Source organism: Phocoena phocoena, chromosome 7, assembly GCF_963924675.1.
Source record: "Phocoena phocoena chromosome 7, mPhoPho1.1, whole genome shotgun sequence".
NCBI lineage: Eukaryota > Metazoa > Chordata > Mammalia > Artiodactyla > Phocoenidae > Phocoena > Phocoena phocoena.
This window is the reverse complement of record NC_089225.1, coordinates 58,340,056-58,484,234: the sequence shown is the minus strand read 5'-3', so window position 1 is coordinate 58,484,234 and position 144,179 is coordinate 58,340,056. Positions and strand designations below refer to the sequence as shown.

General features: G+C 36.6%; 1 protein-coding gene across 1 annotated transcript; it reads right to left on the bottom strand.

Moving 5' to 3' along the window:
* Window positions 1-41,497: 41,497 nt before the first annotated feature.
* MTX2 (metaxin 2) lies at window positions 41,498-106,179 on the bottom strand. The gene is made up of 10 exons (XM_065880511.1): window positions 105,944-106,179; window positions 82,975-83,022; window positions 81,883-81,929; window positions 58,858-58,930; window positions 53,796-53,872; window positions 52,444-52,536; window positions 51,900-51,938; window positions 51,389-51,514; window positions 50,104-50,180; window positions 41,498-41,955 (listed from the first exon to the last, which is right to left on the bottom strand). Exons 1-10 carry the CDS (start codon window positions 105,981-105,983, stop codon window positions 41,781-41,783), a joined length of 795 nt encoding a protein of 264 aa, XP_065736583.1. The 5' UTR covers window positions 105,984-106,179; the 3' UTR covers window positions 41,498-41,780.
* Between the last annotated feature and the right edge of the window lie 38,000 nt (window positions 106,180-144,179).

The window sequence follows — 144,179 nt, the reverse complement described above, 5'->3', positions numbered from 1 at the left end:
TTCTTTCCTTGATGACATCACATGATGCTACAAGGAAGAAGAACACATAGCCTAGATGGTCAGGGGCAAGGAAGGTAAAAGAAGTGGTGGGAGTTAGCTGGATGCAGATGGGTTGAAAGGATTTGGTGTCCCAGAATGAAAAAACTAGAAGAGAAAAGGCCCACAGGGAACCTAGGAGGTGTTGAAGCTCTTCTGAGTGGGTGGAATGGAAGTGGAGAGATGGGGTCTGGGAGTGATGAGGGGTGAGAGGTAAATACTTGTTCTTATCCTCCTGAGTACAATGGTACATCTGTATCTGGAAAAGTTCATGCAATTCTGGTCCTTGTACTTAACATCCACACATGGCCAGAAGCTTAGGTAAAAGGCAAGTAAAATGATCATGTTCATGAAGCAGTTTTCATAGAAAGAGAGTCTTAATAAATTAAGATTCCCTATCTCATAAAGACTAAAAGGGAAAATGTACCAAAATCTATGAAATTAAGATAAACAATTAGTAGGGTAACATGATGTACTTACTCATTAAATCCCACAGATCAAATTCTAGACAAAATCCAGCCAACCAGAGTATTTCATACATTAACCCTATCTAAGTCAATGTCTCCTAAACTTGCAGAATCTCCAAAAGATGGGCCTTGAAATTTATATTGTAACAAATGTCTCAGATGCTCCTTACACTTAGGCAAGCCTTATACAGCTTAATGAATATGGTATGTAGGTGCTTCTAAAACATACTTACGTTTCAATAGTTTGTAATAAATGAATGTGTTCTAAGTAAGAGCTCGGCTCTTGCTTTGTAACTAGAATTTGTAACTAGAATCACAAATACAACTGTTTCACAGCCCAAATCCCAAACTCCAAATGGTTGGAACAAGGGTAAGAGCTTCATTAGTCCGAGTCAAATTTGATCCCTTGTTTTTTGGTCATTTCACTGCTTGCTAAAGCCTTCAACAAATGGCAGGGGAAACGTCACAAATCAACCAAGGACAGATGCTGATTCACTACATAGGGACACCCACAGTCTGAAAAGTCCAGAAAGACCTTTTCCTGGATAATATAGGAGACCAAGAGAAGTTTCTTCTGGGCAAAATTTCTCATATGGTAAACAAGTGCAACAACTGTACAAACTAGGTTTACAACTTAATAAAGGTTACCAGCCAAGATCAGGATCACCCTACTACAGCCAAGTAACTTCTTTTTTTTTTTTTTTTTTTTTTGCGGTATGCGGGCCTCTCACTGTTGTGGCCTCTCCCGTCGCGGAGCACAGGCTCCGGACGCGCAGGCTCAGCAGCCATGGCTCACGGGACCAGCCGCTCTGCGGCATGTGGGATCTTCCCGGACGGGGACACGAACCCGCGTCCCCTGCATCGGCAGGCGGACTCCCAACCACTGCGCCACCAGGGAAGCCCCCAAGTAACTTCTTAAGAGAAGAATGTGGATTTCTTGTATAATAGGGAAAAGACACTATCGCCGGAAGAAGGCACGTATTGCCCTCACGAGATGAGTGTGTAGGCCATTTGATAATGGTAATTCACCTATTCAGATGCTTTCCCAGGAATGGGTTGTGTTCATTCTATCACTTCTGTTTCTCCATATAATTAAAGACTGGCCACTTGTGATGTGGACCCTTATTTAGAAAAGGAGATAATTCTCTAAAAATGTCAGCCCTAGTCATAGGTACCTATCAACTATCTTTCATTACTTAGCACTTTGTATTACAAGACCCTTTTCAAAATAAATTATGAGCCAATATACTTGTTCATCTGGTATATTTGTGGACCCCAGACACACATCCATGTTATTTTCTTATTTCCCCTTCAGTTCACTGGATGATAGATCTTAGCGCTGAAATGTTTCTTTCAATTAAGCTTGCAGTAGATCTAAAGATTCAGGATTGTAAACTCATTGTGATGGGGGTAACATAGGAGAACAATACCACTGCTGGTGTCCCTGGATATCCAGATGTAAGCGGGTAGGGGTCCCTTATAACAAGTTTCAAATTATTTCTTTGTGTGAGTGGATTCAACGTCTATGAAGGAGACAGAATCGAAAAATAAAAATCCAATGAAAGGAACACTGGGCATGCAAAATCCATAGTTGTGAAATATTTAACAAAAGCCAAATATTGAACTTGGACTGGGGAAAGAAGACTTTGTTCCTATTTTGACCTGTTGGAGGTGAAGTGGAAACACCCAGTCTCACAGCAAGCCAGAAAGCAGAAAGTGGCTGTGTGAGCCAGCTCAGAGAGACTTAACTCCCTGCGGAAAGGGGGTGTTTTCATTCTCAGAACATTGTACCTTACTATTTAATCATTCTAAAGGTTCTAAATGCCGGACAGGTAAGTTGTACCAGGGCCTCTGGACAAGGATTACAGACAGATGTCTATAAAGACAAAATAAACACATAGGTTTGGGCTTATTTTAGCCACAGTTCTGTGTTAAACTTTATAGATAGTAAATTCTTACCATATTCTTACCATGAATATGGTTGCCAAATTTAGCAAAGAAATATACTGAACACCAGTTAAATTTGAATTTCAGATAAAAGATAAATAAATTTTTATTATTGAAGTAGGTCCCACACAATACTTGGAACATACAAAAATATCTTTGTTCTTTATCTGAAATTCAAATTTAACTAGGCATCCTACATTTTATCTGGTAATTCTACCAGCTCACTGCCACAAAGAGAGACAACACTTGAGTCTACTATAAGAAACTAAATTTAAACTAATTTGCCTGGTTCAATATTAGCTGAAGACCACGAGTGCTTAGGCCAAGAGCAGTAGATTTGGTACAAAGGAAAACCTCAGTGATAATCTTGTCCTTTCCTAAAGTAGAAGGACATTGCATGTTAATGTAATGCTTTTATTTTTGTTAAATTCCCTGGAGTTAATATAATACAAAAACGTAGTACTTTGCATTTTATAGTAGCCTGTGTGAGGAATGTCATCTCTACAAGAGTTTATGCACATTTCTCACGAGACTACAGTGACAAGGGACTAAGTACACACCTGAATTATATTTAACATAGGGAAGGAAGGGGTTGTTGATATGACCCTTAACACCTACAGATGGGCAAATCTGGGGGGGGTTGACTTGTTTGGGTTTAAGGTTTGTGTATATGCGTGTGTTTCAGGGTTCCCCCTTACAACAAAATAAATCTCAGAAAAGCACTGACAGGACTCCCCTGGTGGCACAGTGGTTAAGAATCCACCTGCCAATGCAGGGGACACAGGTTAGAGCCCTGGTCCAGGAGGATCCCACATGCCGCGGAGCAACTAAGCCCATGCACCACAACTCCTGAGCCTGCACTCTAGAGCCCGCAAGCCACAACTACTAAAGCCTGCGTGCCCAGAGCACGTGTTCCACAACAAGAGAAGCCACCACAATGAGAAGCCCACACACACCGCAACGAAGAGTAGCCCCCGCTCGCCGCAACTAGAGAAAGCCCACATGCAGCAACAGTGACCCAACGCAGCCAAAAAAAAAAAAAAAGAAAAGAAAAGCAGTGACTATTGCACTGATATGAACAAATTATTTTTTTAAGTTGGCAATAAAAAATAAAAGTATAAATATTTTGGGCAATGCAGAATATGTTTATCTCTTGTTATAAAAAGGTAACTGTAAAGGGCACAGAATACCTCTAATTAAACATTTATTTAAGAAATTAATTTGTAGTAAAAATACCAAGGTGACTCAAGATCAAAGATTACCATGTATCATTCATTTCCAAAGATATCTCAAAGATATGAGATATCTTTGAGACTGAAGAAATTATTCAGCCAGCTACTATACTTCTTGGGTATTTGGATTTTTTTTTTAGTATACATAGAATCCTATTATTTCCCGTTATGCACCTGGAAATCAGAAACTGATTTCAAAATAGAACTGAGATTGCACTTTATTACACACATTAGTTTCCCTCTTTTTATCTAGAAATCACTTAAGCAAAAGAAATTCACCTTAATTGTTTTTTATGTTCCTGAAACCTGGCAGTGCCTTACTCACCATAGGCACTCAGTAAGTTGTGTTAAATGGCTGAATCAATGATTCCAGCAAGATTTGTTTGGAAAATAATTCAGATATTATATACAATATTAAAAAGTGTCGAATGCCTTTTGGCATGGGTTTCATCAGATAAGATTTGAAATGAGTTTTTTTTTTTTAATCTATATAATTGGGGAATCTAAAAAACAACTGAAGTCAAGCTTGAGCTCTAAGCCAAAATGGTGTATTGGTTTTCTCTACATTGGGGAAGGACTCCATTTGCGTCTGTGGAGGAGAGCAGCAGACATTCCTGGATCTATTCATATCTTCAAGGAGACTCCCTCATGAAAGGAGGAAGTTTACCTACCACTTTCTAATTTGCCAGCTCTTGTTTCGAATACCATTCTAGAAAAAGACAAACATTCTTTTTCTTCTATAACATTCTAACTCCAAATAAAATGAAATAAAAATTAAATGTGAGTTTCTTCACCAACACAGTGATAATAAAGCCAAGATCACAGTTTTAACTCCCAGATGTATCCACTGGCATACTACAGAGAAAAACCAGGGCATGAAAATAAACCATAGCCCTCTCTACTCACACCTGCATTCATGATGCCTTAATAAAAGAGACTACTACACACTCTACATTTAACTAGCTCAGCACCTATAAGGTAAGCACTACACACTCATCTTACAAACAAAGAAACTGACTGCCCAAGGTCATAACCAGAAAGAAGTGCTAAGATTTGAACCCAGGTCTGGTTGATTCCAAAAGCATTGCTTTTGCTAAAGCATCAGGATGCCCCCCATTATACCAAAGGCAGATGGCTTACGGCAGGCCATCATTGCTACTGGCTAGTTACTTTGGTACACATATCTGATTAAGACTAGATCAGGGGTGTTTTTTCCTATCTGAAAGGGCAGCAGACAATTCTGTTCTTTTATGGGGTGAGAAATGCCAAAGTTAGGACAAATCAGCTTTCACTAAGAACTGCAGAGGGGCACATAAAATCAGATTAGCACAAAAAGAATGAGATACATTATTATTTCTTTCACTGTTATTTTTGGATTTCTGTTCTCTGTATTTTTCATGCTAGCTTGCTGAAATATCAAGGTTAATGTCTCAGTCAGGTTCCAACTTCCCAAATGACCTTTATCCCAATTACCCTTTGATGCAACACCTACTTCAGAAAAATCAACCTTCAAAGTGCTCCTGAAATGGAACTTTCTCTATAGATCTGTATCCCCTAAAAAATAAGCACTTCCCTCTCATCTTCCACTCACTTTTGGAGTTAAACAAGTTGAGGTAGCTGGGTCTACAGAATATAGCACATACTATCAAGGCTCAAATATTAAAACAGTATCATTTTGGTACACTAATAAACAGAACAATAAAACAGAATGAAAATCCAGCAGTAGATCCAGCTGCATATGGAAATTTAGTATATGATAAAGGTGGCATCTCAAATCAGTAGGAGAAAATGGATTTTTTAATAAGTAGCATTGGATGAACTTGAGAGCTATATGTAAGTTTTCTAAACCTGAGAATGATATAAATCCAGAGATCCCAGAATTTCAATAAACCCCTGTAAGAATAAGTGTACATGCATGCATGCACACACACACAAACACACACACACACACACACACACACACACACACACACACACACACACCACCACCACACCAAGGTATCAAATTGCTGAAAACTAGGAAAAATTAGAAAATCTTAAATATAGACAGAGGAAAAAAGATACATTACATAAAGAGAAACATAAGAAGAATGACCACAGATTCACATCCAAAAGAATGTAACAAAAATACAATATCTTTAAAATGTTTAAAGAAATTATTGCCAATTTAAAATTCTATGCCTAAAAAAATCCTTCAAAGTGAAGGCAAATAGACAGTTTTAGAGACAAATAAAAGCTGAGAGAATCTGTCATCAGCAGACCTGCACTGCAAGGAAGGTTCTCAGACTAAAAGCACAAAAAAGAATGAAAAACACTTAGCAATGGCAAATATGAGGATTTATGTGAAAGACTTTTTTTCTCATTTATTAATTTCATTAAAAGACAATTGACTAAGAGCAAAAATAATAAAAATATATTTTGGGGTGTATAACATATGTATCAATAAAATAAATGACAATAATAATCAAAGGATGGGAGGGGGAAATGGAAGTATATCATTGTAAAGGCCTTACAGGAAGTGGTAGATTATTATTTGAATCTAGACTGTAACAAGTTAAAGATGCTTATTCCAAAGCCTACAGCAACCACAAAAATAAATAAATAAATAAATAAATAATGAGAGAGAGGGAGCAATAAAAAGCCAATAGTAAAATTCAAATGGAATACAAAAAAATTACTCACTCTCTAATAAAGGAAGAGAAGAGGAAAAAAGAAGGAATGAAGAACAGATAGGATAAATAGAAAACAAAGAGGACTATGGTAGACTTAAAGCCAAATACATTGATGATTACATTAAACATTAATGGAATAAATATTCTAATTAGAAGTCATAGATTGTCATACTGGATTTTTTTAAAGCAATATCCAACTGTATGCTGTCTAAAGAAATGTACTTTATAAGCTAAAAAGTAAAAGTATGGGGAAAATATACCATACAAGCACTAACTATAAGAAAACTGGAGTAGCCACAGAAATATCAGACACAGTAGATATCAGAACAAGGAACAAAGAGGAGCATTTCATAATGATAAGACAGTAAATGTATCAAGAAGATATAACAATATTAAATGTGTATTCACTTAATAAGAGAGCTTCAAAATATAATAAAGCAAGAACTAACAGACCTGTATGGAGAATTTACAATCCACGAGTATAGCTGAAGACTTCAATGCTCCTGTTCTAGTAATTGATAGAACAAGTATACATAAAATCAGTAAGAATATAGAAGACAAACAACACTATAACCAATTTGGTCAAATTGACATTTATAGAACACTATAGACAAAAACAACAAAACGTAAATTTTTTTCAAGTGCATATGGAACATTCACCAAGATAGACCTTACGGTGGACCATAAAACAATAAATGTAAAAGGACTGAAATCATATGGAGCATGTTTTCTGACCATAATGAAATAAAGTTAGAAATCAATAATAAAAAGATACTTGGAAAATCCTCAAATATTTTTAAATAATACATATATGGATTGAAGAAGAAATCACAAGGGAAATGATATGCTATTTTGAACTGAAGGATACTAAACAGTCATCATAAATCTAAGCAGTGGCAAGAGAGACTTTATAGCTTCAAATTCTTATATTAGCAAAGAAAAAAATGTCTAAAATAAACTATGCTTCTACCTAAGGAAGGTAGAAAAAGAAGAATAAATCAAACCCAAAGTGAGAAGAGAGAAGGAAATCATAAAGCTGAGTATGGAGCTAATTGAAATAGAAAATGGACAAAGTACAGTGAAAATCAATGAATCCAAAAACAGGTTCTTTAATAACATGAATAAAATTATAAACCTTTGGCCAGACTGATCAAGAAAAAGCAGAGACAACAGAAATTAATAATACTATGTATAAAATAGGTGACATCACTACATATCATACAAATATTAAGAGGATAAGAAGGGAATTTTATGAACAAGTTTAAACCAACATATTTGATAACTTAGATGAAGCGGACAACTTCTTTTAAAGACACAATCACTAAAGAAACACAAGACAAAACAGAAATTCTCAATATTCCTATATCTACTAAATATATTGAAATCATTAACAAAACTCCCAGAAAGAAAAGTTCAGGACCAGATGGTTTCACTAGTGAATTCTATCAAACGTTTAAGGAAGAAATAATGTCTATAGAAAATAGAAGAAAGGGAATTTTTAAAAAATCATTTTATGAGGCCAACATTAATCACGTTGATACCAAAATAAGACAAAGACACTACAAATCCCTTAAGAACACAGGTGCAAAATTCCTTAATAAAACATATGCAATTTGAATTCAGCAATATCTAAATATAACATACTATACCATGACCAAATGGGTTTATCTCAGCAATTCAAGAGTGGATTGATACTTTAAACCAACCAATGTAATTCATTATGGTAACAGAACAAAAGAGAAAATTTCGTTTCACTAGAAATTAAACAGAAAGAAGAACCCCACAACAAAATATTGGGTTGGCCAAAAAGTTCATTTGGGCTTTTCCATAAGATGTTACAGAAAAACCCAAACGAACTTTTTGGCCAACCCAATACAACTAGAAGGGAACTTTCTCAACCTGATAAAGGGAATCTATGAAAAAAATTGCAAAAAATGTCATGTAATGGTGAACATATGAGATTCTAATATTGAATAATAACATGGATTACTTAGTGATAAAATTTTTTAAAAAGTGTTAAGAACTGTATACTAAAAACTATAAAACATTGCTAAGAAAAATTAAAGAAGACCTAAATATATACTACAATAATTAGATGGAGGAAACAATATTATTTAGATGTCAATCTCCCTAAATTTAAGGAAATCCCAGTAAAAAATCTCAGAAGGTTTTTGTTTTTGTTTTTGGTAAAACTTGATTAATGGATTCTAAAACTTATATAGAAATGCAAAGGACCTAGAATCACCTAAACTATTTTGTTAAAGAAGAATAACATAGGAGGACTTACTCTGCTTGATTTTAAGACTTATTATAGAACTATAGTAATCAAAACAGTGTGGTATTGGCATAAGAACAGACATATAGATTGATGAAACAGAGTAAAGTGTCTAGAAACAAACTATTACATATGTGGTCAACTGATTCACAATAAAGGTACCAGAGTAATTCAATATGGAAAGAACTGTCTTTTCAACAAATGGTGCTACAACAGCTGAATGACCGTATGAAAAAAAAAAAAAAGGTCTATGACCTTCACACCATACACAGAAATAAATGTAAAAACTAAGACTCTAAAATTTCCAGAATAAAATAATAGAAAATTTCCAGAATAAAATAATAGAAAATCTTTGTGGCTTTGGGGTGAGGAAAATTGTTTTTAAATGGGACACAGAAAGTACAAATGTAGAAAGAAAATAATAATAATTGTACTTTATCAAAACTTACAACTTTTGTTCTTCCAAAAACATTCTTTATAAAATGAAAAGGCAATCCACATCCTGGGAGAATACATTCATAACGATGACAAAAGGCTTATACCCAGGATATTTTTAAAAATAAACTCTTAGAACCCAATTGAAATTGGACAAAAGGTTTAAACAGACACTTCACAAAAGGCGACACATGACTGGCCAGTGAGCCTACAAAAGATGCCCAATATCACTGTCATCAGGAAAATGTAAAATAAAATCACAGTGAAATACCACTACTCATGCATTAGAATGGCTAAAATTTAAATGACTGCCAACACCAAGAGATAGCAAGGATGAGAAGCAACTGAAACTTTTAAATATTGCTGGTAGGAATGCCACATAGTACAACCACTTTGGAAAATATTCTGTAGTTATTAATAAGTTAAATATACATGTGTCATATGACTCAGCAATTCAACTCCTAGATGTTTACCCAAATGAAAACATATATCCACACAAAAACTTATATACAAATGTGAATGTTTATAACAACTTTGTGCAAAATAGTCAAAAACTTAACACAAATGTCCATCAACAGGCAAATGCATAAACAAACTGTAGTATATCCATATGATTTATAAAATGGATTTTTAAAAATGAACAACTGATACATGGGACAACAGGGATGAATCTCACATAGTGTTGATTGAAAGAAGTCAGACACAAAAGAGTACATATAATATGATTCCATTTATATGAAATTCTAGAATAGGTAAAGTTAATCTGTAGTGATAGAAAGCAAATTAGTGGTGGTCTAAGATCAGGAGTTGGGTAGGGAGTGAGGATTGCCTGCAAAGGGTCATGAAGAACTTTGGAGGATGATGGAAATATTCCATAGGTTGATTTTGATGATAGTCACCCAGATGTGTACTTTTCTAAACCTGAATACTGTACACCTAAAATTTACATTTACTATATGTAAATTATACCTCAATAAACTTGATTTTTAAAACTAGACTGAGATACTATTTCTTACCTATCAGATTAGTAAAAATCAAAGAGTTAGAAAACATACTTTGTTGATAAGCCTGTGAGGGGAAAAGTAACTCTCATACATTACTATGGACAATACAGAATTGGATTATCCATAGGAAACTTGCCAATAGTTACCAAACAACATATGCATTTACCTTTAACCCACATATCTCACTTCTACGACTCTATTACAAAGGTATATTAGCAAAAATATGGAAAAATATGCACACAAATTTTTATTAAAGCACAGTTTGTTCTGCAGTAGAATGCAGAACAATGGGAAAACACCTAGATACCTAGAGAATATGGTATATTCAGGACAGAGATACAAGCTAGACTTCTCTGAACATGTCTTGTGTATCATTTACATATATGAATATACTTATAATTATAGTTCCTAGTTCTGTTCACTGAAAATGCCTAAAATGATGACCAGCCCCAGGAGCAATAAGTATCACTAAATACCACTAACCACCAAAAAGAACCAGAGTTTTTAAGAGATACAGCTGATCCCAGGTCTGAGAAAGAAAATGTATAAATGGATCACAATAAAAACCAAGGAAGTTGCCAAATACTACCCCAGTCAAAAGGACTCAGAGGTCAAGCTGAAAAACCTCCCACTGGCCAAAGATGGGACCATCTGAGCATCAATAAAGATGACAAATGCGTGGATTAAACAAACAAACTTTTAAAAATCCATTTGTTCATAATGATTCTAACACAACAACAACAAATACACTCATTGGTCATTGAAGAGCATTAGGGAACAAATTCATTTATTTGGAAACTGGTAAATAAAGGGAAAGAAGATGCCATCAGCAAATTCAGACTGCAGAAAAGGCTACAGGACAAATACCTAGTTTTTGCCACAACTAAATGCCAAGAAAAAAGAAAGAGATGCAGGAGTTCTTTATAGCTTAATCAAGAGTAAGTGATGCATCAACCTGACAGCAATGTGTGGACTTTATTTAGATCTTTACTCAAACAAACATAATTTTCAAAATACCTTTATGAGGGCTTCCCTGGTGGCGCAGTGGTTGAGAGTCCGCCTGCCGATGCAGGGGACACAGGTTCGTGCCCCGGTCCGGGAAGATCCCACATGCCGCGGAGCAGCTGGGCCCGTGAGCCATGGCCACTGAGCCTGCGCGTCCGGAGCCTGTGCTCCGCAACAAGAGAGGTCACAACAGTGAGAGGCCCGCGTACCGCCAAAAAAAAAAAAAAAACCTTTATGAGACAACAAAGGAATATGAACATTGACTACATATTAGATGATAGTCAGGTATTATTGTCAATTTTGCTAAGTGTTATAATGGTACTTAATAAGGTTTCAAGAGAGCCCTTACCATTTAGAAATATATACTATGTTTAAAGATGATATATATCATCTAGGATTTGATTCAACACAATGACTTACAAAAAAATGGGAAGAGAGGTATAGATGAAACAAGACTGTCCACGAGTTCATTACTGTAGAAGCTGGGCGATGGGTACAGGGAGTTTATTACATTAGTCTCTCTAGATTTTTGTATGTTTAAAATTTGTCATAATAAAAAAGATTTTTTAAGTGCCCAATGTTAACAGTTGAAAGAAAAAGGGAAATCAAGAACTGGGCATGTGAGCTAAAAATAGATGTCACGTACAGGAGAGATCAGACCTGGTGAAAGCTATAATAAAATGTAAAGAATTAGTTCCAAAACTCAATCAATGCAGAAAGTTAACAATCAGATAATATTTGATAAGTCCTGTTTGATTAATTAATTAATTAAGGCCATGAGGTCCCTGGAGCAGGAAGGGAAAAGCAGCATATGGACCATGAGGAAACAGGTGCCCAACTAGAGCAGAGACAGAAAGGGGGCACCTCAGTCTGGAGGGAATAGTTAGCAAAAAATAAGAGAACAGTGAGAATCTGAAACCAGGAACAAAGCAGTGGAATGAAGATGATGGGTGAATTCTAGAGACTATTCATAAGAACAATTGACAGTACTTAATATTGCAACGAGGAAGAGAGAGGAGCTAAAGCTGATTCAGTTCGATTCAACAAATATTTACCAAGTATCTGCGTGTCTTTCAAGATCTCGAAGAACTAAGAGTCTTCTTGAAGAGATAAATAATTCAAACTATAACATATACAAATGTTTTATAACAGAAATTAGCATGAAAGTTGTAGGAGAACAGAGATGAAGGAACAACTGAATAAATATTGATATTAACCAAAATGGGGAAAATACTGGAGGAACAGTAGTTTAGAAAGGACTGTATTTTTTTTTAGGTGCTTATGGGACATTCTGTTGAATAGGTTCAATAGAGATGAGACATAGAGGTCATACATCAGCATAACGGCAATGACTTTCAAATAAATAGACTAGTTAAGTTTGTTGGAAGACAGTTGCCACCTTTACACTTTGGTCCTATGAGTAAAATATTTGCTACTACCAGCATCTTCATCACGTCTAATTATTTATTTATTTAAATCTTTCCTGAATGCTAAGTAAAGAATATTCTAATTTAATGTTACAATAAAGAATTCCTGAAATCATCTAAACCTTAATGTCAAATTCCCTGATGTAACATTTAAGTGCATCATTTAAGAGAGATTAAAACAATTTATTTATAAATGCTTGCCTTACTGTACTTATCAGTACAGATATAAAATAGCATAGTGATAATGGGTACCTTCAATGAGAAAAAATGTTATTTCAAAGATGGAAATGTAATAAATCTTTGTTTTAAAGGTTATATAATGAGAGAAGGCAGATGCAGCTCTGTTGATATAACTGAATGGAAGTAACTTTTCCAAATGAAAACAAATCATATTTCTCTTTAGAAATTTTTGTACTCGATTTCTGAATGCCCTGTTTTAGAATTTATAATTTCCTATAAATTAGAATTTATAGTTTTCTTGGAAACTCTGGGAAATTGAGAAACTGTCTCTAAAGTTCATTTATCAGTGATCCAAATACATGCAATAGAGCAATGACTCAGGAGTGTTTATAACATTTGCTGTGAATGTTTACACTGAAAAACACAGTTTTCAATAACAATTGGCATCAAGAACTCAATAGTAAAAAGTGCCATATGGGATTACATTCATTTGGTAGAAACAGGGACAATGCTGTCTCATTTTAATCACCATTTACAGTCATTTTCTTGGGTTGAAAAAGAAATCCAATAATACCATATATAAAATTAAAGGTGACTATGAGGTATCATTGAACATTTGCACTTTAACTTCTTAAATTTATTAGAAAACATAAGAAAAATCCTTACGATGAGCCATTTTCATCTTACACACGTTCTATATATCTTTATAGTGAGAAACAGAAGTCAATATTCTGAAAAATAGCCCCGCCAATTTGAAAGATGAAGTAAAGTTGAGTAATGGTGTGGATGGAAAAGTTTATTTAACTACAACCTCACCTAGATATGGAACAGAAGACTGCCTCAAGATCCCTATCCCATACAATGCGCGTTTTTATTTTTATCTAAGCACGATACAGTCCATGACTAAACATAATCCAATTTGATTTGTGTTGCCGTGGTTCTCCAAAGAACAAATCTGTAAAATTACAACATGTGAAAGCTTAACACAGTGATATAAAATGGCAGTGGCACGGTTCATATCTTAAACTGACAGACTGATGGTGATTATTGCAAGGACAATGCCCTGCATATGTCAAACGATTTGCAAATAATTTATGTCACCTTCCCCTCCATTATTGTTTTTGCAGAGGACATAAACTGTGTCACCAATATTAAACTGTCTGCAGAAAGAGCCGAGCTCAGCTCTCTCCTCTCTGAGAACGCAGAGCCATCTGCACCCAGACAAACATGCACGTGGCCATCATTTGTCCAACATCTTACACAGTGTGAAGGTTTTTTACTTGAAATGCCAACCTGTGTGGCAGATGATGTATGTGTTTCCTCAGTCCTGTGATTACCGGGCCCGCGCCGCCGCGCCGCGCTCTCACCTCATCAGTTCCACAAGCTGCGCTCCAAGGTGCGTGAGGCATTTGCTGCAATATGGCTTCTGACACGCGCGGGGTGGAGGCGCTCTGGTGTGAATACCCGACTCCGGATTTTGTTCCAATCAGGGTCAAAGTCTGACCCGCAGAAATTAGTGTGGGTAGGGATTTAGGACTCAAAAACAGCGATTTAAAAACTGGAATGAGTATATTTTGATAAAGGGGAAAGCAAAGGGCACTCTTGCTATCCCCTGGTTAACTGCTGTGTCAAATGCCTCGGGAATGGCCTTTGTTTTGTTCCTTTGGAAGACAACAAGGTGTAAGGTATACTTGAAATCACCAGTCGTAAACCAAACTGGCTACACCTACAAGCAGAAGGTGTGATTAGTTTTAGGGATTTGCTACAGACAGGAAGTAGAGGGAATTGTCATCCCTGCAGGCTCTCTCTCTCTTACACACACACACACACACACACACACACACACACACACACGGTAAGAGTGAGATCGTAAAACATAATTTCTAAACTATTCAGATATCTTTTCTTTTAAGAGCTCTGCAGAACCCAGACACTCGATTCAAGGCAGAATACAGCATTTTCCTCTGTTTTTATCAGGGAGGGAGAGGGAACCACAGAGGAAGAGAACTAAGAAGTTTAAAGATTGTCCCAAAGGGATCCGTTTAGACATCAAATAGCTTTTACAAAACCACACATTTTGATGAGTGAAGTGTAAGTTCATCAGAAACAAATGGATTTACTTTCCTATAAAATTCACGTGGACATAAAATATCTCCCCAACCTCCCTCTTTCAGTGATGGGTGGGCAGCAGGGAGGGGGAGAAGCACTAAAATCAGACATGATATTTAGTTCTTGTCCTCCACCATTTATCAGATTTGGACATAAAAAAGTTTTCTAACATGGACATTGAAACTTCGACGAAAAGTACCTAATTTTAATTTAAGAAAATAATCCCTCAAGACTTTTGTTTGATTTTTTTTTTTTTTTTTTTTTTGCGGTACGTGGGCCTCTCACTGTTGTGGCCTCTCCTGTTGCGGAGCACAGGCTCCGGACACACAGGCTCAGCGGCCATGGCTCACGGGCCTAGCCGCTCCACGGCACGTGGGATCTTCCCGGACCGGGGCACGAACCCATGTCCCCTGCATCGGCAGACTGGACTCTCAACCACTGCACCACCAGGCAAGCCCGCTGACGCTTTTTCTTTCTCCACATCTGATCAGCTATCAGCCCTGTAAGCTTTTCCTTCCACACTTTTCTCAGATCTGCCCTCTATTTCCTTTTACATGGTGACCTTCCTAATCCAGGTCTCTTACCTCAATTTAAATTAATGAAATGGCCTTTCATTTTTGCCTCCTAGATGCAGGAAGCATCCAACTCCTCACTTCCTGATCAAGCTGGCTCAACAGCCAATTTAATCATATCTTATTCTTCTCTCCAATTACAATAACACTTTGGATTTGTGGAATGCTTCATAATCCACAAAGCACTTTCACATTAATTAATTTGTTTGATCGTCACAACAAGCCTGTGAGGTTGGCGGAACGGGTATTCACATTTCCATTTTGTAGACCAGGAAGCTAAAACTTGGAGGGGGAGTGACTCGCCTGAAACCATGTACATAGCTACCAACTGGAGCCAAGGGTCCAACTCAAGTCTTTTTGACTCCAAGCCTGGAGCAATTTCCATTATACCATTCTGTGTAGGATGACTGCACATTGCCTAAATGTCAAAATTTCCTAAGTGCACTCAAAGTATTTTGTAATCTAGTACAACTTTACATTTATAACTTCATCTTTCATGGCTATCCTACAGAAACCTTCTGATCCAACCACATTGATTTACCTACTGTCCATGAACTTGCTGGGCCCATTTTACTCATACTGTGACCTTCTAATAAAAGTTTTCCCCTATTCAAAATCTACCTACCTACATTTAAAACTGTAATTTAGTTGACCTTCTCCATGAATCCTTCCACAATCATTCTATTAAATGTCTATAATTTTTCACATGTTTAAACTCAGTGTCATTTCTTGAATACTTAACTATGTATTACCATGTCCCTTCTTAAATTGTTGCTTTTTTGTACTCTCATTTAACTTTTCACACATCTTTGTCTGATCTACCCATATAGATTATAATCTTTTTGACAGCAGGAGCTATGTCTATCTTTGTACCTCCTTCAGAACCTAACAAATGCAATATTAAAATGTTCAACAAATATGTTTAATTGAATTGAATTCATTTTGATTGAGTTTTGTTAGTAGATGGTTTTTAGACTTGGAATTTCCATTCTGGCATTACAATAGGATTCCATATACAGATATCCTGACTACCCTCTCTTAGATACTTTCAATCTAATTTGATATATTCTTTTAAATTTTATTTTAAATACTATATTATTAATCATCATTAAATGAGGAGTTTAAAATAAAGTAACCTTTTTCTTGGTCTCTTCTAGAAGTCAAGTTTTCATGTGACACATTATTTTCTGATTAGGTTTACAGAGAGATGGTGTTCACTGACTCCTATTAGAAAACCACTTGAAACAACTTCGCTAGGAGAAATGTGTCATTAATCAGTGGTAATTATTAAATATATTGTAAAGCTTTGATGGCATACCAAATGAAAAGAACATAAACCTACATTTTGTTTATTCCTTTGTATATTTTAAATCATTTTAGGATAATTTTAACACAAGCATAAATATAATAAAGTTCAGCATTTCAATTTGCCATTCAGGATAATTTTCCTATTGTTTGAAAATATAAATGACAAATTTCTCAAGGCTTTCTCTACTTACTAAAATGCATCTTCTGAAAAGTCAATCATATTAATCCTGGCTTATTTGCATTGATTCAGTCCTTAGCACACTTTCAAAGCTCTAACATCAACTGTCTACCTAGAATAACACTTATTTTACATAACATTCTCTCTTCTACCTTCTTGTACATAGGGAGTATAACAGCTGTTGTAACATCCTTATGTACTAATTCTGTCACCTCTGTCATTTCTGGGTCTACTTCTACTGACTAATTTTTCTCCTCATGTCTCTTTGCATACCTGGTAATTTTTTCTTGCAGGCCAGACATTGTGAATTTTACATTATTGGGTGCGGGAGATATTTATGTTAAGGTTTTGTTCTGGGATGCAGTTAGTTATTTGGAATTAATTCCGTTCTTTTGAGACTTGCTTTGAAGCTATAGTACGCAGGTCCAGACAGCCTTCAGTCTAAGTCTAAATTGGCCCTAATCCCCTTCTGAGGCAATGCCCTTCTGAGGACTCCATTTGATCCCCATGTTTACCAGGTAATCTTTCCAATCTGAACTGGTGGGACCACAAGTTCTTTGCAGCCCTCCGTGAGCTCTAAAGATTGTTCTGCTTGTTCTTTTCCAATAGTTTTTTCCTGAGTCTTGGTAGTTTCTTCATACCCTTGTGATGATCAACACTCAGTTGAACACTAGAAGTGGAATCCTCTACAGCTCTCCAGAGTTCTCTCTCTGTGCAGTTGGCTTATCACCAGTACTCTGCTTTGTGAATTCTAACCACCTTGGCTTTCGTGAACTCTCAACTCTTGTCTTCTCAACTCAGGGAATCTACTGAGCTCTGTTTGGGTTCCTCTGTCCTTTGCTGCAGCGTGGAGATGCTTTCTAGGCAGAAGCGGGGGTAAGTGAAGGTTCACCCTGTGTTTCCCTTTCATGCAAGGATCACTGTCCTGAACTGACTATTGTTTCGCGTCTGAAAACCATTGTTTCATCTATTTTGTCTGGTTTCTTTAGCTGTTTAAGGCAGGAAAATAAATCCAGTCCCTGTTACTCCCATAATGACTGGAAGTGGAAGCTCTTAGATGGCATTAATGAAAAGTAAAGATTACTCTAGAAGTCAGAGTAAAAATGAGTTTTTCTTATTTGGAGTTGTGAAAAAACAAAACAAAACAAAACCTAACGAACAGAAATGAAACTTTACCTTTTCTAAAATAAGCCCTTCAGAAATGGTATTTAGTTCAAAATAGAAAAAGTAAAATACATTGATGTTTATAGTAAAGTCTTTAATTTATACATGTATGAGGAGATAATTCAACATTTAAAAGGTTATTTACCTAACCTCTTGTGAACTCAGTTTAATTTCTTAATGGTCACAAAAATCATTGCTTTGATAGCCAGAAATATTTCCTAATGTACTATTAAAATATAAAGTATTTGTCCATTTGTGTTATTTGGTAGCAAAAAGCAAAAAATAATATGACTGGCTACACAAGTCTGTTCATAGTAAAAAAAAAAAAGAAAAAAGTGAGGGAGAATGGAGAAAGGGCAAGAAAAGGAAGGAATGAAATAAAACAGAAAAATTGGTCTGAGCAAGCTGGTACTTTTTTTTCTTACATGCCCCACTTTGTATTGGTAAGACCAGATAATGAGTAGCACTTTTTCTTTGTAACAATTCATTAATCAGAGAAATGATCCTTGCCAGTGTTTGGATGTTTTACTTAATTTGGTACCTCTGGCCTGCTGCCCCACTAGTGCCAAAATTATTATTTCTCACCCAGCAGGTGATAAATAACAACTTCAGTCCTGATTAATACCATGAATCCTTCAACCTGACTAATGCAAAAAACTTGAGACCTACAGAACAAGAGGGTGATAATTGTTGTGAGAACTGTTGAAGCTCTGCTCAGCTTGTGAGGAAAGAAAGCCACAGGAAATGAAGCATTTGCTAGCAGTCCAGCTGATCCTAAGAGGCTTCATTAAGCCCATCTCAGTGACATTCACCATTTGAATACCAGTGCTAGATATTCTCCCACCCAACACTAAGTTTTAAGTATCTTCAGAGAAAAGAAACCACTAACTCATTTTTGCATACATTTAAATATTTATTGAATGGATGAATAAATGGATAAATGAATAATACATGAGAAAATAGAATTCTTGCCTAAGTACTCGACAGTGTAATATGGGTCATTTGAGAACTACATATGGTTATCTCTTGTCATTTCTCTAATAATGCAATTGTGCACAAATGTAGTTTTGCTAAAACCCACAGCAAAATTAACGTTCTCTGCTGGCAAAAAGAAAACTGTTAGTAATGGCCAGTAACTAAAGCCACATGGTGCCATCAACTTGATTATGATCATTTAGCACTGGATACCAAGGTAGTATACCAGTTGTCCTCAGTTAGGCAGATGGTAAGGGGAATATGTGTTGTTTGAAAAGCTTCCCAGGATATTCCTTGCCTCTTAATTGAGAAACTTCTTTAAATGGTGCTATATATTTTAAGTCACAAGTCAATGGATTCATAATGGTGTCAACCAGTTGAACGTGGCCTAAAGACATATTTGCTTGGCAGGCAAGTTGTTTTAATTTCTTTATGCTATTTAAATGCCTTAGTCAGAGGGATGCGTTCTCCAGTTTTGCACAGCCTCCACCATTCTCTATTGTTTTAATATCCTGTCCATCTCACTCATTCTGACTTCCAAACTGAGTTTATGATCCCTAGCTAAATGGAAAGATATAAATAATAACAACCAAGGGAAAAAAAACTGAGAAAGTAACCTGGATCAAGATATGTGGCTAAATATATCCAGGGATATTTCAAGAATCACAAATTATCTAAGCATCAATTTCTTCAGTTAAGAAATATTTTACCTCTGCCCTACCTAAACAAGCAATGCCTGGCATGGTATCAAGATCCCTTGAAAATTGCACAATGTTGTAAGTGATATGGAAACACAGAAGAGGGGAATGTAACCCAGCCTAGATCTCAGGATAACTCTTAAGAATAGTTTTAGCCAAGATTTGAAATAAATGGAGAAAGAAACAGAATGAAACAAAAACCCTCTTCCCTCAGTAACCAAACAACTCATAACGCTTAATAAGTGAAGAGGGCTTCCCTGGTGGCACAGTGGTTGAAAGTCTGCCTGCTGATGCAGGGGACACGGGTTCGTGCCCCGGTCTGGGAAGATCCCACATGCAGCGGAGCAGCTAGGCCTGTGAGCCATGGCCACTGAGCCCGTGCATCCGGAGCCTGTGCTCCGCCACGGGAGAGGCCACAACAGTGAGAGGCCCACATACTGCAAAAAAAAAAAAAAAAAAAATTAAAAAAAAGAAAAGAAGTGAAGAAAAGTACCTTAAATTGAAATTCTAGACTACTGATTCATCACTGATTTTCTCTTTAAATTAAAATATAAAATCTAAATCAATTAAATACAAATAATATAAATTGAATTGGTAGTCAAAAATCTACTCCTCCCTCAAATCCAATAACCTTTAAGAATGACAATCCCTATAAGTTTCAGAGAACAGAGTGTCATCTAATTCATAACTTTATATCAACTTTATATAGGTACAATTTGCATAGAATAAAATGCAGTTTGATGAGTTTTGACAAATGTATACAACTTATAAACAAAATCAAAATATAGAATTTTTTCATTCCCCCCAAAATCTCCCTTGTGCCCCTCTGTATTCAAGCAAAACCAAAAACAACCCCTCAAAACCAAAATACCTCACCCCAGGCAACCACTGATCTGCTGTCAATATAGGTTAACTTTCCCTATTCTAGAATTTCATATATCCATACACAGAGTATGAATTTTCACTTCTGGCCTCTTACCTTCAGCCTACGTAATGGTTCTGAGATTCATCCAGGGTGCTGTAAGTCATAGTACTCTGTCCCTTTTATTATGAGTAGTATTCCATTGTTTGAATAAACCATAATTTATCTATTCATCTGTGGATGGAATTTTTTTTTTCAAATTCCAGGCTATTATGAATTCAACTGCTATAAACATTCAGGTACAAATCTTTATATGGACGTGGTTTCATTCCTCTAGGGCAAATACTTAGAAGTGGATTTGCTCAATCATACAGTAAATGCATATTTAAGAAACACAGTTTTCCAAAATGCTTGTACCAATTTATACTCCCACTAACAGTGTGTGAGAATTCCAATTTTTCTACGTCTTTGTCAACACGTGGTAATGTCAAACTTTCCAATTTTAGCTATTTTAATAGGTGTGTAGTGATATCTTGTGGTTTAATTTACTTTTACCTGATGGCTAATGACATTAAGCTTGTTTTCATGTATTTATTGGCCATTTATATCTTTTCTTTTGTATAATGTCTGTGTTATGTCTTTTGCTCACTTCTTAACCTGGGTTGTCTTTTTATTAATTTCTACAAGTTATTTATTTGTTCTGGATAACAAGACTTTTATCAGATATATTATTACAAAATATTTTCTCCATCTGTGGCAAGCCTTTTCATTGTATAAAGTGTCTTTAGAAGTGCAGAGTTCTAAATGAAGTCCAATTTTTCAATATTTTTTTTTCATAAGTGCTTTCTGTGTCCTATCTATAAAACCTTTGCTTACCCAAGGACACAAAGATTTTTCCCCAGTGTTTTCTTCTAGAAGTTTTAGAGTTTTAACTTTTACATTTAGATCTATAATACATCTTGAGTTAATTCTTATGTATGCTTGAGGTAATATTGGGGGTTTTTTTTCCATACGATATTGAGTTGTTCCAGAATCATTTATCTAAAAACCTATCTATTCTCCCCTTTGAATTATCTAGGGCTTTATTGATTTTCTCTATTTTGTCTCTGTTTTCTATGTCATTTTGGGTTTACTTTCTCTATTGTTTGTCCATTTCCAATTTTATTGATTTTCATTCTTTGTTATCTCCTTCATAGTACTTATTGGGGGTTAATTGCTCATCTTTTTCTGGATTCTAGAGATGGAAGCTGAGATAGTTGATTGTAAACTTTTTTCCTTTTCTAATATAAGCATGTACAGCTATAATTTTCCCACTAGGCACTGCTTAAATTAAATCACATGAGCTTGGATATATTTTCATTATTCCTAAATTCAAAACATTTTCTAATATCCTTTGTGATTTCTTCCTTGACCATGGGTTTTTTTGAAGTGTTCTGTTTAATTTCCAAATGTTAGGGGGTTATCCATGACCTAAATTTACTCAGCAACTATTTGTTGAGCACCTGCCATATGCTCAACAAGTTAGTAAGTTTCTGGAGATACGGGACAGGAAAATCGCAGATCTTCATCCTGACTACTTAACCTTGCACAGTCCCTGGCAAATTAAAGGTGTTTACTGAATGAATGAATATAAGCACTTTGGGGGAATGTAAAAATGAAATGTGATTAGAACTTAACTCTCAAGAGTATTAATCTAGTGATGAAGAATATGATTGATACCAAGGGACAAAGACTACATGGGTATTCAAGAACTTGCCAAAATAATGCTTCTTGTGCTAATGAGAAACTCAGCACTTCTAAATTCTCCAAGGGAACAGATAATGGATGCCTAATCTGATACTGCTTTTAGTTGGAAAAAACTTTTAACATCACATAGTCAAATGACTGCCAATAAATGATACAGTAGATCTACCCCATATGAATAATGTGTTAAATTCTTGTTTACACAATTATAGCCTTATATGCAGGAACATATCATAGACTGTTAACTAACTTTCCAGTCTATTTAAAAAATCAGAGACTTCCCTGGTGGCACAGTGGTTAAGAATCCGCCTGCCAATGCAGGGGACTGGGATTCGATCCCCGGTCTGGGAAGATCCCACATGCCGCAGAGCAAGTAAGCCCGTGCACCACAGCTACTGAGCCTGTGCTCTAGAGCCCCCGAGCCACAACTACTGAAGCCTGCGTGCCCTAGAGCTTGCGCACCGCAACTACTGAAGCCCACACACCTACAGCCCGTGCTCCGCAACGAGAAGCCACCACAATGAGAAGCCCGCTCACTGCAACGAAGAGTAGCCCCTGCTCGCCACAACTAGAGGAAGCCCACACGCAACAATGAAGACCCAATGCAGCTAAATAAATACATAAATAAGTAAATAAATAGTCAACTATCATAATAAACAACTAGCTGGTTGGAGAAAGATCTTTCCTATTTAAAAGCCTAGAAATTTTTAAAAATTCAGTTGACTTAATTTAATTAATTAGCTTTGTCTTTTCATTTTGAAACTCCATGTATGGTCAATAATGAGACTCTCGTATGTTTTTCCTCATGTACTTTCTTCTTGTCTTTCAGTTTCCCTGTTTGTGATACAAATTCTCAATGATATCCTTAAGTACATACCTTGCTTATTCCAACATAAAAAAGTAAAGAGAACTGGGAATTCAAACAAACTATTTACAATAAAAAGCTAAAGATAGCAATATCCTTACTGTTTTATCTTTAATGCTCTCTGGTTTTATAGGAGTGAAATATTACACTGATGAAAGTACATTGTATTAAACTCGGTAAGCCAACATTTCTGATTAAAATACCATAAAATTAGTCATTTTTCTGGTCTAAGCTATATTATAGTCTTTTATACATTATTTTTAAAATAACTTTTGTTTAGTTTTAAAACCTAGGCAATGAAAAACAATAAGGAGCTAATCCCCCAGAAACAAGTTTGTGCCTATAAATGGTATTTCTTTTGAATGTATGATTAAACCAAAATGAAATAATTTACATGTTCAACATTAACAAAATACACATGTTATGTGGACACAGAGAGATTTAAGTATGCTCTTCTCTCCCCAGTTTCAGCTAAATAATCACCGAAAGTTCACATATTAAATCTTTGGGTGTGAAACGCACAAACATACTGAATAATATCTAACACACCAAACTTAGGACATTGATCTAATACTCAGTATAAATTAACAATCCATCACCTAAGATATTAGGTAATATTTGTAATTTGTAAAGTTTTCAAAATACTTAGTAAATACAAAGGGTATGATTGTTTTTTAAGGTATAGCCTTTTACTATCTCTCACTAATGGAGGAAGTTAGGAATCAGGAGGGAGAAACATTGTTTTTCAAATTAGAATCAATATTTTTTCCTCCAATACCATCTCATCAAGTAGGCAGGTGAGGATAAAATGAATACTTTATACCTTTAGTGTTTAAATAGAATGTGAGCAAATCAAATAAGCTATGTTTTAGAACTTTATAAATATTAATAATTATGATATATACAAATGTATCTAGCATTCTAGCAATAGGTGTAATCAGTTGGCACTAAAATTCTTCATTCTAATTATAACTGATTTTCATAAAAATAACCTGAAGCATTATAATATCCTAGAATACCTTCTGCTTCATTCTGAGTAATTAAATTATGCCTGATGCTATTTCACTATTAATTACATCGTACTGCATTTTAATGATTTGAAAACTGAAAATCCATGTAACAAGAAATACTATAAGTTATCATAAAAACAAAAGTTAGTGTAACATTTCTGGACAAAATTTCAAATTGGAATTTAGTATGATAAGTATGGCATTTCTAATCAGCGAATTCATAAAATTCTGTTGGAACAACTGGCTAGCCATTGTATGAATAGGTAAATAAATGAACATACAAAGAATAAAGCCAAATCCTTAACTCCCTCAATTCTTGCCTCAAGATAACTTCCAGTTAGACCAAAATAAGCATACAATCAGAAAGCCATAATAAAAAAGAATATATGACAATACATTTTAAAAAATTTAACTTACTTCTGGAAAAAATGAAGTCAAAAGCAAATGGCAAGCTGAGGACAAAGATCCACAATACCTATGAAAACAATGGGTTAATTTATGCATGATACAAAGATCACATGTAAATCAATAAGGAAAAGAAACAATCTAATTGACAATGAGCAAAATCAGACATTACAAATAACTAATAAAGATATGAAAATGTTTAATCTCACTTATACAGAAATACAAAATCAAAGAGTAATGAAATACTACTTTTCACTTAGATTGGCAAATATTTAAATGTTTCATGGTGAATCACACTTTTGTGTGATGTGAACTGATATAATTTAGCTATATGACCGTGAACAAATTTCTTGATCTCTCTGTGCCCCCTTAGTTTTCTCATCTCTAAAATGGGGATAATATTACATCATAGGGTTATTGAGAAGAACACATTATTCAATATCTGTAAAGAGCTTAGAATAATGACTCACATCTGCAACTACTATAAGTCTTTACTAAATAAATACTTTTAAAAATTAAGACTTTGTTTTTTAGAGCAATTTTAGGTTCACAGCAAAATTAAAGGGAAAGTACAGAGATTTCCCATATATTCCCTGCCCCCAAGTATGCAGAGCTTCTCCACCATTATCAGCATCCCTCACCAGAGTGGTACAATTGTTACCACTGATGAACCTACAATGACACATCATAGTCACTCAAAGTCCACTGTTTGCAGTTCATTCTTGGTATTATACATTCTTTGGGTTTGAACAAATGTAAATACACATTTTTAGAAGGATAATTTGACAACGTATACTCTTAAAATTTATCAAAAGCAAAAAACATATATGCTTTCACAAAAAATTTCCATTAAAAATTTACCCTTCAGAAATATTTACATATTTTAAGATATATGTTCAAGAATGTTTACTACAATATAACATATGTACACTGTAAACCACCTAAATCTCTTATTAATGAGGGTGATAAACTACTTATGGTACACCTTCATATAATGAAACATGTAACCAATGAACACGTGTCCACAATATTCTAGCCTATAGCCCATAAACTGTCAGAAAAGATAAGTATTTTAAAAGAATATATCTATAGCAACAGTGGAAAACAAACAAAAAGGGCTACCAGAGGGGCAGAAATTCTGAAGAAATTGTGCTTTAAAAAATAATGCAGGGGCTTCCCTGGTGACGCAGTGGTTGAGAGTCCGCCTGCCGATGCAGGGGACATGGGTTCGTGCTCCGGTCCGGGAAGATCCCATACGGGCTGGGCCCATGAGCCATGGCCGCTGAGCCTGCGCGTCTGGAGCCTGTGCTCCACAACGGGAGAGGCCCCAACAGTGTGAGGCCCGCGTGCCACAAAAAAAAAATAATAATAATAATGCAGATGGCATAAGATTTACACAGAAATAATTTTGGAGGAAACCAAAGCTCCAAGTAGAAGCAGAAGGTTATCACAAAAAATGGCAACAGTCCAAGGAAACTCCGCTGGTAGGTACCACCTTATTATACAAATTGCAGGAAGGGATTTTAGGTATTCAAGTGATTAATTAGGAAAATTAATTCAGAGCACCTTGGCTAATGGGGCTCTCCTCCATCTCCAGCTTTGGCTAAGAAAGAGGTGCTCAACAGCAATATAGTATTTGCTCTCAGAATGATGTAGTGAACATAGATCTGAGACTAGAGACAGTGAAGCACACAAGTAACAACTAATCCCAAGAATGAGGAACAACACACTCACAAACTGCCACCAAACTCTATTTAGAAGCACATCATGGAAAATGAGAAGAACCAGACAAGGTAATATAACTAGCACCCACAAAGAAATGTGTAGCAATTCTCAAAAACAAAGAAAGACGAGCAGACAATGAAGAATTGGCAAACATATAAAGAAAACCAATTCCATGAGAGAAAGACACCCAAATTCAACTGAAAACTGCATCCCAGAACAAAGCTCAAGAATATTCATAGGGGGCTTCCCTGGTGGCGCAGTGGTCGAGAGTCTGCCTGCCGATGCAGGGGACACGGGTTCCTGCCCCGGTCCAGGAAGATCCCACATGCCGCGGAGAGGCTGGGCCCATAAGCCATGGCCGCTGAGCCTGCGCGTCCGGAGCCTGTGCTCCGCAACGGGAGAGGCCACAACAAGGAGAGGCCCGCGTACCGCCAAAAAAAAAACGAATATTCATAGGAGTACAAAAATATCCAGCCCCCCAAAAGACAAAATTAACAATATCTGACATCAAAAGTTACCAGGTATGCAAAGAAGCAGGAAAATACAACTTGTAACAAGAGGGAAAAAAATCAGTTTATATGCAGCACAATATAAAACTTTCAAGAAATACTCAAAAGAAAATCTAAATGAATGCAGATATTTACCATGTTTTAAGAGCAGAAACTCAATATTTTTAAACTGTCAATCCCCATCTAATTAATCTACAAGAAAAGGATCTTCCATTTTTATTTAACATTAACGTAGAGGTGCTAGTTACCACAATGTGACAAGTAAAAGAAACGAAAGTTTAAAAGAAACAAAACTGCCATTATCTAGGCATTATATTATTTTATCTATAGGAAACCAAAAAGGATCCTTAGAAAGATCATTAGAATAAAAACATTCAAAAGATTACTGGATAGATTTCATACAAAAGTCATGAACGTTTTTTATATCAACAACTTAAATTTTTAATTGTTATTTATAATGGCTAAAAATAGAGTGAAAAAATAGAAACAAAATTAACCAAAGATGTTCAAAACCTCTATGGAGAAAAACCTTACTGAAGGACATTAAAGAGATATGTGGAAGCATGACACATTCATGAATATAAAGACTCAATTCTGTAAACGTAGTGATTCTTCCCAAAATGATCCAGAGATTCAATGTAAACACAATCAAAATTCTTCTTGTTTTTGATGGAATTTTAAAAGTTGATCCTAAAACTGACATTGAAGGGCAAAGGTCCAACTTCAATTTATGAAGATAAAGAATAAAATGGGGGATTTGCATGATCACATATCAAAGTTTGATATAAACTATAGCAATTAAGAGAACTTGATTTTGATGCAAAGTAGGATAGCCATACATGGAATAGACCAATATAATAGAGTCATCATAAATTATCTCCAAAAAACTCTGTATAGAACACAGAAGCCAGGTAGACAGAGTTCAGTTTTTTGTAGAACAATTCTTCAAGCTAACCAGTTCTTGAAGAACTTGACTTTTTTCTTTTCCTTAAGTTTTATATAGGAGTGCTATGCAGTTGAAAATTATACCTTTCTCAACATATCTGCTGTCAGTTTCCCATTGTCTTTCTCCACAAATTTCAACAAAAAGTAAACTGAATGTGCTTAGGAATTTCATAAAGTGTTCTTTGTGGTATTACCTTTAACATCTCATTTAAGGTCTCCACTCAGTTGGTAAAGTAGGCAAGAACTTACAAGGGGAACACTAAAATAAATACATGGAAATATTTTAACATCATACAATGGGTATAGTTTCCAGTTACCTGCTCTATGACACTGAGATCTACCATAACCATACTGGTTCACAAGACTGTGTCCACTGGACTGACTAAAATACAGAAAGTAAACTAGCCACAAGGCTTTAGGAGTCACTTCCCATGGAAAAAAAAGTAAGGCCTTATTTTGGAGTCCCATGAATGAGACTTTCAAGAAATGAATGAGACTTTCAAGACTGAAGCCTGACTTATACATAAGGATTGGGAAGGATGTCCTGCATAAACTAGGCACAAAAATCTTAAATCATGAAGGAAAAGATTGATCATCACTGACTATATAAAAATTGAGAACTTCTGTACATTAGAATACACCATAAAGGGAGTGAAAAGACAAACAACAAGCTAGGAGATATTTGTAACCCTTATAACCAAGTAGGCATTAATATCTATAATACAAATAGGACTCCCATAAATCATAAGAATAGGCAAACAACCCAACAAAAAAATAGGCAAAGCCACTAGGAAGAGTCATTTCAAAAAAAAAAAAAAAATGGAAGAAGAAAATGGCCAATAAATATAAATATGTACCCAGTTCATTGGTAATCTGGAAAATACTAACTAAAGCCCAAATGGAAAAAAAAATGTCCAATAATTCCAAATATCTGCAAAGTGGTAGATAAGTGTAAGTGTGTAAACTGGCACAAACATTTAGGAAAGCAATTTGGAATTACCTAGTGAAAGACACATACCTGACAACCCAGCAATTACACTCCTAAGTATATACCCCAGAAAAATTCTTACACATTTATATCAGAACATATGTACAGAATTGTTCATAAGCAGCATTTTTTTAACAGCAAAATTCCGTACACAGCCAAAATGCCCACTGACAACAGAACAGAGAAATAAAGTGTTGTATTTGCATATAAAAGAATACTATGTAATTAACCACTGCTAGGTGCAACAAAATGAATGAAAATTTTAAACGTAATATTGTGTGAAAGAAGAAAAACACAGCAGAATGCATACAGTATGATTCCATTTATAGAAATATCAAAAGTAAAAAATTAAATCATGGGAATGATTAACACAAAATTCAGGATAGCGGGAACCTCCAGTGGTAGAGCAAGGAGTTGGGATTAGATGAAAATAGTGTCAAATAGAGGTTTTAAGATACCAGTAATGTTCTATTTTTTAACCTAGGTGTGGATATAATCTACATAACAACAAAATATTTTTAAGAACATGTTTATATATTACATCTTCAAAAGCAGACTTACATGAACTTTTGGGCAACATATATTATAAAGTAAATAAAGCATATAAAAAAGAATGGGAGTACAGACCACCCTGACTTGGTAACTGTTGAAGTGAGGTAGTGGTTCATACATACATGGGAGTTCTTTTTATTTTCTCTTCTTTTTGTATGTTTGAAATTTTCCATAATAAAAATGCTTTAAATGGTCAGCACTTAAAATTCTTAATGAGCATTTCTTGCCTCAAGAGTAAAAAACAGATGGTGGAGTAGAAGGATGTGTGCTCACTCCCTCTTGTGAGAGCACTGGAATCACAACTAACTGCTGAACGATCATCGACAGGAAGACACTGGAACTCACCAAAAAAGATACCCCACATCCAAAGACAAAGGAGAAGCCACAATGAGACAGTAGGAAGGGCGCAAGCACAATAAAATCAAATCCCATAACTGCTGGGTGGGTGACTCACAAACTGGAGAACACTTATACCACAGAAGTCCACCCACTGGAATAAAGGTTCTGAGCCCCATGTCAGGCTTCCCAACCTGGGGGTCTGGCGATAGGAGGAGGAATTCCAAGAGAATCAGATTTTGAAGGCTAGCAGGATTTGATTGCAGGACTTTGACAGGTCTGGGGGAAACAGAGACTCCACTCTAGGAGGGCACACACAAGGTAAGTGTGTGCAACAGGACCCAGGGGGAAGGAGCAATGACCCCATAGAAGACTGAACCAGACCTACCTGCTAGGGTTGGAGGGTCTCCTGCAGAGGTGGGGGATGGCTGTGCTCACCATGCAGACAAGGATACTGGCAGCAGAAATTCTAGGAAGTACTCCTTGGTATAAGCGCTCCCAGAGTCAGCCATTAGCCCCACCAAAAGGCCTGTAGGTTCCAGTGCTGGGTAGCCTCAGGCCAAACAACCAACAGGGAGGGAACTCAGCTCCACCCCTCATCAGACAAGCTGATTAAAGTTTTACTGAGCTCTGCCCACCAGAGCAACACCCAGCTCTACTCACCACCAGTCCCTTCCATCAGGAATCTTGCAGAGCATCTTAGATAGCCTCATCCACCAGAGGGCAGACAGCAGAAGTAAGAAGAACTACAATCCTGCAGCCTGTGGAACAAAAACCACATTCACAGAAAGACAAAATGAAAAGGCAGAGGACTATGTACCAGATGTAGGAACAACATAAAACCCCAGAAAAACAACTAAATGCAGTGGAGATAGGCAACCTTCCAGAAAAACAATTCAGAATAATGATAGTGAGATGATCCAAGACCTCGGAAAAAATAATGGAGGCAAAGATCGAGAAGATGCAAGAAATGTTAACAAAGCCCTAGAAGAATTAAAGAACAAACACCTAGAATAATTAAAGAACAAACAAACAGAGATGAACAATACAATAACTGAAATGAAAAATACACTAGAAAGAACCAATAGCAGAAGAACGGATAAGTGACCTGAAAGACAGAATGGTGGAATTCACTGCCACAGAACAGAATAAAGAAAAAAGAATGAAAATAAATGAAGACAGCCTATGAGACCTCTGGGATAACGTTAAAAGCACCAATATTTACATTATAAGGGTCCCAGAAGAAGAGAGAGAAAGGACCTGAGAAAATATATGAACAGATTATAGTCGAAAACTTCCCTAACTGGGGGAAGGAAATAGCCACCAAGTCCAGGAATTACAGAGTCCCAGGCAGGATAAACCCAAGGAGAAACATGCTGAGACACACAGTAATCAAACTGACAAAAATTAAAGACAAAGAAAAATTATGAAAAACAATAAGGGAAAACGACAAGTAACATACAAGGAAACTCCCATAAGGTTAACAGCTGATTTCTCAGCAGAAACTCTACAAGCCAGAAGGGAGTGGCACAATATATTTAAAGTGATGAAAGGGAAGAACCAAAAACCAAGATTACTCTACCCAGCAAGGATCTCATTCAGATGTGACAGAGAAATCAAAAGCTTTACAGACAAGCAAAAGCTAAGAGAATTCAACACCACCAAACCAGCTCTACAACAAATGCTAAAGGAACTTCTCTAAGTGGGAAACACAAGAGAAGAAAAGGATCTACAAAAATGAACACAAAACAATTAAGAAAATGGTAACAGGAATATACATATCGATAAATACCTTATATGTGAATGGATTATATGCTCCAACCAAAAGACACAGGCTCACTGAATGGATACAAAAACAAGACCCAGGGCTTCCCTGGTGGCGCAGTGGTTGACAGTCCGCCTGCTGATGCAGGGGACACAGGTTCGTGCCCCAGTTCAGGAAGATCCCACATGCCGCGGAGCAGCTAGGCCTGTGAGCCATGGCTGCTGAGCCTGCGCGTCCGGAGCCTGTACTCCGCAACGGGAGAGGCCACAACAGTGAGAGGCCCGCGTACTGCAAAAAAAAAAAAACAAAAACAAGACCCATATATATGCTGTTTATAAGAGATCCACTTCAGACCTAGAGACAGATACAGACTGAAACTGTAGGGGATGGAGAAGGATATTCAATGCAAATGGAAATCAAAAGAAAGTTGGAGTAGCAATACTCTTCAGAGATAAAATAGACTTTAAAATCATGTTACAAGAGACAAGGAAGGACACTACATAATGACCAAGGGATCAATCCAAGAAGAAGATATAACAATTATATATATATATGCACCCAACATAGGAGTACCTCAATCCATAAGGCAAATGCTAACAGCTCTAAAAGAGGAAATTGCCAGTAACACAATAATAGTGGGGGACTTTAACACCGCACTTACATCAATGGACAGATCATCCAGACAGAAAATTAATAAGAAAACACACGCTTTAAATGTCACAATAGACCAGATAGATTTAATTGATATTTACAGGACACTGCATCCGAAAACAGCAGATTACACTTTCTTCTCAAGGGCACAGGGAACATTCTCCAGGATAGGTCACATCTTGGATCACAAATCAAGCCTCAGTAAATTTTTAAAAATTGAACATATCAAGCATCTTTTCCTACCACAATGCTATGAGATTAGAAATCAATTACAGGGAAAAAAAAACGTAAAAAACACAAACACATGGAGGCTAAACTATACGTTACTAAATAACCAAGAGATCACTGAAGAAATCAAAGAGGAAATAAAAAAATACCTAGAGACAAATGACAACAAAACATGACAATCCAAAACCTATGGGATGCAGCAAAAGCAGTTCTATGAGGAAAGTTTATAGCAATACAATCCTACCTCAAGAAACAAGAAAAATCTCAAATAAACAATCTAACCTTACACCTAAAGGAACTAGAGAAAGAAGAACAAACAAAACCCAAAGTTAGTAGAAGGAAAGAAATCATAAAGATCAGAGCAGAAATAAATGAAATCAAAACAAAACAATAGCAAAGATCAATAAAACTAAAAGCTGGTTCTTTGAGAAGATAAACAAAATTGATAAACCTTTAGCCAGACACACCAAGAAAAAGAGGGAGAGGACTCAAATGAATAAAATTAGAAAAGAAAAAGGAGGAGTAACAATGGACACCGCAGAAATACAAAGCATCCTAAGAGACTACTACAGGCAACTCTATGCCAATAAAATGGACAACCTGGAAGAAATGGACAAATTCTTAGAAAGGTTTAACCTTCCAAGACTGAACCAGGAAGAAACAGAAAATATGAACAGACTAATCACACACAATGAAACTGTGATTTAAAATCTCCCGACAAACAAAAGTCCAGGACCAGATGGCTTCACAGGTGAATTCTATCAAACATTCAGAGAAGAGCTAACACCCATCCTTCTCAAATTCTTCCAAAAAACTGCAGAGGAAGGAACACTCCCAAACTCATTCTACAAGGCCACCATCACCCTGATACCAAAACCAGACAGAGATACTACAAAAAAAAGTACAGACCAATATCACTGATGAATATAGATGCAAAAATCCTCAACAAAATACTAGCAAACAGAATCCAACAACACATTAAAAGGATCGTTGACCATGATCAAGTGGGATTTACCCCAGGGATGCAAGGATTCTTCAATATATGCAAATCAATCAATGTGATACACCATATTAACTAACTGAAGAATAAAAACCATATGACCATCTCAATAGATGCAGAAAAAGCTTTTGACAAAATTCAACACCCATTTATGATAAGAACTCTCCAGAAAGTGGGCAGAGAGGGAAGCTACCTCAACATAATAAAGGCCATATATGACAAACGCACAGCAAACATCATTCTCAATGGTTAAAAACTGAAATCATTTCCTCTAAGATCAGGAACAAGACAAGGTTGTCCACTCTCACCATTATTCAACATAGTTTTGGAAGTCCTAGCCACGGCAATCAGAGAAGAAATAGAAATAAAAGGAATACAAACTGGAAAAGAAGAAGTAAAACTGTCACTTGTGCAGATGACATGATACTATACATAGATAATCCTAAAGATGCCACCAGAAAACTACTAGAGCTAATCAATGAATTTGGTAAAGTTGCAGGATACAAAATTAATGCACAGAAATCTCTTGCATTCCTATACACTAATAACGAAATATCGAAAAGAGAAATTAAGGAAACAATCCCATTCACCATTGCAACAAAAAGAATAAAATACCTAGGAATAGACCTACCTAAGGAGGTAAAAGACCTATACTCAGAAAACTATAAGACACTGATGAAAGAAATCAAAGATGACATGAACAGATGGAGAGATATACCACGTTCATGGATTGGAAGAATCAATATTCTGAAAATGACTATACTACACAAAGCAATCTACAGATTCAATGCAACCCCTACCAAATTACCAATGGCATTTTTTACAGAACTAGAACAAAAAATCTTAAAATTTGTATGGAGACACAAAAGACCCTGAATAGCCAAAGCAATCTTGAGGGGAAAAAAACGGAACTGGATGAATCAGACTCCCTGACTTCAGACTTACTACAAAGCTACAGGAATCAAGACAATATGGTACTGGCACAAAAACAGAAATACAGATAAATGAAACAGGATAGAAAGCCCAGAGATAAACCCACATACGTACAGTCAACTAATGTATGACAAAGGAGGCAAGGATATACAATGAAGACAGCCCCTTCAATAACTGCGAAAACTGGACAGCTACATAAAAAAGAATAAAATTAGAACACTCCCTAACACCATAACACAAAAATAAACTCAAAATGGATTATAAAGACCTAAATGTTAAGACCGGACACCATAAAACTCTTAGTGGAAAACATAGGAAGAACACTCTTCGACATAAATCACAGCAAGATCTTTTTTGACCCACCTCCTAGAGTAATGGAAATAAAAACAAAAATAAACAAATGGGACCTAATGAAACTTAAAAGCTTTTGCACAGCAAAGGAAACTACAACCAAGACGAAAAGACAACCCTCAGAATGGGAGAAAATATTCGCAAACAAATCAACAGACAAAGGATTAATCTCCAAAATATATAAATGGCTGACGCAGCTCAATATTAAAAAAAAACAAACAACCCAATCAAAAAATGGGCAGAAGACCTAAATAGACATCTATCCAAAGAAGAGATACAGATGGTCAAGAGGCACATGAAAAGCTGCTCAACATCACTAATTATTAGAGAAATGCAAATCAAAACTACAATGAGGTATCACCTCACACTGGTTAGAATGGGCATCATCCAAAAATCTACAAACAACAAATGCTGGAGAGGGTGTGGAGAAAAGGGAACCCTCACCCTCTTGCACTGTTGGTGGGAATGTAAACTGATACAGCCACTATGGAGAACAGGATGGAGGCTCCTTAAAAAACTAAAAATAAAATTACCATATGACCCAGCAATCCCACTACTGGGCATATACCCAGAGAAAACTATAATTCAAAAAGACACATGCACCCCAATGTTCATTGCAGCACTATTTACAACAGCCAGGACATGGAAGCAACCTAAATACCCATCGACAGACGAATGGATAAAGAAGATGTGGCACATATATAAAATGGAATATTACTCAGCCATAAATAAGAAAACTGGCTCATTTGTAGAGATGTGTATGGACCTAGAGACTCATAGAGAGTGAAGTCAGAAAGAGAAATACAAATATCATATATGTGGAATCTAGAAAAATGGTACAGATGAACCCATTTGCAAAGCAGAAATAGAGACAGAGATGTAGAGAACAAACATATGGACAGGAAGGGGGGAAAGTGGGGGGAGGGGTGGTAGGATGAATTGGGAGATTGGGATTGACATATATACACTAATATGTATAAAATAGATAATAAGAACCTGCTATATAAAAAATAAATAAAATTCAAAAAATAAAAAGCAACTCAGATTTCCCATTTTAGAATGTAGAACGCTAAAAAGAGCATTGCTCCCCCCCTTACAGTAATGATGAACACCATACAATCTGCAAATTCACCCTGGTTCTTGAACCCAGCAGAGAGTTGAGGCTGCAGGGCCAACTAACCCAAAATCTAAGGAGAAAAGGGACATAAGCACTTGCTTACCTGAGACAGACACTACTGGACAACAGCAAGAACTTAGCTAATATTTTAAACTAATGGCTAAAGGCTGAGTGTGAGCTAACAAAAGCCTATCAAAACCCTGGAGGCCACAAACAAAAAGAGGAATTCACATTTACTCACAGGGTCTTCTCGAAGGAACTCACAGGAAGTTCACCAAAAAAAAAAAAAACGAAAAAAACCCAAACGGGAGACATGGTGGGAATCTGAGAAAGTGTCCCGTGTGGTTCCCTGGAGAGGAGAATAGCAGCAATTACAGGAAAGGCACAAAACCCCCACCTGTATCCTTCTTCCCTATTTCTCACATGAAACAAATATGTCAACAAATCAGTTGTATATCCACATGCAAAAAACCTCCAGAAAACACTTAAGACTCTTACCTCACCCCATTAAAATTAACTCAATATGGATCATAGACTTAAATGATATAAGAGCTAAAACAATATAACTTCTAAAAGAAAACATGGAAGAAAATCTTTAGGACTTTGGATTAGGCAAAGATTTCTTAGATATAACAACAAAAGCATAATCCAGAAAGACTTGATAAACTGACTTCATCAAAATTAAAAATTTCTGCTCTCCCAAAGACACCATTGAGAAAACGAAAAGACAAGCCACAGACTGGGAGTAAAGCAGTATATACTATTTGAACACAGGCTCTGATTAAAGATATATATTGTAAACCATGGGTAATCACTATAAAAAAAAATTAAGGTATAAATAATAAGCCAATAGTGGGGATAAAATGGCCTCATTTTAAAAAACACCTCAATCAATCCAAAAGAAAGAAGAAAGCCTTAAAAGAAACATAGAATAAAAGCAAATAGAAAATATCTGGCACGATGATATATTTTAACCCATTTTCATCAATAATTACATTAAATGTTAACACCTTAAACAATTAAAAGAGAAACTGTCAGGTAATCCAAGATCCAATTCTAAGCTGTCTATAAGAAAAAAAAAATTTTTAAGTATGTAAGAAGGCTAAAAGAAAAATGATAAGATATATATAGACCTTGCAAACTTTAAAGAAAAACTGAGTAGCTATATCAAATAACTAAATTAACTGAAATAACTAAATTAATATCAGACAAATAACTTCAGAGCAAGAAATATTACCAGGAATAAAGAAGGACAGTATATATCAATGAAGGGATCAATTTTTCAAGAAGAAATAATAATCCCAAATATATATATACCTAACAAAAGATCTTCAAAATGCATGAAGCAAACTGATAGAAATAAAAGGAGGGGGAAAAAAAAGCCATAATTCAACACTCCTCTCTCAGCAATGTAGAACAAGTAGGCAGAAAATTAATAAGGATATAAAAGACCTGAGCAACACTACCAATTAGATGAGCTTAACATATATAGAATTCTCCATACTATAACAGAAAAATGCATACTCTTTTCAATTACATATGGAACATTCACCAAGATAAACCATATACTGGACCATAATGCAAATATTAACAAATTTAAACGAACTGAAATATAAAATATGTTCTAGAAATACAACAGAATTAAACTAGAAATCAATAATAGATACCTGGGAAATCCTCAAGTATTTTCAAATTAAAGAATACACTTACAAATAGCCCATGGGTCAAAGGAGAAATCACAAGGGAATTAGAAAATATTTTGAACCAAATGAAAAAAAAGCATGGCATTTCAAAATTCCCTCCAAGCAGTGCTTTGAGGGAAATTTTTAGCATTGATGCTTACATTAGAAAGGAAAACTTTGAATCAGTCTATGCTTCTATATTTAAAAACTATAAAATGTAGAGCAACTTAAACTCAAAGAAGGAAGGAAATAATAATAAGGGTAGAGAAGAAAATGAGAATAACAAAACTACAGAGAAAAATCAATGAAACCAAAAGCTGGATTGGGGAGGGGGCTGATCAATAAAAATTGATAAACCTAGCACAGACTGACCAGGAAAAAGAGAAGATAAAAATTACAAATATGAAGAAGAAAAGAAGGGACATCACTACAGGTACTACAGAAAGGATAAAAATGGAATACCAAGAACAACTCTATGCCCATAAATTCAACAACTTAGAGAAAATAAATTCTTTGAAAGGCACATGCCAAAGCTCACTCAAGAAGAAACAGATGATCTGAATAGTCCTAAATTTATTAAGTAAATAAAAATGTTAAGCTTAAAATCTTCCAACAAAGAAACCTTCAGGCCTAGTTAGCTGCATCGGTAAATTCTACCAAACGTTCAAGGAAGAAATAGTACCAAATCTAAACTCCAGAGTATAGAAGAGGAAGGACTACTTCCTAACTCATTTAATGAGACCAGCAATAACCTGATACCAAACCCAGAAAAAGCATTACAAGAAAGCCAGAGACCAACATGCCACATAAATATGGAAACAAAAATCGTTAACAAAATACTAGGAAATCAAATCCAACAATATATAAAAAGAGTAATACATCATGACCGTATGGGGTTTACCTCAGGAAACTAATGTTGATTCAACATTTGAAAATCAATTACATAACTCACCATTTCTATAGTCTAAAGGAAAAAATATATATAATCACCTCAACAGATATGGAAAAAGCTTCTGATAAAATACACCATTCATTCATGATTTAAACACACACACACACACAAACTCTGAGCAAACTAGAAACAGAAATTTTCTCAACCTGATAAAGGGCAACTACAAAAACCTACAATTATACTTAATGGTGAAAGACTGAATACTTTCCTCCTGAGATCATGAATAAGGCAAAGACGTCCATTCTCAATACTCCTGTTCAACACTGTACTGGAAGTCCTACTGCAATATGGCAAAACAAGCAAAAGGCATACCGATTATAAAGTATTAAATAAAATTATTTCTATTCACAGAAAACAAGACTAAGTAGAAATACTCAGACTGGGAATTCCCTGGCAGTCAGTGGTTAGGACTCTGTGCTTTCACTGCTGAGGGCCCAGGTTCAATCTCTGGTCAGGGAACTAAGATTTCACAAGCCAGCGTGGCCAAAAAAATGGAGAAATACCCAGAGATTCTACTACAGTCTTATGACAAATTCAATTACCATAATTTGATAAAAATGTAAAAAAAAAAAGAAAAATAGAAATCCGATCCCAATTCTTAGGAACTTAAAAATAGATTAGGAAAATATTTCTATCGATCTAGATATAATCAAACTTTTTAGTATTTCCTTTTGACTCAATGAAATTTACAAATTATCTCATAAGAAGCAACTGGTTGTAATACTTTAAAACAAGAAAGTAAAGTAAGTGCAAAAAATTATATCATCTTAAATTTTACTTTAGAATGTAGTATCTTGAAATATCTCAATGTACAACTGCTTTTTACCCATTCTCACTAAACGACAATCATAAACAGTAAGAAAACTACTTGTTATCTATTCATCAAAAAGGTATCAAAATATATTAGTCTCTTAGATTGACATATTTTATAATTTCTCCTTTTCCTGGATTTAGGGTTCCAAATGAATTAATACAGTATCTACTCATCCAACATTCAAATCAATTAAAAAAGTAACAAGTTGAGCTTCTAAAGGGTTTTATAGAAGATACAGTTGACCCTCCATATCTGCAATTTCCACATCGGCAGATTCAACCAACTGTGTACCTAAAATATTTTTTAAAAAAAAAAACCAGGAAGTTCCAAAAAAGCAAAAGTTGAATTTGCCTCACACCAGCAACTATTTACATTGTGTTTACAACTATTTACATGGCATTTACAAGTCATCTAGAGATGATTTAAAGTATATGGGAGAATGTGTGTAGGTTATTGCAAATACTGTACCATTTTATATGAGGGACTTAAGCATCCAAAGATTTTGATATTTGTGGGAGGTCCTGGATGACTGTAGTTATTTTAAACCCAACAATGTACATCATTCAGAAGTCATCAAATGACAGGGTAGACTATACCCATCTTGATTTAAAGTTTCTCACTACTTATGACTTAAATTTTAATTTAAATAAGGAATCACGCTACTTACTTTAAAATTCAGTACACACCTAAGTGTTTTGGCAGCAAAACCTTTAACTCTTTGGTCAGCAAACTAGCTTTTCAGTGGTAATTTTTAGCTACTGTGACTTGGTTTGATGGACCCAAATTTAAAAGATAAAAGCAGATATTAAATAACCATAACTGAATGTCAAGTTTTCTACTTTTTAAGACATTCTGTTTTGAGGGTGATTCACTCAACACTAGAGAAAAACAAGACCTCTATCAAAGAGATCCATAGTCAGTAAGTCTTAAATAAGAGTAAATATCTCAACTTGGAATAAACAACCATTGTCTGCCAAAGTTTCTCATATTAAGATAATACAGCCAGCTGTAATGATTAAGATTAAAATATCAGAGCCCATGTTGTTGTATTATCTTTATATCCAAAAAGCTCGAAGAAAAAAGTCTAGATTTTATATACTGAGTACAGAAGGTACTTGTTCTATGAAATGAACGTTATGGCATTTTTTTTTCTTTTGCAGTACGCGGGCCTCTCACTGTTGTGACCTCTCCCATTGCGGAGCACAGGCTCCGGACGCGCAGGCTCAGCGGCCAAGGCTCACGGGCCCAGCTGCTCCACGGCATGTGGGATCTTCCCGGACCGGGGCACGAACCCGTGTCCCCTGCATCGGCAGGCGGACTCTCAACCACTGTGCCACCAGGGAAGCCCTATGGCATTATGAAAAGAGCATCATTCAGTATAAAACAAGCATACAAAAATACATACCAAAAAAAAAAACTGTCATAAAAATTGTACAAAAGCACAGGTAACTTGGAATTTTTTATTTTAATAATAAAACAAATTACAAAATTAGTTCAGGAAAATAATAAATAGCACTATAGTCAAAAGGGAGCACCCAAAGTTTATGTGGGACTTGGGCTAAGGAGAACCTAATACATCCCTTATAAGTATAAATCTATAATCTTAAAAAAAAAAAAATGTAGTGTTCTTTAAAAGCCAAACAGATGCCAGACACCTAGGTTTGAATTCCAACTCTACCATTTACTAACCCTATGACCTTGGGCAAGGTATTACCCATTTTGTGTCTCCATTTCCTCTTCTGTGAACTGGGAATAATAACCTTCATAGTTTTTTTAAGGATTAAATGCGTTAAAATGTCTGGCACATAAAAAGGAATATAGAAGTACTACTATTCTAGACATTTTCAAGAAATTACTTGTACATCTGACTTTTATAGCATCCCTGGCTTTATATAAAATATTAGAAAAATTGAAAGAAATACAGCATATAATCTTTTATGCTTATGTATAAATTGATACTTCTGTGAAATCTATCCTCCCTTCCCCACAAAAGGAATAAAACAGCATTATTAAAATATTATTTTCTCCAAAAAGAAGTTTCAAAAAAATAAGGTCCTTGAAACTTATCCCTTTATCAAATGTAAATTATAGCTGCTCTGATAAAATGTTTTTAAGTTCAATAAAGTTTAGATAAGAAAAATGCTCTTAAATGGTAATCTGTTCCAGGATTTAATCACTTTGTAATCATGCGCATTTTCTAAGTGCTCACTGTTAAGAACATTCATCCCACGACCAGGTTTACCATGCATTACATCTAGCAAAGTAATCTTGGGAGTATGGAACACAAATTATTGCCTTAGAAAAGACACTGTTTATTCCATGTATAAAGCTCAGAGAGTAGCTTTCAGAAAGATGGAAAGAAAGTAAATACACCGGCCACACAGTTGTTTGAGCTTTATTTTTATATGCATACATGTGTCAAAGAAACCAAAAATTTCAAGATATAGAGTACAACATATCAAATGAAATCATTCAAAATTATTTTAATGTATACACAAATAGCAGTATAAGGTATACGATACATTACATAATTTGTTTTGAGGTTGTGAAAAGCAGTATTTTTGGTTTTAAAATTCTGATACCATTATCTATTACATCATTCAAGTAACATATATTTCAAAAGTTAAACTTTTCAAAAATAATAACTAAATTAACACATAACTCTAAGACAATCTGATGGATGAGCTGACTTTACCAAAATAGTGTTGTTCGATTCTTCTACAGAAAGCAAGGAGGTTGCTATAGTTTTTCACCTTCTCAGAAAGTTCATCATTGGTCAACTGTGTGGTAAGAATGGTGTACAGATGGCCAAATACCAGTGCATCTAGTTCAGTAGGCCTAAGACAAAAGCAGAAATGAGAGTAACATGAACAGTGTTTAACTTGTACGGTAGACTATATACTATTTTTTTAAACACTTTATTCATCTATTTAAAAGAAAAAAAGTCATGTAAGCAATAAATCCTACCCCAACTTGATAGAATTTATTCTATTTTATTGGAGTTTCTGTTATAAGATATGAAAGAAAAAAAGATCTTTTAAACTACGATTTGCTAGTTGTGTGACTTGCTTTTTTAAATAGCATCATTTAAATGTGTTAAAATAATATTGGTGTAAAAAAAAAAGAATGTCATACAAATGGAATTATATAGTATGTAACCTTAAAATAATAATAATATTGGTGTAAATGATCATATTCATTTTATTCATTAATTTATTCACTAAATATATACAACAGGTCTCCAGTGTGCCAGGAACTATGCCAGACGCTAAAGATATAAAAGCAAGAAAGATATTCTAAGACATGGACACAAAACATAAATTACCACAACACAATTTAGTAAGTGCTTTTGTAGATGCATAACCAAAATGCTGTCAAAGCAGAGAATTTCACTGTGGTGCTAGGAAAACAGAATGATACCTGATTACCTGATCATCATATTACAACATGATTTAATTTTAATTTTACCATTTTAAAAGTAAACTTAGATTTCTGAAGGAGATGTAAGAATGGCTTCAACAAAATTTTTTCTATGTTTTCTTTCCCTTTAATTATATATTACTAACAAAAAGATGAAATTTATCTACCTTGCTACTAACGGTCTATAAATGGGACATCACCAATCTATATTACATTAAAATAATTACAGTAGACCCTTGAACAACACTGGTTTGAGGGCTTCCCTGGTGGCGCAGCGGTTAAGAATCCACCTGCCAATGCAGGGGACAAGTGTTCAAGCCCTTGTCTGGGAGGATCTCACATGCCGCGGAGCAACTAAGTCCGTGAGCCACAACTAAGCCCATGCACCACACCTCTCTGAGCCTGTGCTCTAGAGCCCTGAGCCACAACTACTGAGCCCGTGCTCCGCAGCAAGAGAAGCCACTGCAATGAGAAGCCCGCGCACTGCAACAAAGAGTAGCCCCCACTCGCTGCAACTAGAGAAAGCTCGTGCGTAGCGACAAAGACCCAACGCAGCCAAAAATTAATTAATTAATTAATTAAAAAAAAATACTGGTTTGAACTGTGAAGGTCCACTTACACGCAGGTTTTTTTTCAATAAATACGTACTACAATACTACACAATCCAGGGTGGACTGAATCTGCAGATGTAGAACCACAGATGCAGAGGTCTGACTGTAAAGTTATACATGGATTTTCAGCTGCAGCAAAGGGTCAGCACCCTGAGCCCCCTCATTGTACTGTACTAGTACAATATTACTAAAAGGAGAAAATACCATCACTATTATAAACTAATTATTGCTGTCAGCCCTACAGTGAAAAAGTTACTGAGAAAACATATTAGTCGACCTAAACTGTAAAAATATTTGCAGTAATCCGGTTTGGCAAAACAGATTTGGGGGTCCATCAAATCCTAATTCTGTCACTTACTAGCTATGTGGCCTTGATCGCCACTGATGAATGACTTCTTTTAATAGTTGCATGGCTTTGTATGTCTTCATGCCACTAATTCCTAAAATATTTATCTCCAATCTGAATCTCTCCCCTAAAGTCCAGAATCATACATTCAAAGGCCTATATAACAATTCCACTTGAATGTTGAATAAGCATCTCAAACCTGCTTGTCCCCTCATCTTCCCAAATAAAAGTCACCACTACCCACCACCTGTTCAAGCCAAAAATCTGAGTTACTCTTCAGTCCTCTCTTTCTCTTACCTTCCCATATCCATTAGCAAGCCTGGTGAGACACAACCACCAAAATATGTCCTGAATGCCACCACTTATCTATATCTCCTCCAAGCATAAAACATTGGAATGAATTTCCACTCCACTTACACTAACATGCCAAACTCCTTATCCGAAACATACAAATCTTAGAAGATCTGGCTCCTGTTTACCTCTTCAGCCTCATCTCCTACCATTCTCTACACACAACCATAAATGGTTTTGCTTCTTCCATTTGAACATAAACTCTAGCCAATCTTAGGGCCTTGACCCAACTATTCCTGCTGCCTGGAACACCCTGCCCTTGACTTCATACTGCTGGCTCCTCCTTGTTTTTCAGAATACAACTTAAATATCACATCTTAGTTTGAGTGGTCAGCATCCCCTGACCACTCAAACTAAAGTGGACATATAGCTGCTTATTGTGATGTGATTCTATTTTAATTCTCTATATGGCACTTAAAACTATCTAATATTTGTTTTTAACTGTCTATCTCTTTCTACCAGGACATAGTCTACTTGTTTCCTGCTGTGTCCCCAACACCTGCAACAATGCCTGGCCCAAAGTAGGTTCTCAATAAATATGTGTTTAATGAATCGATAAAAAGGTGAAGTACTTCTCATACCATACTATAACTGTTTACTTAATGTTTCCCCCATTATACTCTAAGTTCTCTAAAGATAACACTGCATATATCTTTATAACCCCAGTTCTTAGCAAAGTATCTAAGGAACTGAATGGTTATTTGCTGAATGAATACACGAAAGAGAAAGAAAGCATCCTGCCTAAGTTGTATAGGATATTTAATTTTTCAATAGTAGTTATTCACATTCTTCCAAAGCCTTCCCTCTTTTGACACATTCATGAAGTATTAATCAAAGTCAAATGTGCAATTTATGGCCATGTTTAAGAGGGTAGTCAATAGGATAGTTTAAAAAAATCACAAGTGTCCTGGGACTTAATAGCACCATGATCCTAGCATTACAGATGAAGAATCAATAACAAATGGATACCTGAAAAAACCCAAGGATGTAGAAGGTGGATAAATATTGAGCTGAGGCACTTTGTGAGAAGTAATATAAACACCAACTCTTCCAGATCCCTAAACATATTTCTTAAAACGTGTATCTTACCAATTTAGGATTTATTTTCCTAATCCTTATTTAGGATTAACTACCCTCTGCTTCTTGTACTAGAGCCTAAAAAAAGGTGAATATATTCCCTGATGCAACTTCCAGTAGGGTAGATGGGCATCTTTTATCAATAAGGGAAGGCTCTGAATGAGCTCAGGTATGAAGGTATGTTCAAACCAGAGTAGTCTAGAAGTACCCCTGAAGTGGTCAAAATATTATTTGCTTCAAATATACATCCACATAACTCAAAAGGTGCTGAATTATGTAGGGTAATGAGCATACAAAAACTGATCTGATGTTACCTAAAGATAGCAACTTCGTGACAAATTACTTTTAGAACATCTAACAGGAAGTAGAATATACTATACTAAGTCAAACAAAACACACACATAACTTAATGCATATTTTTTGTAATCCTTACAAATTTCAGCAACTACTTATATTAGTTGACTCTGACATATATGTTATCAATTCCCACACTTCTTTCTTTTTAAAAAGTAAACTGTGGGCTTCCCTGGTGGCGCAGTGGTTAAGAATCCGCCTGCCAATGCAGGGGACACGGGTTCGAGCCCTGGTCCAGGAGGATCCCACATGCCACAGAGCAACTAAGCCCATGAGCCAGAACTACTGAGCCTGCACTCTAGAGCCCATGAGGCACAACTACTGAGCCCGCATGCCACAACTACTGAAGCCCACGCGCCTAGAGCCCGTGCTCCACAACAAGAGAAACCACTGCAATGAGAAGCCCACGCACCACAATGAAGAGTAGCCCTCGCTCTCCGCAGCTAGAGAAAGCCTGTACGCAGCAACAAAGACCCAACACAGCCAAAAATATATTTAAAAAAAAAAAAGTACACTGTGGTAATGGGGACACAACTGTATACCACTGCTAAAACTCACAGAACTATGCACATAAAAGCGTCAATTTTACTTTTTGTAAATTATGCCACGATAAACCTGACTTTTAAAAAAAGCAATAAGCTCAGAAAAATATTTGCAACTCCTATGAGAGACAAGGACAAAAAATTACACTTTAGCCAATACTTCCACTGAATTGTTTAATCAAGCCAAGATTTCATGTACCTCCAGTTTTAATTACCTTTTCTATACAATATGGAGAGAAAACATTTCTACCCTTCTGCTTACTAAGTCGTTTGTAGATTGTAATTTGGATATAGATAGCAACTCTCCTCCTAAGACCTTCAACAACTTTCACATTGTTGCCTTCTCATCTTGCATTATCATTCTTTCCACATTTCTGTTGGTTACCTACTATTCTTATTTTTTCCAGTTTTATTGACAAATAATTAACATACTATTCTTATTTTTTTCAGTTTTATTGACAAATAATTAACATACATCACTGTATAAGTTTAAGGTGTACAATATGATGGTTTGATTTACATAAGTATATAGTAAAATCGTTGCCACAATAGGTTCAGCTAACATCCACCAATTATCTACTATTCTTTCATTTGAATATCAAAATAAAAACGGTACCATAAAATGCGAATGTTTTCCTAATCTTTCCCACTAAAAATTTTTTTGTACTTATCTTTTCCTTCAATTATTATGGTTCCATATTTATTTCTCTCTTTCTGATACGTTTCACCGTCTAGTTTCAAAAACATTAATTTTGTCTGAATGTTCCCCAATTTTTCTTTCCCATTATACTATTAACTTGTCATTTCTTCATACTAACAGAAATAATCTACATATCCTTTCTTTATGTATCAATCACTGATCTTTAGGACTATCATTCAAATTTGTAAATCAAGGCCCTTGCCATCAACTTTGCTATATTTTGCTTTTGGATATTTTTGAGCAATTTCCCCTTAATTTTCTTAACTAGTGATTTCTCAATTGAATAAACTTCAATGAAATCCCATTACCCCCTGAAATTTTTCTTAAGGTTCCCAAGTATAATTTTTGCATCATTTCTTCAAAATACTTTCCTATCAGTATATGAAGGTATATTTTCAAATTTTACCATTTACTTAATGGTTAATAGCAGTATTTTTTCTTTTTCAAACCTAACTCCTTTTCCAATTTCTCATTCAATTTAATCTAGTCTTAACCAACATTTACTGAGCTTCCTCTAATAGGTTTTGTTTGGAAAACACAAACCCTCAAGGAGCTCATAAATGCTTTGGAGTAGTATTAACTCTTTCTATTCTGATTACATTTAGAAAAATTATTTTTTTCTTCTTCTTCCCCTTTACTAAAAAGGTAACATGAAAATATCACTTCAAGAACAGTTCTGGTTTTTTATTCCAAATCCACTCACCAGGTGAAAGGGAATAAATTACCCAGTCTTTGTGTAGGTGTCTTAACAGATATCACATCAGCAAGATCACAGATACAACAGATAACACAGATTTTGTTTGAGTTGCATTTTAGAAATATGATTTAAATATTTAAAAGCTACCAACTATATATTATGAAAGATAAAAAGGACAATTGTTAGTATCTACTTTGTATTATTTCTAATTTTTTTCAAATTCGCTTTCCTTTTTCCTTTCCACCATTTAGCTTCTTTGCCCTCTTTTCCCAATTACTATTCTTGCTGCAAGATCTCCCTCAACTATCTTTCCCTTTCTCACATCAAGTAAAGCTACTGAGTTTCTTTCATGAGGCCTCTCAACATGTCTAGTAGGTAAGCTAGAAGAAAAGCTGATTCTAATTTTAGAGGGTAAGGAGAGGATACACAGGGAAATAAATTTTAATATTAAACAACTGGGTAAAATTAAAACTAAAAATTAAAACTATTCTATACTTCAATCATAAAAATGTTTATCTAAGTCTCATATAAGGTAAAATTATTTCAAAAACCTACATCTTAATACCAGTTAAACAGTTTCTCATTTGTTTTTGTACCTATTCTAAATTCTGAATTTTTCATTACAAGTTTAAAAATAATTATACCCGAGCTTATCTCCCTGGGCTATGCAGCTGCTTCCTACTAGCTATCTATTTTACATTTGGTAGTGTAAAATAGCTCGGTGTTTTGTGACCACCGAAAGGGGTGGGATAGGGAAGATGCGAGGGAGATGCAATAGTGAGGAGATATGGGGATATATGTATATGTATAGCTGATTCACTTTGTTATAAAGCAGAAACTAACACACCATTGTAAAGCAATTATACTCCAATAAAGTTGTTAAAAATAATAATAATTATACCCTTATGAAGAAAAATATTTTTTGATATTTCCACTGAATCACATGCCAAATGATACCTGGTTACTAACTCTCTGACACTGAGTTTCAATGAGGAGAAAAATAAGTTAGATCTATTATCCTGGCTTCCCATGGAGACAGGGTGCATAACAAAACTAACTCCTAAAACAGAGTGATGCACTTCAAACAATAAAATGCACCCCTTCTGGGTTTCCCTGGTGGCGCAGTGGTTGAGAATCTGCCTGCCAATGCAGGGGACACGGGTTCGAGCCCTGGTCTGGGAAGATCCCACATGCCGCGGAGCAACTAGGCCCATGAGCCACAATTACTGAGCCTGCGCATCTGGAGCCTGTGCTCCGCAACAAGAGAGGCCGCGATAGTGAGAGGCCCGCGCACCGCGATGAAGAGTGGCCCCCGCTTGCCACAACTAGAGAAAGCCCTCGCACAGAAACAAAGACCCCACACAGCCAAAAATAAATAAATAAATAAATAAATAAATATTAAAAAAAAAAAAAAACACTCATTAAAAAAAAATGCACCCCTTCTGAGCTTTTCAGCTCCTAAGAATTCCTATATCAGAAAGAAAGGGGACTACATAATACTAACATTTTGATACCTTTCTTTTGCATTAGAGACTAAACAACTAGAATCAGCATAGCAAACATCACTAGAAATAAGAACATAGCTGTAGAAACTTTACCTACCAGTATTTCATGGTTTGAACTCTATGACCTTTCTGCTTCAAAGATCAACAGAGACCAATTTTATTTTAATATCAGTTGTATAGCACATACATTAATATAACTTTAATATTTCCACGCTATCACCATAGTCATTTTTGCTACAAATATTAACATCTCTACCAAAAGATGTTTGATATAGCTATAGATGAATGCCTATGAAGATGTAATAAATAATAACAAATAAACCTTTTTAAAAATTATCAATCTAGGGCTTCCCTGGTGGCGCAGTGGTTGAGAGTCCACCTGCCGATGCAGGGGACATGGGTTCGTGCCCCAGTCTGGGAAGATCCCACATGCCGCAGAGCGGCTGGGCCCGTGAGCCATGGCCGCTGAGCCTGCGCGTCCGGAGCCTGTGCTCCGCAACGGGAGAGGCCACAGCAGTGAGAGGCCCGTGTACCCCAAAAAATGAAAAATAAAAAAAAAATTTTTTTAATTATCAATCTAAAAGTCAAGAGATTTTTATTAAAAAGCCAAGAAAAGATTAGAATTCTAAGCAAACCAATGAGGTTAAAATGCTAATTTAAACCCATCTTAAACTGGATCACAGGATAGCTGATTCTGATATACTAAAATTGTAACTTTAAAAAAAAAAGGAAAATTCATTCTTTGCCTACGTTAGATATTATTTTCCAAATTACAAAAGAATTCTGTCCTAATAAAACATGAATTACTCAATTTACATATATACACATACATATATTTAATCTACATCCTTCACAATTATTTCTATGCTTTACAAATATTTTCATTAAATTTTAAAAGAAAAGTTCATAATAATGTTTGTCCATCCAACAATATTGTTTACAGTTTAGTTTTATTCACTTTTCTAGTCCTCAGGGTATCATCCTATACAGACAAGTATGGCTACACTTCACGTTTTAATAGCAGTTTGCAAGCTCAGATTTTGTTAAGATGTCATAGTTCCATACAAAGCACCATGAACTACCTCTAGTAGAACCTCTATCATATCACACAATAATGACTGGTTTACATTGTCTACCCTCAGGAGAAAATTCTTAATAGCTAGCAGTGCATTTTAGAAATCTTGGTCTCCCAGAAGCTAGTGCTATGCCTGACACCCAAGAAATTAAATGGTTAATGAATGCAAAAATGAACTTTAATATAACTAAATCTTTTCATAAATATTTCTTGATAAAACAATTCCTCTATGATAAAATGTTTGATACGACATGTATGATAAAATAATAATATAGAAAAGAAACTAACTAAAAAGAATAAATTCTTACTGCTTATTGAAGAAATACGGTTGTGTTCCCAGTCTTTGAGAAAGAGCTTGACAGCACTGGTCTACATCTTCTAAGACCTAACACAAGCAACAGACCCCAGAGAAAAATATTTAAATTAGCAAAGCAATAAAATGTGTCTAAAACTTAACATGTATCATAGTTTATAATAAAAATATAAATTTAGGTAACCATTTATATTTAAATCAGACCACAGACCACATAGAGAACATACATAATAATTTCTATACAAGAAACAGGGAGAAAATTTGAGAGCAAATTTCCTTTAAATACAAGTACATTTAAGTTACTTATAAGGATTATGATCAAGAAAGTTTTTATCTCAAAACTCTACTCCCTACAAAAATGTTTTCCTGAATCCATATAATCAAATGACTTCACATATATTAAAAAATCTGCTTCATAAAGATGACACTGCTGACCTACCATGAGTAAAAATCATTTGAATTGTTTTCCCACTAGTGGAAATAGATTTTATTTACTCCATCCCTATTCATTTACCCAATCCCCCTTGTGGCCAATGGCACACATCAATGAGTTGGCTGACTAGGACTAGGGGTATCCTTGAAAATGAGACATTAATTAGCTTAATGATGCTCAAACTCATGACCTTGACAAGATATATATTTTTATAATTTTGCTACTTCAGTAAATTTAAGACCAAAGAAAAGCAGGTATATTAAGCACTGCATCTAACAGGGTTGGGTTTTTCTTTTTAAGCCCTGGTGCAGCAGATCTATATTTATTGGCATAAAAAAATGTCCACAATGTATTGCTGAATGGATAAAAAAAATTAGGTTATAGAGTGGCAGTTATACTATGACCTCATTTAAAGAAAATGTTATTAAGAGACACCTAGAAGAATGTTCTCCATATAGTTAACAGTGGCAATTTCTAGATGGCAGGATTCCAGCCAACTTTTATTCCGTTTTTGAAGTTTTCGGTATTACATAATTTGTTTTACAATAAGCATGTGTGATTTTTATAAAACAAAAAAGTACTTCATGTCAGAGAAAATAAGAGCAAATGTTAATTTTTTTTTATTATGTTGGGAGTTTGTTTCTTTTTTTGGCTGCGCCACGCAGCATGTGGGATCTTAGCTCCCCGACCTGGGATGGAACTGGCACCCCCTGCATTGGAAGCGCAGAGTCTTAACCACTGGACCGCCAGGAAGTCCCCTGGGATTTTTTTAAAGGACCAACAATTTAAAATCGTTTTTCTTTATGTATTAAAGTTGAGGGTTTTACCAACTTCAATCTGAACTGACCTGGTCCAGAGTCTTGTTACCCCATCCAATAGCTTTCATCTTACGTTTGACTTCCCACTGTTTCTGATAGGCCAAAATATGATTCAGAGGCCAAGGGTAAGGAGATCCATACCTAGCATGAGTGATCTAAAGCAAAAAGATTATGTTAAAAACATGATTCTAAAGACATAGCCTGTTTTCACAAATAAAATTCTAAGGGAAATATATTTCCAGAGACCACAAACAGAGCAATCTGAAAAAATAAAACAAAACATAGCTTGCAATCTAAAAATTAAAATTTTAAACCATTCTCTTTAAAAATATATAAACTTTCACATACTCTGCAACCAGTTATATCAAACAATGACACACAGCTTCCCTAAAATGTATGTGCAAGCAAAATTAAAGTGAAAAACTATATCACTAATGGTATAAACCACAATGTTTCATTTATGAGCAGGGACTTATGATTCTGAGCAAAAGTGTTTTTTCATTAAATTTTAATTAAGATAAATGTTGCAGAACCACTCACCTCCCCTACAGTAGCTTCATCACACCACTGAAGATACAACTAGGAAAAAAAAAACAGTCACCAAAACTTTAAAGTATCAAAGAGAAAATGGATAAAGAAAGTTACTTCTTGCCAGGGTAATTTTTTATAAGCCAACGTCATAAAAGTCACATATGTGAGGGTTGTTTTTGTTTTTTCTTGGCTAATGTTGCTACACAGAATTATTAAACTTAATGGTGGTACCTATAAAAATATTTCTTATTCATAGAATACATCTCTAAATGCCATTAAAGTATTTTACAGATACCATTTAAGTGAATTTCACAAGACCAAAATAAAATAATGAGTGGGCAAGAGTCACTCCTGTTTACTAACAGAAAAACTAGAAATGATAATATCAGGCAACTTGTTCAATGATAATGATCAAATTATTTGGGTAACGACACTAGCCCTAGAAGTGGCTTGACTGCTTTCCTATTTTTCAGTAACTTTAACATAACCCATAAGAAACATGATCTTTTATGAGAAAAAGCTTATTTTCAAGGCCTCTTATCTTCTATTATACCTCTGCAGTCAACAGCATATTGTTGACTAATTCCATGTAGGCTTTCATTTCTGCTTTTTGGACTTCATCCAGCCCATCACTAAGAGAATGGCCCTAAAGGGAATTTAAAAAACTTTAAAAGAGCATCATATTAAATATACAAAAACTTTCAGTTATCTTACTACCAAGTAATACAACATCAATGTTTTACTGCAAATGTCCAATGGATTCATTTCCAAAATGCCCCCTAAAACATAATTATTTTATGTAAAAAAATAATACTTTGCTATCACTACAAAATATTAATAAGAAGTATTTACTTGTCATTATAAAAATGTATCTTTCAAGAGACAAAATTACATTATTATTTCACAAAAGAAGAAAAGAGCGATGGCCAGTAAACCTTGTTGTTTTTAAGAGACTAATCTTTTTAGTAATAAAATAAATTCCAAAGATTGACATGTGTTACTTATAAAGTGGCCAAAGATTTTTTTAAATGTTATTAGTAAAGGATAGGCAAATAGACACTAATTTTTAAATTCTAATACAGTATAGTAATGAGTAGATGCATAAAATAGTATAAGCTTTAGTTGTAAGATTTTTAAAATGCATACCCTATAACACTGTATTATCACTCTTAGGAATTTATCCTAAGGAGATAATTTAACGAGTGTACAAAGGTGTATGTACAAGAATATTTGTATTAGCACTCAATAACAGCAGAAAATTGGCAACAACTTCAGTGTCCATCAATAAAGACTTAAATAAATTATAATACATCCATATGATAGAATATTATACAACAATTTAAAAGGATAACATATATCTATAGTCATTAAATGGAAGAATTTCAAAACACATTGATGATTTTAAAAGGCAGGTTGCAAAATAATACATAACAGTATGACCTGTATTTTTCTACATATGCAAAAAAAAATTCTGGAAGCATGCTCCCCAAAATGTTAATGGAGATTGTTCTTTGATAACTATTAAAATCTAAACTGAATAATAATTCAAATGGGTAAATTAGCATTGATACATTCAACTTTTTAAACATATTCTATAACTCCCTCCTCAAAGGTTAACCTGATATTTTACAACAATGAAGAGTTTTCATTTGTGACCAAAATTCTCTTAAGCATGAGTTAGAAAATTATCTATCACTTTGTAAAGATCAAATGGCCTCTTCTGCCACTGACTTACATTATGGGGGGAAAAAAACTTACTCTTTAGAAATATTTCTCTGGTAGTTTATATCAGCATTTTGTAAAACTAGGTTAAAATCAACGTAAATGTTACAACACCCTAAAGAATGATGAATGACTTACTTAAAACTAACTGTGATCAAATGCATTTAATATCTTTTTTATTACCTTGGCTTTAACGAATTGGACTATTGGACCAAGTTCCGATACTACTTGATTTCCTACGTGAATAAAAGGTACTTTACCTGTTGAGGGGGAAAAAAATGTGAAAACACTCTCCATAAATTAAAGTTTGTGCTAAAAAGGAAATCAACACAAAACTGGGATATGTTTTATTAATACACACAGTTTCCTAACACTATGACTTTTGAAAATTATAGCTAAATGCGTACGTTAAATTCTAAAAATTTTTAAACATTAATTACTAATTTTAAAACAAAAGAAAAAAACAAGGAGATTCACTTCTAGAGTTCTTATATGTAATAACAGATCAAAATATTCCCTTTTCAGAGCTAACACTAATAAGTCACTATATAGCAGTAAATACTAATTATTCAAATTATATGAACCAAGCCTAGTCATTGGTTCATGACCACTGATAGATCTGAAAAAATTAAACTGGGCCTTCTCTTCAGAGTACAATGAATCAATCTATATTTAAGCTACATTTATGAAGCTTATTTTTTTTTTTACATCTACTACTTTCAAATCTCAGGTACCCATTCAGATCAATTGTTTAAGCACATAATGGTGCATTAATAAATGTATCTGACTCAAAAATTTCAGGAATTAAGACAATAACAATCTTTGAAGGTATGCTAGCTTATGAATTATAATACAAAGTATGCTCCCAACACATGTGGGGAAAAAAGAATTAGTATGCTTACAAAAACTGGTTTCCCTAAATAAATGCCACATTAAAAAAGTAATATCTCATTTTTTTAAATACTAATAATAGATGAAATGATCAGAGATGACGATCTCCAAATAGCAATAAAGTCTACCTCAAATGCTAAAGGATGAAACTTTGTCAGACTTAGTTCAAATAGAGTTCACCCTAACAGCTGGCTTCTTCGTGGTCCTTTTCAAGAGATTCACTCCTCTCTGGCTTAGACAGCCTGAGGGTAATAGATGAGGTGCACAGCACTAACAAAAGCTTCATCTGCGTCCACAGGACATTACAAAGGAAAGGCAGGCCTTTTGGAATACAACTCAACAGAGGTATTTAGAAGACATTTCCATTTACCAATATAAAAACACTGAATTCTGCATTCCTTTTTTCTACCGCTTTATAAATCTTTCAAAAAAGAAAAAAAATTCTTATCTGCATTAAGAATTAGATCATACTCTTTTTTAACTTGGGATAATATCTTTGTAACTACTATACTGATAGAAATAGTACAGGTCCTCTGAGATAATATGACCAGAGAATGAAAACAATTTGTGAATGAATGTCTAGACTGAAGAGTATTTTGTGGTGGTACATTTTAAGATCAAAGTATATTTCTCATTTTCATTATCCAGTTTGGAGTTCTTGGAAGACAGAGTTTATACTGGCATACCTTGCCTTATTGTACTTGGCTTTATTGTGCTTTGCAGATATTGCGTGTTTTTACAAACTGAAGGTATGTGGCAACCCCGAATTGAGTAAGTGTATTGGTGCCATTTTTCCAACAGCATTTGCTTACTTTATGTCTCTGTATCACATTTTGGTAATTTTCACAATACTTTAAACATTTTCATTATTATTATATTTGTTATAAATTTAAAACTTTAAAGAATGAGGAGTTGCTTCTTATGGATGAGCAAAGAAAGTGGTTTCTTGAAATAAAATCTACTCTTAGTGAAGATGCTGTGAAGACTGTTGAAATGACAACAAAGGATTTAGAATATTACATAAACTTAGTTTATAAAACAGCATCAGGGCTTGAGAGGATTGACTCCAATTCTGAAAGACGTTCTACTGTGGGTAAAATGCTATCAAACAGCATTCCATGCTACACAGAAATCGTTTGTGAAAGGAAGAGTCAATCGAAAAGGCAAACTTCAATGCTGTCTTATTTTAAGAAATGGCCAGGGACTTCCCTGGTGGCACAGTGGTTGAGAATCCGCCTGCCAATGCACGGGACACGGGTTCGAGACCTGGTCTGGGAAGATCCCACGTACCGCAGAGCAACTGAGCCCATGTGCCACAGCTACTGAGCCTACACTCTACAGCCCGCGAGCCACAACTACTGATGCCATGTGCCACAACTACTGAAGCCCACACACCTAGAGCCCGAGCTCCGCAACAAGGGAAGCCACTGCAATGAGAAGCCCACACACCACAACGAAGAGTGGCCCCCATTTACCGCAACTGGAGGGGGTCCACGCACAGCAACGAAGACCCAACGCAGCAATCAATCGAGTGAATGAATGAATGAAAGAAACAATAAGAAATGGCCAGAGCCACCCCAACCTTCAGCAGCCACCACCCTGATCAGCCAGCAGCCATCAATATGGAGGTAAGACCCTCCGCCAGCAAAAAGGTTTTGACTCACTGAAGGCTCAGATAATGGTTAGCATTTTTTAGCAATAAAATATTCCTAATGGAGATATGTATAGTGTTTTTTTAGCCACAATGTTATCTCACATTTAACAGACTACAGTACAGTGTAAACATAACTTTTATATGCATCGGGAAACCAAAAATATCCATGTGACTCACTTTATTGCAATATTCGCTTTACTGTGTTGGTCTGGAACCAAACCCCACAGTATCTCAAGGTATGCCTGTATTTTATTTCTTTTCTTAAAAATACTTTGCGCATTGTAGATTCTGAAGCAGGGAAGCAGTGTGGGTAGCCGACTGAATACTCATATATCTCTAAATACAAAGAAATAAATAAAAATCAAGGCAACAAGGGACTTACCTGGTGGTGCAGTGGATAAGAATCCACCTGCCAATGCAGGGGACACAGGTTTGAGCCCTGGTCCAGGAAGATCTCACATGCCATGGAGCAACTAAGCCCGCATTCCACAACTACTGAGCTTGCGCTCTAGAGCCCGCAAACCACAAATACTGAGCCCACGTGCCACAACTACTGAGGCTCAGGCGCCTAAAGCCCACGCTCCGCATCAAGAGAAGCCACCACAATGAGAAGCCCGTGCACCGCAATGAAGAGTAGCCCCTGCTCACCACAACTAGAGAAAGCCCATGCACAGCAACGAAGACCCAACGCAGCCAAAAAATTAATTAATTAATTAACTTTTTTAAAAAATCAAGGCAACAAATTAGAAGTAAATAATGTTTTCTGTCACTAGCCTGACTTAAGGTGGAGCCAGTGTTATATCCTTATTATTGGAGGTGATCAGGCAAAAGCAGAGTGAGACAGTTATTCTCTGGCACCAATCAAAGGTCATAAAAAAAAAACCCAAATGCCCTGCTTCTCATTTTAGGCAGAATAATCATTTTTGGAAATTTTATATTTAAAGAAAGCAAGATGTTTCCAAGCAAGTTTATTTATTCAGAGAATATTAGAAATAGAAAGGACCTTGGATGTCATCTAATGCAACCACCTCATATTACAGATGAAGCCACTGAGGCTCAAAGAAAAGAAGTGAATTTCCCAAGAAAACTGTTAACATGTGACAAAGTCACAGAAGGGTTAGACTAAAAATTTCCTAACTCTTAGCCAAGTGGTCTTCTGACTATTCCATGATGTTCTCTGCTTTAAAAATCTACCAACAACCAGATCAAACAAGCAAATAAAATATAACACATTCCCATGGTCACCCAAATCATATGATAAAAGAAATACTAGAGACGATGAAATTTAACTACCTTAATAGAAAGTGCCATTTTCATCTACCTATGGGAGACTTCTCCTATGCATATATGTATATATGCATGTATTGTAGTCTCTATACTATTTATGTTTGTCTTTCCTAGAATCTATGAAGATGGATAACTGCCTAGGTCATACTACATATAGTACAGTCATTTTAGGAAATAGGTGGATAAGCTATATGGCTTCTCCTTGATTTGTCAAAGATATTAACTTTAGTATTAGATTACTAACCTTTTTATATGTATATCTACACTCTTTGTATGACTACACAGAGGAAAAAGATGGACAGAACCCAATATAATTCATTTCACCAGAAGTCAATAAAGTTTATAAAACCTATGTATAAACTTAAAACAAAATGATTCAATTAATAGCCTTCAAGGATCTAAAAGATGTATATGTTTATAAGTCTAAAAATTCATTTATTGAAACGTTTTTAAAATGTATATTCATAAACCTATAAATGTAGAGGTATTCATATAGAACTTTCAGTGTGTATAGAGAGGGTGTCTTCACAGCTGTTGACAATTATTATCACCCTTAAGAGTTTATGATAAAAAAATGTCATTCCTAATGATCCAAGTCATTCCTAAATTATCACCACAATAAAGAGATCGATAAATGTCTCCCTAAAAAGCAATGTAACACACTTGTACCAATCAGTTATATTCAACGAATTTATCCATAAAGCAGTGGTTCTATGTGTTATTATTGCTCCAGCAAAACCATAATTATAATAACCCATACCAATTCTATTTATTTATCAGATTTGGTGGCACTATATTTTTATATTAAAAATTACCTGAATCATGTTTATTTAAAACTGTACCTTAATCTACTAATACATGATACACAGAAAAGGCAATACTGATTATAAAAAATAGCAGAAAGGCTAAAACCTTAATAAGAAAAAGTAACTTAAAAACTTAAAATGAAACAAAAGGAATCAGAAACCAAAGACATTCAGATCTATGACATGTTAATTTAATTATTCCACAATCTCTCTTCTTCCATTGGCATAATGGGAGAATACAATTTAGAGAAGTGTATTTAATAATAAATGGATTCACATACTAAAATTTGTTTTCTGAAGAAGGAACAGTCTTATGTAAATAAGACTGGGGGAAATCTGAGATTATATATTTTCTTAACATTTACTATTTGAAACAATTCCCCTAACTTTCCAGTAATCATCTCTGACCACAGAGTTGAAATGAGTAGACATGTCACCCCAAGACTGTCAAGTTTGCAACTGTTACTTTATAGAATGGGAAAATTCTTCAAAGGGTAAACAAAAAATATAGGCATTTTAAAAATCTAGGTACAAACTGGACTATCACTGCAATTTTATCAATGCAGAATATTAACAGAGAAGAAAAACAAAACTAAAAAACACTTACCAGATGGAGACATATATTCTGCATTTGCCCTGCAAACCACTTTGACGGGCAGATTACACATCTGCAAAAAGGCCTGTCAACCAAGAGAAGTCTACAGTAAGTCTAGTGAAAGTATGTGCATATTCAAACACAACTTTTTATTTATTTCTTTTCCAAACTTAATAGCTCAGGAAAAGAAAAAGAATGAATCAACTTAAAGTGAAAGATTTGTACTCTAAAACAAAAATAAAATGTCATTTCAATACTAAAAATCAATATGACTTAGACACCAGTAAATGTATAAAACTTAAAGCATTTATACAAACAAATGTAAATTATCCACTTATTTTACTGCATTAGTTTATGTAAGTCAGCAATACTGTGTATTTATTTAATTTTCTTTAACAGATGACTAAAGTCCAAACTTTATAAGCTATTACTAACTTCCACTACTCTTTACAGAATCCTTATCTTTCCTGTCTTAGGGGAAAACTCTCAAACTGTTATTTTTACTACTTCAAAGTTCTCTCCAATAATACTCAACATCCTAATGTGTAGCTTTCATGCTTATTAACTCACTTTTTAAAGATATAGAATTGTTTATTTTTACTTTGTTTATAGCAACAAAAATTTTATAAGTCTAACAATAGGGAACTGTTTAATTATTTATGGTAAATGCAAACCATATAATTTTATACAATTTTTAAAAATCATTAATTATATCTTCACACATGACTGCCTGAAATAAGAACTTTATTTCCAAAGCTTCCTTCCAACTGGGTGTGACCAATGTCTAAATTCTGGCCAACGGGACTCAAAGTTCCGGGCAACTGCTCGGGAAGTTTCTTTAAAAAGAAGAGATATGACCTCTCCTCTTTTTCCTTCTTGCTGACTAGAATGTAAAAAAGATGACTTACAGCCACCATAGCCAAACTGAATCACAGTAGAAGTTGAGTGTTGAAGATGGCAGAGCAACAAGAAGAGGCAGGAAGCCTAAGTTTTTGATAATCATTCAGTCCCAAACCTAGATTACTTGTGTTAAAAAAAGAAAGAAAGAAAAGAAATAAACTTCTATCTTTTTAAGCCACTGCTATTTTGGGTTTTCCATAACTCACAGCCAAACCTAATCCTGACTAATTTACCAACAATTACTGTTTCTAGGTTTAAACAGCACCTCACCCAAACAAAAGTTGACTCTTCAATGTCTACGTAAGTATAACTAACAGTCCTCTAAATACTATAACCTATGCTCCCAATTTATAACAATAATACTGAGCTTCTTGGTTGGCCCACAAGTATGAACTCCAGGTAGTGGTTCTCAAGCTTCAGTGTACCATCAAAGTCATGTGGAAGGCTTGTTAAAACACAGATTGCTAAGAAGGGAAGAATTAGAATAAGTATAAAGAGACTTTTCAAGAAGACTGAGAAGGAAGAAGGGAATTAAGAAGGGTCAGCTCCCTTCTATTATAGATGTATCTGTACCCAATGATGGAAAAAGGTTGAGCTCATTAAAACATATATAAGAAATAGGCTGAAATGACAAGAACCAGGCAGAATAACTGACATACAAGATCCATGAGAAGATAAAAAGGAATGAAATAAGAGCACAGGTGGAAGCATCCGTTTTTTTCAGGAAATAGGACACTTTTTCCACTGTACTTGCAAGGGGTGGTCAGCATCAGTGATGATGACTGCAAGCTGATAAGTGAGAAGGACAAGAAAATGAGGGAGTGCTCATATTCTGTGCAATGGGAGAAAAAACCGTCTGCCGAGAACGTAGGACCAAGAGGGGGTTTAGGCCTTCAGAAGAACAAAAAGAATTTGAAAGAACTGCTTAATGCATCTTCTCAAAGGTCAGAATAATACTCAGTTGTTAGTTAACAATCATAGTACTATATAAAATAGTAAATATGGTATATTTTGCTAACCTCCATGTATATTGGTAACTGTACTAATCATTGTTCCAAAAAGCCGTGTTTCACTAAAAGAGGTTAAGCAAAATTGTAATGTTCTACAATCAAAGCCGTGTTTCCAGTCCTGTGAATTTTTTACTTCTTTACTAAAAAATAACTGGCTTAATTTTAACCAATTTAACAACATTCAACTTACCACAGACCTCAATTGATGGCACAATTCTACTTAGCCAAAGATTAATTTTATGGCATTTACTGCAATTATTCTTCATCCCTGATTCAAAAGAAATTTTCTGAATTAATCTGAATTAATCACAAAGAAGTCTGATGTCACAAACACAGTATTTTCATCCAAACATTAAAAATGCAAACCAAGGGCTTCCCTGGTGGCGCAGTGGTTGAGAGTCTGCCTGCCGATGCAGGGGACACAGGTTCGTGCCCCGGTCCGGGAAGATCCCACATGCCGTGGAGCGGCTGGGCCCGTGAGCCATGGCCGCTGAGCCTGCGCGTCCGGAGCCTGTGCTCCACAACGGGAGAGGCCACAACAGTGAGAGGCCCGGGTACCGTTAAAAAAAAAAAAAAAAAAAAAAATTCAAACCAAAACATTACCATTACTGTCTTCAAGAATATAAAAATTCCAAATCCAAAACAGACTTTGATTCAACAGTATTTCTCCTTTCTCTTGTAGCACAGGAGAAAAATCTCTGAGGCTCCAGAATAGGACTTTCACCTTTCACTTGCATTTTCAATCTCTTATCAGCACCTCAAATACTCTAATTAAAACAGGTATGATACACCAACCTAAAACACATTTTATTTTCAATTCTGAATAGCAATCTGCATACTTTTATTCTTATGTAAATACAAAGAAAAATGTAGTTCTAATCATAATAAGGAAAGTTAGGAAAATTCAGCCAACTCCTATTCCTCTGTTGGATACATTATTCCAAACTAATTCAAGTGATTGACAACATAAAATAATTTAAATTAAAAATTTAGCACATCCTATGAGAACAATGATTTATAACTGTGCTGTCTAGTATGGTAGCCACTAGTCACCTGTGGCTATTTAACTTAAATTTAAATTGATTAAATCTGAATAAAATTTTTAATTCAGTTCCCCAGTCACACTAGCCATTTCACATGCTCAATAGCCATATGTGGCTAGTGGCTACCATATTTATTGGCCAGTACAAATAACAGAACATTTCCATCATCACAGAAAGTTCTACTGGACATTGTGGGTCTATTGCAATAGCAATGATAATAGCAATAGCAATGGTAATCAGTGCATAAAAGATACCTTAGCAAAACAGGCTGACATCATCTGAAAGAGATTAGGCTAAATTTTTTTTTTTTTTTTAACAAATGTGTTTTTTAATTTTTTTTTTTTTAATTAATTAATTAATTTATGGCTGTGTTGGGTCTTCGTTTCTGTGTGAGGGCTTTCTCTAGTTGTGGCAAGCGGGGTCCACTCTTCATCGCCGTGCGTGGGCCTCTCACTATCATTGCCTCTCTTCTCTGTGGAGCACAGGCTCCAGACGCACAGGCTCAGTAATTGCGGCTCACGGGCCCAGTTGCTCCGCGGCATGCGGGATCTTCCCAGACCAGGGCTCGAACCCGTGTCCCCTGCATTCGCAGGCAGATTCTCAACCACTGCGCCACCAGGGAAGCCCTAGGCTAAATATTATAAAAACAACCTGCACAGTATTACAGTGATGACTGTGAGACACTAAACACCATAATATTTTCAATTTTCAGAAAGAACTAATATAGGGTTTACTCATTTGCTGAGCAACCCCAATTGACAAAATGGGTCAGGTAAGTTTATTAAAATGTGAAAACTAAGAACTTTAGAATGAATAAATTAAAGCACAGCCAATCAATATATTCTTTGAATATAAATTTACTGAGTACCTAAACATATGACATGGTAGGACTTTTTTAAACACACACATGCACACAGAACATAATACCCAGTACCTAAAGTCTAAGACCCCGAAATTTAATCAGCTTCATGTAGTTTCAACATATTGAGCGAATTAATTAAGTTCATAGCGTCAAAAAAATTCATTGAAGGGTATGTCTGTATATTTTTTTATTTCCACAAAAAAATTCAAAGGAAAAAAGTAATACTAGATCATCGAGAACCAGTTAAACATGAAGGATTGAACTTACACATTTATCTCCGCAACCTTTCAAAAAATCCAATGAAGTAACAGTGAAGAAGCAGAAAATGTGTAAACCCAGAAAAACACAAAGAATGGAAGAGGAGACCAAAGCAGACCAGAGATGTCAACCCATTTTTAAAGATAAAAAGCAGACTTAGCAGGGCAGAGGAAGCTGAAACCTAAGGGCATGCAGAGGAGAAAATCAATACATTTGCAACACAGAAACTGGGAAGATTCCGAAACTGGAGGCACCAAGTACCACAGAAGGCAGAGGTGAGGTAAAGGACTAAAAATAGGAGAATTGGATGAAAGTCTGTAAAGGCATCAGACAACTAGCCCGCCCCCAATCTGGCAGGAGACAGGAGTTCATTCTCTGGAGAAACCCAACCAGAGAGGCTCCTGACTCGGGACCCAAGCACAGTAGAGGGCCCTGGGTAGAGGGTCACACTGGAAGGAAGGTTAAGGGAAAGTATGTACACTGTAGAGAGCCACAGCACCCTCTCCCTCTCAGCTCCCAAACACTGGCAGCCACATTAAGTACTCCAGAGTACCACTCCATAGAAAACACCTACCAATACTGATGATTTTAGTGAGGGGTAGGGACAGTGGCCAAAAAATGGCCACTGTGCAATCAGTCTATAGCGAAGCCCGCATGCCAAAAAGTTCCTCAATGCCCCATCAGCTTTTTAGTGCCTCACTCTTAAATATAAATTGTTAGCAGAGATCAACAGATATTTGAGGAAAGCCTCAAACATACAGAGCCAAAACAAACTACAAAACAAAGTAGTTGAGAGGAAACAGAAAATGCAGACAGCAACTTCAAAGAAAAATTATAATGGCTAATATTCATTGAGCACTTACTATGTGCCAGGTACTTGCATAAGAGCTTAACTCTATGAGGTAGGTACAAAAAAAAAATCCCTATTTTAAGATGAGAAAACAGAAGTACAGGGAGGTCAAGGAATCTATTCAAGGCATATAGGAAGAAAGGAAAGGAGGGAGGGAAGAATGGAGAGAAAAAGGGAAAGAAAGGAAAAAAAGAAAGAAAGAAAAAGGGAAAAAAGGAAAATGAAAAGAAGCAAAGCATACAAAGGACTGAGATGACACTGAATGTCTCAAAAGAAGCTCCAAAAGCTAAAGGATGACAAAAGGCTTTCAAAATTCTAACGAAAAATCTTGCCAACCTAAAATTCTACATGTGGCCAAGGAATCAATCAGGTGTGAAGATAGAATTTTAAAAAAACATAACACAAGCAAGGTCTTTTTTAAAAGCCTAAAATAAAAATAATAAACCAAGAAAAAAAGAACATAGGATGCAGAAAATTAGGGAATCCAACATAAAAGGAAGGCAAGAAGAATTCCCTGAATGATGATGAACAGCAGTCTTAACAACGAGCTATGATGCCAACCAAGAAAGAAACTGTCCCAATTAAAGTAGAAGGAACAGGGCTTTCAAAGGTAATAGTTCCAAGAAATAAATAAATAAATAAAGGACCTGACGTGTTTGACCATTGTGAGGGGGAGTTTTACAGTTCAGTCAAAGAGTTTAGGAGAGAAAACTACCCAAATGAATTAAATAAAGCAATTACTCAATGGAAAAAAAATCATATAGAAAGAATATGTTCATTGTACACTAAGCCACTCAGCTGGGGTCAATATTTACATTCTAATTATAATATAAACACTGAATATTAATTTAACAAAAGTTAAAGAACTATTGGGAAGATGGGGAAGGAGAAGCGGAAGAGAGCTGCAAATGGTAAATTTCATAGTGGAATTCAATAGATATATTTAAATTAAAAACTGAAACAGCATCACAAGCATCTTACTTAGAAATATAGAGGTAAATACCAAGGGAAAAAAAATACAGCTGAAAGAACAGAAAGTGGTTGTTTCTGGGTATCAGGATTTGGGGTGAGGTAAGGGTGGGACAGTCGACTGTTTTCTGTGTGTGATAAGACTCCCATATATTGATGGTGGGAGTGGTAAACGAGTCAACCACTTTGAACTGTTTGGTAATATTGACTATTAAGCAGATGCCTACTCTGTCAGCCAACAATTCCCCTCCCAGAAATACACCAAAAAGAAACGAGGCATATAGCCACTAACATACAAGAATGCTCCTAGCAACTTCGTCCATATAGTCAAATAAAGGAACTCAAATGTCCGTTAACATGAGCAGCAACTCTAAAATTCCTAATTCCAAGCTAAAAAGGATATATAATGTTACCAATTGCTATTATAAAAAAGCAAAAAATCTAAAAAGATTACACATTTTTCTTAACTCTAAATTCTTTAGAAATAGCATACTTGGACAACTTTTAAATCAGAGAAATTCTAGAAACAATCCCAGAAGGTAACACCTATGATAATCCATGAAGATTCTAAATTCTATTTCTTCAGTAATTACTTCTGAATCATAGCTTCTGGGAACTACAGCTCAAATATTTTGTAAAGACTAGTGTTGAGAAACAGAATATATTTCATTTACATATAATTGAAACTAAGGCCAGGAGTCTAAAGAAATAAGAACAATCTGTTACCAATCAATTTGACCCTTACAAATACTTTAAATCCTATATTCTAAAGTTATCTTAGATAACAGTGCCACTCCTTTTATTAGATCATAAAACTAGCATCTTAAATGTTGGGGGAAAACCTAACACATGTTGCAGATAAAGGAATGTCTTGTGATTGCTGGGGTCAGGTGGGGTAGGGGTGGCAGCAGTGGGAGGGATGAATGAACTGGGAGTGTGGGGTTAGCAGAAACAAACTACTATATACAGGATGGATAAACAACAAGGTCCTACTGTAGAGCACAGGGAACTACATTCGGTATCCTGTGATAGACCAGAATGGGAAAGAATATGAGAAAGAATGTATATATATGTATAACTGAATCACTTTCCTGTACAGTAGAAATTAACACAACATTGTCAATCAACTATACGTCAATAAAATAAATTTTTAAAAAAAGAATGTCAGAAATATAGACAGGGATCCTGTAACAGCAATCCTTCAGTAACACGGTGGCAAGCCTTCTGATTCCTCTTTCTTCTAATTTCAGAACCCTCTGTCTTCTAAAATTGGCTTTTACTGCTGTAATTCCCAGTTATGTGCCTGGTACATAACAGATAATAATTATCAGCTCAATGAATAAATGAACAAACACACAAAAATCTGAACAATACATAAACCACAAAATAAACAAAGAGTAGAGAATCCAAGACTCAGTACACCTAGTTCTAGTCATACATGAACTTTTCTAAATGAAACAACAGAAACTTCTGATAATAAAAACACAGGGGGAAAAAAAGGCTGCTTTTGTCAAAATTCAAAACAAAATTTATACTCAACCACTGGTCGGGGTATAAATCAATGTAATCTTTTTAAAGGGCTCTTTGGTAACATCTACCAAAATTCTAAATATACATAGCCTTTGACCCAGTAATTGTATTGCTAGAAATATATCATATGGGCATATTTACATAAGATTATATAAGATATATATAAGGATATTCACACCTAAGCCCTATTTATAGTAGCAAAGTAATAATTATAACAATAGCCTAATATCCATCAATAAGAGACTGGTTCAATAAACTGTGGTGAATCTGTTAATGGAATATTTGTAGCCTTCAAAAAAGAATGGGGTTGCCCCTCAACTGAACTTCTCACACTAAACTCCAAAGACATTTCTCATCTGGGCTACTGAATGACATAAGACAGTATACACCAAATGCAGAATTCCTTTTTGTATTATTTTTCTTCTAAAGGCCTGGAGCAAATCACTTAAACCATAGCTTAATAAGGCCTGCAAAAAGCTAATTTATTTGGTCCATTGCATAGCTTCCTGTGAACTAACTTGGTAGGAGGATATAATTTTGAATATCTAGAAGAATGAATGGAAAGCAATTATTCACTCATTCACTCACTCACTCAATATTATTGAGCACGTGCTATATATCAGAAACTGTTCTTGACACTGGGAATAGAGTGGTCCCAGACCTCATGGAGTTTACATTCTAATGGAGACAGATGATAAGCAAATAAACAAGAATAGATCCACTGTGATTCCTGCTACTTAGAAATACAAAGCAGTGTGAGGGTATTGCCACTATATGTAGGATGGTCAGATAAGGGTTCACCGGTAACATAACATTTGAGCATAAACCTGAAGAAAGTTAGGGAGCAAGCCATGTAGGTTTCTAGGAGAAAAGCAGTCCAAGTTCAAAGCAGTTCTGTGCTTCAACTGGAGTGTTTGAGGAACAGCAACAAGACCTGTGTGACAATGCAGACTAAGGAAGTGAGTGGTAAGAGACGAGCTCAGAGAGACAACCAGGAGATCATGTAGGACATATAGATAATTGCAAGGATTGTGGCTTTTAATCTGAGTGAGACGAACAATCATTACAGGGGCTTGAGCTGAGGATTGCTGGAATCTGACTGACATTTTAAAGGATTACAAACCACTATACAGAGATTAGATTGTAAAGAGCAGAAGGGTGGAAATACAAGAACTAGTTAAGAAAATTTTGCACTAATCCAGGCAAGAAATGATGGCAGCCCAGGCCAGGATAGGAGAGCTGGAGGTGGTAAGAAGTCAGATTCTGGCTATGTTTTCAAGGTAGGGCCAAAAAGATTTGCTGGTAACTGGATGTGGACATAGCAAAAAAAGAGAGGACTCCAAAGATGACTCAAAGTTTCTCACATAAACAATAAGAAAGACGGAATTGCCATTTACCAAAATAGGAAAAACTGTGGGATGAGCAGGTTTTGGTGGGAGGAGGAGGATTCAGGGGTCTTTAGATGGTCTTCTCTAATTACCGCTTCTCCGTTAGACTTCTGACAGGCAATGAATAGCAGAAAACTCTGCTCTCTTTTCAAAGGCCTGGAGTTGCAAATGGCACAGTTATATGCTTTGAAACCAGATAAACAGATTCTAATGAAACATCAAGAAGCCCAATCTCAAAGGCCACCCCATCTCTTTTATGAGCAAAGGTGACAGAAATACCTACAAATCAGTATCATCTTTGTCAACACTTTCCCGCAAGTATGGTAATATCAAGGTGTTAAGAAATGGGTAGAGCTACAGATATTATGCAGAATAAAAACACAATCAAGGACAGTTTTAATCTTTGATCTTTTCTGCATCTATAGCCCACCACGCTTAAAAACTGAAAAGTCAATTTAACACCTGGTTAAACAAGAAGCTTTAAGAAGCTAAGAAACCACCTGATAAGAACAGTATTATCTTCTGAAAATTTACTGAGAAGTAACACATGAAGGAGCCACTGTCAGCTGGAGTCCTTTAAAATCTCAGCAACTATGTCCCAGTTGTCAGAAAATTTAAAATAAGCATGCAAGTCTCACAATTAATATAAGCAGGTAAGCAGAATAACATTAATGAGCAAATCAAACAAAACAAAACATCTCAAATAGTGTTCCAGAAATAATCTAGAGGGAAATCAGTGGAATTAAATTTAAGCCAAAAAGTCATCAATTTCTTTTACAGAAAACAATAATTATGATGGTCCCTGACAGAAGGAAATAGAATCTACAACCTTAAAAACCTTAAAATATCAAATATCCTTTGTTTTAATTGCATTATGTTAACAACAACCAAAAAGGTAATTAAAAATATTCAGTTCATGAAATGGTGTAAAGGGCTCAACCCTGGTTGAATGGAAACACAGCCAGCCAACAACAGGCCCACCCTGGTCACTGCATTTGCACATGGAGGATGCTGCCTCATTGAGATGCTGTCCTTACCATCATTTAGAGTAATTGACTTTCTGTTGCTGACTCATAAGCCATACCACTCTTATGACTGGGCCACTATTAGCACACTCTCACTCCTTATTTGTCACTGGTTAAGTGCCCTAGCAGAATCTAATGGATCCTAACAGTGTAGAGATTTAAGAAGCAAACTGTTTAAGTGGGAGACTATAGTGTCTTTTGAAAAATGGGAATCCCCTGCATCAGTCTTAAAAGTCAATATAGAACAAAAAAAAGTTAATAGAGCAGTAAGACAGCTCTGGGTGGAATCTTGGTGATGACTGTGTTAATCTGAGAAAGTTTCTTTACCTTGTAAGCTTTCCCACTTCTAAAATGAAAACACCTTATTATGCAAATTAACTGAAGTGTTGTATGTAAAACACTTTACATACTGTCTGGCACATAGTATTTCAATAAATATAAGGTATTATTATTAAAATTAGTAGTAATAATATTAGTAATAATAAATACTCATAAAGCTATCTGCAAAAGAAGAAAGACTATTTAACCTTGGTGATTTCAAAAGAAAACTTCACTTATGTTATTACCTATTAAACACCTCCTTAAGAGAAAAGGGCAAATAATAATTATATACTGTAACTTAGTTATATTTATTTATAATCAAAATAGAAAAATTGTGCACTAAGACAGAAATCTCTAAGTAGATATTAAAAGAATAAATAAGGGAACATAACCAAAAGCTTATACAATATAAAATCTTCTCAACAAGGCAAAAACAACTGAAGACATTTTGATATTGACATAAACTTATACTTTACAAATAATTTTTCAAAGTCATACACATTGATGAAACTGATAAAAGGCCTCCCCCTCCAGAATATAAGTTCCATTAGTACATGATGACCACGCCTATCTTGTTCACTACTTTATCCTCAGCACACCACAGGTTCTCAATAAACGATTGCTTAATGAATAAGACACAGATATTCACAATAATAAATACAAACATACCTAAGTTCATAGAAAACGAGTAAGCTACAACAAAGATTAGCATTTTGTTATTTTATGTTACCAAAGCTCACTGCATTAAAAAGATCAATGTAACTCCTGTTAAATTCAGAGGTATTTAAGTAGGTATGTTTTAGAAAAACAATAACAGGAATTCAACTTCTTAAAAAATTAGCTATGCAGAAATCATCAGAAACCACAATTCAATATGCACAAAAAGCTCTAAATAGAGCAAATTTGTTACCAAAAACATGAAATGCTATTGAGAGCACATACGAAACATCACATCAGAAAATAGGACCTTCCTAATTAACACAACTCTCACCTGAAAACCACTCTTGGAATATATGACTCAAGTTTAAATATATCAATATCTGACAGCTGTAGAAAAATATCAAGTGCAGAAAGAAAGCAACAAAAAAGATAACCAGAATAGGAAAAGATATAAGCTTTCCCTGTTAGAATTAAATATAAATAAAAGTAAATCATAGGGTCAAAATTAAGTAAAAGAGTTATAAAATAGTCAAAGACACAGAAAGAATAATTCTTGTAACCCAAGAACCTAATACAGTACCAGTCACAGAGCTGGCACTCAATGAACAATTTGGGAGTAATGACAGGAAACTACTTTTTTTCTGAGTTCCTCTAATGAATGTTGTAAAGTTTTATGATTTACAGATTAAATATTCCCAACTGAGAAAAATAACAATAACAACAACAAAACCCACTAAATTTAAAATTCTTAGTATAAGTTAAATAGTAGATGGCAGCAATAAAAAATGTATTCATTTCATTTTAATAACCTAATGGTAACTCGATACTGAATCATTTACCAATGAACAACACCAATTAACTTCTTTACTCCAAAAATAAAATGAACACTTATCTTATAAGTTAAATACATAACAATACTCTTTAATTGCACTTAAGCAATAAAATCAACATTGCTTGCCAAGAAAAATATTAAAGGAACTCAATTTTTTTTTTTTCTTTTTTTTTTTTTTTTTTTCGGTACGTGGGCCTCTCACTGTTGTGGCCTCTCCCGTTGCGGAGCACAGGCTCCGGAAGCACAGGCTCGACGGCCATGGCTCACGGGCCTAGCCGCTCTGCGGCATGTGGGATCTTCCCAGACTGGGGCACGAACCCGTGTCCCCTTCATCGGCAGGCAGACACTCAACCACTGCGCCACCAGGGAAGCCCAGGAACTCAAAATTTTAAAGAATTGTCCTCAATAACCTTTTAAAAGATTGAGTGCTTTAAATTGATTAACACTGTAGAATTTAAGGGATTATAAACATAGTTTCTAAATGTATGTAAACTTAACATTAACAAAATTATCCAAATTCTAAATAGAAAAAAATCCATTTTCAGTCCAACCATTACCAGTTATCCTTAGACAGCAGGCCTCAGGTTTTCTTCTTTGGGACAAAGCTTCTATTCATTTCATAATTAAATTTGAAATATTTTAGGTAAGAACTCACTAAGAACTATTCTAAAGCACGCAATACCATTTTCAGGGCACAAAATAAAAATGGTTCTGAATTTTAATTCATATCTTGTTTTACCCAAACACAAAGGAAAATCTGTGACAACAACTGAAGGATTATTTTCCGCCTTACTGAAGAGACATGTTTTAAAATTAAAAACCATGAACAAATCTATCTACAAAATAATTCATTTTTTATATCAAACAGCTGCAGACCCTGTAATTGAAATAATGTATCTAAGGTTACAAATGAAGAGTGTTAGGTATCGTTCTTGAAGTGACAGATTAAGCTCCTAATCCAGTTAAAGTAATAGCCATATTTGTAGTTTAACATAAATTAAGAGTTTAATTATATTTGTGACTATTTTAAACAAAATAACAAATTCCTTTGTACCTGGCAATGTAATTTATATCAAAGCCAGGTTCATTTTCCAAACCAATCTATTTCACACTGCAGAAATACTCTGATATAATAATGGTATAATGTAATTCTTGTTGTAGAATGTTGAAAGAGTAGATTCACTAAAAGCACAGAAGAGGTTTGAAGATAAATGAAGATGCTATTCATTCAAGGGTAATTTCATCTTAGAACTATATGAAAGATGTTTCACTCACACAGGGTAGTGTATGGTCTCAAGTTTAAGTGCATTTTCAGCTCAAATATAATGCTGCTAGATCAATTACGTTGATACTGTATATCTAATCATGAAGAATTCTAGCCTTTTTCTGTTTAAAAAATAGACTGTCATTTTTTTCATCTTACTGCTATGTCTTTATTGTTCTGTTTAACAGCAACAAATTTTAAAATCCTGCTTGCTATTTACTTTTTAAACAGAAAAGTATACGGTTGATACTCTAACTTGCAATGTCTCAGAACTACAGAAATGTAAGTTTCTGCTAAGTTAAATAGATATTTATATTAGCAAACCATTATCCTGTATAACCATTTTACATTATTTCACTAATTACTAAAAATGACAACTCTAATAGCCACCTAATTCCATTTTGAATATACTTCATTTTCACAAATCTGTAAGATTAATTTAAATGTTTTATATACACCATACCATTTATGTGTTGAGGGATTAATATTAATACTGAGAACTTTTTTAATCTGCTAAATTCTATTTGCACTTTAAGTTCACAATCATCCCTCCTAAAGGTCACATTTTATACATTTAAATCATTCCAGGTGTTATATGCACATATCACCAAAATGCTTTATAATACTTCTGACATAAAAAAGGTAATGTAATGTAACACATTCAATCTGAAGAATTTAAATTCAGTGATATCAAGGAAACATCTGCAGCCTTTATTTTGCTCATTTTAGAACACTGAAAAGGATCCACTAAATTCTCTCTATCCCTTAGCTTTCCTTCTCCAAATCCTGAAAGTGAACACAGAAGCCTCATCTTGCAGAAAATGATCAAGTGGAAGGGATAAACATACTTTAAAAAACTAAAATTTTACACTTTATAAAACTTTAAGAAAGTTATATCAATTTAAAAATGTTTTACATAAAATAGTATTCATTAATTCTCTATTAAAATAAATGTATCACTGCATTCCCACCTACTGTATTTATATCAGGTTTAAACTGACACTTAGAAACTACATACAACCATAAACAAGTTGTTTAAAGTAGAAAATGTATTAAACCAAACTGAAAATTCAAAATCATTTCCTCTAAAGTTCTATAGGTAAGTTGTCCACTGTGACCATCTGAATGACACAACAAGTTTACAACAGCTGTAATTTCATAAGCACAGTTCTTTCTCCAATGCAACAATTGACCTGCAGTCCTGAAGGAAAGAGAGATACTCCTCTTTCCTGTTCTTCCCCAATCACTACATTAGGATGTTATCATTTAACTTCAAATTAATATGTCCACCTAAAAAGCATCAATTGTGAAAAGGAAAAAGCAAGGGTCAGCTAACTGCTTATCAGCAGATCTGACATGTTAGTGTTCATGGCCCAGTATTAATGGGGCCTATAAAAATGCTGACATTTTTAATGAATAAACTTGGGGGAGCATACAGAGAGGCAGGCTCTCAATGGAATAGCTTAAACTATATTTCCCTACTGTTAAAATAGGACTTCAGTCTCCCAGTTTACTTCCTTTTGTACCAATAGTAAATAATTCTTTTGGGTTATATGACTAGATATAATTTTAAAAAAGCAAAACAAATTTTTTTATAACAGCCTGTGTTAATAAAAACCACAAAACCGGGCTTCCCTGGTGGCGCAGTGGTTGAGAGTCCGCCTGCCGATGCAGGGGACACGGGTTCGTGCCCCGGTCCGGGAAGATCCCACATGCCGCGGAGCGGCTGGGCCCGTGAGCCATGGCCGCTGAGCCTGCGCGTCCGGAGCCTGTGCTCCGCAACGGGAGAGGCCACAACAGTGAGAGGCGCGCATACCGCAAAAAAAAAAAAAAAAAAAAAAAAACCACAAAACCTGAAGGAAAAAAAACAACATATTCAACAGAAAGAATATAGTTTTTTTCTGTTGTGTTCCCTTTCATTTTTAGAGATTAAGTATTTATTCACAAAGGATAGGAAAAAATAAGAATATTATTTCCCTTAACCTGAGCTTAAATGTTATTCTTACTTGAAGTAACTAAAAAATGAAGCAGTAAAAAGTAAAACTACTTTTTCATTCAGCATTCTAATAATCATCAGTTTGAGACACTCTCTAAAAAATAAATTCAATAACTAAACTTTTACAATATTTAGATTAAGCCATACAAAAAAGGAAAACAGGTTTCTTTTTAAATTGGCTTCATATATAATAAACAAAAATCCTTTCTAAAACTTACTAGAAGTAACATTTTATTATATAAAGACATTCACAAAATATGTATATAAATCTTTGAAGCAAAAATAGGCACTAATTCAGCATTCAACATCATCTTGTAGTTCTATTGCTTTCACTTTTTTCAAAAGAATTTCCCATTTATTACCTAACTTGAACTTCCTAATAACCCATAACATAGGTGATACTACCTTTATCACATCTCAGAGATCCAAAAGCTGCAACATACCTATCTCTCACATCTTAATGTAATCCGTAAATTGTAAGATATAATTTGCTAGGAAATGTCAGAAATGATTTTTGAATTAAGTGTCTACTTATTTTTGGATAAAACTCCAAAGGTCTGTATCACTGGACTGGACTGGTATGCAGCAAAGTGTTACAAGGGTGGACTCTAGACCCAGACCCCCTGGATTTGCATTCCAACTCTGTCAAGTACTAATTATATAAGTTTGGGCCAATTGCTTAACCTCTCTGCCTCAACTTCCTAATCTGCAAAATGGAAATAACAATGCTACCTACCTCATATGGTGCCTGTGTGTAAACATTATCTATGATACCTAAAGTACACAGAACAAGACCTGGCGCATGGAGTAAGTGCTGTGTAAATTTTAGCTTCAGTTATTACTGTTGTTCTTATTAATATTATCTGCAGAATGGGGATTATAACAGCACTGACCTCATAGAGTTATTATAAGGATTAAATGAGTTCATAAGAATTACGTGCTCAGCACAGTGATGAGTATATAGTAGGCATTGCACCAATGCTGTTGGTGTCTGTTTACCTCCTCAATTTGTGGGCTCTATGACCTTGGCCAGAGCTTTCCTGAGCTTCAGTTTCCACATCTTTAAAATGAGCTTAATAAGAGTGCCCTACACTAGGGTTACGGTAAGGACTGAATGAGATAACGCACATAAAAGCTCTCAATAAGGTGCCTTAGACAATAAAAGCATTCAATAAATACTCAACTTTAAAACAAACCTTATTTAGTATTATTAAAATAATGGTTTGTTTGAATTCAAGCACTCTATATTAACAACTTTTAGTTACGGAATGAAACAATGAATATAAAAATTATTAATGTTCATACAGCTTTAAATATGTCCAAAAATAATTCTTACACCTAACATTTATTTTAATTACTTTAGGCATTACAAAGCCTGCAAGCTTCCATTCCTGATGCTGACACTGATTATGTATATTTCCGTCAAAGAATCAGGAAAGAAGGAAATAATAACCAATATTCATTGCATGTTTACAATATGCCAGGTGCTTTTCTAAATGCTTTAATTTTTATATATTTTACATATTTTTTAACACATTCAGTCTTCATGACACCCAGTAGGATAGCTTCTATTATATCTCCATTTTACAGATGAGGAAACTTGAAACAAAGAGTAATGTTTAAGGTATTTGCAACAGAGACCAACCACCCATTTTCATTTGTGGAATGTGCTATAAAAAACAACATATACTGAATCAGTAAAGACATAAACTTCTTGAAGAAAAATCAAATGAAACATTCTCTGCAGAAAACTTTGAAGTCCATATGCATTTGCTCATATAGTATTTCTGGACATGTGCTACCCAATACAAGAGCCACCAGCTACATACAGAGTACTTGAAATGTGGTTGGCAGAAATTGAGATGTGCTGTAAGTGTGAAATACACAACAGATTTTGAACTTAATATAAAAAAACCAAAAAACATCACGTTAATAAATTACGTACTGATTACATGTTAAAGTGATAATATTTGATAATATTAAATAAAATATATTATTAAAATTAATTTCACCTGTTTCTTTTTACTTCTTTTAGTGGGGCTACTTCAAAATTTTAAATTACATATATGGGCAACATTATATACATTATGTATTTACTGGACAGTTGATTTAGGTTTAGGGGATGGGAGGATAGCAACAGAGAATTGTTATCAAAATTCTTTTACCAACCATTACAAGCTTCAAAGTGGAAGTAATATTATGAAATAGAAGATTTCTCTCCCCCATGTTTGTGTATGTAATACTGTGTATGGGCACCTTGCACGTATATATGTGTGTGTGTATATATATTTATACACACACACACTGCTCATGAGAACCAGAGGAACACGCTACTCTAATACTTCAAAATATTCAACACACAAGATTATTTTATGACTAGGCAAACACTTCAGGTAATACCAATACTTTGTGGATGAAAGAAGGAAAGCAAATCTAAGAGGAAATAACAGCCATGGGGAAAAAAAAATTTATTTTCTTTTAAACTGAAATCATAAAAGTTCCTTTAACAAACAAACGAAAAAATCTAACCACTTAGTTCCAGGAATATAATAAATGCCAATTCTATGTGGTAAGTAAAATTTAAATTTCCTGATGGCTTAACTGGCAGACTACTAAAATATCCAATGCTTGATATCTGATATCTTCTAGAAAATAACCAGTTTATGGATACTCATCACATTGTTTTGATCAATTTTATACATTTAACTGATTCTTCTAAACGGATACTGGTCCACTATATAGAAGAAAATTATTCCATAAAGTTTACATCAGATATCTGGAAAAGTCACATTTATAGTCATGGCTACTATCAGCTGTCAAGTCAAAGAATATTGAAGAAAACCAAGAATTTTTAATATATGCTGGTTAATTTATCATCTAAGTGACATATGTAGGATAACAAAAAAAATTAAAACAGTTATGCAAAATTCTGCATTTTAAAAGGTTCTTATTTTCTGGTTTTAATTGCAACTGTGATTTGAGATGCCATGGTGAGAAAGGAAATTAATAAGAACCATAAAAACAGAATTACTAGATAAGGTACACACTAAGATTTCTTTTTTCTTTCCTTCCTCAGATTATTTTAAATGTTAATTTTTTTTAACAGTAATATAATGATATCTTGGTTTGGCCTGAAAACTAGTTAAACCATCTATTCTAGGGTTTCTCAACATTGACACCATTTACATTTGGGGCTGGATAATTCTTTCTGTGGAGGGACTATCTCATGCACTGTTTCACAGCATCCCTGGTGTCTACCCAACAGATGCCAAAAGCAGCCTCCCTAGCAGTTGTGACAATCAAAAATGTCTAAACACTGTCAAGTGTCCTCTTTGGGGTAGTAATCCTCCCTCAGTTAAGAACTACTGGTCTATTCCTACCCAAAATACAAATGGGACCTAATGAAACTTAAAAGCTTTTGCACAGCAAAGGAAACCATAAACAAGACGGAAAGACAACCCTCAGAATGGGAGAAAATATATGCAAATGAAGCAACAGACAAAGGATTAATCTCCAAAATACACAAGCAGCTCATGCAGCTCCAGATCAAAAAAACAAACAACCCAAACCAATAATGGACGGAAGACCTAAATAGACATTTCTCCAGAGAAGGCATACAGATTGCCAACAAATACATGAAAAGATGCTCAGCATCGCTAATCATTAGAGAAATGCAAATCAAAACTATAATGAGAAAAAAAAAAAAAACCTACAATGAGGTATCACCTCACACCCGTCAGAATGGCCATCATCAAAAAATCTACAAACCATAAATGCTGGAGAGGGTGTGGAGAAAAGGGAACCCTCTTGCACTGTTGGTGGGAATGTAAATTGATACAGAACTACCATATGACCCAGCAATCCCACTACTGGGCATATACCCTGAGAAAATCATAATCAAAAAAGAGTCATGTACCACAATGTTCATTGCAGCTCTATTTACAATAGCCAGGACACGGAAGTAACCTAAGTGTCCACTGACAGATGAATGGATAAAGAAGATGTGGCACGTATATACAATGGAATATTACTTGGCCATAAAAAGAAACGAAATTGAGTTATTTGTAATGAGGCGGAAGGACCTAGAATCTGTCATACAGGGTGAAGTAAGTCAGAAAGAGAAAAACAAATACTGTATGCTAACACATATATATGGAATCTATAAAAAGAAAAAAAAAGCATGGTTCTCATGAAACTAGGGGCAGGACAGGAATAAAGATGCAGATGTAGAGAATGGACTTGAGGACACAGGGACGGGGAAGGGTAAACTGGGATGAAGTGAGAGAGTAACACTGACATATACAGTACCAAATGTAAAATGGATGGCTAGTGGGAAGCAGCTGCATAGCACAGGGAGATCAGCTCGGTGCTTTGTGACCACCTAGAGGGGTGGGATAGGGAGGGTGGGAGGGAGATGCAAGAGGGAGGGGATATGGGGATATATGTATGCATATAGCTGATTCACTTTGTTATACAGCAGAAACTAACACAAGTATGTAAAGCAATTATACTCCAATAAAGATGTTAAAAAAAAATAAATGTCTAAACACTGTCAAATGTCCTCTGTGGGGTAGTAATCCTCCCTCAGTTAAGAACTACTGGTCTATTCCTACCCAAAATAACCTTCCGATTGGTGAAAATTACTTCAGTACTTCCTAAACTACTATTCTTTAGTTTTAGAGGCTCTTAACAAGGGACCCCCAGATACCTTCAGCAGGGATATCAGTAAGCCTCCTGAAACCACATGCAGAATTGCCTGGGTATGTTTATACTTCTATACGCACTGGAATGTTTCCTAGAGAAACATTCCATAGTAGCTTTCATGAGATCCTGAAAGAGTTATCTCAAAAACGGCAACTAAAAAAGGGTTAAGAGGGGGCTTCCCTGGTGGCGCAGTGGTTGAGAATCTGCCTGCTAATGCAGGGGACACGGGTTCGAGCCCTGGTCTGGGAAGATCCCACATGCCGCGGAGCAACTTGGCCCGTGAGCCACAACTACTGAGCCCGCACGTCTGGAGCCTGCGCTCCGCAACAAGAGAGGCCGCAATAGTGAGAGGCCTATGCACCGTGATGAAGAGTGGCCCCCACTTGCTGCAACTAGAGAAAGCCCTCGCACAGAAACGAAGACTCAACACAGCCAAAAATAAATAAATAAATATTTTTTTTAAAAAAGGGTTAAGAATTAGTGCTTGAGCTAAAATATTCACTGTGCCCTCATATGGTCACCTGAGTTTTGATAAAGGAGGCAAGAATATACAATGGAGAAAAGACAGCCCCTTCAATAAGTGGTGCTGAGAAAACTGGACAGCTATATGTAAAAGAATGAAATTAGAACACTCCCTAACGCCATACACAAAAATAAACTCAAAATGGATTAAAGACCTCAATGTAAGGCCAGACACTATAAAACTTAGAGGAAAACATAGGCAGAACACTCTATGACATAAATCACAGCAAGATCCTTTTTGACCCACTTCCTAAAGAAATGGAAATAAAAACAAAAATAAACAAATGGGACCTAATGAAACTCAAAAGCTTTTGTGCAGCAAAGGAAACCATAAACAAGATGAAAAGAAAACCCTCAGAATGGGAGAAAATATTTACAAATGAAGCAACTGACAAAGGATTCATCTCCAAAATTTACAAGCAGCTCATGCAGCTCAATATCAAAAAAACAAACAATCCAATCCAAAAATGGGCAGAAGACCTAAACAGACATTTCTCCAAAGAAGATATACAGATTGCCAACAAACACATGAAAGGATGCTCAACATCACTAATCATTAGAGAAATGCAAATCAAAACTACAATGAGGTATCACCTCACACCAGTCAGAATGGCCATCATCAAAAAATCCACAAACCATAAATGCTGGAGAGGGTGTGGAGAAAAGGGAACCCTCCTGCACTGTTGGTGGGAATGTAAATTGATACAGCCACTATGGAGAACAGGATGGAGGTTCCTTAAAAAACTAAAAATGGAATTACCATACGACCCAGCAATCCCACTACTGGGCATATACTCTGAGAAAACCGTAATTCAAAAAGAGTCATGTACCACAATGTTCATTGCAGCTCTATTTACAATAGCCAGGACATGGAAGCAACCTAAGTGTCCATCGACAGACAAATGGATAAAGAAGATGTGGCACATATATACAATGGAATATTACTCAGCCATAAAAAGAAACGAAATTGAGTTATTTGTAATGAGGTGGATGGACCTAGAGTCTGTCATACAGAGTGAAGTAAGTCAGAAAGAGAAAAACAAATACAGTATGCTAACACATATATATGGAATCTAAAAAAAAAAAAAAATGGTCATGAAGAACCTAGAAGCAGGACGGGAATAAAGATGCAGACGTACTAGAGAATGGACTTGAGGACACAGGGAGGGGGAAAGGTAAGCTGGGACAAAGTGAGAGAGTGGCATGGACATATATACACTACCAAATGTAAAATCGATAGCTGGTGGGAAACAGCCGCATAGCACAGGGAGATCAGCTCGGTGCTTTGTGACCACCTAGAGGGGTGAAATAGGGAGGGTGGGAGAGAGGGAGACACAAGAGGGAAGAGATATGGGGATATATGTATATGTATAGCTGATTCACTTTGTTATAAAGCAGAAACTAACACACCACTGTAAAGCAATTATACTCCAATAAAGATGTTAAAAAAATATATATTCACTGTGCCCTGAAGCTATCTTTTCAAAAGTATAAAGATTGAAGACACTATTTCACACACAGCAAATAATTTACTTGCGCTATCAGTTATCAAGCAAGATAGCTTCTACCACACTTATATAAACCCTTCATTCAACAAATATTTATTGAGTACATTTTATAAGCTAGGCACTGTGTCATTAGTATTTGAAAACTAAACTTAAATTTCAACTTCCTTATCCCCCCTGCCAAAAAGGCATTATAAAGTCCATATTTATTAAATATAACCAACTAAGAAGTTCTGCCTCTCAAAGATTACCGTAAGAAAGAAAATACACTAGTTATAGTACTAGTAGTGCCTAAAGATAAAATAAAGGTAAGTAAATAAAATAAACAAAATTTATATTCTTGGTAAAAATATATAAATCTTCTAAAAGAAAGAAACTTTAAAAAGCTCATACTCATACAAATAAATTATTGTCCAAACACATTTCTTTGTCTTTTCCTTCTTTCCCTGCCTTAAACAAAATTAAAATGTACTGAATGACAAACTATGTATCAGACAGTTATTAAGCCCAGATGATTATCAAGTTGAATTTAAAAAAAACAAGATGACCAAGTGCCTAGCATCATGCCTAGAACGCAGCAAAAGCAGTCCCTCTTCTTCCTTTTCTTTCTGTCCTCAAGAAGCTCACAGTCTCATCTCCAACAAATGTCACGTCTTAGATTTCTCTTTTAAGTGCTACACAATAAAATCCTCTTTGTGATTCAAACTATGTGAGCTAACCAAACAGCAACTAAATATGTAAAATGTTTCAATAATTATAATTCCATAATCTACATAAACATTTCTCTTTTTTTTTAAGGCAAACAATTCCCAAGTATCCTATTCTTCCTACAGTGCAGTTTAAAGTTTACAGGGCCACTAATCTTTTGGATTACACAACTGTGATATACAACTTGAAGAGTTATTATATTCAGTAAGTGGTCTGGGGATAACAGACACTAATGTAATCGATAAATATATAAGGAATGGCTGGAGAAGAATATGTTTGCTTCATGATTACCAAATGGATTAAGGCTAGAATGAGAGAATGATGCTTAAAAATATGTAGTGAATAAAACTTTACAAATAAGTTAGAAAATAGTTTTGTGCCTATAAATGAACATATCACCCCAACTAATCAATACCATCATATCTAGCCAAAAGCAAAACAGCAAATAAAGAAAATGCACCCACAACATAAGTGATGTTTATAAAAGGAATGAATAATGAAGATTTTTATGTTCATTTTACATACTGGCAACAATTACCTGAATAATATTACATAATAAAATTACACTTCACAAAGAGATGTTATATTGATAATGATAAATCAAAAAATTCTAAACATACAGTATCAGACTGGAGAGGAAAAAAAATTTGCAACTCAAAATTTTAAAAATTACATTATTTACATACTTACCTGCACAGCAAGAGAAGCTGCATTGTCAGAAAGCAAAATTTGCTCCCCTGTGGAAATACAATGAAAGGTCTGAGTCAAAAGCATAACTGCCAAACAAGTAAAATACATTTATAAGTGTTTTTATTTTTAAAAACTATTCCTATTTCTAAAAAGAAAATGTAATCATGAAGTTCTATATCAATGCTGTTGTGTCTATATGTCTATATCAATGTGTGATTATAATTTTGATTAAATTATCATAGTATGTAAATAACAATGAAACAAAACTATTTACTCTGAAACTATTTGATCACTTATTGTATTTTATCAACAATTTCCTCTAAAACTAATTGATCACTTACTGTATTTTATCAACAATATACAATGAAAATCGCTCACTTAAAAACAAATTCGTTTTCCAAGTTTTCAAGAAACTCCTCTTCTTTTCATTAAAACTAAGTAAAATAGTATCTCTACTCAAACCTCTCTAGTTAAAAGTAAAAGCATTCAAAATCATATAAAACCAGCTTACAGTTAATATTACACAGTGTGTCTAGATCTGTCACACAAAAGAAAGATGACAAGTTTGCTGCAATAAAAATTCCATGCTTAGAAGACTAGGGCTGCTGCCTATTAGTCTTCATTACTTTGCAGTCTTCTGACAACTGTAGCAGGCTGCTGAGCCCCAAATGGGGTCCATAATGTGACCTGATGATATATGAAGAGCTGCTAAAGGGAGCCTGAACCATCCTAGCCTATACATTTTAACAGTTCCTTTTTACTGAGAGCCCACTTTACCACAGGACTTCAAAAATCTGCTGTGTCAGCTATTGGCACAGTAAATCTGCCAACTGCTCCCGCAACCACATCATTTTACACTGCCTACAGCAGCCAATATAATGAGTCAATAATAAACTAAGGACCTTACAGGCCATGAATACTTTGGTTTACACTGGCAGATATAAATTTAGGTAAAATCTCCTAGACAAATTATACAAGGGAATCCCTTTATATTTTATGTTCTCTTTGCGAAGGATTATATTATTGAAGGGTGTTTTTGGTAATAAATATATTTTGACACAAAGCCATTTTTAACTGAGAACAAGTACCTACCTTTCAGCTGCTGATATAATGTAGCATTTTCAGGCCAAGGTTCTGCAGCTGTGGAAACACAGCAGTGATAATTAGGCACATAGGGTAAAAACATATCAATAACCAACCAAATTAATAATCACATACATTTGCCTAGAGCATTTAAAGTTAATTGCCAAGGATACCTTAAATATGGCAACTAGTCACACTACTTTAGATTCTATGGGAACCTATATAAGCAGGTTAGATAATTTCTTTTAAGTAAATGTTTGGTGGCAGTTTCATTTTTTATGGGGAGGAGGTGGAAGACATCTTGCCCAATCAAAAGGGAAAATTTTAAAAATAAAACAGCCTAAATGCTACTATTCCTTTAGCCTCCTTCAAACACAGACATATCCAAAATGTTACTCATGCATATAAAAAGATACTGAATTTCAGTTCACTATCAAAAAGAAAAGTAGTGAAGCAATATTTATAATATTTTACTGTAAACTTTTAACAAAGTAAATTTTCAAAAGACAACACTGTATGAAAGAATCAAATACATCTGTATCAGGCTGTGCATCTTTCCTCATAAGCTGGTAGTATTTAAACAGACAGAGGAATCCTGTTGTTCTCTACATTTCATTGCCTTGACTTCACCAATACCATCTCACAAAAACAAAGGGAAGTAACATGATGAAGCAGTTAAGTACCTACAATGTGAAACAGAGCTACTAAAGCTAATTTTAGGCCTGAAGCCAGGCTTGACCTTGACTCAATCTCTCATCCAGAGAAGACTCCAACTACAAAGAGAATATTAGCAACCTACCAGTGCTTGGAAAAAGCACTAGGATTGAATTTGTCTAATCAACTGCACTTAAGAAGCAATGCCTCCACTGACAGAATATACAGTATATCATTTGTTGAATTCTTCTTTACAAAAGCCATAAAACATCAGAATCACCAATTCTAACATTCTAACTATATTTGCTGTCAGCAAGAAAGTCAAATATGAAATCTGATAATAATTGGTATTTTTCTTACTGTGTTTAAATTAATACTGTCTCTGTGACACAGTAACAAATTATTTTTTAATATATACTTCCAGCTGGTTTTTTAAAAAAGAAATTTATACACATGAAGCATTTTTTTCTTAAGACTGATCATTTCAGGTGCACTAAAACAGTCTTAGGAGTGGGGGGGAGGGGTGGACACCTTAATTTCCTTTTACTTCCACTTTAGAATGAAAAGAAAAACATTGTATTACTGTAAATTATAAATTTTGGTTTGGTCTGGGCTACACAAAATTAAACTCATACTTAGGGATAATACATGAAGTCACCAAGCAAATAATGGACCATACACAGTTTTGCACACTGTTATCCACAGTACTACAGACCTCCCTTGACCTACCATGGGTTTACATCCCGATAAACCCACTGTAAGTTGAAAGTGCATTTAATATACCTCACCTACCAAACATCACAGCCCAGCCTAGCCCACATTAAACGTGCTCAAAACACTTACATTAGCTTACAGTTGGGCAAAATCATCTAACACAAAGCCTGTTTTATAATAAAGTGTTGAATATCTCATGTAATTTATGGAATACTGTACTGAAAGTGAAAAACAGGATGGTTTTATGGGTACAGAATGGTGGTAAGCGTATCAGTTGTTCACCCTTTTGATTTTGTGATTTCGTGGCTGACTGGGAGCTGTGACTCCCTGCTGCTGCCCAGCATCAAGAGTATCTAGTTACATATCGCTAGCCCAAGCAAAGATCAAAATTCACAACTTGAAATACAGTTTCTACTGAATGCGTATTGCTTTTGCTCTATCGTAAAGTCGAAAAATCGTAAGTCAAACCGTTTTAAGTTAGGGACTGTCTGTATACATATACGTAAAGGCTACTGAATTTCAACTCACATACCAAAAAGGCAGTGCAACTAAATATTACTATATGTTACTGTAAACTTTTTAACAAAGTAAAATTTCAATAAGAACCCAATTAACCTGTGTAACAGTTTTAAAAATAAAAGTCAGGGAAACAAAAACAAGCTGACATCAGCAATTTACTAAAAAATAACCTTTTAGGATAAACTGTATGATCAGCACACCTACACTGTTTACATCTATATAAGAAACAATACAATGAGGTTCATTATAAGAGTCTACATCATCAAAGACTCAATTATATGCATTATATTAATCTTATTAAAGAAAGCAATAAGGCAGAGGAATAAAATTTACAAAAGTTCCAAAGACATTGAAATTAAGTTCCTTGAGGGCACAAATGTGTCATATGTATCTGTGTATGCCACACTGTGCCATGTTTTGCGTACAGATGGTGATCATTAATTGTGCATGGAAAGAAACCTACCAGTCAATCTCCTAAACATTCTGGCTAATCAAAGTTTTACTGAACTTAATTATCAACTATGTTAAAGTAACAGGGTGCTCTAATTAAATATTCTGGTAATTTTAACTTTTGGTTAGCTATTTTGTGTACATATTAGACAAGAATTACAAATTTTCAAAACAATGGAAAAACATACATTTAGCATTAAATATATGCTGAATATAATTTAAGTGTTCTTTGATAAATCAGAAGCTACATCACTACTCTGCAGTATCAGAGTTCTCATATGAATAGGAACTTCTGTGTTCAGTAATTCCAGTTAAAAGTTCATTTATCATCACCCACTTTCTCCTGATGTAATACAACCGACATATGTAAATGTAACAGAAATCTTGCAACATATTACCCGACTGCAAATAAGAACAAAGGAGTTATCTACAAATACTAAAAGCTCTGTTATTAAGAACCTAAAGCTGGAAATGGGGATGACGGAGTATATTTTCCTTGCTCCAATATACAAACTATGTTCCACCTCAGGAATTATTATTGAAAGTAAATTCTCAGAAAGTAACTCTGCCAAAACATTTGATTTTATCTTCACAAACAGAACCTATCATTTAGAAAGAGAAGGCAAGTAGGCTGATATAAACCTATATAACCATGCTATTTTAGCAGCTTGGAATTCCAGTATATCCATAGTCCAGGAGGCAAGAAATAGCAAAGTATGCAGGGAATGATCAGGGAATGAATGACATGGGAGAAGAAATGGCTGGTGTGTTATTCAACAGAGAGACAATAGTGAAAATACTAAGTTGTGTGGCATGGCAATGGATCTACAAATCAACCATGTAGGTTTCTTTCTAGGAAATGAGCTTTCATAAGTAAGTCCATGAATCATGAACATTATCCACACATAACAAAGTACAAAGCCTATTTCTTGGTTTGGGTAATATTAATTAAAACCTTTTCATTGAGAATGCCTGTTATGTGAAAGACAAAGTCCAAAAATACAATTTCTTCCCCACTCCTCTTTCCCAAGGTTAGGGAAGTTAATATCCACCCTTGTCCCTGATCATGTGTAAAAGAGAGGGAGATTAAGAATTCAAAATAATAGTACTGACAACAGACCTTAAAAATCTGCCTTATTTAAAAAGAAAAATCTTTAAAAATAAATAATAAAACATTTTCATCTCTTACTAGTTTTACTTTAGCCAACCTAAAATATTTTAGACCACAGACTAATTCAATAGTGAATAAAATTTCATGACTCACCTATCCTATTTTCAATTTCTACCACCAAAATCTCTCCCTGATGTGAAGAGCCTTTTTAAACCTGCCTTAGGGAAGGGCCAGGCTTAGAATAAATATAGAAGGTGAGGATAAATGTTTCTGAAAAGGAGACTGATAGAAAATGAGGATCGAGAAACAATGTTGTCCAACACCGTCAAGGTGCCAATTACTGGTATTATTTGCATATCACAAGTAATTTTTATGCTTCATACGCATCAGTAGTTTGTGTGGCTCTTGGAATAAAGATCGACTTGGCCTTACACATCACCCTCTCTCCCTCTCTGGCCTCATCATTCCTCTCCACACACTCTATACACCAGCCACAATGGCCTTCACCCAGTTTCTGAATGCATCACGTTCCTTCCTGCCCCAGAGATTCATTTAAGCTGTTTCCTCTACCCTGGAGCTATCTTCCCCTCCTTTTGTGTCCTTACATGTTAGCAAAAACATCACTTCCTCAGGTTGGGCCAGCTTCATGGACTTACAACCTGAACAGCTGCACAGAGCCCGTACTTAGAAGAGCTCCACGGGTGCTTTTATGTTCTGCTGTGCCAGTCTTGAGGCCCCTGTTCTTTTAAACAGGGACCTCATATTTTGATTTTGCACTGGGCCCTACAAATTATGTAGCTGGTCCTGTCCTCAGGGAAGACTTCAGTGACCTCCGGAATAGTTCAAACCCTGTTTCAAGCTTGAATAAGATGCACACTTCTTTGAACCACTTATCACAGTCAACATTTTTACAGGGATTTGAGGACTACTTGTTTACCTCCCCCACTAGAAAATAAGCACATGAATCCAGTGTTCATGTCTGATTTTTGCTTACCACTTAATTCCTAGAACCTAGCACCAAACAAGCAATCAGTAAATGCTGGTTGAATAAATGTTTGTGTTTACTATTACTACTATCATTATTATGATTCTGTACTGTTTAGGCTAAGAATGAATCAGGGAAAATAAGAAAACTACACAACCTGGCCAAAAAAAGGGAAACTTTTACCCAGAGAACTCCAATACTACAACCAATAGCACAACTATAAAAATATTAAACAGCTGCCTGAAATAGTTGGCAGAATCTAATCCTGTAAACTTACCTATGCACTGACCCTAAAACTGGAAATCTGTTTCTATGTTTTATACCAAATATACAATTTTCACTGGATATTACTGTTGAAATGCTCCTAAGACCAACACAAGGCCCTCAACCATCTGACAAGTCATCTCACTATTCCCCTTTCCATATTCTTTAACTCTAACATATCACTTTTTAAAATCTCATGTCCCCATCAATAAAATACTTGAGGGGGCTTCTCCGATGGCGCAGTGTTTGGGAATCCGCCTGCCGATGCAGGGGACACGGGTTCAAGCCCTGGTCGGGGCTGATCCCACATGCTGCAGAGCAGCTGGGCCCGTGTGCCACAGCTGCTGAGCCTCCACTCTGGAGCCCGCAAGCCACAACTACTGAGCCTGCGTGCTGCGGCTGCTGGAGCCCGTGCTTGACAACGGGAGAGGCCACCCCATAAGAAGCCCGCCCACCACCACGACGGGTAGCACCGGCTCGCTGCGCTAGAGAGGGCCCGCGCGCAGCAAGGAAGACCCAACGCAGCCTAAAAAAAAAAAGAAAAGAAATACTTGAGTATGCAGACCCAAATAGATTTGGAAATCATATGGCTGGTATTCCTAAGCTAATAAATCATGCACATTATAAAACATAAACTAAAAAACAGTTAAAAATAAATTGAAACCTAAGTTCCAATATTTTCTTCCTGTACTTCAAAGGATTGTCCTGCATAAAACAGGGTGTATATATACCTCGCCCCACCTTGGAAAACATTGTTCTAATTAAATAACTACTTACTTGAAGTTTCAACAGGGAACCCAGCCATTCACGTACCCTTGAACAAAGAAGAGTCCTCCTCTATTCTAGTGAAATCACCTTTTTTGACCACGTAAAAAGCTTGGAAAAAACACACACAAATTAATGGGGGTGGGGGAATACCTGCCTACCCATCTACCTAATAATAGTACCCTTGTATCCTACCAGAGTACTTAAAATTTCCCCCATATACTTCATACTTCCTCACCTTAGTGACTTTGCTCAAATTGTTCCCCTCTGTCCAGAATATTCCTTCCCCACCACATACCCAAATCCTACACCTTTTTCAAGACCAAGCTTAAAATGCTACCTCTATCAAGAAGGCTTTTGTAACTAAACAAATCTAATTTCTCCTTTATCTATACTGCTCATAGCAGTTTGTACTTGTCTTATATCATATATTGCTTTCTTCTCTATTCTATTATTATGTCAATATCTTATCTCCATTTCTAGGCAGTAAGTTCCTAGAATGTGAAAATTCCTATGGTCCTGAGATTATTTATTAAAGACCAGGCTTCTCAATTGCTCCAAACTTGAATATGGCATTTATAATAATATGTACAATACATGCCAAAATATGAAATTCAAATTAAGCAATATTAAAATTTTTTTGGTCTAAGTATCATTTAAAACTAATCTTTATCATAAGAGTTCCAAAGTAAAACTACCCACCTTTCAGAAATTAATTCTTTCACAATCAGAAACTACTATATCATTTTCATACCAAAGCAATAACTTACTCCAAGATACTCTTAGTGACCTACATTCATTCTTGAAAATTAGAATGACTTCTTATTCCCTAGCAAAAGGTCCATGAAAGTGTTTATCATTTTTATAAAGAAGAAATATATTCCTATTTTACAGGTATAAATAAAAAACATCTAGAAATAAAGCAAATATCAGAACACCACATAACTTTCTATCCAAATAACATTATTAAAGGTCTTTTAACCCCTTTATCCTTTACTTTCTTTCCAATTTTGCCCAGGTAAAACTGCCCTGAGTATTTTACACTAGTGTCTCTTTTGCCAGGAGCAAAGGTGATTCCTCTTAAAGTCTCAGCCTTTAGTGATAGCTTTTTTTATGCAAAGGAATGTTTTTAAATTTTTCAAAGATATTTTCTACCTCCCACAAGTATTTATATTGGAAGAGAAAAAAGCTTAGAAAGAGAGAGAACACATACTTTTGGACTTTTGAAAGCCCTAATATAAAATAAACAATACAGGGCTTCCCTGGTGGCGCAGTGGTTGAGAGTCTACCTGCCGATGCAGGGGACACGGGTTCGTGCCCCGGTCCGGGAGGGTCCCACATGCCGCGGAGCGGCTGGGCCCGTGGGCCATGGCCACTGAGCCTGCACGTCCGGAGCCTGTTGCTCCGCAGCGGGAGAGCCTCTCACAGAGGTGAGAGGCCCGCGTACCGCAAAAAATAAATAAATAAATAAAATAAAATAAACAATACATAAATAAATGAATTTGTGCTAGAAATACACACATGATAAAGCAAAACCCATAGCCCCCAGAAATACATACTTGATTCTCATTTAATTATAAGGTACCTATTATTTTTCTTTTGTGTGGTACGCAGGCCTCTCACTGTTGCAGCCTCTCCTGTTGTGGAGCACAGGCTCCGGACGCACAGGCTCAGCGGCCATGGCCCACGGGCCCAGCCGCTCCGTGGCATGTGGTATCTTCCCGGACCGGGGCACGAACCCGTGTCCCCTGCATCGACAGGCGGACTCTCAACCACTGCGCCACCAGGAAAGCCCCAGGTACCTATTATTTTTAAGCTTTATCAACCAATATAACAAAAACATCAATATTCTTTACTACAAATCCATTACAATTTTTAGAGAAATGACTACTGGCCAACAAATTCACATATGTATATACCTAGGTTTCTTAAAGACTCCATTTTACCTGCAGTATTCTCTATAGTATCAAGTTGGGTGATAAGTCATTCTGGTGGCAAATGATCTATCTATTCCATTCAATTCAGGGTATTTCACGGTATGAAAGTGCTATGACCTAATAAACAAGTCTAATTCTAAAGTCCATCTCTTGATGATCTAATCTAAAAGGACAAGAGAAGGGCCATAAAAAGAGATGCCCTCTGTTGTCGGGGTTTTTTTTTTTTAATTCTTCATTCTTAATGTACAACATGACTCCTCTGGCATATGAATGTAGGTGAAGACATAATTTGTAGGATAACAGGCACTAATATTACATGCTGCTTCAGTACTGTCATATTTCCAATCCATCAAGTAGATTAATGTTATAATAACTGTACACAAAACTATCATTTGTGCACTAATGAAGTCAAACCCAGTTTATCCTTAGGCAACTAGATTCCAAAAGCTCACAGATGTCATCTCTTCCGCTTCCAAAGACTATTTAGACAGTCTAAAGGAATAAGAAACGCATGCAACCTATCTCCAAATTTGGATGTCGTTCTGCCAAAGATGTAAATGCAAATACGACTAATATAGCAAAATGCTCAAAGAACATTTGACAGCTCTTAAACATGGACAAGTTACTGCAAGACACACAGAGAAAGGAAGGAAATAAATTTACTGTTTGACATTAATACTATACTGATGATCTCAGTGATATCAACATAGACACTAAGTTCAACACCTGTCAAGTTTTAGGCAGTTATGATATGAAGCCTTCATTTAAAGTAGATTTTTAAGATGTTCAGAGTTAAAATATGATGACATGTGACTTTATCAAAGCTAGAATTTTAAGAGCTATATATTAGATTCAACAATTCAGCCTGCAAACTATAGTACAATTCAAAGATGTGTAAGCAGGACATGACTCTTCACACAATAAGAGTTTAAAATCATTCTCAGACTTCCCTGGTGGTGCAGTGATTAAGAATCCACCTGCCAATGCAGGGAACATGGGTCCGAGCCCTGGTCCGGGAAGATCCCACATGCCGCGGAGCAACTAAGCCCGTGCTCCACAACTACTGAGCCTGCGCTCTAGAGCCCGCGAGCCACAACAACTGAGCCCACATGACACAACTACTGAAGCCCACGCACCTAAAGTCCGTGCTCTGCAACAAAGAGAAGCCAACGCAGTGAGAAGCCCAAGCAACGCATCGAAGAGTAGCCCCCACTGGCTGCAACTAGAGAAAGATCGCGCACAGCAACGAAGACCCAACTCAGCCAAAAATAAATAAATAAATTTATTTTAAAAAAAAAAAACAACATTCTCCCATCACCTCAACAGTTGGAGACCAATGCTCATGTCAGAAAGTGGCTCATGTATCGTACAACCCAGGGAATATACCCAATATTTCATAATAACTATAAATGGAATATAACCTTTAAAAATTGTGAATCACTATATTGTACACTCATAACTTATACAATATTGTACATCAACTATACTTCAATTTTTAAAAATTTTAAAGAAAGTGGCTCATGTTAGAGAATGGAGAGGTGTAGTGCCATGCTGTCATTTCCATAAACTTAAAATAGTTCCAATATTTAAAATACTGACAGGTAGTATTTTGTAACACAGTGGTAAGGCTACTCTCTGTCTTAGTCCACTTGGGCTACTATAACAAAATACCACAGATTGGGTGGCTTATAAACAACAGAAATTTGTTTCTCACAGTTCTGGAAGCTCAAAGTCCAACATCAGGGTGCCAGCATGGTTGGGTTCTGGTAGAAGACCTCTTCCAGGTCACTGACTGCGACTTCTTGCTGGGTCCTCACATGGTGGAAGGGGCTAGGGAGCTCTCTGGGATCTCTTGGCACTAATTCCAATCATGAGGGTTCTGCCCTCATTACCCAATCACCTCCCAACGGTCCCCACCTTCTAATACCATCACCTTGGGATTAGGGTTTCAATGCATAAATTTGGAGGGGACACAAACATTCAGATCACAGGAGCCACTTAAAATATATACTGCAAGGAAGTGCAGACAGAAAGATTAAAGTATACCTTAGGGCTTCCCTGGTGGTGCAGTGGTTAGGAATCTGCCTGCCAATGCAGGGGACATGGGTTCGTGCCCTGGTCCAGAAAGATCCCACATGCCGCGGAGCAGCTGGGCCCGTGAGCCATGACCGCTGAGCCTGCGCGTCCAGAATGGGGGAGGCCGCAACAGTGAGAGGCCCGCGTACCGCAAAAAAAAAAAAAAAAAAAAGAACACCTCAGATTGAAATAAGGGTCCTGAAGCAAGGAGCAGACATTCTAAGACAGACTAGAGAAGTGTAAGACAAAAATACAAAGGGATTGCCAGACTTTGGAAGAAGATTCACACTAGAACCATTCCCTTGGCTACAAGTTATCACCAGTCCTTAAAAACTTGTTGATTGACATCAGAATCCACTGCATATTCTTTATTGCTTGTTGCATATAAGTACATGTAGTAAACTGTACATAGCTCTCATTTTAGAAAGTAAATTAAGCCACATTCTACAAATCCGTTTTATCAGTCGTTCAATAAATATTCACAGAACACACACACACACACACACATACACACACACACCCTGAATATAATGTGCCAGGTACCATTCTAAGCACTAGGGATAAAATTATAAAGAAAATCAAGTAACTGCCTTTAAGGCACTTAGACTTTAGTGGTACCATATGGCCCATCTCCCTATCTGTTATCTTTATAATGTTTCAAGTTTAAAACTCTGACGAATACTGGAGCCTATCTGAAAATAACAATAAAGATCATCTGATACACCCATAACAAGGCTTAATTCTGTCTACATGTTACACAGAGCTAAGAAAAAAAATTACATAAAACAGTGCACAATCTCCAGAATGCTAAATGAGTGCCAATTTACTGAGCCCATGGCAGACAAATCATCAACCCCACAAATCCCTCATCAATATCTCCAACCACCTATTCATTTGTAACAACGTGGTAAACAAAGGACTAAAATGATTCAAAGTGAGGGCACATGAATGAATGATACATTAGAATTAATATCCAAGGCAAATGGGTTCTAATATCCTGCCATTCAGGAGGCAGAAGAAGGAAAGCAAAACAGATTGAAAATTCAGGAAAACTTGTAAAGGGCAGAACTTCTCTCTTACAACCAAAGCTGGTGCCCAAATGAAACTAGAGAATAATGAGAATCTACCTCTTTCTGGTCAAAAACTACCTAGACTGCTACTGAGGCAGATGATAATGGTGGGGGGCGGGGGGATGGTGACAGCAGTTAAGAGTCCCTTAAGACCCTTATAGCTAGTATCTAGAATATATAAAAAACTTACAACTCAATAACAAAGATGACAAATAACTCAATCCTTTCAATGGGCATAGGATATGAATAGATATTTCTCCAAAGGAGATACACGAATGGCCAAACAAGCACATGAAAAGATAGTATCATGAGTCGTTAGAGAAATGCAAATCAAAACCACAATGAGATGCCACCACCTCACACCCACTAGAATGGTTTTAATCAACAAGACAGACAATAACAAATGTTTAGAGGATGTACAGCATTTGGAACTCTCACACATTGCTGGTGGGAATATAAAATGTTTGGAGGTTTCTCAAAATGTTAAACACAGAATTGCCATTATGACTCAGCAATTCCACTCCTAGGTATTCACCCAGGAGAAATGGAAAAACATCCACACAAAGATTTGTACAAGAATGTTCACAGCAGTGTTATTCACAGTAAACAAAAGGTGGAAACAACCTAAATGACCATCAACTGATGAGTCGATAAACTAAACGTGGTATATCCATACCATAGAATACTATTTGGCAATAAAAAAAGAGCCAAGCATTAATACCTGTTACAACATAGATGAACTTCAAAAGCATTATTCCCAGTGAAAAAAGCCAGTCACTAAAGAAAACACATTGTATGATTCCATTTATATGAAATGTTCAGAATAGGCAAATCTACAGAAACAGAAAGTAGGTTAGTGGTTGATTCAGGCTGGGATGGGAATGGGAATGGGAATGACTGTAAACGGGCAAGAAATTTCTTTTGGGGGTGATGAAAATGTTTCTTCTACAACTGGATTGTGGTAATAATCACAACTCTGCAAATATATTTTAAAAATTAATTGTACACTTTAAAAGGGTATATAAATATACCTCAGTAAAACTGAAATAAAAAGACTTATTGCATTTATTGTGTGCACTTAAATGCCTGACATAGTAACTACCTCACAACAACTTTACGAGGTGGACACTACTATTATTATCCCTATTTTACAATAAGAAAATTAAGGAACAACCGTAAGTAATTTGCCAAAGTCACAGTGACTAATAAGTGACAAGAGCCAGGATTTGAACCCAGGTAGTCTGGCTCCAGATTCAATGAACACAGAACTGTATTAGCTAACTTCTTACAAAGCCCACAAATAAACGTTCTTAGGTAATAATTATAATAATTAATTAATTATAATTAAAGAAATTACAATTATCCTACAACAATGGTTCTCAACCATTAATGTATATGAATCCGCTAAGGAACTCTGTAAAATTGCATATTTCCACCAAACCCTAAACTCAGATATTCTGATACTGTAGAAACGAGGGCCAAGAATCCAAACTTGCCACACACACTCCCAGTAAATCTGATGCAGATGGTCTGCAACCACCATCACAAAAAAAAAAAAGTACTGTCCACAGGACATGGAGTACACTTCAAATAAGATTAAGTTCTTTTCACCCCTTTTATTCATTTGCCTCATAGAATGTGGCAGTAAGGATCTATGTAGATTAATTTCATTCAAGAAGATTTTTACCCATCTTATTCTACTTAAGTATTTGTGGATATGGCTTAAAGCCATGTTTTAAAACATGCTTTAGTAACATGTTGCAATTTAATAGTGTTCCAGAATAAGCTTTTAAGACTAATGAACTGAGGCTGCACTTGCTTTGGAACCAAAAAGTGGTTAAATGATAGTTTTTCCATTAGATGTAATCAATAAGGAAAGTAAAATTAAGTTAGTAGTTATGAGGCTTGAACGTGAGCCATCTGAACCTATCTATGTGACACTAGAGATCAATTTCAAAATGGTATTCAAGGATCAATTTCATAAAACTGACAAACTTCTGGAGGTTAACAAGGGTGAAGAAAACAAATTCACAGCATCAGCAAGCCAATAACTCAGGCTAAAATGAATACAAGTTAAACTGAAAACCTTCCATTCTTAGTAAGGATTTATGTGTCATCCTCTCAAATGGTTATCTTTAGACTTCACCCCATTATAAAAAAGATCCACCATTTTTCATTAATTTCCAATAAACAGCAGGCCAACTCCAGGTGACTATGAACAGATATGAACCTTGTAGCTAGGACTCAAAATTTGAATTCTCTTTTTAAAAATGGTAATCTGTAATTCATAAAAGAGGAAACACTGACACTGTGTCTGAACTTTTCTCAGAAATAGAGATGAATATGAGATCGATAGCAGAACTATGCAAAAACAGCTGGTTAAGATTAAAAGTGCAGTATCTGGCCGAAAAACAGAGAGAAGACAAACAGTCCCACACAAGTATCAGACCTCAACATTGTTAACAGTGCTAACCTTCAAGATTTAATGGTTCTCTAAATCTAATCCTAGAAAATGGAAAATAAATGTCCCTCCAACTAAGAAACAATCCTCTCCACTACTCTAAACCAATTACAATCACTGTAACAATAGTACCTATTATTTTAAGTGTCTGCCCTTTTCTAGTACGTAACATATACTCACTCTCTCATATCAAGCTAGGTAACCAAAGAACTCTCTATTCCTCCTCCCTCACTCCTCTCAGCTAGCCATGAAACAGATGACTCCCTACAGAGGATTTGATCTGTTGTTATACCGGCAGAAGTCTTGGCAGAATTGCCAGATTCCCCAAGAACAACAAAAAAAAGGAAAACACAAACAAGAAATAAGATAACATAGACTAACCATCACAGAATCCCTTCATGAACAGAAGCACAGGGATAGAAAATCCTCAGAGAGGCTGAAAAAAATATATTAAAGCACTTAACTAAACAACCATAGGTTATTAAACTTGGAAAATGTACCAGGGACTATGATAAATGGACAAAGATGAATATAAAACTGCCATTGCTCTCTAAGATCTAATTTTGTTGAGCGGGTGGGGGGCACAGAGCAGAGGGAGTGAGAAGAGGTGACTGAGATGCACATAACCATTTACAATACAATAAATGAATACAGGTGGTGTAGGGAAAAAACATAAGTCTTGAAGTGAGACATGCCTGGGTTCCCCTCCCAACTCTACAACTTATTGCCTAAGTGACCTTAGCCAAGTTGCATAACCTCTTCTTGCCTCATTTACTTCATCTGTAAAAACGCGAAATATCATCTACCTTGTAAGGTTCTTGGAAGAATAAAATTAGATAAACTACATAAATGCCATATACAGTCTCTAAGCTCACAGAATGTACTCAGTAACAGTTATTAATATAAGCATCAGACCAGAGGGATGTATAAAGCACTACAGGAATCCTCTTGAAGAAATAACAATCAGCTTGAGGAAGACAGGAAAGAATTCACAAGAGGAGACGAAATATGAACTGGGTAAAAAAAATAATCACAAGTGCGCTAGACAGAAGGTGAGGGGCAGGGAGAGGAGTTGAGATGTTCACTAAATATCTAACACCCCTAATTCAGTCTGAGAGAAGGGAGGTAAAAGGCTCAGTAAATTAGCATTTCTATTACAGGATACACCACTTTGTATTTGTTTCAATGGCTCTGACCAACACAAGAATATAAGTTCACCAAAGGCAACAACTGTTACTCATTTTTGTACCCCAGCACTTAGCAGAGCACCTAATGCAAATTAGATACTCAACCTAAAAACATATTCTGTGGAAAATACAAGCAGGTCTTTTGCTATCTAAAGCCTAAAAGATATCTGACAGCAAAAAATTGCTGTAAGTCTGGAAATAAAACCATCTAACCAAATTAGGAATGATAACATCTCAGGTTAAGCCATGAAGAAACTTCTCTGGTTTATAAAAGTTCTTAGAGATAAAAATATATAATCAATGTATATGTATAACTGATTCACTTTGTTATAAAGCAGAAACTAACACACCATTGTAAAGCAATTATACCCCAATAAAGATGTTAAAAAAAAAATATATATATATATATATATAATCAGTACAAAAACATAGCTAAATGTACAAGCATAATGAAATGCTTTTTATGGTTTCTATTTTGCTAATGCAGTTACAGTTAATGGGAATTGCCATGACAAAATGATTGTTTTTATGAAAAGAACCTTCTTTATTACTAACCAATCAAATTTCATTTTTATTACTGATGTAGGAAAGTTCAAAACCATGATTCATTTATAGAGCGTACAAAAATAAGAAGTGTTCAAGAATAGAGTACAGGATCATTTACAAAGCAATAAAAAATTAAAATGTGCATTTCTCTTACTGGCAAGGCAGAAACTTCTACACATAAATGTCTGTGGCTGGATTTGCTGAATATTATAACTTCTGTCTTTGAACAAAAAATGAGAAGCCTGAATTTAATATCTCATCTTCATGTGACATCTTCAGCCCATCTGAAAACTGCTTATCAAGAAATATCAAAAATGTTTGAAAAATGTTAAGAAGTTTGATGTTTTCTTTCAATTTTCACTCATATATGAAAGGTTTGAGCTAACATTAATAACTCAGAAGTCTTCACAGAAGGGGCTTCCCTGGTGGCGCAGTGGTTGAGAGTCCGCCTGCCGATGCAGGGGACACGGGTTCGTGCCCCGGTCGGGGAAGATCCCACATGCTGCATAGCGGCTGGGCCCGTGAGCCATGGGCGCCGAACCTGCGTGTCCGGAGCCTGTGCTCTGCAATGGGAGAGGCCACAACAGTGAGAGGCCTGCGTACCGCAAAAAAAAAAAAAAAAAAAAAGTCTTCACAGAAGAAAGACTGACAAATTTTATGGGGCATACATCACCAAAATCTTTTAAGTTAAAAATGAAAAATCATGTAATTTCAGAGTACAGAATGTTAATGAAGCACACGAGAAAGTCAAAACTCACATTATGCTTAATATGGACTATTATATACGAGATCAAAAACAAGCTTTCCAAGTGATCTTAACAGCATACCAAAGTTTTCTAAAAGGAAATAAACCTTGTCTTTAAGAATTTGGTTTTCAACCTGTTCATATGATAAAATAGGTCACACTGCTGTCAATAAACTGTATTTTGCCTCTAATCTAAAGTATAACCTATTTTGTCTTTGTTTTGCTTCTCCATCTGCCCCTTCAATATCAACTTTACATGTGCCAAGGTGATAAGCACTACGGTATGAGTCTATTCATACAACTAATACAAATGAAAAAAGATTCTCTGAAATGTAATGGCCACTTCAATAACTTCTCAATAATTCCTCCGTGCCTCCCTCAATACTGGAGAATCCTCAGAATGTGGACTACAAATAACTAACAAAATATCTTTATTTTCAAGAGCAAAAGAATTGAACGCACTGTATTTTTTCAAATATCTGTTGCAATTATTAGATATTAGATATATATATGTAAGAGCCTTGACTATCATTTTCTTCACTCTTAATAAATCTTGTGAGCAATAGCATCACTTCCATCTTACAAAGGACCTTTAACCCATAGTTTCCACTTTGGGCCTCTAAGATGCTTCTGAGATGCTTTCAAAGTCCAAATTTCCCAGTATTCATGTGGAAGAAAGATGGAATAAAAAGCACTTTATTATTGATATAAAAACAAAATTTTTTAAACATGCCTATATTGATTATACTTACTTTCAAAATGCTTACATATCGGTGCCATGGAACCTATAAAACTACTTTCCTAGATCATACCATAAATTAATGCAACTGCGAGAATGAAATTAATAATAAATTTAAATAATTAAGCACCTGCATGCCCACAATGAGATAAATGAAATATTCCAAGTCTTCTTTTTCATCCTTTACATAGTTTACAGAGCTTCTAAATAAAGAACAGAACAGATATTGTCCTGATTTCAAAAGATTAATAATCATAGTATGATGAAATTAACTAATATGCTTAAACTATATCAACACATTAGTGAAGTAATAAGATCATTCAGAAACGATGGTATAGAAATTAATAAAAATAAAGACACTTTGGATATTTTGCTGACCAAAATGGTAAAGGGATAACAGTACAAAGGTAACATCCTCAGAGGCACCTAGGGAACAAAAGCAGTAACAAACTACCACATACTGAACATACCATGTACTACCCTAGGTGATTAGAATACATTATAAAATATACTATCCCCTTTTCACAAATAAGGAAACTGTGGCCTAGAAAGCTCTGCCCAAGATCATAAAACAGAAAGCAGAACTGAGCTTAGAATTCAGTTGTCTCACTCCAATGGCCTTGTTCCTAACCTTTATACTCTATTACCTAACAGTTTCAATTTCCTCATCCATAAAACAAGAAAAATGCCTAACATGATCAAATTGTTAATACTAGCAACTATGTATTGATATATCATCTAGCGCAGTGGGTCAAAAATGGATGCTTAGGGGCTTCCCTGGTGGCGGCGCAGCGGTTCAGAGTCCGCCTGCCGACACAGGGGGCACATATTCGTGCCCCGGTCTAGGAGGATCCCACATGCCACGGAGCGGCTGGGCCCGTGAGCCATGGCCACTGGGCCTGCGCGTCCAGAGCGTGTGCTCCGCAGCTGGAGAGGCCACAGCAGTGAGAGGCCTGCATACCGCAGAAAAGGAAAAAAAAAAAGGACGCTTACTCTTATCATCAACCAGATACTTAGCAGCTAAGTTTTTAAGGCTAAAACCTTTTGGCAATGCTAACAAACAAATCACCACTGAAAAAGTCTCAGAGTATTTATACCTATGACCTATACTGAAGATCCAATTATATAATGAAGATAAATATGGCTGGAACTTATCAAAGGTATAATCTTGAAACAAATATCTTAGAAGAATTTATTACAGGAGTAATTTTAATAAAAGTAACTGTTTACAGATGTTTTATATTATTGAAATAAATTATGTATTCTACTTATAGGTAATTTTAAAAGCTTTACCAAACTTATATCTTCACACAGGAAGACAGAAGCAAAGTCCAGTAAAAGAGAAAAACTGATAGGTAAATGAGCTAAAAATAATATTAATGAACACTTATTGAGTGCTTACTATGTCCCAGACACAATGCCAAGCATTTTCTATCCTTTGTCATCTATTCCTTAAATAATCTATAATTATCTTTACCACTTTGCAAATAAGAAACCTGAGGCTTAAAAAGGCAAGTAATTTGCCCAAGGTCACACACTTAGCAAGTAGCTGAATAAGAACCCAGGTCTGACTCTCACTTCCAAGTCCACAGGAAGAAAGCAAGGTGAAGGAAGTGATCAACACTGTAGGAGATTCCTGCAGTTTAGCGCTCAGCACCCCTCTAGCTTTTTGCGTGTATCTGGTGGCACTGTGGAGCCCTAAAAACTGGAGTCACTCCTGGCAAAGAGATGGGCAAGTGAGTCAGGCCTGTCCATCACAGTACTCTGTCCTTTCGGCTACAGTGACTACTCCAAATATGGTCACACAACCCAAATGGGAATACTCAATCCTTCCCCGGGATATGTGCCTACCCAACTATCCAAAAAAAATAATTTTTTTTAACCTGAAACTCAACTAATGTATTGGAAAATTTTGCCAGTTAAAAAAACAAGTTAAAATTTAAAATACATAGGCTATTACAAAAGATTTTGAAAACCACTCAATATCCAGGACTATTTTCATCCTCTTTTTAAAGTTCTTAATCTAGCATATCATTATCTAGAGATCCAAGCTATTAATTCAAAATCATAAGTTACCATTTATTTCCATGTCACTGAGTTAAAAGAAAAATTCAAAATTCTCTCCCACTTTAAGAAATTTATCCAAAGAAACTACTCAGATACACAAATATGTATTTGTAAGCACTGTTTACAAAGTCATATACACCTGTGATGGTTTTGAGGTGCATGAAACTGGCTAGACTGAACTACATCTGCCAGAATACCCTTTCTACTGTTTATTAGGGTGAGCTACAAGGGGCATCCTCCAGCAGGTGTTGGGAAGACAGAAGGGAGGCAACAGCCATTTTGTAGCAAACACCTCCCAGTTATTCAAATACTAATCTAGGCGTTGCTGTGAAGGGATTTTGCTGATATAATTAAAGTCCAGGGTCAGCTGACCTTGTGTTAATCAAAAGGGAGATTATCCTGGGTGGGCCCAACTTACCAACAGAGGACCTAAGTCCTCCCTGAGCTCGGGCCCTGCAAGCAGCACCTGCAGCACATGCTCCCTCCTCTTCCTGGACCCCCTTCAGGGCTGTCTGCCTTTGGACTTAGCATTTGCTTGGCCAACCCCACAACAACAGCATAAGCCAGTTCCGCGTGCGTGCGTGCATGAGGGTGTGTGTGTGTGTGTGTGTGTGTGTGTGTGTGTGTGTGTGTGTATACAGAGCTAGAAGTAGCGCTAGAGCTCCTACCACTTCTGCTTCTCAGGCCGAATTAATACAACACCCAAATACCCGTCATAATAAGACTAGATAAGCTAATTATGATTTCTTCAATACCGTGAAATACTAATGCAACCATTTAACAATGATGATATATATGTCAGTCCATTCATAGACATGGAAGGAGATCTCGATATGCTACATGACTAAACAGATTACAAAAAAGTAATCATATTATATATTATTTATGTTCATTTTTTTATTTGTAGGGAGAGTAAATGAGGTAGCTTTGTTCACCAAAGTTTTAATGATGAGGATGAGATTTTAAATTTATGATTTTAGGTGATTTTTACTTTGTATTCTTTTGGATTGTTTTCATTTTCTACAGTAGTATCATTTTTATTATGAGAAAAAAAGAAAAAAAACAATAAACTTTTCTTATTACACAGGAAAAAAATGTCAGGTAGACTTACAGGCTAAAATGTGCTCAGAGTCTTAAAGGACAGACAGGAGTTATCCAAGCAAAGTGGACGGTTCAGGGAAAAGGCAACATTTGCCAAAAATGGACACTACTAATAGTTTATTTATTTACTAATAGTTTAGAAAGGCAAGAGTTCAAGGAAAGGGGTGATGAGAGATGAGGCTGGAGAGACAGACTTGGAATAACTCACGGAAGCTCTTGTATGCCTCACTCCAGTCTACTGACAGTGGGGAACCAATGAGGTGTTAAAACAAGAGGAGTTAAATCTGCATTTTAGGAAAATAAAAATAAAACAACACAAACAGACAAAAACCCACAGAGGCTTTGCAGTGTAGAGGCTGTACTAGAAAGAGAACAGACTGAAAGCAGGAAAACCTATTCAGACACTACTACAGTAATCCAAGCAAGAAATAACAAAGCTGTAAACTAAGGTAATAATATAGCAGTGGAGATGGAGAGAATAGCTACTGAGTCATAATAAGGGAGTAAGAACTGAGAGGACTTGGTGAGGGATACACTAGTGGTAAAGAAACAGAAGGTTCATTTAAATGGGGTAGTTCAGAGAAGGCTTTCAAAAAGATGTCCTTATGAATGAGGTTCTCAAGGAAGGCACTTCATGAATAGCACAGATAGATGTAAGATGTCGTTAAATGTTTCCAAAAGAAATACCAGTTTGTTGGCCCACTGAAAGAAAGAATAATAAGCAAAGTGTTAAACACATTAAAAAACAGAGCTCTCAACGACAAAAACAGATTCACATTTACTTATTAAGTTATAACGGGACTATGTAGATATATATCTCTAATCTCTTGAAGTTGATCTCTTCCAAGAAAACTGTTATTACTGCCAGAAGCAGACTGCTGTGATTAGTTGTTAGATTTGAGTCACACTTACAAGTCAAATACAAGGTTTCATATAAATTATTGGTATAGCCACCCTTTTTTCGCTGTTGCCAAAATGTAATCTTTCAAATTTTTAAAATTAGAACCATTTAAATTCAAAAGTAAAATATTCTCACTCCACCAACATCCTATCCTTATTACCCTGACATTACTAGTTAAAATTAGTTGAATATTCTTCTACATTTTTCTTTGCTTACATATACATGTTTATACAGGGTTCATTTATTTAACAACAGTGGGTTCATACTATATACATACACTATTCTATAACTTGTTTTTACTTAAGATAATCAGAGTTTTCAAGCCAATACATTTAACAGATATACCTCTTCATTTTTAGTATCTGTAATAATGTGGGCATGCCATAACTTAGGACATTTCTGGGTTTTTGCTATTACAAATAATACTACAATTATTACTGCTGTATATTTCTTTAAATACTGGTCCTTCTATTTCTATCAGATAAATCTCATTAAGAAGAATTTCTGGGTCAAGTAACAGCATTTAAATAAATATTGCTATGTTAAGTTCCCAAAAGGCAGTGATTTCTTACAGACTCACCAATACTTTGAGGGTGCAACTGAGTGGAAATTAGTGGAGAGCACCTTTTCATACCTTCACTGCTGATTTGCATTTCCCCTTTTGTGAACTGCCTGTTCCTGTCCTTTATCTTTGATTCTGTTGGACTTTTTCTTAATTTGTAGAAACTTATGTCTCTTATTGTACAAAGCTTTTTAAATTTATGTGCAATAAAATCCATAATTTTTTTCTTCCATGAACTCTGAATTCTGTGTCTTGCTTGGGCCTCCTACGCTATATCTCCTATATTTTTTCCTAATTATTTTATTACAATTTGGTTTTTGTTCTCATTTTATTTACACTTAAATCTTTAATTCATCTGGAATTTATTCTAGCAATGTTATGACTTAGGAGTTGTCCCCACACCTTTTATTGAATTATCCATCTATAAACGCCTCCTCCTAGAGTGACCACTCCAAAAAGATAAGATGACAGACTGATAAAATTCCTAGAAATTCTTAAATTTCACTAATGGAAGCAAAGTTCCAAACTTATTAAAAGCTTACTAAAAGATATTCATCATTTTTTCTTTAAAAGAAATCACACATTAGGGAATACAGTATACTAATATCAGCATACACTGAAATATTTTAACATAGCAGCAATCTAAATTAAATTAATGATCTAATTTTTTTTAAACATAAATGGTATAAATAGAAATAATCGTTGTTTGAAATCTCAAGATTATTCATTGATTCAGGTCACGAATATTTACTGAGCACCAACTCACAGGTCCTCAAGATACTAGAGACAGGGACTTTCCTGGTGGTGCAGTGGTTAAGAATCCACCTGCCAATGCAGGGGACAGGGGTTCTAGCCCTGGTCCGGGAAGATGCCACATGCTGCGGAGCAACGAAGCCCGTGCGCCACAACTACTGAGCCTGCGCTCTAGAGCCCACGAGCCACAACTACTGAGCCCACGTACCACAACTACTGAAGCTCACATGTCTACAGCCCGTGCTCTGCAACAAGAGAAGCCACTGCAATGAGAAGCCTGCGCACTGCTACAAAGAGTAGGCCCTGCTCACCGCAACTAGAGAGAAGCCCTCACGCAGCAATGAAGACCCAAGGCAGCCAAAAATAAATAAATAAATTTTAAAAAGCAAAAAGGATACTAGAGACAAAGTAAGTATTATCCCAGCTTTCATGAAGCTTGCAATCTAGTGGGAGCTTCCCTCTCTTTTAGAAAACAGTCTTTAAGTGAAAAAAGGAAAAAAAAGAAGTGTATGTTCACACAAATGCAATGAAAAACATTTTGGCAAATTCTGTAACACATTCAGTACTTTCCATTTCAAAAATACTACCTTATTGTAAATGTACCTATTTATCCTCGTGACTGAATATTTACCATACTCATCGTGAGAATACTGCTAGGCTGTTTAACTCCATTTAAAGATTAACTATGACCCATCAACCTACACCTACAATAGTCTCCTCACTTTCTCAACAATATGTAATTTCTTTCACTACAGTAAATAAGAACCTCGATAACAGAAATGCATTATAAATCTATTTACATCAGTCATGTTCAGTCCGTCAAGTCAAAGGTGTTTCAAAAAATTCATGTAGACTTAAAAATGTGTCAATGAATCCTAGAGACGTAGCAAATGATAATACTGTGCTGCTCGGAGAGGAAACTTCGGTGGCCACTCAAATGACAATGGCGACTCACTAGTGACAATCACCTTAAACTTCAGGTCCCACACCGAGGTTGCCCCCATACTTAATCACTGAAGCCTTCGGAAGCCCTGCCCCTGTGGCCACGCCCCTACCTTAATTCCAACCCACGGCGTTCTCCACGCACCCCAACACGTCCAGACCCAGTGGGCAGCTGGACAAAGCAGTGCCCAGGAAAGACAGATGGAACTCCCAGTCCTACCGGGTGACCTTGGCCAAATTTCTCCCCCTCCGTTTTCTCATCTATGAGATGCGGCTGGTAGTCAGTGCCCACCTCCATCCCCAGGCCTGGGTTCAGCGTCTAATGCTGCAAGGCTGGAGGAAACCTGCAGTCCTAAAGCCCACAGTGCTCCCCACGACTGCCCCACGCCAGTCCCCGCCTCCGTCCGGGTCCGCGGCCATGCACGCTACCTGCAATCTGCGAGACGAAGGCTTCTGCCACTAGAGACATGTCGGCTGGGCGGCCCTGCGCCCGCGGTTCCTACTCCCCGGGAACCTCAGCGAACTCCTGCGCACCCCGGCGATTCCTGGCACCTAACAGACCTGGCACCGGCTGAGGCTCGGACTAGCAAAGCCCACCCCCGCGGCAGCCGTGCCTGCTCGTGCGGCTAAGACCCTAAGGTTCCCTCCAGGCCAGGCCAGGAACTTCCGGCGCAGCTGACAGCGGCGAGCAAGCACTTCCGCCGGCCCCGCCTCTGACTCCTCCCGGCTGTGCTGTTCCGGGCTCACGGCCGCTGGGGGCCGCCGGTGGGCGGGGGGAGGGGAGGGAGAGGGGAGAAGGGTGTTTGATTCCCGACTCCAGCCTACCCGGAAGGCGGGGGTACCCCAGAGGTTTTCAGTTTCCTTTCTAAGCGAGGATTTTGTAAGCAAGTAACTTTTTTAAAGTCGTTTCAAACAACAAGCATTTGTTTGCTCTTAATTGTATAGGTTGGTGATTTTTTTAATTCTATTTTTTATATAAGTTTTAAAGGTTAAACTCTATTTACAGTTATTACGAAATATTGGCTATATTCCCCGTGTTGTATTGATACAGTACATCCCTGTAGCTAATCTTACACCCCGTAGTTTGTACCTCCCACTCCGCCACCCCTGTATTGCCTCTACCCCCCGCCACTGGTAACCATTAATTTGTTCTCTATATCCGTGAGTCTGTTTCCTTTTTGTTATATTCACAAATACAATATTTGTTGTATTTTTTAGATTCCACAAATAAGGGATATCATCAAGACAAGTAACAGTTTTAAGTGTCCACTGGGTACTAGGCACTTAAAAAATATGTACAGTATTCTATTTCATGTCATCCTCTAGATGACCAATAAGATGATGTTATTGCCATTTTACAGATAAAGAAACAGGCTTAGGGATTTTAAACTGCCTGTGCAGGGAGTCCACTCAAGCCCAGATTCAAACCCACATTAATTTCCTCTGTTCAACTATACTGTTAGGTTGATTAGTCCATGTACAGACGTTAGTGTTTATTTCTTTATTCAAACATGCTTGCCAGAGAGAAGGCGGCTTGAGCAGCACCTGGGCTAAAAGTTTGCCCTTCATCTCTGTACACCTGAAATGAAGCTCATCTTGGAGAATTAAATACTCTAGTCACACACTTCAGTTCATCCCTTTCAGGGGTAAGAGGGGCAGGAAGTGGAGACACCTAAATCCCATAGGTGACTTTTTACCCCTTAACCTAATAACTTTTTAAATTATACATAAACAATTCAAGAAAACTCAGACTATATTACAGATTTAGAGGAATGAAATATTACAAGTGAAACAGACTTCAGAGATCATCTGGAGGGCCAAAGCCCCTCTTTCACTGATGATAAACAGGTTCAGAGTGATAAGGTGACTCATTTTAAATCACACAGTAATTGGAAATCCAAGCCATAGCAATTAGGCAAGAAAAGGAAATAATAGAAATTCAGTTTGGAAATGAAGAAGAAAAACTGTCACTATTTGCAGATGCTATGATATTAAATGTAGAAAACCCTAAAGGCCACCAAAAACACTTTAAACTAATAAATGAATTCAGTGAAGTTTCAGGATACAAAATAAATACATAGAAATCTGTTGTTTCCATACAGTAACAACAAAATGTCATAAAGAAAAATTAAGAAAACAATCCCATTTACAATTCCATCAGAAATAATAAAATAGGGACTTCCCTGGTGACACAGTGGTTAAGAATCGGCCTGCCAATGCAAGAGACACAGGTTTGAGCCCTGGACCAGGAAGATCCCACATGCCGTGGAACAACTAAGCCCCCATGCCACAGCTACTGAAGCCCACTCATCTAGAGCCCATGCTCCGCAACAAGAGAAGCCACCGCAATGAGAAGCGCATGCACCACAACGAAGAGTAGCCCCCACTCGCCGCAACTAGAGAAAGCCCGTGCGCAGCAACGAAGACCCAACGCAGCCAAAAATAAATAAATAAATAAACTTATAAAAAATAATAATTGATTTTAAAAAATTGAAGAAGACACAAATAAATGGAAAATATTCTGTGCTATGGATTGGAAGAATTAATATTTTTTAAATGTCCATAATGCCCAAAGCAATATACAGATTCCATGCAATCCCTATAAAAATTCCAATGGCATTTTTCACAGAAATAGAACAAACAATTCTAAAATTTGTATGGAACCACAAAAAACTCCAAATAGTGAAAGTAATATTGAGAAAGAAAAACAAAGCTGGAGGCATCATGCTTCCTGGTTTCAAACTATTTATATTACAAAGCAGTAGTAATCTAAAGAGAATGGTATTAGCATAAAAACAGGCACATGGATTAATAAAGCAGAATAGAAAGCTCAGAAATAAACCAATGTATATGTCAGTTAATTTATGACAAAGGAGCCAAGGATATACAGTGGGGAAAGGACAATCTCTTCAATAAATGATACTGGGAAAACTGGACAGCTGCATGCAAAGGATAAAACTGGACCGCTACCTTACACCATACACCAAAATTAACTCAAAATGGATTAAAGACTTGAATATAAGACCTAAAACCATAAATCTCCTAGAAGAAAACATGGGCAGTAAGCAACTTGACATCGATCTTGGTGATGATTTTTTTGGATTTGATACCAAAAGCAAAGGCAACAAAAGTGAAAATAGGCCTTCCCTGGTGGCGCAGTGGTTGAGAGTCCGCCTGCTGATTCAGGGGACACGGGTTCGTGCCCCGGTCCGGGAAGATCCCACATGCCACGAAGCGGCTGGGCCCATGAGCCACGGCCGCTGAGCCTGCGCGTCCGGAGCCTATGCTCCGCAACGGGAGAGGCCACAACAGTGAGAGGCCTCCGTACCGCAAAAAGAAAAAAAAAAGTGAAAATAAACAAGTGAGACTACATCAAACTAAGAAGCTCTGCACAGCAAAGGAAACAATCAACAAAATGAAAAGGCAACCTACTGAATGGGATAAAATATTTGCAAATCATATAGCTGTTAAGGGGTTAATATCTATAATACATAAAGAACTCATACAACTCAGTATTTTTTTAAATATTATTTAAAAATGGGCAGAGGGAATTCCCTGGCAGTCCAGTATTTAGGACTCTGTGCTTTCACTGCTCAGGGCCCGGGCTCAATCCCTGGTCAGGGAACTAAGATCCCACAAGCTGTGCAGTGCAGCCAAAATAAAGTAAAATCGAAATGGTCAGACAACTTGAAAAACTTCTTTTTTCCAAAGAAGACATACAGATGGCCAAGATGAAAAGATGTTCAACATCACAAATCATCAGGGAAATGCAATTCGAAATCACAATGAGATACACCTCACACCTGTTGGAACAGCTATCATCAAAAAGTCAAGAAATAACACTGTTGGTGAGGATATGGAGAAAAGGGAAGCTTGTGCACTGTAGATGAGAATGTAAGTTGGTGTAGCCACTATGGAAAACAGTATAAAGTTTCCTCAAAATAATTAAAAATAGAACTACCATACAAACCAACAATTCCAATCCTGGGTGTTCATTTGAAGAAAGCAAAACGCTAACTCGAAAAGATATATGCACCCCCATGTTCACAGCATTATTTACAATAGCCAAGATTTGGAAGCAACCTAAGTGTCCATCAACAGATGAATGGATAAAGAAGATGTGGTATTCGTTTATACATGCAATGGGGTATTATTCAGCCATACAAAATAATGAAATCTTGCCATTTGCAACAACATGGATGGACCTTGAGGGCATTATGCTAACTGAAATAAGTCAGAGAAAGACAAATAACATATGATCTCATTTATAAGTGAAATCTAAAAAAAAGAAAGAAAGAAAAGTAAAGAAAAAAAGCTTATAGATACAGAGAACAGATTGGTGGTTGCCAGAGGCGGGGTGTAAGTATTGGGTGAAATGGCTGAAGGGAGTCAAAAGGTGCAAACTTCCAGTTATAAAATAAGTCAAGGAGATATAATGTACATCATGGTGACCATAGCTAACAATAATGTATTGCATATTTTAAAATTGCTAAATCTTAAAAGTTCACATCACAAGAAAAAATAGAATAATTATTAAAAGTTCTCATCACAAGAAAAAACTTCTGTAACTATGTATAGTGACAGACTGTTAACTAGACTTATTGTGGTGATCATTTTGCAACTGTACATACAAACATGGAATCATTTAGCTGTACATCTGAAACTCATATAATGTTGTATGTCAATCATACCTCAATAAAAAAAGAATCACACAGTACATTTAAAAGTCAGATAGCTTACTAAGTTTCTGCAAAGAAACCTGATGTTCCAAAAATTATTGCCCATGACATTAAGAAAGCAATGTCTCCTTTCTTTATGCTTCCATAGGTCTCTAAAACTGTGTGACAGTTTATTGTTCAGATTTCTGCCTCCTTAACTAGTGCAGTAGTTTCATAACAGATAACCACAAACTGAGTGGCTAAAAACAGTAGAAATTTATTCTCTCAAAAATGCGGAAGCTAGAAGTCTGAAACCAAGGTGTCAACAGAGCCATGCTTTCTCTCCAACCTGCAGGGAAGAATTCTTAGGGAATTCCTCTTTGTAGCTTTCGGGGGTTGCCAGCAATTGGTCCTTGGCCTTCTTTGGCTTATAGACACATCACTCAAACCTCTGCCTCCGTCATCACACAGTGTTCTCCCTCTGTGTCTATGCGGGCACATTTCCCTCTTCTTATAAGGCACCAGTCATTGGCTTAGGGCCCACCCTAATCCAGTATGACCTCATCTTAAACTGGTTTCATCTGCAAAGACCCTATTTACAACTAAGGTCACATTCACAGGTACCAGGGTTTAGAAATGTGTACATATCTTATTGGGGGTGGGGGGTAGGGAACACAGTTCTACCCACTGTACTAGATAATAATTTTTTAAGGATAAGGCATCAATATTTGTATCACCCTCTACAACTAGGAAACTTGTTAAACTAAATTTAAATTTACCAAAATCTCACGGAGACATAAACATAGTAGTGTTTAAGAAGCAGCATCGAGCTTCCCTGGTGGCGCAGTGGTTGAGAGTCTGCCTGCTGATGCAGGGGACACGGGTTCGTGCCCCGGTCTAGGAAGAACCCGCACGCCGCGGAGCGGCTGGGCCTGTGAGCCATGGCCGCTGAGCCTGCGCGTATGGAGCCTGTTCCCCGCAATGGGAGAGGCCACAACAGTGAGAGGCCCGCGTACCGGAAAAAAAAAAAAAAGCAGCATCTTCTCTCTGGCTGAGATTAAGAGTTGCCAAGAGGCAGAGATAATAGGTTTTTTCTTGTGCTGAAGGACTTAATACTGATAGTAAAGTGTATGCATGCTATGCCCAGTTTCCTCCTCATCCCATAGATGACGTTGAACAAGGGAAATGAACTGTTCCGGGTACTTTGGTGTCAACTGAAAGAAAAACTTTCAGTTCCTGTCTGTTCTCTCACAACAGGGAATTATATATAACTTTTAAAAGTGAAGAATAGCCATCATCTGTTCAAGTTCTGTTACCAAGTTTAGTTTGTCACCTTTAAAAAGCTGAAGATAGAATGTTTTGACTGCTTTTTGATACAAGCAGGTTTTTTTAAAAGATTTCTCCATATCATAGACCCTGTGTGGGAACCTGAACCAAAGCCCTGAGAGAGTGCTGAGGATTTGGACTGGCAAAAACAAAACAAGTCCAAAGGGCAGAGGTGAGCCCCAAAATGGAAGAGAATGGCAAGAGCCAGGGACTGGGCACACATGTAAGAGAAAGAGAACAAGATTAGAAGAAAAGGAGAATTCACCCTCAATATTTCAGTTGAGCGTCTATGACTTGATGCGTGGTACATGGATGAGCTGGGCTGGCTGAAAGGTACTGCGTTGGGACTGACACCAATCCTGTTCTAGCAAGCTTTTGAGAAAAAAACGAAGATCTGCTAGGGGAAACTATCTACACTCAACTCTTTCTTCATTGTAGCCAGGGAAACAGAATCATTGGCACCATATGGATTCACTTTTTCTCCCTGACTGATGGTTCTTTGCTTCCCACACAGGCTAATTTGTGCTGGAAAGAATCTATAAATGTGGGAGGTCTTTATTACTAAAAATTAAATCCAATAAAATGCAGATGTCCTGACGGTGCCCACAAACAAGCTGTCTTTGTAATAAATAGCCAACTGGAGAAAATATATTTATGCATCTGTATTAGAACAACTGGCAGATTTAAAACTGAAGATCTGTTTAAGATCACCACAATTAGGGAACATACAAGAAAACAAGCCACTGGAATTTCTAAGAATGAGGTCATAAAACAAAAGTGCTAGGGAATTCATATGTTACTAAAAGGATAATCACACAATTATTTAATGTAAAATATTAATGCATGACGCTAACAGCCTGACTGTTTGCCCTAACAAAATCACTTTTCTTGCAAAACTGTTCTGTCAATGTCATTTTCAAGTCTTAATCTGGATTTTATATTACCATGTTAAATTAAAAATATATAGTGATCACGATGAATATATGCTTTATTAAGCTTAAAGTACTAAGGCATTTTATCTTCATTTAGTTTCTCTGTAGCAGAATGTTAATATTCTAAATGTAAATATTTTCTTTTTTCAAAAATGCCTGCAAGAGAAAATTTGAGGCTGAGATTTCTTCAAAATTATACTATTTACTTAACAATGATATAATAAATTCAGGTCTTTTTTATCAAATTAGTTCCCCCCCAACTCCCATCAACAGAATTAACTATGATTAATTCAATCAATCCAAATAGAGTGTTAATATAGTTTAAAACACTAAGGTAACCATGTTATGCACCAGAGCTTTTCTGTTCATCTGTTAACAGTTTTTACTTCTTTAAAAACAATGGAACTGTAGGCAACTATAAGCAATCTAATATATTACAGAGATTTTTTTTTAAAGGGTACAGAAATGTGACAGCCGTTGGTTCTTATCTCTCTCAACCCCTCTTTCCCGCATTTTGTTTAATTCCTAAGAAATCATGGTCAATCCAGGACTATTAGGTTCTTACCTCTTTCTCACTTTCTGATCCCACCCTCCTGCATTTTAGGTTAGCACACCCTCATATGAACGGCAAGTCTATTGGCCTACACTTTGGGAACTATCTACATTATCGATTCTAGTGGGCCTAGATTCTTCAAACATTAACTGGTTATCAAAAGAAGTGAAAATGCTTAATTTCCAAAATATTCTGCAGAATATGTGTGTCACCTCATTTTCACAGCTTTACATTATTATTGGGAGCTGAGTCTCTTAACCGTATCTACTGAGGGTGCTCTTCACTGGTGGTGGATAAATGTCTTATCTACAGTTACAGGAACTGAATGAGTCAGGACTTCTCTGGTTGCAAGTTATAAAAACACAATTAAACCTAACAGAAGAAAGTTTAAGTTTTTTTGCCTCATAGTGGCAGAAAAGACACGAGAGTAATTCCCAGAACTGAATGAAGAGCTCTAGGAACCAGGACCTTAGTGCTTCAGCTCTCTGTCTCACCACCTCTCATCTCTGTTCAGCTTTTTTTATTTTTTTTTTATTGAAGACACACCTTCTCCCAGATGGCAGGAAAAGTAGCTGCCAGCAGCACCGACTTAACATCTTCCTAGTTGGGCAACCCCAACTTCCTTAAATCAATCCCAGGGAAGAATGATAATTGCTTGGATGTTCTCACTTCTGGATTCATATTTTGTCCAAGTGAATGGGTTCAGTGATCAACCAGGCCAGGGAGAAATGGGATGTGTTATAAGAAGTAAAAATGGAAGAAAAGATGCTAGGAGCCAAAACTGTAGTACCACAGTCTACAGTAAGACTCAAGAGTGCTACACTGTGGCTGCCACTTGTTTTAAAACTAGAAAAGCCATTTAGGCTCTTTGGTATTTTTTATTTCTACAAAGGGGATAATAAAATGCAATGACATCTTAACTACAGTCTCTGAGGTGGGGGAAAGAGAAATTCTGATGATTGTGTTAACTAAAAGGAAGAGCTGAGGATACCTTCAACAAGTTATATTTATTATTTATATATATTTATTATGACATTATTATACTGACAGAAAAGTAATTACTTTTACATAAATGTAATAAGCTAACTCAGTCCTAAATCACTAGAGCAGTAAACTTACAGGTTTGCAAAACAAAAAGAAAAACTCACACACAATTGTCTCATCCCTTGGTGTATATATTATCCTTCCAGAGCTGGCTAACAAGGATATATGCTTTCTGAAGCTATAAATAATATGGGTGAATATAACAACATGGAAACATGGAAAATATGAATGATGCAATGTTAAGTAATAATAGGAGAATGTGAAATGTATTTTATTGTGAATACCACTATGTAAAAATGTGTACAAAAAAAACTGGGTGGGATTTCTCAAATATGGTAAAACTGTCACAACAAAGGGATGGGATTTTGATCTTTTTTCTTTTGGCTGTCTTCTAAACTTTCTGTCATATTTTCTACCACTTTTACGACTTAGGAAAAAAGTGTTTTTATCACACTGAGTAGAACTTTTTAGAAGGTGACTAAGAGGACAAGCACGCTGGCCTGTCTACATGCAGGCCTCACAGTACAGGTCTCCATGGCCTTAATTATACCCTTGAGAACCTGCCTTAACCAGTTGCATGTTCCATAGCACAGATTCACTGCTACAGTAACGAGAGAAGAACACGTGCAGACAGAACAACATCCAGAATACATTACTGCTTGATTGCATGTCCCTAGTCAATGCTGCACACACCTGGACGAGACATATCTCAATGCGTGACTCCTATCGTCAAATACTGATTGGTGCATTGAATGGGGAGAAACCGGCGAACTTTGTAGACTGGTTATAGAGACTCTTGCTTTTGATGATGGTTTGGCATTGACTTTAAACTTTGTCTGAGTTTTCATATTTTACCTTATAACCCTTAAACAAAGCTGAAGAGGAAAGTGGTTAAGGAACCTGAAGCAAGAGTGTCTACAACATGTGTGTCACAAACAACTGGTAAAGAATGGGCCTAAGAAAGCAGAAATTTGAAAGGACCCCTGAACACTTGGAGACACTTCGAGGAAAAGGTTCTCATTATGGAAAAATAGGTCACCTCTGATATAAAGTTGGCATCTATAAGATTATGTCCATCAACATGGCCACCACTGTTTTCCTTTGCCCTTTTTTCAAATCAGAATCTGTATTAGAGCATGAGATTTATTCACTCATTCATCAGGTAATTATTGGACCCCATTTTGTAATGCTAGGCCCTTAACATGATCATGGAGATACTATGGTGAACAAAATTCAGTGTCTGCTCTGAATTACCATCTAATTGAGATGGACCCAGTTGAGAAGATGGACAAGCAAACAAGCCATTTCAACAGTGTAACAAGCGTTATGAGTGTCCAAACCCATTCAAAGTCACAGGCAATGTGACCTAAGAAATATTTTAAGTTGCTGTGTTGCCATAACTACCACAACTCTTCAGGGTAAGTGAAATGCCCTTGCCAGGACACCAAATGCCTTCCTGAAATTAGATGTCTGAAAATTAACGCCTTAGGCTGGTACATAGTGCACCTTCAGTAACCTGAAAACTCATCAAATATCTTAGCCTTCACAGGGGTAATGAGCAACCTTATTTTGGCACATGTGTGAACCTCAGAGTCTCTCAGGGGCACAACGTGCTTCTGTTCATGGCAATTCATTATTTTTTTCCTTTCTAGATAAAATGAAAACATCTCACCATTTACTCCTCAAAATTAAAAGCAACGATTTTAAGCTGTTGGTCAGCTCAAATTTCAGCATGAAACATTTGGTATCTTACCAGCTTCCCTTTTTTTAAAACAGTATCCCAGAAATAAAACACAGGAACTCAAAAGGAATAGAAGCAACTAATATTGGAAAGCAGCACTTCTCACCAATCACAGCAATGTTTCCCATTTTCTTCCTGGAAAGTTTTCAATAAGTGACTGAATATTCCTCTCTTTGCTGTTGAACCCGGTCATTCACATGAGCCCACATGAACTTTACTGAGATCTTCTATTTAGTTTTGTGTGTATATTACTGTCAGTAAAGAACCTAATTCCAACTATAAAAGTCACAAAGAATAACTGCCTTTGCTTTGTTTAAAGTCATACTTATAACACCAGTAGTGTTGTTAGGCTACTACTCCAAAATCATGAGAAAAAGTACTGTATGAGGAGCCCTTGAAGCACATTAGTTGTGTCTCAACTGTAATCTAAGGCTAAAGTATTAAAAACTCAAATATGAAGGCCTTTCACTAGCTAAGGAGGGACAAGAGAATTTTGTTTCTTTGCACAGGACTCCCTCATCCAGTTTTCTCCGGAGGATTTGTAGCTAAACTCCCCCATATCTGAGAAAGAGAACCTGCCTATATAATGTATCTAGAAAGATGTAGTTTCACACATACATAAACACAAGTGTGAAAAACAACGAATCTCAGTATCTTAAGATGCGATGAAGACAGAATGAAAAAAGATGATACCTAAGAGAACTTTTTTTAATAATAATAAATTTACTGTGGTATCTAACAACTTAAAGGTCATATAAGGTCACTTAAAGGTCACATAGCCAATATATTCCTATGATAAGCTAAAAATATATCTTTCAACTTTTCTTTAATGTCCATCATGTTGAAGTGTATGTTAACAGCAAGATATAAGGCTTTTAGAAAAAGAATGGCACACTGGAAAACACTTTAAGCTTACCAGCACTGCCTGATCATTTTGTGGTAAGAAAGCATATTAAGGAAAGTGTAAGTTGGATTAAAACACACAATAACAAGCCTAAAATTAAAATTAGTATCATAGCCTTCCCAGTATTTTTTAAAATTTCCATTCCTGAGTATTGAAGTATATCTTCCTAGTAGCTGTAGTTAAGTCCTTTTATCTAATTGTTTTTAACTATTGTCTTGAATAATTTTAGACTTATAGAAAAGTGACAAAAACTGTACAGAGTTCCCATATAAACTTTATTCAGCTCTACCTAATGTTAATATCTTAGAGAAAAATATAATTTTATATTTTATGTAAATACAAAATTGTATTTGTAAATGTAATGTAGTTGTAAAATGTACGTGCATTTGTAAATGTAAAATAAAACATGATAAAATTACTGAAACCAGGAAATTAACAGTGATATAATACCATTAGCGAATCTACAGACCTATACTAATTTCTCCAGTTTTCCTACTAACTTACTTTTTCTGGTCCAGGCTCTCACATGCATTTAGTTGTCATGTCTCTAGTCTCCTCCAATATGTGACAGTTTCTCCGATTTTCTTTTTCTTTGTTTTCCATGACATTGACACTTTTGAAAAATACTGCTCAGTTATCTTGTAGAATGTCTCTCAATTTGAATTTCTCTGATATTTCCATGATAAATTGAGGTTATGAGTTTTTGGCAAGAGTCCCCCAGAAGTGATGTTGTGTCTTTTTCAATACATCATATGAGGGGTAGACATCAATACATCTTATTACTGGTCATGTTCAATCTGATCATTGGTTAAGATACTGAGTTTTCTCCACTGCACAGTTACATTTTATTTTGTAATTGATAAGTACATTGTGGAAGATACTTTGAGACTATACAAGATCCTGTCTCTGATCATACTTCTGTCCACTAATTTTGATATCCATCGATGGTTCTTGCCTGCAACAATTACTACTTTGATGTTTGCCTAATGGTAATTTTCTACTTTTGTCTTTCCTGTCACATTTATAAATAGAATCCTACTTCGAGAAAGGGCTGTGCTTTCTCCTCTTTTTAAAATTTATTTATTTATTCATTCGATTTTTCATTTATATCAGTATGGATTCATGAATATTAATTTTATTCTATTGGTTATAAACCAAAGCTACCATAGTTTATTTTGTTGCTCAAATTTCCCCAGATTTCTTTATTGGTAGATCTTTCAAGTTGATTCCTGTGTCTTTTCAAAATGGCTCTATCATTTTTTGAGCATTTCCTTATTTTCTAGCACTAGAAGATGTCCCAGGCTCATTTTGTATTTTCCCTGCTCCAGCCATGGAATCAATCATTTTCTAAGGAAGCCTGATTTCTTTTAGTGGAGTGGTAGTTAGAAACCAAGATCTGGTTGCTAGGTATGCCCAATGCTACTGGGTTTTTATTGCTTTCAGACCCACTCAGTGAACAAAGGTAGGAAATAAATGTGTGTATGGTAACGCATGCACACACACACACCTATATTTATTTCTAAAACTATTCATCCGTGTGTGTGACTATATCAACACATATATATGTATGTATATATATATATATCTCAGCATATATAAAACAAAAGGGTAAGTGGTTTAGCTAGCAAAATTAAGTTTATTCAGGAATAGCAGAGGAATTGCAGTTCGGGACATGCAAACCATGGTGAACCATACATAGACAAATCTAGAGAACAGAGGAGAAGCCATCTTCTTTTACAGAGAAAAGGAGGAGGTTAGGAGGGGCTGTCTGCCACAAAAGTTTATTGGAGGGGAGCAGGAGTTCAGGGTGGTGGTAGCTTCTGGTTGGCTGAGTGTAGTGGTTTCTCATTGGCTAGGGAAGGAGAAAAATCTTTCCACCTTCTGCAGAGGTGTAAAGCAAACTTCTTCCTGCTGGAGTCTGCAAGGAGTGGCAAGTGGGAGTATATGAGAGCTGCTCCTTCAGGACTTCCCCACTCCAGTTCAAATGAGGTTTCCTTTATTTTCACAATACATATATGTATACATTATATAAAATATACATTATAAATATATAAAACCATGAGTTCATACTGATACCTTCAATTTTAATCCAACACCACAAAGTTCATTTTAGCCTTCCCCCCTTTCCTTACTTGTAACTTCTTTCTCTGACAGTGAGGAGCCTGGCTCGCATTATCCACAATATATTTTCTTATTTGTTCAATCATAGTGTACACATAAAGTAGTTTCAGAATTGCAAAGCCATATCCCCATGGGAAACAAATTTACTAAGTAGAGTACAATATTTCTGTGCAGGATTTTTGGCTTTAGCCTTATAGTTTATAGCTAAAAAACTATTTTTCCTAGGTTAGTTAAGTTAGTTCTTTTCTTCCCCACACATTTCAGTGTGACTATGTTATTCATTTAATACATTTAGGTTCATTTATGGCTCTTCATGTTCTAGTTGAGGTTACCCCCAAGTCCTGGCTTATTTCAATTATTTGTTTTGGGGAGGGGGGAGCAAGTGAAACACTACCATGGTTCTAAGAGTCAAAGCAATATAAAAAGACAGTCACAGAGAAATGTCAGTCTCCCTCATTCATAGTACACATTCTTTCTACCCATTCTCATCCACTCCCTATAAGTAACCAATCTCATTATTTCTGGTTTATTGTTCCTGCATTTCTTTTGTAGAAGTTAGCAGATAAATGTTTCTTTTCTTAAAACCTCCTTCCTTTTTACATGAAGTAACTTATCTTCTTCAGTGTCTTTCTCTTCTCATAAATTTTGAATGTTATCCTGTATATTCTTGCATGTTTATTTTTACACATGAACTTCAGTATCAACTTATATTGCTCCATAAAAAAAAGCTTGTTGGTATTTTTATTGGAATTGCATTAAATCTATACACTGATTTAAGGAGAACTGACATCTTTATAATGTTGACTCATCCTATCCAGGAATAGAGGATGTCTTTCCATTTGTTCAAGTCTACATTTTTGGCTTTCAGGAGTGTTTTAAATTTTTCACGTCTAGGTTTTTCACATTTCTTATTATGTTTATTCCTGAGTATTTAATCTTCTTTATTCCTATTAAAATGGGGTTTTCTCCAAATTTATAAACTGTAACTGGTTATTGTTTGTGTATATACACAGAAAGGGGCACATATTGTGGGAAGAGAACTGTAGACATGTCGAATTTGAGGTGGCAGTGAAAATGTTTTGGAGGCATCTTGAGATGCAGGACTCAAGCTGGGAGAAGTATTAGGGACTGATCTTTTTTCTTTTAATCTAGGTATGGATGATAATTGAAACCAGGAGAGGGAATGTAATACCAAAGGAAGAGAGTTTTAAAAAAGAAGATGAAAACTGCAAGCTGAGGCCTGAACCTTGAAGAACACCCAGGCCTAGGACACACAGTGGTAGGAGGAACATCAGACTAAGAGAAGTCACAGAGGCCAAGAAAGAAGAAAGATCCAGAGAGTAAAAGTGAGCCTCTATGCAGAAGCTACAAAGTCAGTGAGGCCTGAGCAAACACCACTGAATGCAGGTAATTCTGGTGTTTCCCAAAGCTCAGTTCCCAGCATTCTAGTTCCTTCAGGATGATAACAGGTATTATTCAAAAAATGTTAATGGAGAGCAAAAAGTTTTGAAAAACATTGGATTAATCAAAATTAAACAGGATTTCTCAGAGCTATTAACATGCTTCCATGGATTATGAATTCCCATAAGAGAGAACAGTACGCAGATCTCTACACTTTTTTTTTAACCAACTAAAAGTTAAAGAAATTATAGTAACAGTGGAAGCCAGATAACAAAGAGTTGGATGGATTTCTCAAAAATCTGTTCATTGAGTTGTAGCATTCATTTTAATAGAGGTCATACTATGTGCAAAAAGAAATATTTTGCATATGTTTTGTAGTATATTAACCTAATGATGCCTTTTTTTTGGCTGCGCCGGGTCTTAGTGGCAGCCAGTGGGATCTTCACTGCAGCATGTTTAGTTGTGGCATGCGGGATATTTAGTTCTTAGTTGTGGCCTGCAGACTTCTTAGTTGAGGCATGCATGTGGGATCTAGTTCCCCGACTAGGGATGAAACCCGGGCGCCTGCATTGGGAGAATGGAGTCTTACCCACTGGACCACCAGGGAAGTCCCACCTAATGATGCCCTAACCAATCTTTTTTTCCAAAGGGATTCTCAGGACAAGATGTATCTTGGAATACACTTTGGAAATTTTAGAGCACACTGTAAACCAATTTTCTTCAGCCTCCTCTCTGCCCTCAAAGTCAAACACAGAATCTAGGAATTTTATTTTTATTTTACAGGAAACAGAACTTTCCTACCCTGGAAGATTGCCACAGAGTACTCCTAGTGTTGACACACCGCAGCCCCAGCTGAACAACATGCTGAGAATTACTCTAAAGTGGGCATCTGTGAGCTCGGGGGAGGGGGGGGGAGCAGGAGGGTGCTCTGAAAGCGAGAGGGACGCTGTTGAGGGTTAGGGAGAACAACAAACCAATGGAATCAAAAAGCCCAGGAGGGGCTTCCCAGGTGGCGCAGTGGTTGAGAGTCCGCCTGCCGACGCAGGGAGCGCGGGTTCGTGCCCTGGTCCGGGAAGATTCAGGGCGGCTAGGCCCGTGAGCCATGGCCGCTGAGCCTGCGCGTCCGGAGCCTGTGCTCCGCTACGAGAGAGGCCACAACAGTGAGAGGCCCGCGTACCGCAAAAAAAAAAAAAAAAAAAGGCCCAGGAGTATTTGGAAACTCACATGCAGTGTAGCAGCACAGTTCCGGAGAACTTTGGTTCTCAGAAGCAGACCCTCAACCCGGGGAGCTCAGCAGCTGCAGGCCCTTTCCAGAAGGGAGCAGCTCCTAACAGGGCCTGTCCAGACGGAATCAATAGGTGGGCACCAACCCAGCAGGCAGTTAGGGTGGAAACAGGGCTGATTGGGATTCCCCCTCCCAAACGAAATATTCTAAACTCAGTCATTTAAAATTTTATTTTAAATTTTCTAAAATGAAAAATCACTCCTCAAAAAATACTTTATCAGCAAAGGAAAAACTGCTTCTCTTAATAAACACCTAAAAAGAAATTCTAGTGACAGTGGAAACCGTACAACAAAGAGTTGGATGAATTTATCATAAATCTGTTCATCGAGATGTAACATTCATTTAAATAGAGGCCATACTGTGTGCAAAAGGAAATCTTTTGTATGATATTTTGTAGTAAACTAAAGAGGATGACAATTGCTTTATTACCCAATACTAATGTGAGATTCTTCATTTCTTAAGTCCCAAAGGCATTGCACAGTCAAGAGATAAGTGGATATATAAATACAGTCAGACGTATCAGTGCCTGTCTCATGGAACTTGACCCAAATTTAGGTTTTAAATTTGCTCAACTTCTTACCAAGTCCTAACCAAGCCTGGCAACATATTGGAAACCCCATTCCCATCAGTATGTGGGGTCTGGAATTAGTCTTGTTGTTCGAAGTCTGGTACCCAGGGTACCTGTAGTTCAAATCCTGAATGAACTATGTCTTCACTGCTCCCTATCTTCTTTATGCATGCCTAATCTGCATTATGGGACTTCTTTCACAATTTGTTTTGTAACCCATTTCTCTCCTAGGATATACGTCTGCCCTAAACTCAAGCCCTCTTGACTAGAGTCTCGACAATCACCCTAGCGTCAGCAGCTATCCTCCATCTCTCCCCCTACCCCCTGTAACCACTGCCATCACTACCACCACTACCCCTATATTCTACCTGGTGGCTGGGGTCTTGCTTCCAACTGGACAGAACTGTTCTTTCATCATTTGACTTAAATTATCGCTATTTCATGGAGATCCCTGCCACTAAGCCTCACCCTAAAATGTCTCACATTTTAAATATCAACATTAAATGAATAAGATGGAAGTTCACATCATCCCATGGACATTATGACAACTCCTAACCACTAGTCTTAGCCCTGCTTATGCCCAAATTGCTCCCCTTTCCCAAGCAATCTGCCCAGAATGAGGCTCCAAAATACTTCTTTAAAATTTTAATAACTTTTTTCTTATATTCTGAATTTCTTCTTTGAGGACTACAATTGTATAAATCAGATATTTTAACCAACACTTTCATTAACTGAAGTTCTTGGGGTCTCATCATCCTGTTGGATGTATGTATTTTCTGACCCTCACTCACAGTAGATTATTTCCCTGTGTATTTTGTAATTTTAATCTGTGTAGCTTCCTCTGGGGTAATTATGTGCAACTAGGGTTAAGGATATAACCACCACCACCCCTGGCAGGTTTTGCATTTGCCTCTACCAAGCACTCCGGAAATAATACCAGCCTAGCCTAGACCACCTTTTATTTTTGGTTGATTTCTCAGTGTGGGGGAGTTCCTGGACCCCTACAGATAGTGTTAATTCAAATGACAAATCCATATGAGGGCTTGTGGTTATTAACCTCAGGTGGATACTCTTTTGGTCGACCCACTGCACAGGTGGAAAGCATCAAGCTCCTGGTTGCCTCCACATGTTGGTAGGCACATTTTTGTTATCCTGTCCTTTCTCTGAGGCCACAGCCTTTTGGGGTTCCAGCATTATGGGGTCATCTAACCTGATACCAGCCCAAGGCCTCTTGTGTTCTTGCATGGGATAATAAACCCAGGGCTCTAGGTTAACAAGACCAGCAAACTCTCCAGGGCACCATAAGAGTATCTTCCACCACACCATTTTCGTTTTCAATTCCCTCTTCACTTTTGATATATGGGGATGTTGTATATTCCCTGATTTCCAAGTGGTTTGTAATGAGAGACTTTTTCATGTTATCTAATTCACAGTTTTGCTGGGAATAGAAGTTTCAGTGTGCCTTTTTAAAAAATTTTTTTAATTAATTAATTTATTTATTTTTGTCTGTGTTGGGTCTTCGTTTCCGTGCGAGGGCTTTCTCTAGTTGCGGCGAGTGGGGGCCACTTTTCAACGTGGTGCGTGGGCCTCTCACTGTCACGGCCTCTCTTGTTGAGGAGCACAGGCTCCAGACCCGCAGGATCGGTAGTTGTGGCTCACGGGCCAAGTTGCTCCGCGGCATGTGGGATCTTCCCAGACCAGGGCTCGAACCCGTGTCCCCTGCATTGGCAGGCAGATTCTCAACCACTCTGCCACCAGGGAAGCCCCTAAAAATTTTTTTTATTTTATTGATGGATAGTTGATTCAGTGTGCCTTTTTAATAACAAAAAATTCAACTGGTTGCTCTAAGAGAGTAATTATGTATCATTTAATATGATTTTTACATAAATAAAAAGTACCTTCAGGGCTTCCCTGGTGGCACAGTGGTTAAGAATCCGCCTGCCAGTGCAAGGGACACGGGTTCGAGCCCTGGTCCAGGAAGATCCCACATGCCGTGGAGCAACTAAGCCTGTGAACCACAACTACTGAGCCCTTGTGCCACAACTACTGAAACCCGCACACCTAGGGCCCATGCTCCGCAACAAGAGAAGCCACGAGAATGGGAAGCCCGGGCACTGCAACGAAGACCCACCAGAGCCAAAAAAACCAAACAAACATATAAATAATTTTTTTTTAAAGTACCTTCAAGAAAAATAATACAAGATCTTACAGTGATGTATTTCAGAGAATGTCTCACTATAGTTTATATATTAGTTATAAATCAGAAGGCTTAGGATATAATTTCTGCTCTGTGAAATAATAAAATATCATTCATTTCCTATTATCTTTTTTCATATTCCTTGTACATCCACTATCACCCTGGTTCAGGCCAGTACCTCATACCAGGATTTATAAAATAGACTCAACCAATTTTACCATTTCCAGTCTCTCTCAATTCCAAATCATGCCACAGGTAACCACCAGATTAATCTTCCTAAAAAGCTGCTCTTTGAGTGACGTGCTTTCTACATTTCTCTCATACTTCCCTACACAACTTAGACATTTACTCACTATCCGCCTGTACTCCTTGTTAATTCTTGCTTTTGTTCATAATTTTACTCTCATCTAGAATGCCCCTCTTCCTTCTCTATTCCTTTTCAATCCCTGCCCATTTTTTAAAGTTTCTATTCAAATCTTTCATCTTGAAAAGCTCTCTCACCTACCCACTGGAAGGAATCCTGCCCCTCTGAGTACACCATTAGGTTCTAGCATCTCAAATATTCGCTCATCATTGTCACATAGAGTACAAAGAATCCCCAATTTACAAACAAGTTGTATTCCAAAGATATCTTTATAAATTGGCTGCTTGAAATGCTGAATACGATCTCCCTCAGAAGTCAGATTATAAATGCTGGTTGGATTTTTTTTCACTTTTTATTTTATATTGGAGTATAGTTGATTAGCAATGTTTTGTTAGTTTCAGGTGTACAGTAAAGTGATTCATTTACACATATACATGTATCTATTCTTTTTCAAATTCTTTTCCCATTTAGGTTGTTACATAATATTGAGCAGAGTTCCCTGTGCTATACAGTAGGTCCTTGTTGTTTATCCATTTTAGATAGAGCAGTGTGTGCACATCAATCCCAAACTCCCTGACTATCCCTCCCCACTACCGTTCCCCGCTGGTAACCATAAATTCGTTCTCTAAAGTCTGTGAGTCTATTTCTGTTTTGTAAATAAGTTCATTTTTATCTGCGTAGATTTTGAAGCTAGCTCACAGAAGTCTACTTAGCCTTTAAGGAAACTGAACCCAAGAGCTCAGGACCAGTTTAAGAATCTGTGGGTCAAAATTTTATGCTGTCCAAAAAAAGCAAAAAGATGAATAACAATTTACTCCTCCCTTTTGATAAAGCAATAATTTCTGCTCTTGGGCAACTTTCTACTTAATTTAACAAACATTTATTGGACAATTACTAAGTGACAGATTCTGTAGAAATACAGTGATTACAACAGGCACATCCCTTGGCCTCATAATGGTTCCTTATCCCTACCCCCTTCGTGTATGCCATACTCCCTCATCTCATCAGGCCCTTCTTCCAGGGTCCAAAATTTCTGACCTAGTGACTGGGTTATTGGAGGTAGTGCCATTCACCAAGGTGGGAATTGCCAGAGAAAGGATGGGTTTTGATTTGTTTGGTTTGGAGTTTTTTAGTGGCTGCTTTTTTATGATGGTAGTGGCAAAGGAAGTGGTTTCTGCTTTTGTTATATTTTGTTTGGGAGAGAGATATTGTGTTGGGGAGAGAAGAGTATGTCAAAATCTATTGGAGCTTAAAGTTTGGCATGCTTGTGAGATACCAGGTAGAGATCTGAAGAAAAAAATAAAGGAAATGCTGTTTCAGAGCTTATGAGGATAAGAAGTGACTTGGGGGAATTCCCTGGCAGTCCAGTGGTTAGGACTCCTCACTTTCACTGCCGAGGTCCTGGGTTCAACCCCTGGTCAGGGAACTAAGATTCTGCAAGCCATGTAGCACAGCCAAAAAAAAAAAAAAAAAAAAGTGACTTGGACCAGAGCTAGAGGTTTAGACCGATCAGCATAACCAAGATAATCATTCGCATCATAGGTGGCTTGAAGGTTTATTTATTTTTTTTTTTTTTTTTCTTTTTTGCGGTACGCAGGCCTCTCACCGCTGTGGCCCCTCCCGTTGCGGAGCACAGGCTCCGGACGCACAGGCTCCGGACGCACAGGCTCAGCGGCCATGGCTCACGGGCCCAGCCGCTCCGCGGCACGTGGGACCCTCCCGAACCGGGGCACGAACCCGTGTTCCCTGCATCGGCAGGCGGACGCCCAACCACTGCGCCACCAGGGAAGCCCGAAGGTTTATTTTTTAAGGTGCTAAACTGGCTATATTGTCTTGTATTTTATTTTGCTTTTCCTCGAGGGCATTTTATAACAGCAGCTAGTGTTCTCCCTTAGGGCCAGAGCCTTTCCAATCCAGCTTTAGGCCCCATAAAGACTTGCACACTATATGGATTCAATAAATATTTGTCGATTGTTCCATTGTGTCAATGTTAGGTTTTGAGACACATCAATAATTTCCCTAGGGCTAATAAAAGTAATTGTAAACAGTTGGATAGTCTGATGCACCACAGACTGGCTAAACATAGCAATAATAACTACCACATTTGCTAAAATAACAACAAGGCTGCTGTACACAATTTGGGATTAAAGACTCATTAAATAATAACACAATTCTTTCCAGCTGAACTGGCCTACGCATTATTCCAAGACAGACATTAAATATTCCTGCTCCTATGTTCCCAGTGACTCTGTTTATCCCACCTAGAAAGGTCCTTCGCACAGGTCCACCCTCTTCTACCTTGTTAACTCTTTCCAGTCCGATCTGTGAAGGCCTTCCTCAACACTCTGGTCCTAGAGCATCACTCCCAACCAGTACACACTATTCTGTTCCCTTAATTTTATCTATCTAACCTATCTTCCCAATCAGACTGAAGAGGAATCTTTTAACCTTTTTAGTATCCTCCTTGCCTAGCCCAATAACACCCATAACACATTGTTGTTGAAGACGATTGAAAGATAGCCACCAAATAAGTCATAGGATCATAGACGGTTAGAGATGGAAGGAAACTTTGAAAACCCCATCATCCTAGCCTAACATCAAACAGACATTGTGCATTTGTCCTCAGATTGACTACATAAGCTAATTGGAAGTTCCAAACTAGGACACCTCTGACAACTGCTGAAATGAGGTACTCTGATGATAAAGCTAACTTCATCAGTCTAACCTAACTTTCGTATTTTGAAGATAAAGAAACATAGTTCCAAAGAGCTAAAATTACTTTTCCAATGTTGTACAACTGCCCACTGTTAGAGTTTAGAAACCTCGTTTACTGATCTATACCTTGAAGGTTTTTGCATAATGCCAGAATATTTGGAGACTGGTACATTAGCTATATTACTTTTATGAAGGACAACTTGATAACTTTCCCTTTCTGCTTTCTATAATGATATTTTGAGTTCAAAATCTATTGAATAATTGAATGAGACAGTGACTGGATAAAAATTTTTCTTTGGGTTAACCAAAATAACTTTGCACTTAAAAATGTTCTTTGTGGTTATTATCACCGAATCTCAACTCCGAATGGAGTTAAGTAGGAGAAAGTTTCGAGAATGAAACTGCTTTTACTATTCTATCATCGCTACCAACTCCCACAAGGGCAAGGATGTTATGAATTCTCCAAAATACTTCTATAATATAGGTGTGGCTTTTTGATGTTGTGAAATCACCATGCTTTGTTTTGTTTTGAACATCTTAGATAAAATTCAATCAATTGTCTTAAAATATAGGAAGCTTTAAAAATGGAGTATACTATAACACGGTCAATACCTCAACAAGAGAGTTTATTACGTAAATGAGCATATTTACTTTCCATTACTTCCTCCTGAAGATCTGTAATAGGAATATTCAATGCCAAAATTAAAAACTATTCATTTCACATCTATGCTTATTAAGAATTTGCTTATAATTTTGATAAGAAAAATATATTGTTTACTAGCGGAATTAGCTCTCTTGCTCTTTCCCTCCCCCATCTTTCAAACTGACAATAAAAAAGAAACATGAATTTTACTTTTCAGACAATTTATTCAGTCTTGCTATTGTTATATCTCCAGGGACTAGATTTACATTTTGAAAAAATACCACAGTGTACATGTGGTACAGGGTATTCAAATACCCTACTCAGCCAGCATATCACAGATACTGTATAATAACATCTGGGAATATTAAACTTTGCCCTTACTGGCAACCCAATTGGCATCTTTAACTTACAATGCAGATGTTTTATACTGATGTGTTTTGAAAATATTTGAAGTATTCTCAAGACAGTATTCTGAGGTTTCTGCAGTGGTCCACTTTAGTCTTTTGAAGTTTTCTATACAATAGGATACATGCATAGATTTTCCAAAACATGCTTTGGTGGGAAAAAGAAAAAAAAAAATCAAGGTGGCATTATACAAAGCTTCCCTGAGTGGTCTGTACCTAATTCCTTTCGGGCACCGTTGTTTTGGCAGTTCATGAACTTTATGACACGCATCTGATAAAACCGTTCCTGTTCCCACACTGCTTTGTGAAATCTAAATCATTTTAATGCCTTGTATTTATGAAATACTTATATTTCATATATTCAGATATAAAATTTTAATTTTACCTCTGAGCACATCGTGTTTTGGCTGTGCGTTATCCAGAGGTGATGCCCCATGATAGCAATTACTGCCTGTGTGTGCAGAGATGGCTGAGGAATCCGATGTATGTTGGTGAGTCCTTCAGCAGTGTTCCCACTGAGCAGTGTTCTTTCATTAAAGGCCTCGGTCACTTCTCCTGGAGCTTGCTCTGGTTCACAGCACTGGCTTCTCAACTTGATCACAGTCTGGCTTTTGTCTACAAGAACCTGCCTTAACTGTTGTTGCTAGTGTTTGCCAGCGGTCTGCTACTGTGCCACATGCTTAAATGTGGACCTCAGAACATTTTAAAAACAGAACTGACATCTCCCCTATTGCAGTGTGATGGGGTTAGCATGTAGAAAGCACATACACTTTGGAGACACGTTTGCTTTGATATAATTGCCAGCTCCATTGCTTACCAGCTGTATGACTGGATAAGAATACTCTCTGGCTAACAACAAGGACCTACTGTATAGCACAGGGGACTATATTCAATATCTTGTAATAATCTATATTATATAAACATACTTTTTCAGATTCTTTTATATATATTTTATATGTGTGTGTGTATATATATATAAATATATATATACATATGACTGATCACTTTGCTGAAACTAACACATTATAAATCAACTAAAACAGAAAACAAACAAACAAACAAAAAAAGGAACACTCTCTGGCTCTCTGTTTTCCTTCTTCTGTGATGAAGATAGTTATACTTCCCTGATGAGGCTGAGTGAGGATTAAACAAGAGGAACTGAATAGAACACTTTCCACAGCATTAGACCCCTATTAGCGTGTGCAGTTGACTTTCTGTGAACTCACTTGGATTAGCAAGTGTTAAAATGCACCCTGCTCCCATTTTTTTATTGTGGTAAAAAATAAATGACATAAACTGTACCATTTTTAAGTGTGCACTTCAGTGGCATGAAGTACATGCACATCGTCGTGCAACCATCACCACCACCACCATCTGTCTCCGGAATTTTCTCATCTTCTCAAACTGAGACTCTCTACCCATTAAACACTAACTCCCCTCCTTCCTCCCTTGGCCCTTGGCAGCCACCATTCTTTCTGTCTCTACGAATCTGACTACTCTAGGTATCTTAGGTAAGTGGAATCATACAATATTTGTCCTTTTCCTTCAATTCTTATAAATCAGCTACAATTTGGGACTTCATTATTGATTACTTGGCCTTGGCATTAAATTACTAAGTTAACATTGCCACATGTATATCACATTTAGGATGTTAGGGTCCAACCCAATGCATCTATATGTCTATGTATCCCTACTACTCTTCTAATAGGCTGTTAGACTACATGGCGATGACGACAATGATGATGATGATGATGGTGATGACATAACCTCCCAGTGTTATCTCCTGAGTCTTCTCCTTTGTGCCCTCTGAACAGTAATTCTAATGTTAGCAAATTCCTCTCATCCTCAGTCTCTTTACAAAATCTGACTCATCTCTTGCCTGTGGAGAATCTGAGAACATTCTGTGCCCCAGCAACCCTCTGCAGCCCTCTGGAATGGAGGCTGCTCATTTTCCATCCCCATATTCAATGGGCACAGAAGCTATATTGGCATTCTCCTAGTATTTCTGTTTTAAAAAGTATTACTCTTCAATCTTTATGCAAAAACTCTTCATCATTTGGATAAACTGAGATACCTAACAAGAATCGCTGAGGGATTAGATGTGGTGTGTGAGAAAGAGAAATGCCAATGATGATGCCAAAGTTTTAGGGCTTTGGAAGGATGGAGTTGCTATTAACTAAAATACAGAGGACTGAGAAACCATTTGGGGGCAGAAGGAAGTATCTGGAGCCATGCTTGAACATATTAAGTTTGAAATGCTCAGTTGCTCACTAGACACCCAATGAGAGATATAAGCAGGTGATCTGGGGTTCAGGGGAGAGGTTCCGAGAACCTCAGATTCATCAGCCTATTTAAAGTCATGAAGTTGACTAAGATCATGTAGAGAATAAATGGAGACAGGAAAAAAGGAGAAATCCAAGGATTGGGTACTCAAACATTTCCAAAGGAAAGGCCAGAAAAGTCGGAGGAAAAGCAAACTAGAGTGGTGTCCTGGAAGACAGTAGAAAGTGTTCTAAGAAACAGGATCAACTGTCAAATGTTGCCAATTGGTCAAGGAAGATGAGGACTAAGAAATGACTACTGGTTTGGAAATGCGAATGCCTTTGGTGACATTAAAAAAAGCAGTTTCGGGCTTCCCTGGTGGCGCACTGGTTGAGAGTCCGCCTGCCAATGCAGGGGACGTGGGTTCGTGCCCCGTTCCGGGAAGATCCCACATGCCGCGGAGCGGCTGGGCCCGTGAGCCATGGCCGCTGAGCCTGCGCGTCCGCAGCCTGTGCTCCGCAACGGGAGAGGCCACAACAGTGAGAGGCCCGCCTACCGCAAAAAAAAAATAATAATAATAATAAAAAAAAAAAAGCAGTTTCAATGCAGTGCTGGGCGTGAAAATCTGTCTAAGGTGGGTCGAAGAGAGAATTAGGGAGAGAAATTGGAGAGGGCTGGTATAAACAACTAATTCATAGAGTTTTGCAGGAAAGGGACAGAGAGGTAAGTGTGTAGCTGGACAGGAAGGGAGGTTTTCTAAGATGGGAGCAATAACAACATGATTGTATGCTGATGGGAATGATATATAGAGATAGGGAGGGGGAACAATGATGCAGAAGAGAGGGGGAGAATTGCCGTTGCAACATCCTTGAGTTCAGAGAGTGTGACGCCGAAAATGGATGAAAGGATTGGCCTTTTCAAGGAATGTGGCACTTCATCCACAGTAACATGAGAAAGGACAGTGCATATGGACGCGGATACAGGTAGATGGTGAGAGCTGTGAAAATTCTCTTCTGATTCATTCAAGTGTCTTGGTGAAGGGAAGTCATCAACTGAGTAAAAAAAGGAGGTAGTGGCAGTTTGAGGAGAGAAGGTACAAAATGGTCTAGACACTTACAGTAATGCGACTCAAAGGGTAGCACGCAGACCAGTGCTTTCTTGCAAATTCTCTGTTACCTGTCCATGAAAGGATAAATACAGAAATTAAGAGTAAGCATTTAGAATCTTTTATAGCAATTTGACAGAGTAATTTTTAGACAAATTTAGAATTTGCATGTCTTTATTTCATTTTTCTTGTAACCCATTTCAGTTGTATTTTATAAAAGTATTATTCTAGGGCTTCCCTGGTGGCGCAGTGGTTGAGAGTCCGCCTGCCGATGCAAGGGACACGGGTTCGTGCCCCGGTCCAGGAGGATCCCACATGCCGCGGAGCGGCTGGGCCCGTGAGCCATGGCCGCTGAGCCTGCGTGTCCGGAGCCTGTGCTCCGCAACAGGAGAGGCCACAGCAGTGAGAGGCTCGCGTACCGAAAAAAAAAAAAAAAGTATTATTCTAAAATGAATTTTAAATTATAAGAAATCGGCCCTTCACCACAGATAGTTTGAAAAACACTTGTTTAAAATGTGGGAGAAACTGACTAAGCAAACAGTATAACTGCTAGGAAGCATGAAGCCCCCACTTGATGCTAGTAATCATGAATTTAAAACACACAGTCAACATAGTTGTTTCTGTCTCATCTCATTCAGCATCACAGATAAGTTTTTATTGGTTGGAGAGCTGGATTTAAGCAGAGTTTTGGTTTCTCCAGCTGAGTACAATAAACAGAGAAGGGACAGAAGAGTTGGGATGTAGCAAGTGATCAATTATAGAGCGACTAGTTTGTCAAAACTCAACAAACGTAAACTTAAGATTTGTGCGTTCCCTTATATGTAAATTTCACACCAAAAGAAGAAAACTGCAAACAAATGTTGAACTCAACTTAATGATATGCGTACTGAAGAACTTAGAAAGTAGGGATGTCTAATTTACTTTGAAATGCACTTTTAAAAATGTATTTAATTTTATTTATTTTTGGCTGTGTTGGGTCTTTGTTGCTGTGTGCAGGCTTTCTCTAATTGCGGCGAGCGGGGGCTACTCTTTGTTACGGTGTGCAGGCTTCTCATTGCAGTGGCTTCTTTTGTTGCAGAGCACGGGCTCTAGGTGCATGGGCTTCAGTAGTTGCAGCTTGAGGGCTCAGTAGTTGTGGCTCACGGGCTTAGTTTCTCCGTGGCATGTGGGATCTTCCCAGACCAGGGCTCGAACCCTTGTCCCATGCATTGGCAGGTGGATTCTCAACCACTGTGTCACCAGGGAAGCCCTGAAATGCATTTTTAAAGAGATGAATTGATAGATGAATAGAGGAATTACTAAGTGCATAAATATGTGATAAAACTTAATGGTAGAATTCAAGTGAAGGAGATATGGGTGGTCACTATAAAATTCTCCCCTTTTCACTGTTTGCCTAACAGTTTTCATAATAAATGTTGGGAAATTTTTGCCTTGAATTTTTGTGAGCGTTCATTTTAACTTTCCAGCCAGATTACTGTCCAAAAGACAGAGGACGTTATGTAAAGAAGGTTATTGAGTCCATTATTCTTTTTTCCACAGATGGAGAAACTGAGTCCTGAAGATGATGAATGACTTCACCAAGATCAGATGGCAAGTTAGGGGAATATCTGGCTCCTACTTAGTTTCTTCCCAGTGCACTAGGGGCAACTGAAGTCCATAACTCACCCCAAGAGGATCCATGAAAGGGCTTCTGGAAAGCCCACTAAACTCCCCAAAACCAAATGTAAAATTTGGAGTGTATGTTCAGATGTGCATTTTCCTGAGGAGACAGTTCATAGCTTTCAAATGATCCTTAAGTAGTCTATGACTCAAAAGAGGTTACTGTCTCTTTAAAAAGTTATGAGGGCCAATTTCTTTTCATCTGCCTTCCCTGGAAGTACCAAACACAGTGTTAAGACATTCAAGAAATATTTTTAAACTGAGAGTGTTTTATTGATCAGTGTTAAACTGATAATATTTTTAACCGATTCGTCATAATGGTATTCCAGAAGGCTTTCTGAAGTTCCCGGATTGTAAGGTTGTTTATAACGTAAGACACTCAAGCCCTTTCTCATTTTTAATTATTGTTGAGCTTGTCCCTTAGGGTCCACATAAGGCTGGCTAAGCTCTGAAAAAAGAGTTGCTTTTCTTTTTCTTTTCCACTTCTTTAGCATTCACAGATCACTGTGTTGTTTAGCAAAATCCATCCAAGGCTTTCAATTCTTAATTTCCAGCAAAATACTTTCTTATGCAACATCCTTCAAGTTCAGGCTGTAAGTTACCTGCTTTTGCATATGGGGTGAGTAAGGGGTTGCCTGTAAGCATAGAGTTAGGCTTGTGTGCTCTCGCCTCTGCCACGAGCTAGAGGAAAGCCATCTTCCTGAGCTTTAGGGTCTTTTTTTTTTTTTTGCCTCTGAATTAATACTTCCTGAAGTATGACACAAGGTTTTGTCACTATGAAGTGAATTATTACTTTTAAAATTGTTTGAAGAGTATGAAGCAACAAATAAGATATGTTTGGTCAAGCCAAGGGGGCAGAAATAGATATAGATATAACTTTTATACTCTAAGAGGCCCAAGAAGTTGTAAATGATTGAAGAAATGAATGATTTGGCAGAGCTGCTTCCAACAATGGGGGGGGGAAATATTCCTCATCTCATATAAGCATCATACCAGAGTAACTCTCCCCTCTACCTGTGCCTGAGTTTGCCATCCCACTAGTTTTCTTATTTGTCAACTCAGTCAATGCCTACCTTGATCTCCTAAAGGCCACATTTGTTAAGTAAATATCACAGAAGCTTATAAGCTAACTGCAACAGGTTTCACCTGAGTCTCCTAAGGATAAATTGAATAAACAGGCCGGCACAGCTAAAACAGGAATGTCTGTAAATCTGCTTGGGCTTCCAAAAGAAAAAGAATTGTTCAGGAAGTAAAAGAGTCAATGAGACAAATTAAAGGAAATAAAGAATTCTGGTGTGGACTGAACTGACAAGCTCAAGAATAAAATGATAAAGACCTTTAATCACGTCAGAAAGTCTATAAAACTATGTAAGTACAAGAACAAGAAAACGTTAATGATAAAGCTTATCCTGTTACATAAGAAACAAAATGAACTGCCAAAACTTCAGAAAGGTCAGCTCTATCAGATAGTATATCTGTATTGAATGCTCATATTGAAAACTAACTGGAAGCATAATGAAGAATTTTCTAAGAAAGTTTGCTCTTTTTAATGACTCAGATTATATCAAATATCGGAAGCGCTTGCACCTTTGTAATTACCCATGAGAACATGCTTGGGCTCAACCCATCCCACTGGAGGCCACCTTAGATCAGACTGCTAGTTGACCAACTAGTGTGTGAGCCCTAGATGAGCCCAGAAAAATCACCCAGCCCAAGCCCAGCCGACCCACAGAGATCAGTAGAATCACCCAGCCAACCTACAGCTCAGTCTCCCCAGAAAATACCCCTTATGGAGTGGGAGCAAGGGCAAAGTGGGGAGACCAGTGAGGAGGATACTACAGTACGCTCTACTGACAGCCCCTAAACTGCCGGTCAATGCTAACCTCACACAGAGAGAGACATCCAGGCATTATGCAGCTTCCGAGGTAATGTAGCAGGGAGTACACAGTACCACTTATGAAGTAGCCTTCCCCAATAATAGGAGATGCTCTGACCAAGCATCCAGATCTAACTACTAATTTACAAGAAATACAGGGGACAGAAAACGTGTTGATAACAGGGGGATGCAATCAGCAAAATTGAAGCTACGGAAAACTCTGTGGGACAAAGTACCTGGTTTCTTCAACAAATAAAGGGTAAGGAAATAAACAGAGACACAAGTCAACCATAAAAAACATTTATGAGACAATCAGGGAAATTTTAAGAGTAACTCTATACTTAACAATAGGAAGGAATTCCTGAGAATTTTCTTAGATGTGATAATGTATTGTGGTTATTTTTTTTATAGTCCTCATAGGAATACATACTGAAATATTTATGGATGAAAAGATAGGATATTTGGATTTGCTCCAAAATAATTCAGTTGGGAGGGGGGGATGGGTGGGAGTATAAACAAAACAAGATTGTGCATAAGTTGACCATGGCTGAAGTTGGGTGATGGATACGTGGGGCCTCGTTTCTCTCTACCTTTGTATATATCTGAATTTTTCCATTTAAAAAATGTTTTAAAAGTATGAGAGAATATCATTTACATACAACATATGACAGGAAAAGGTTCATGGATACTGCTCTTCCTCATGATTGACAATTAAGCCTTTCTATTGCAAGAAGTACCTCTCCTTTGCAGACGCTTGTTTCTCTGGGGACCCCCAATGACATTATTAATGCAAAGATGCCCCCCTGGCTAGAGACTGGCTGCAACCAACTTAAGAAAGAAATGAAGGCAAGGTAGAAACATGTATCTTCCTTGTGTGCCTGTAGACTGTGTTTTAGTGTATACACACTGAATGACTACCTTTGTTAATTAACCAGTTTTTAAATTATTAAAACAAAATCAAGTTCATGACAAAAAATCCAAATAGCATAGAAGATAGGGAAAAGGTGAAAAGTAAAAGTCTTTCTCTCAACACCCAATCTCACTCCCAGAGGTGTGGAACCACCTAACTACACATTCTTGAATGTTCTTTTAGAAATATTCAATGCATAGTCAAGTGTGTGTGTGTGGGTGTGGGTGTGTGTACGTGCACGCATGCGTATGTGTTTGGAAGAGTTATTTTTAAGGAATATTTGATTAAGCACAAGAACAATCTGGCTTTTGGTTAATTTTATTATAAAATATTATTAATAAGTGTATAATACATCTTTATTTGGCAGCAACACTTTAATACTCACAGAGCTGTATATTCATACAACTTAATCATGGCCCTCTTGTCACAAATGATTTTCTGTATCATTCTAATATAGCTATTTCTATTTTTATTGATCATTTGAAAATATAGCTGAATTTTTCACCCTAATATAAAACAAGATATATTAAAATGAAAACAAATTAATGGCTTCTTTATCATTGTTTCTTTAAATTCTTCAAGTTGAAAATGTTTAGATGGATTTTCCTTTGGGGCTATTATGGCACTGACTCTCATCAACAAAGTTATACAAAATTTGAGTGCATGAAAAGAACAAGACTGTTTATTCTTAAGTCATCTCCCTGATTTAGGAGTAAACATGGTTATGTTAGAGATATATGCAACAGATTTTTCAAAATATATTAAAATTGTGAGTAGTTTTTTAATACGACTGCTCTGTAATTTTTAAACTTTAGTTCTTAAAAGTTGTAAGGTTTGCAGCAATAAACAAAAATGTTTAATTCTTTAAAAATTTTTAATCCACTAATTTTCCACACAACTATTATTGCACTTCAGATGTCTCTCAATTGAACTTTGCCTTCAGATTCTTTTTTTCCTATTAACTCTTTTAAATATTTCAAGATTCACCTCATGCTTGAGTTACCCATTACAGTACTGTTTTTTAATATTGCCCCTATTGGCATGTGCTCATTTTGTTTGTGCTCCTCCTATGATGACACAATTTTCAAATTATTGAAAAAGAAAGAGTAACTCTTACTTTGGTTACTTGCAGGGCTGGCTTCATGGACGTGTGACCTGGACAGTCACATAGCCCCACATTCAGAAGGGCCCCATACTTGGTTTAATGTGCTACTGTCACTGTGTTGAAATTCATAATAATTTTATCTTTGAACTTGTGTTTTGTAAGTGAAGTCCAAAGGCACAACATAGTGCAGCATAAGCAGATATGCACAATATGTGTGTGTCCATAGCTCCTTGCCAGCCCATTTGCATGTAACGTTCCTGGTGCTGCGTGAGCACAGAATTCTAGTGGACTCAGCGTGGGAGTTCAGCAGGACTCAAAGCAAGTACAAGGTAAGCATTTTATGGAAGACACTGGCTTCTGTGGAGTGTTGGTAGAATGTGCATGTATCGAGAAGTGAAATAGAAAACAGTTGAGGGCTTCCCCGGTGGCGCAGTGGTTGAGAGTCCGCCTGCCGATGCAGGGGACGTGGGTTCGTGCCCCGGTCCAGGAAGATCCCACGTGCCGCGGAGCGGCTAGGCCCGTGAGCCATGGCCGCTAAGCCTCTGCGTCTGGAGCCTGTGCTCCGCAACAGGAGAGGCCACAACGGTGAGAGGCCCTAGTACCGGAAAACAAAAAACAAAAAACAAACTGGAATTCCACGATAAAAAGATGAATGGTAAAAATCATACCAGTAATTTAAACTAATTCTTCTTAAAGCAAAACTAAGTAATAATAAAAAGCAATGTGACAAGTCAAGAGAGAGGCGGTGGAAGAAAGGAAAAAGCTTTATATTTTAGTAACTTGAATGGCACTTTTTTCCTGACTTTTGAACAAAGGGCCCCAACATCTTCATTTTGCCCTGAGCCTCACAAACTCTATAACTGGTCCTAGTTACATGTTTTTTGTCTTCCCCGGGAATCCTCCTGCAGGAAGCATGTTTTCCATTCTTAAGTCATTAGTTCACTCTCACAGCTGAGGTTTGGCTGGAGAAAGGACGTCTTTATTTTGGCAAATGGGCAGAACTGGCAAACAGAAGTAGCAAAAGGAATAATCGTGTATCCTGAAATGTAGTATGGAAAAATGCTTAAGCTCTTATAGATTAGGTTTTCTTTGCTTCGTTGTGGTTTACAGCTGTGGATGTTTCACACAGAAGAGCAGTTGTCAAATAAATATTTTTCCTTCATCACTTCTTTACAAAAGCTCAAGACTTCCCAGGGCCGTCTTGCTGTGAATTTTCTTTTCTCTTAGAAGTACTAAAAACAACCCAAGACTAACTAAGAGCTGTGTTGTTAATTTTGATTCTGTGCTTTTCTGTCAATGTCTCTGATGAACCATCTTCAGACTATTTCAACAAATGTTTATGGAGAGCTAGCTCTGTGAAAGCCACTGTGCTAGGCACTTGGGATACCAAGCGAAATAGAAAGATTCCCTAGCCTCAAGAGATTTTGATCTGAAAGCCCTCCAGAGGGAACAAATGAGGCCAAATGTGATGGTAAGTGATCTGGTGGTTCCTAGGGAACGTTCTTTGGGGTTTTTTCCCCACACTCAAACTAGTGAACTCTATTTTTCAGGGTACATGAATCATTCCCTCATAACAAATTAAGCACATTAAGTTAACTAGGAGTACACTGGACAAATATATTATTGCTTCAGGAAATGGCAAGAAGGGACTTTAATTGACTCATTTGGAAGGAAAATGCTACTTTGAAAATAATTGGTATCCTCTGGAGTTGAGATTTCAGTTTCTCTGATTTGAAAATCTAAGTACAGAAATGCTTCCCATGAGAACCTGACCCAAATAAAACTCTGCAAGTCCCAAATCTGCGATTCAGAGGTACTCCTCTGACAATGATCAAAATCATTCCTCATGTTGTGACAGGCTGCTGTTACACTTCTGGTGTCCCTTCATCCGAAAGTCTCTGAGGTCTTTGTTTTCAACAGTCACTCACTATTCTTCATTCTCAGCACCTACATTAAGAGTTATAACTTGTCATGTGCTTTTACTACCGGGCTCTTGAGAGTTGTGCTGTAGTTCTATTATAAAAATGTTCCAGAAAATGATTTCACATCTATTTTAAATTATTTGCTTAATGTTAGAAGGCAGAAATTCTTTGGCAGTTGTTTTCATAGAATGCTCATGGATCCTTTTACCCCCAACAGTCCCCAGTTACATCATATTTATCTATTCCCCAACATCTTTCCTTCTTCCTTGCAATAGTACTGATTTTTAGCTGGGCATGTGGCCACTTGGTAATAGACATTTCCCAGCTTCCCTAGCAGCTAGGTATGGCCATATGACTAAGTTATATCTAATGTGATAAAGCAATATATATATGTAATAGCCTTCTTTCCTGTTGGCTGGAATGCAAACGTGACAGCTGGAGCTTTAGCAGCCACTTTGGGCCAGGAAATGGGACACTAGAGACAGTAAAGCCAAAAGGTGGGGGAGCCTGAATCCCTGATGACTTTAAGGACTGCCTACAGAAGTAGAAATCTAGAAATCGAGAAATATTTTTACATGGAGAGAAATAAAGCTCCACTTAGGTAAAGCCACTATTATTTTGGGTTCCTGTTACTTGCTACAAGGTCTAAACCTAACTGATGTATTTTCTTATAGATTCCTGGTTTATTCCATCTTAGATGAATTCATTCTTAATACTTATACTTTTTTCTCTACCTTGAAAATCATTACTCCTTCTCCTAGAGATTCCTTGAGAAAAATTATGCTTTTCATAGCTCTGGTTAATTCATCCTAGTTATAAAAAGGATTTAAACAGCAGAATAGCTGCAAATATTAAAGTAATAGCTGAAAATACCAGTTATTGGCTTTCTGCCATATTCTAATTCTGCTAAAGCATGCTATATTCTAATTCTATCTAAAGCATTCAGCCCTAAGCCCACCTCTAGGTTGATTTCTGATCCAATCCATCCCACCAGTTTCCACAATTCAACATTTAATTAGCAAAAAAAAAAATTTTTTTTGAAGGAACAGGGCATCTGGGTTCCATCTCAAGCCTGGGACAAGTCTGATGGAAGCATCATTTCCCTTCCAATGTGGAGGTTGGGAGAACATTTCCTGTGGTAGCCATTGAAGTTGTTGCTGGAATGGGGAAGTTAGGAGATGCTGAAGTTGTAAGCCAGAAGACAACTGGAGCACTTCCAGTCAGAAGGACAAGGTAAGAACTAGATGGATAAATGAACTATATGTATAAATGAGTTATAGTCACCTGTGGAGAAAGTCTCAGTGGGATCGGCGAGCACCAGATTGGGTCTAGAAGAGTAGTTTAGGATTTAGTCTAGCAGCAGAGTAAACAGCAGAGGAGCCTTTTACCTCGTTCCCTGCAGACAGTGATAGAAGAAGTTCCAGTGGCCTCAAAATTAGAAATAAGTCTAACCCGGAAGACCAGAATGGGCATTCTTCCAAAGAAGACATACAGATGGCCAGCAGGCACATGAAAAAATGCTCAATATCACTATTCACCAGAGAAATGCAAATCAAAACTACGAGACATCACCTCACACCTGTCAGAATAGCTATCATCTAAAAGACCACAAATAACAAATGTTGACCAGAATGTGGAGAAGAGGGAACCCTCGTACACTGTTGATGGGAATGTAAATTAGTGTAGCAACTGTGAAAAACAGTATGAAGTTTCCTCGAAAAACTAAAAATAGAACTGTTATTTGATCCAGCAATTCCACTCCTGGGTATATATCCAAAGAAAACAAAAACACTAATTCAAAAAGATACATGCACCCCAATGTTCATAACAGCATTATTTACAATAGCCAAGATATGTAAGAAACCTAAATGTCTATCAGCAGATAAATGGATAAAGAAGATACAGCATATGTGTGTGTGTGTGTGTATATAATGGAATACTATTCAGTTGTAAAAAAGAATGAAATTTTGCCATTTGCAACAGCACAGATGGACCTTGAAGGCATTTTGCTAAGTGAAATAAGTCAGACAGAGAAAGACAAATACTATGTGATCTCATTTACATGGGAAATCTAAAAAAAAGAAAAATCCAAGCTCACAGAAAAGAGATCAGACTTGTGAGGGGAAATTGAAGGAAAATGTTCAAAAGGTACAAACTTCCAGTTATAAGATAAATAAATACTAGGGACGTAATGTACATGATGACTGTAGCAAACACTGCTGTATGATAAGCAGGAAAGTTAAGACAGTAAATGCTAAGAGTTCTCATCACAAGGAGAAAATTTTTTTTCCGTTATTCTTTTCTTTTTATTGTGTCTATATGAGAAGATGGATGTTAGCTGAACCTATTCACAATATATGTAAATCAAACCGTTATGCTATATGCCTTAAACTTATACAGTGTTATATGTCAATCATTTCTCAATAAAACTGTAAATATATACATACATACAAAAGCCTAAGATCATGAACAAATTACTACAAATATAAGATGGACATGCTGGCAGGTTAAGGTAACACTCTTTTTTTTTTTTTCTTTTTTCTTTTTTTTTTTTTTTTTTGCGGTACGCGGGCCTCCCACTGCCGCAGCCCCTCCCGCTGCGGAGCACAGGCTCCGGACGCGCAGGCTCAGCGGCCATGGCTCACGGGCCCAGCCGCTCCGCAGCATGTGGGATCTTCCCGGACCGGGGCACGAACCCGTGTCCCCTGCATCGGCAGGCGGACTCTCAATCACTGCGCCACCAGGGAAGCCCCAAGGTAACACTCTTAAATAAAAATCATAACTGGTTAAGATGAATGAAAATTAAGTTACATAAGTGGGTAACTTCATAAAAATAAAACTTTGAAGAAATTTATGAATGTAATTATAACTATAATTGATTTAACTCTTGAATTTGCATTTGATTTAAGTCTTTAATTTGATCTAGATGGAAAGGCTGGTATTAATACTAAATGATAGTGACCAATATAAGGGCTACTGTCCATTTAAAACCACTCAGTTTATTATTTTTTTTTTAAACATCTTTATTGGGGTATAATTGCTTTACAATGGTGTGTTAGTTTCTGCTTTATAACAAAGTGAATCAGCTATACATATACATACGTTCCCATATGTCTTCCCTCTTGCGTCTCCCTCCCTCCCACTCTCCCCATCCCACCCCTCCAGGCTGTCCCAAGGCCCCGAAAGCCACTCAGTTTAAAAAGAACCTCGCAGGGGCTTCCCTGGTGGCACAGTGGTTAAGAATCCACCTGCCAATGCAAGGGACACGGGTTCGAGCCCTGGCCCGGGAGGATCCCACATGCTGCAGAGCAACTAGGCCCGTGCGCCACAGCTACTGAGCCTGTGCGCTAGAGCCCGCGAGCCACAACTACTGAAGCCTGCATGCAGCGAGGAAGACAAAACACAGACAAAACTAAAAATAAATAAAATAAAAAGAACCTCGCAAAGAACCATTTCCATCATGCAAATCCTGATGCATTTAACAAATTCATCTTAATTAAAAGTCTTAAAATGTCAAGAATGTTGGAAATTAAATTAAAAATTGAAACTAACCATTCCCAAACAATATTAGAATATATTAGTTGGAATAACTGGGCTTTAGTTCCTAAAAGAGCAATAGTAAAATATATCAAGCAGTGGCAGTACATATCCAGAATGTAGCAAGAAAACCAAAGTAAGAGATAGTGGCTGAACTCCAGTGAGCCTCAGATAGACTCCTTTCCCATTCCCTACAATGAAGTCATTTGGAGAACAGCTTCTTATCCCTGAGAGATGAAACTAGTTTAGCTACAGAGCTTTCTGTTCTTTCCTCTTTTTTTCTTTTCCTTACTGTAAAATAATTCTTCCCAGTGCGGCGGGCAGGCTCATCAGTGAGGGAGCACGGGTACCTCCAGGAAGAAGGCTTAGAATGGGGGAGCTGGCCAGGTCTAGCAGACACCCGAAGCGAGCTAGTCTGCTTTGACCGCTGTCCCGGAGTGTAGAGAGAGGGCTGAGCAAGCATCAGTTTGCAATCTGATTTCCTTCCTTGCCTAGAGGCCAGATCTGATGCCTTTGACACCAAAGAATACACAGAGTAACAAACTTTGAACTATTAACAGGAAATGTATAAAACAAAGTATTTACTGAATGTTACTATGTACTTGGTACTTGATGGATACAAAGCAGTAGGTATGAATTCTGCCTCTTGCTTACAATAAAGTTGGCAAAACAAGGAACAAGCATGTGTAATTATCTTTCCATGTATCTGTATCTTCCACTAGACTATAAATTCTAGGACAGCAGAGATTATATTCATCATATTCACAGTTGCCCATTATAGCCCAGTCCCTGCCCACTCAATAAATAATTGAATAAATAAATGAACATACACCTTTGAAGTAACAACAAAAGGTAGCCTCTACACAGTCAGCTACCAAAGTGAGGGGTAGAAAATTAAAGCCTGAAGCAGTTAGAGAAGCGAAGATAGCTAAATGATAGTCAAGGGGTTTGGAGGTAAGGTTAGAATTGGGCTTTCCCATTTCGTACAGAATAGAAGAAGCTCTCCCTGTTTGCTAGAGCCTGGCAGCCTATCAAATGTGTAAAGCATTCCCAAGAGAGGACATAAAGCAGCAACTCCAACATCAAAGCTGCTGTCCCCATATGGGACAACATTGTTCTTGTGGTAGGGCTTCCCAGGATAATCTCTTCTCAGGAGTCTAGAGACCTCCAAACAAATGACTTTATTTGGTCACTAAACTGTTCCTTAAAGTATCCAAAGCCTGAAAGCCTTAGATATAAAGCTTGATTATAATGCTGGGATATTATATTGATTATATATACTAGGGATTCCCTGACAGTTCAGTGGTTAGGACTCCACACTTCCACTGCAGGGGGCATGGGTTCAATCCCTGGTGAGGAAAATAAGATCCTGCATGCTACACAGTGTGGCCAAAAAAATCACTGTAATTTAGGTGCCAATGATAGGTCTGAAA

Bases quoted from the DNA above. Each gene is read 5' to 3' on its own strand.
- MTX2 (XM_065880511.1), bottom strand. From the start codon at position 105,983: ATGTCTCTAGTGGCAGAAGCCTTCGTCTCGCAGATTGCAG. The intron at 52,537-53,795 runs GTAATAAAAAAG...AATTCCCTTTAG, and splicing joins TCCAATTCGTTAAAGCCAAG to GGCCATTCTCTTAGTGATGG. The intron at 51,939-52,443 runs GTATAATAGAAG...TTTTTTTCCTAG, and splicing joins ATATGCTGTTGACTGCAGAG to TTGTATCTTCAGTGGTGTGA.